The sequence below is a fragment of the Corvus hawaiiensis genome, chromosome 18, assembly GCF_020740725.1.
Source record: "Corvus hawaiiensis isolate bCorHaw1 chromosome 18, bCorHaw1.pri.cur, whole genome shotgun sequence".
NCBI classification, from domain to species: domain Eukaryota; kingdom Metazoa; phylum Chordata; class Aves; order Passeriformes; family Corvidae; genus Corvus; species Corvus hawaiiensis.
The window spans coordinates 7238683-7361470 of NC_063230.1; the positions used below are offsets into that span (position 1 = coordinate 7238683).

General features: G+C 42.4%; 2 protein-coding genes across 3 annotated transcripts; one reads left to right on the top strand and one right to left on the bottom strand.

Annotated features, from left to right (window-relative positions):
• Window positions 1-14381: 14381 nt before the first annotated feature.
• On the top strand, window positions 14382-36783 carry YPEL1 (yippee like 1). 2 transcript variants are annotated; one of them, XM_048322580.1, is made up of 5 exons: window positions 14382-14759; window positions 18410-18692; window positions 29843-29886; window positions 31310-31418; window positions 32374-36783. In XM_048322580.1, the coding sequence occupies exons 2-5, from the start codon at window positions 18576-18578 to the stop codon at window positions 32461-32463; spliced, it is 360 nt and encodes a 119-aa protein (XP_048178537.1). In that variant the 5' UTR covers window positions 14382-14759; window positions 18410-18575; the 3' UTR covers window positions 32464-36783. The 2 variants fall into 2 exon arrangements, with proteins under 2 accessions (XP_048178537.1, XP_048178538.1); XM_048322581.1 differs by lacking the exon at window positions 14382-14759 and adding an exon at window positions 15849-15935.
• Window positions 36784-53586: 16803 nt separating this feature from the next.
• Window positions 53587-121406, bottom strand: PPIL2 (peptidylprolyl isomerase like 2). The gene is made up of 20 exons (XM_048322877.1): window positions 121300-121406; window positions 121160-121209; window positions 120709-120754; window positions 120028-120090; window positions 119815-119866; window positions 106596-106647; window positions 104222-104313; window positions 103429-103518; window positions 94765-94840; window positions 93998-94158; window positions 92371-92446; window positions 91084-91190; window positions 79279-79368; window positions 77892-77925; window positions 69686-69803; window positions 67112-67168; window positions 57471-57543; window positions 57270-57332; window positions 56640-56779; window positions 53587-54953 (listed from the first exon to the last, which is right to left on the bottom strand). The coding sequence occupies exons 1-20, from the start codon at window positions 121329-121331 to the stop codon at window positions 54860-54862; spliced, it is 1566 nt and encodes a 521-aa protein (XP_048178834.1). The 5' UTR covers window positions 121332-121406; the 3' UTR covers window positions 53587-54859.
• Window positions 121407-122788: the final 1382 nt, after the last annotated feature.

The following is a 122788-nucleotide window of genomic DNA, read 5'->3' on the forward strand; positions in this document are numbered from 1 at the left end:
TTGCGTTTCACTGCTAGTGTAGTACTCATTATACTAAATTGTCACTGTACAAAAAATTTTATGCTGCAGAAATAAGAGGGCTGAAGAGCTTGCTCTTCTCAACATATATTCCTTCTCGCTTTCTAAGTCTGTAGAAAAATACCTACTTTCAGTTATAGCTAAATAGCTTTTCTGCATTCTCTGTGCACATTTTTCTCTGCTGCCTCCTACTCTTCTTAGATGTGACTTATTTTACTGCTAATGGTGTTATAAAAACTGTAGTACTACAGGTGTCATGTGGTAACTTGTAAATAAAATTACTGTAAACGCACAGTCAAGTTATTTGTGGTGCTGCTCTGTACATGTGTGACACTGCCTTAGCTGTCAATCCTCACTGCACTTCCCTGGAAGATCACTTGGGGATTATAAAGCCTGTGCCTGTGCCTTGTATGAAGAACCTTTTGCTGACCAGCCTGCACAGCAAACTGGTCCTATTAACAAGTTCCAGGCAACTCTAACACTGACAGCAATTATTTCTAGGCAGGAATGTTGCCACATCATTTGCCAGCTGACAGCAAATCAACCCTTCTGTCAGACTGACTGTCAGTGGAGTAATAATACAGTTTTATGTAAATAACTAACCATTTGTATAGCAAGTACAGAACACAGGATTATTTACAGTTGGAGGCTGATGAGGAAGCTGTTGCTGGGGCGTTGTGTCCTTGCAGCCTGTTGCTGTGTTTCCTATCCAAGTTAGAGAGGGGTGGAAAAGAATGGCAGAGGTCTGACCTGTGTGGAGAACACAAAGTGCTGTGTTTTAGTTAAAAATCCAGATGCACTGCTCTGCTGCACTCTCTGTGGGTGTCGAGGCTGGCAGTGGAGCAGCAGAGACTGCATGGCTGGGCTGGAGCAGAGGGACAGCAGGAATGCTGGGAGCTGGGGAGATGTGCTCAGGAGCAGTGCTCTCTCTCTCTCTCTCTCTCTCTCTCCTAGAAGTTGGTCCAGAGGAGATGGAATGAGCAGCCAGGTGTGAAGCTTTTCAGAACAATTTGCCCTCTTGAATGCATGTATCCATGTGTTGTGGAAGACCTGTCATTGGGCAGTGCAGTAGATAAAATTTAAGGGGTTTCGTGCCTTTTCTTTGGGCAGTGAATATGAAATACTTTCAGGAAATATTCAAATGGCTGCATTTTCTGCAGTGCTGAAGAGAGATGCAGCTTGTAATTCCCAACTACCTGAGGCTACAGTCAGCTGTCTCATGTATGCAGGGGAAAACTCACTTTTTGGAGATGACAATATTTCTGCTTCCCAACTTTCAACTGCTCCTGTAATTCTTCACGGATTTCTTCCCTTTAAACTTCTTTCCCTGCAACTGTTACGTATGGTCTTTGGGACCCTGAGTCTTTCAAAGGTATTTAAGTGAATTACGAGGCAAATACCACATGGAAACATTTATCTGGAAACAATTTCACTTAACATGGATCAAAGTTTCTGAAAGCAGGAACTTGTGGCCTTTTACCACAAGGGGTAACAGAGTTAATTTACAACAAGCATATTAAACTAAACACTTAGCTCAAAGAATAAATACAAATACAATCCTTTTCAGAATAAAATGCCATGTCCATGATAGCTATTGAATTAAATCTCTGGGGGGAAAAAAGGGGCTATAAACCAAAAATGTCTCCAAATCAATGTGCTTGAATGAATGAAATTTGTGTGTGCAACAGGGATTGTCTGAAGGTAGTGATTATAACCTAGGTGGGTTTGGTGGGTAGAGAGGTGGGCAGCAACAATGAAGCCTGTGGCATTTCTTGTATAAATATTTCTATCTGCAAATTGCCACGCTCCTCATCAAACAAAGGTAGCAATTAATTTAGCAGGAGAGTCCATTTCAGCTATTAAGGTGTTCATTTCAGAATATTCAGGAATTGTCTTGGCATCTACTTGCACTGAGAATGGATTAATGATGACATGTTTGTGTTCAATTACTGAAATTTTGCATGTGTATATTTTGGTTTTACTTGAATCTATGAATCACTTCAACATTTAGTAATTTTCACTGTGAAAAGAAGCGTGATTGCCTTTCAGTGATCTGTCTTGCTCCAGCTTTCTAACTGCTAGATTTCGGAGCAGGGGGAGTGAAGCCTTCTATGCCCTGGAATAAAATTATCTTCAGGTAAACTAGTAAAAATTACAAACTTTTGATGGTCTCTTTAGGGATAATAAATACATATGTGTACCCTTTGCACCTACTCAGGCAGTGAACAGCTAACCAATTCCTGAAAAGCTTGGGGGGAATAGAAAATGTAAACCCAGCTCATGCTCTCTTACTATAAGCACAATTCCTGTACCCTGCTGGAGACTACACCACGGGCTGTCAGCTTCCAGGGCTTGGTAATTAGCAGCTGCTACAATACTACTGGGTGTTTTTTCCAATGCTATGTTAGTTTTCTTGCACCAGCCCCAGAACTGGATTCATGCAGTGCCCAGTCTCCCTCAGGAAGTAATGGGCTCAGCCAGAGGTGTCCTGCCTGGTATCTTCTTGCAATGATTTTGTTTCCATTTGTTGTCTTGTGCAATCAGTTATTTTCTTGTTCTCTTTAGTCTCTTACACTTAAAGGCTGTGATGGGGTCAGATGAATGCCTGGCCCTCTTGGATAACAGGCAGTCCATCTCAAGAACTTTTTGTAATTCAGTGCAATTAGAAGTAGCTGTTGTCAAATGTAGCCAAGCTCCTGAAGGCAACCATTGAAAATTCCACTGGAAGGAACCTCTGAAGGTCACCTGCCCCAACCCTGCTGACAGTGCAGATGTGGTGACCCAGGGACCTCTGGGCTGCATGGGGCTGAAGAGGACCTGCTCAAGGGACCAGAAAAGTAGATCTTTAGTTCATACTTGCTAATGCCTTATACTGCTAAACTTCGCAGTTTTTAAGAAGTACAGTGATCAAGACAGAGATTTAGGCATGAAATTTATCCTTTAATCACTTTCACCCCTACTTCAGTCACATTGGGTGTGAGGCTACCCCTCACATCCTTTTTTCTCTTTTGACTGGAAGACATTGGCAGCAAAGGATGTGATTCCCGTTTCTACAGAGCCTTCAGCCACCACAGAGCTGCAAAGGCTGAGCCCCTCCTTGCTGCACGGGCTGCCCTCCCTGGCCTGGCACCCACCAGAGTTTGTGTTGTTCCTGCTCCTGGGCTGAGCTTTCGTTCTTGTGCCGCCTTGCACGTTTCAAGCACTGGATTTTACACATTTTTTCTACAGATCAAAACCCATTTTGTGTAATGTTTGCTATTCATTTTGTCTGCGGGTCAAGTTTTTCCAGCAACAGCAATCTAGTCTTCAGAAAGCAAAAAGAACAGAGATAAAACTGACCGTAGAAATGACGTAATGACACTTTTTATTCAGCCTCACAGTAGAAACCTTGCCTCTGTTAAAATCCAAATAAAAGCTTTCAAAGGAAATGAGAAAGCATAACCGTAGCTCAGTGCTGCAAAGCGCTCCTGCCTAGCCTGGTCCTGCAGAGCTGTCGGGATGATCACGGGCTGTGCTCGTGCCATCTGCTGGGGGAAAGCTGCCATGAACAGCGTTATACAAATAAAAACCTTGCTGACGACAGTCTACCGCAATCATTATAAAGCAGAATTTATACTAATAATACCCAGACTGTCTAGAAAAATATCATATAAGTCTTCTAGATTTATAGCTCCAGCGTTTGTAAAAGGCTAACCTAGTGACAGGGTACAACACAAGCACACCTCTGAAACTGTAAGTGAATAATTTCTATGTGGTAGGTTTGGGGGTTCTTTTGTTTTGGGTTTGGTTATTTGTGTAGTTGTGGTTTTTTAAAGCAGTCTGAGTCTCACAGTGGGTGTACAGTGTGACTGGTCAAGGCAGCAGAAATGAGAATTTAAAGAAAATTTTGTTGCGTGGGACTGATGTGATCATTCTTCCTTTTTTCCCCCCAGTTTCTGGTGTGGGTCCAAGCAATTCCAACCACCTATGAATAAAGCACACCACCGTGCTAGGGAATGGAGCACAGAAGCAAGGTGAGGCATTGGGAACTTTTAAAATATGAATATTAATGATTATGATTATGCTAGTTATGATTGTCAAACTTTGTACAATCTGTTCTTCTCATCTCCGTTCCCATCCACCCATTCCATACATACTGGCAGAAGTATCAAAAGAGCAATTCAATAGAGTACTGAGAGAACAGTATTATAGCTTGTAACATGAAAAATTAACTTTACTATCCTGTTGCTGTGTTTTATACCCCCATCTTAGATGACACTTTTTTCTCTCTTGTAACAATATCCAAGAGATTGCAGAATCTTGTTTGTAGCAGCAGCAAAGCATCTTGCAGGAAGTTTCTGGATACTGATGCTCAGGGGATTTTGCTGTTACAGTAGCTTTTCTGACAGTTTCCATGCCCTGCTTCGCACCCTGCTCACACAGTTACGCTATCTGCTCTGCTCTGTAATTCTTTAGCTCACACAAGAGCAGGTATCATTTTTCTGATCAAATGTGAGTTATGTTGAGTTGTGCTTGTTTGTTCCTGCCAGAGCAGCTGGTTTGGTTGTGTCCTGTGCCCCCTGTGCCATGCAGATGTCTCAGGTGACTTTTTTTAGAACCTAAAAGTTTAAGATACCCCAGAAAGGCACTGGAATGTGGATATTTCTGGCTGAACAGGGTCTTCTCAAGGATACTGGGGAGTACAAAAGCAAAACCTAGGATGCAAAATGGGTTTCAGAAAAGCAAAGACAAAGGCACCTGTGACAGTTCCTTTGCACGTTATGCCAGCATCAGTGCTACTTTTCTAGAATATATGGATGCAGAGAAGGACGTTGAAGACTGTAGCCTCCAGCTGGCGTGGGCAAGATGCATCTGAGCGCCGGCCTCTCCAGAACTTAGATACCAGCTGAGATGGCATTGCAATATTTGCATTTCACCCCTCTGTTACCAGACAACCTTCTAACCTGGCACACTGCGGAACATGAAGCAGCAGCATTACCTCTGTCTTTATTTTAAGTAATTGTTATTACATTCTATGACACATCCTGGTAACTTTTATATGTAGTGGTGGATGCTGCTGTCTTGAGCAGAGGCAATAGAGTCTTTTATAGCTTCCTCCCACCCTTGTTCCAGTCATTTCAAACACTAATCACGCTGTGGTTGCAGCAGCCTGGCCACCCCGTTCCTCTCCTGTGCTGCCTCCCTGGGCCACAAGCTGCACCAGTCCCTGTGCCAGGATCAGAAAACATTCTGACAGACATGTCAGTACCAGAGCAGAAGAGAGGGAGCATTCAGCAGCTGTGTGGCACAGTACAGAGCATAGTAGGTATGCACTGTGTGCATAGTGCCTCCTGACCAAGTGACAGAATGCAAAGATTTTTTTCTTTGTACAAAATCTAGCAAGGAATTCTTCACATAAAACTGTAGTGCAGCTCTGAGCAAATTTGCTTTATGAAGTGGGTATTATGTACAGCAGAGAGAGTGAGGCTTTGACACTATTAACTCACTGTGGCAGTCTTGCAAACCTGTATTTATTTTCAGATTTCTGAGCATGTCTGCAGGAGATATAAAATGGAATTCTAGATATGCAATGTTTTCCAGCTTGGCACCTACATAATAAGGTAAAGCTGCTTTGTCACTCACGGTTGGATATCATGGATGCTCTGTATGACATAGCAAGAGAGACTGTTCTTGCCATACATATTTTGCGGGGCCTGTGACTCCTTGGAAACAGGCACTTTCTTTGTTTCCACGTCATATGGATCAGGGGATATGTCTTTCATATTAAGACTGCCAAAATATGGGTGCAGCCAGCCTTATCCTGCCTCATACCCAGTAACCAACCCTCTACCAGTTTCTGCAAACATAATTTGTATTCTCTTGATCTCTGCAATCTTGCAACTGTGGCAATATTTTTAGAGCTGAATGCCGTTTCTACTGTGCCTGTTAGAAGCTCTATCCAGTAACACTCAAGCTGATACACAACAGAACAGAACATCCAGCATGCCCTGGCAGCTCACTGCCTTCTTGCTGCCAACACTGAAAGTGCTAAAAGTGAACCATTTACTTCTTTGCAGTCTGAAGAAAATATATAGTTGTGCTATACACCAAAATATGAACTTACATAACTGGGATATGAAGCAGGCACTAGCTGAGCCATGTGGTCAGTGAGCTGGGGTGTTGGCAGCCTTCTGTAATTCCTGCTGTGTGTTTTGTCCTTTCCTATGCTGAGTTCATGGTTTGGGTGGTTGAGCAGTCAAGTCGAGGCACTTACTGAACACAGTTCAGGGATGGCAGGAAAAGGTTAATTGAAAGGTTTGTGCTTTTGTCTTCCATTCAAATGCTAGCACTGTTTAATTACAACTATGTGAAAAAATATTTGTTTTAGAAGAGAAAAAGAATGCTGCCAAAATAAACAACACTGACCTGTGTTTATGTTTTGGTAGAAACGCGAGGCTGCTCTTGAAGGTAAATGGTGAATTGCTTTACTGGCCACACCAAGTTAATAATGAACAGCAACATTAGTGCAGGTTGGAGTTAAAAAGTGCTGGTATTTGCCTGTTCTCCCTCTGCCTGGCAGAGGCTCCTCTGACAGTAACCAGGAGGATGTAACCAAATTGTGATAGTGCTACACAGGGAAACAAGGCAATGCTTGCTTGGGCTAATCTTGTCTTCAACCTGTCTCTCCATTTCTCTGTTACCAGAAACATTGGAGCCATTTGTCCTAATAATTATAAAGGATGTTCACATACTTATTTATCAGTATTTACGTAAGAATGATGGCAAGAAGGGTCAACCTGTGACAAAGAATCCGTGCAGGTTCAGCCACAAGATGGAGCCAGTACAGTATCAGGCACACCTTCCCAGTGGAGCAAAGTGTTAGGCTGTTTTGTCTCTAAATCCTTCAGCAGTTTTAATAGGATTGTTCACTTCTCAGTTACTAAGATAGCCTTGGAGAAAATAAAAATCCCTTGGAGAAAACAAAAATCAGCAATATCTAGTATTTAGGGTACAGAATTCATACATAACTTGTTCCAACCTACAAATGAAACATGCAGGTAATCTGACCACAAAAAATAAAAATGAGTGATGCTTTTTCTTGACTCTAAATAAAACTAGTCTTTAGACTCAGTTGCATTCTCCAGGGGTTTATGGAATTAAATGACCTAAGGGAAAAAAAGAAGGAAAGATTAAGAGGAGGGAAAAAATTACAGGGTGGCAAATAAGGCCTTTGAGTTAATCTTACAGAATCAGGTGCATCAATACAAGTAATAAATCAGCAGAGGCAGCTCTAGCAGTTGCTACAGTGAATTTAAAAGTCCTAGTGTGAAGGATAGGAAGACAGGGGTTGCTTTGTATGTTCTCCTTCCAGCAATCTTTGTAGACACTTTTTAGATAAGTTACTAAAAAGAATACATGTCAAGTGTCAAGTTACAGTGTACAACCCTGTGCTCTCATAGTCACAGAACATCTATGTTTTTTTCTTGTTATTACTGTTCTTCTCTTGTCTCCTTCTCACTCAGTTTCAAAGTTACACTAGACTCATATTAATTACAATAAAAGCTTTTATTTTTGTCCTTCTCAGAAAATTTTCATGGCCAACATTACTCTTTACTTTGTATATTTATCTCAACTTTGCAAAAGGAATCAGCTCTTTAATAATATCTATCTTCATAGAGTTCCAGAGAATAATTTGATGCCCTGTTGCATTTTGCTCTGTAAACAATGGGCTGGCTACCACAGGAAGTCAATCCTAATCAAAATCTGTTTTGATATAATTTTTCCTAGAGTATTGCTTTGCTATGGAAACCTGTAATTCACCTCTGAAATGAAATTCACCTTCTGTGAAAAACTCCAGGTGACCTGCTGGTCATTGTTGATAACAGGTGCCTTCTGAATGTGGCCAAGCTTTTAATTTGTATGGTATGTCTTGCCTGATTCACAAGAAAACACTAACAAGCTGAAAATGTTTTTACCATCAATTAGCTAACTTTGGGTTTGCTTGCCCCTTATTATTTCCTAGTTTTGAAGTGGGAACAGCAATTCTGAAATGCCTTCGGGGATCCCAGTGAAGAATCAGTTGAACTGGCAATTAATTGAACAGATAGATAAGATCATCTGACTATTTAAATAGGAAAAGGACAGTCCCATGCTTGACAGGGACAAAAATCACTGCTGGAATCCACAGCTCAAGAAATCATTTGATACCTTGGAAAAGGATCTAAGAAGAGATATAGAAACAACTTAGAACTTGAAAAATGTGCTTTATAAAACGCTATTACTTAAAAGGATGCTCTTATGTCTATAGTGAGTCCTATTGTCTCCTTCATCTTACAGAGATGGATGAAACAGCAATGGAAAGGTAAAATTAAACACATTAAAGGGAGAAATAAGATATATGTATCTGTCAATGAGAGTAATTAATGACTGGAACGAGGAATTAACAATTTGTAGAGACAGGATGTTTTAGGATGTTTCCCTAAGGGATGTTCTGGTTTAAATGACAAGTAATATCACCAGTCACATGGCTTCTGTCCTGCAGTGAGTTGTACCACATGATTACAGTAATCCCCTGCCTCTATTTATCTGTGAAATTACAGAATATGCTTGTGCTGGATGCCCTAATCTGGGCAGGATAGAAAATGAAGATGGAATATAAGTCTAGGTTTTAAGATGAGAAACACATCTCTTAGAAGAAAGGAAAAAAAAGGAAACTGAACAATTCCAACACAAAAAAGCTTGAATCCCTGCCTCTAGCCAACTGTTTTGCATATACAGGCAAGCATATGCAGAATGTGTTTTTACAAAACACACATAAACAGAAATTTAATCTCTGCTTTTCTGCGGCTCACAAAACACAAGTTTAACTTCCCAGATAAGCAACAGCTGGCCAACAATCAGCCAAGGAGTCAATAGCTGCATGAAATAGATGACAATCCTACACTAAGGTGGAGTTTTAAAAATGTATGTATATATTGAAAAGCTTAAGTAGTTCTCTTTGTTCTACTACCTTTTCCTTTTGCCTCAGAAAGACACATCTGCTTTCTCTTCTGCTAAATACCGACAATCCCTGCTAGCATCTGATTTTGTGATTTAAATGCTATGGTACTCATCAAGTGCAATTAGTTTCTACGTGTTGTAGTGCTCGTTTACTGTGCTGCCACTCCTGTTTGCATGCTAAATATTCCACTGTACTGTGTAATTTACTTACCAGGAGTGAACAGCTGGAAAACTGATGATGCTGTTTCCAGTCTCCTAGTAAAGTGCAGTCTGATCCTTGTCTACAATCTCAATGCTTCATGCTGGAGGCACATGAATGGCTCCAGCCATCTCTGCATTCAGAACCACACAGCCACTATCAGGGAGGGATTCAGAACAATTCTGTCTTTTCAGTCTCTGGAGATGATCTAGACGTCACCCCTTGCAAAGAAGCTTGAGATATCTTAAAAGAACTACTGCTTCTTTTTCAGAGATGAAGGGGAAGTTACAGAGCTAACAGGCTAGGACTCTAGTTTGCTGACAGATTTTGTCCAGTTTAGTCATTTATACCAGTGCACTTTCATCATCAGAAATTAAATCCAAATACTGAATTCTGAAACAGGTTGCAGACAAATGTAAAGACTGCCCACCATTTTCATCCTGTTTTCCATCTCTAGTATCCTTTCACAATGTTAACTATCAGAATGAGTCTGTATTTGATACATAAAATGCTTATGCTTATTTCCCATAAACAGATGCCTGAGGTAAATTGCCCATAGACACTAAGGTGTGGAATTTGAGAGTTAGAACTGAGAGATATAATGTACAGCTCGTATCATTGCTTATATCTACAGTTTTAATTAAAAATGTAGATATGTATATGTATATTTTTAGCACGGCTTTTTGGTCCTAAATCTTCTCTTGTAATAGTCTAAAGCATATTAGAGGAGTCAAAACACTTGTGTTTGGACTTCACCCACTTTTAGGACTTCATTTCTACTGTATCTCACCTTTGGGTCCTGACCTGTGAATCCTGCAGTTCCAGGGCTTGTAATCGATTGTGCCAGATATGAGCACAAAAGGAACAAAATCGCACATTAGAAAAACAGTGTTGCAAGTTTTAGAGATACACACATGTATTTACACACTGCAATTGTCTGTTCTGCTCTTGAGTCTCCTGACAGACTTTCTGCAAAGCCAACAACCAAAGCCATCAGGAGAAGCAGACACAACCAGTTGCAGGTTTCCCCACTTACACAACCTGGTCACAGTTGCCTCTGCTTTTGAGGACAGACAAAACTTCATCTCTCCACAGCTTGGTTAGTACAAAAAACCAAATTTCAACAATAAATACAGCTGTCATTTGTTCTTATGATCACCATTTTCATTACTGTGCTTATAGCATGATGATTCTTTTGTTGGCCTAATATTTTTGTTTAAAGACCAAAAAGAAGTATAAACCAAAACTCAACTCTTACTGTTACCATGTAGAGAAAGGTCTAGATTTTCTACTGAAAGTGAATATTAAGTTATTAAAAAAACAAATTCAGAGGAAAAAAATAGTAACATTTAACCTAGCTACTAAAGCATGCTGAGGCTTGAAGGGCATGTGTGCTGGCTCATTCCCTGGCAAACTTCTCTGCTCTAGGTAGGACACTTCTATATCTGTCAGTCTGAATATTAGAAAAGTTTAATTAACATATGGGTTTGCTATTTCAAAAGTCACACAAGAGATAAAGTAGATTTTCCACAGTGATGGTGGGCATAAACAGAGCAATTCAGATTTTGCAGATGACAAATTGCCCTCCAGTGGTGTATATTTCACCCCTTTAATAGAGAGAACATATACTCTCCTAAATTAGGTATCTGGAGCTCTGGGTGATTCTGAATTTTTTCCACATCACATCCATTTATATGTATATGAACAGATGTCTACATCACATAAAAATCATGATACAGATTTGTTTGATTCATAGCCCCCAAACAAATTCCTCTGCCTATTCTCCACTTGAGAATAGCTTGAAACATCAAAATGTCTCAGGACAGCTGATCACATCACTTGATATTCCCTGATCCACTGAAGATGCAGCTTCACTGCACGTTTTCGGGGTTTGCAGGTTTTATGTCAGCATAAGTGGTACAATTTAATACTTCTACTGATTTCAGAAAGCATCCCAAACGAAAGGATCCTAAGTTATTTGTTCACCTGAAACCTCCCTACACAGGCAGCTCCAGACAAACAACTAAAATACATGGCGACAAATATCAGTGTAATTTATGACCTAGCAACAAGCTGGTTTACAATTAATGCATAATGTTGTATTTTCATATTACATGATCAGAAGTTTGATATTAATTTTGTCAGTTATTTCTACATTACACTCTTTAGACCAGTTGCTGCTATATCCTGAGAAAAAAGATGCCTTTTTCTTTTCCTTGGAGAACTTTGGAAAACACAATGTTACAAACCTGAGTAACTGAGAAGATAAGATCAGATATTTTGTTTCTCATTACTAAGCTTGCATTTACGGCAAACATATAGGAAAGTAGTTAAATTAGTTTTTTAAAAATTAGGTTTTCCTTCTTTCAGTGATTTTCTTTCAGCTAACACAGAGAATCTAGAGGTTGAAATTCTAAGACCAATTGATTTAAAAATTTGGTTAAATTCTCCAAACCTTTGAGATTTAACAGATCCTGAAGAAGCAAAGGAAGTAATGATCCAGACATTGAGATGCAAGCATTTTTCTTCCATGTTTTTAAAGTTATTTCACTGTCTCAGCCACTGACTACATGCAGTGCTCTCAAGTACATCACGCTGTATCAGAGGTCCATTTGTACACGCAACCTTAACCTGCTACCACTGAAAGCACTGAATACATCCTTGAGATGTCTTTATCTTAAAAGAAAAAAAAAAAAGAAAAAAGAAAGAGAAAAGGATGATATCTAACAGTGCAGCTTGTGTATTTGTTACTAGGGAAACAAACAGTGAAAAGAAAGAAACCCTCAGTGTCCTTGTCATTTGGATCTTTCAGTAGAGAAGTGGAGCTTGTGTTAAAACAATGGAAACACTGTTCAGCTCTCAGGATCCTTTGCTGTCCTTGCTGAATGACAGACACTTTTTTCTCCCTCTTGTCCATCTTGTTATCTCTGAAACGGAGTCATTTCTACATTCCAACTGGACTGCTGGTTATTTTTTTATTCCTCACGTAGACTTTAACTCCCAATTCTGTGTAACCTTATCAATTCCTAACACCTAAACCAAGATCACAGCAGGTCTCTTGAGGTAAACAGAAGAGAGAGCCCTGATGTTATGTTCATACCCATAGAAAAGCAGACACAGCCTCACTAACAGTGCCAGGTCTGTGCTACTTTGAGTTTGTACTGAATCAGAGCATCATCAGGACTTCCGAGAGCATGAGGGGTATGGCAGCATTTGCTGCACTCCAGCACCAGGAGCCTGTGCAGCCTTGGAGGGCCAGGGGCTGTGCGTCGTGTGGGAGCTTTGCCACCAGTTCCAGTGAACCAGGGAGATGCCAGGCCATGTAAGCCATGGCTGACACCCCTCTGCTTTTAGTCAGTCGAGAGGTGTCAGTCATGGCTTAGCTGGAGTGACACCTTCCTGCAAGGGTTGGAAGGACAATGCAGAGATCAACACTGTTTGTACCATGACTTTCTCCTCACTGCTGAATATGCAATGTATCAGATTAAATGTAATTTCTCTATCAAACGATGCTACATCCCTGCTTCTTTTTCTGTTCCAATTATTATCTTGTTTGTCTTTAGCATTTGCCTCATCTAACTCATCTTGTGGGAACTGGATTAGGAAGCTGGATTTGGTGCACTCTGAAGTGTAGCTAAGTAAATCCAAGGGATTATCACCTTTCTCCTGTTTTTACAAGACTACAGCTACCAGCACCAGAGCTGGAGAGATGATGGGAAAATTGCAATAAAAGCCCTACTGGAAATACTCTCACAGATTTTTGTTTCCTGCTGTTTCAACAAAGTATATTTCCTCTTTACTGTGCAAGCGTGGCTTTCTTGTACTGTTCAAGACTGGCTGTTAATTTGCCATTAAGAAGGAAGAAGGATATGACAAAACCCCCACATAAATATGTGAATTATATTAAAAAATGGATAGGCAGAATAAAATCAACTAGCACATGGTTTATTGATCATAGCCACTAGCTGAATTGTAATGGATTCCCTCTCTCTAGTATTCTGCAAAGTACCAGAGCCCCTTGGGTAAAGAAAACAAACCACTTGATAAAGATTAGAAAAAAAGAAAAATATGTCCGGACTGACAAGAAGAGGAAGCGACAAATGTTATTGATGGTGTGTGTTCATAGCATGGCAGCAGAGCCCTGCCTGGGGGCACAGTGTAAATGACAACTTCATCACAGGCTCCAGCAGTTTGTGTCCCTGCACTCTTCGTCTGTGGAAATAGAAGGGTACAGCCAAAATAAACCAGGGGCTGGCTTTTATTGACTTTTTAAAGAAAAACACGATCATTGCCAACAGGCCTCAAATACTTGGGAAACTACTTGTATGTGAGTTGTGTTTTGGTACCCTAGTGTTGAAAATTGTTCTTTTACACCAAAAAACCTAGGTATTTTTTCTTTATAAGGGATAAGCTTTTCCCAAACTCTCTGGAATCAAGTGGTCCAACCGACCCTACTTCTCTTTCAGCCTCCAACTGGCCTTCTTTTCCTCAATGTTTTTTCTACAGCACTCAAGTTTTACCAGACCAGTGCCACCTCCCAGGGTTTTAACTAGTTCCTGCAGAAACGCGGAGGACAAATACTTTCTGGTGTGAAAACAAACTGAGCAATCCGACGTTGCCGACCGCAGCGCCTTCACGTGGAAACCGCACCCGGCGATGAAACCGTAAACCGAGCCGGCTGCTTCGGCAGGGGCTTTTATTACCTCGCGTTCGTTCCGTTCCCGCTCCCGTCCCGCCGCTTCTCCCCCTCAGGGCCGGGCCCGCCTCAGCCCTCGGTGGGCGCGCGCCGCCCGTTTCCCGCCGCGCGCCGCCGCGCGCCCGACCCCGCCGGGGGTGGGGGACGAAGGCGAAGGGGGCGCTCGCGGCACGCGCCCAGCGGCACGCGCGCTCACCCCGCCCCGCCGCGCGCGCCGCGGCCGGCGGGGGGCGGAGCCAGGCGGGGCGGAGCCAACGCCCCCGGCGCGCCCCTCGCGAGCCCGCTGGCCCCGCCCCCCGCCGCGAGCCCGTTCCCGCCTCCACAAAGCCGGGGGCAAAGGAGGGGAGGGGCGCGCGCCACTTCTGCCCGCCCCCCGGGAGGGGCGGGGCCGGGCGCGGGGGGCGCGCGCGCGCGAGGGCGCGCGGGGATTGGCTGGCGGCGGCGGCGGGGGGAGCGCGTTTAACGGGCGCTGCGCCGCCGGGCCGGGGCAAAGCAAAACAAAGGCGGCGGCGGCGGCGGGAGCGGGAGCCCGGGTGGAGCGCTCGGTACGGGCACGGCACGATGCCTCGGCCGCTCCTCGGCCCTCAGCGCGGCACACGCGCGCCCGGCCCCCGTCTATGACCTCCCGGCGGCCGCTGCCGAGACGGTACCTTCGAGGCCAGGGAAGCCGTCGTGTCCCCCCTCCCCCCTCCCCCTTCCCCTGATCCCCCCTCTTTGTTTTTCGGTGAAGGCCCGGCGCGGAGCTCTCGCTGCCCGCCGCGCGAGGACCGGGGGTCCCGCCTCCCCTCCTACCCGTGCCCCCTAAGGGAGACGGGCCCGGGGGCTGCTCGGAGCCCGGGCTGGGAGCGGAGTCGGCGCGGCGCAGCGGTGAGTACCGAGCGGGCGAGAAGCGGCCCCTCTTCCGTGTACTGGGATTTATTTTTTTGGAACGGGGCGGGGGGGGGAATGGGCGGAAGGTGGCTGCTAGAGGAGCCCCGTGCTGCGCCCCGGCCAGGGGGGCCGCGGTCTCCCGTGTGCGCGGGGCCGCTGAGGCAACTTTGCTGGCGGGAGGAGGCTTGGGCGCTATTTATAGCGCCTGGAAATGACGGCAGCGCTGTGTGCCCGCAGCCTCCTCGGTGCGGGGCGGGTAAGGGCGATTTACATAATTGAGGGGGGGCGAGGCAGGGCTCGGCGAGCCGGGGGCCGGTGGGATCCCCCACGCTCTCCCCCGCGCCGCGCGGGGCCGGGCACGGTGGGTCCCTGCACGGGGCCGGCGGGCGGAGCAGCGCGGGGCCGTGTTCGGGTGGCCGCGCGGCCGTACCGGCGGGTAGAGGGGGGAACGAGCCACTGTCCTGCGGGCATCGCTGCGGTGGGGAGAGAAAAGGCAGCGGCGTCACCCGCCGCGGCAGCTTCGTGCTCCAGCGTGAGAGAGGAAACGGCTTAAAGGCGCACGGCCAGCGGCTCCCTCCCGGCGGGGGAGCGGGGTGTCAGTCGGTAACTTTCTCCGCGCTTCTTTTCTCCTGTTATTTCCCAGTATGCAAAGGTGAAAACGAGACTCCTGTGGCTTAGTCTTTAACTTGGAGATTTTTTTCCTTGCTGGAGTAAGCTCACCGCAGGTTACTGACAATACATGCACAGGCTGTGTGTCCGGCTTTGTGCAGCTGCCCAAAGACTCTTTAAGCGTATTTCAATGTCGCTCCTTCCTTGGAGCCCCGCAGGCCGGTTCCTGACACGTCCCCTGCCGTCCCACGCGCGGCAGGCAGCCGCTGCTCGGCCGGCGGCGCGGGGCCCGTGCGGGGCCGCCTCCCCCCCGCCCCCCGCCACGTTTATCGGGGTGTTTGTTTACACATCCGGGACCCGCGCGGGGCGGGGCTGCCCCCGCCCCATTGGCCGCCCCGCGCCCCGCCCCGGTGACGTCACGGGCGGCGGGACGGGGCCGCTGCTCGCCCGCCCCGGGGGGAGTTCGGAGCTCGGGGGCGGCCGTGGCGGGGCAGCCCCGGCGAGGAGGGCGGAGATCGCCGTGCCCGGCTCCGGCGGCCGGGACAGCCCCTGGGCGCTGAACTGGTAGGTGCGAACGCAAGTAGAGCTTCAGGAGACACACCTGTGTCTGCGCAGGACCAAAGCACGGGCTTTGAGAAAGAATGAGAGAAATAGCTGGTGCAGGTTTTTAATCTCTTCTGTGCGGAATAATGAGCAGCAGCCCGAGGAACTGCTCGTAACTATGAGAGGGAAGTGAGACTGGATTTATTTACCATTGTTAGAGCGAGCTAGGAAATGGTTTGTTTTGAATTGCGCCTTTAACGGCACAACAAGTCCGTGGTTCCTATGGTGTATATCAAACAGTCGTCTTTTTGAAGAGAGCAATATCAAATACAGTATTGTCAAATGAGCTTTGGAGTTACTTTAATTTCTGTAGTTGAAGAACCTGGTACATTGAATCTGGAAGAGTCCAGATTGCCTTTAGAAGTGTGAATTTAAAACACTTCTAGGAATGCCTTGAAGAAAAATACTTTCCTTTTACGTTCAGGATCACAGAATTGTTAAGGTTAGAAAAGACCTCTAAGGTCATCGAGTTCAACCATTAACCCAGAACTGCCAAGGCCACCACTAACCCACATCCCCAAGTGCCACATTTACACCTACTGAACTTTTGCAGGGATTGAACTCGTGTTTCAATTACTGGTGGAAAGGGTTTAATTTAAGCCAAAGTTAAAATGCCTTAGCATGTGCTGCCTTTCATTCTGAAACCTTGTTTTTTTTCTGGGTTTGTCTATTTCTGTGAACCTACACAGGATCTGTATCTAACATCGAGTTCAAACAGGGAATTTAATGGGAACCTCATGTTCTTAGGTTATTTTTCTTGTATATCTTATTTCTAATAAATGTGGCTTCGTATCTAGTTGTTCTACAAGAGCAAGCTATTTTCTGCAAATAATGTAATTATTCTTCCTTGTGCAGATGTAATTAAATTATCTTGGGACACTAAGTATATAATATTTGTTTAAATTACTATTAATATTTAAGTCCTGCTCTTCATGCCAAATAGATTAATCCTTCAAACATATAAATATATTCCTTATCAAATGTTTTCCCAATCAGTCTCATGTGTAGACCCATGCTTTGGATGACAGGTTGTTCTGATTGTTTATTTTTTTGGATTGCCTGTGTTGTGTTACGTGTTTTGTTTGTGGCTTATCTCTGCCCTTGCAATTCTTTGTGTAAGAAATTCTTATAGCACGTCCTTCAGTAGTTTGAGTTTTCTTCTGCTTAGAATTAAAAAAATATATTTAAACCGAAACCCTTTAAGTTTTGCTCTGGTTGTCTCATGTGCTGGGCCTGCTGTGCAGATTGCTTTCTCAAGGCTTCTTTTGAAGCACAGTGACTGCTTCCTATAAACGGTCTTTAATTTATGTGGCTTTCATTATCTGCTCTAGCTGTATTACCACTATCCTACTGCTGGAAGAGTGGTTAGTGCTGCCCTGCACACAGTTTACAACTGTGATAAGTCATTTGCATGCTCTTAGCTGGATCAACATACTGTAAATTCCTTATATTGTCTCTCATTTCTGTTTGTGCTATTGACCTACTCTGGCAGTCACCTGACAGCCGATGACATAAGTGACTGTGCAGTGTTCGCAGTGCTCATTAGCACGGTGCATGCATAGCCTGGGAACTGCTGGCCTCTGACAGACCCGTAGAGGTTACCAGTGTTTAGAATCTGTTTCGTTTTCAGGCAAACTAAAAAAGTTTGCTTTCCAGCATAGCAGGAGGGTCTGGCATGCTCTGACATGTAATGTCTCTGAAATGCACTCTGAGGATTAAGGATGCAGTTGGGTGTTCTCTCTGCAGAATTTAGCTTCAGTATCAGATTGTGGATTTGGTAGCTTCTATTAAGGCTATTCTGAGGTACAGTGAGGAAGTACCTAATTAGCTTTGATCAGGACACCAGTCAAGAAGGTCTTTGCCTGAAGGCATAATTCTGCAGAGCTTGAAAGAGGAGTAGACACGGATCCCTGAATAGGGTGGCAGCATTTTACTTGGTATTTGACTCAAAGCCAGATGTGATACTGCAAGATTTTTGCTGAAAACTGAAGTGCAAATTTACAAAATATATTTGCTGTTGGACAGAGCAAGTGTTTTCCACAAAGCCTTGTTGCTTGCTATATTGGAACTGACCACTAGAACTTAAAAAACAATTAACTTTCTCATATTCCCTACATTTTTAGTGTGATTTTCTGCATGGATGTCTTAAAGAGTACACCTGGTATAATGTAGAAAGTGCTTGTGTTTCATGGAGAACTGTTTGACTCTCGTCCCTCATTAGAAGTATGATGGAGTAGAAGCCATTAGTGGAACAGAACTGCTTTTTGCTGTGTTGAATGGAACTTGAACTGCGCAGCCCCTTAGAAAAAGGGGCCTGTAGTGCAGCCAGGCATTTGCTCCAAATAACGCTTTGCTTTATGGCTGGACTTGCTGAATAACAAGTTAACTCTGGTCTTGTTGTAAGCTGCTAATTGTTCTGCTCTTTTCACCTACAGGTTGTGACTGTTTCTCTTCTGTCATTTGTGTGGAAAGTGCCACACACACTCCAGAACAACAACGGCTTTTGCTTGCATATTCCAGTGTTTCTTTTGTCAGCGAGTTCAGCAAAGTTGTAATTCTTCAAGTGCCAGCCCTGAGCTGAGTGAGGAGCCACCAGCAGAGATGGTAAAAATGACAAAATCAAAAACGTTCCAGGCTTACCTGCCAAACTGCCATCGAACCTACAGCTGTATCCACTGCAGAGCCCATCTCGCCAATCACGATGAATTGATCTCCAAGGCAAGTGGTTTCTTTAGAGACCTCATGAATTATTTCTTAACCAAAATGGTTGTCACTGTGACACCACTCCCAGTAGATAAGGGATGCAAATTGATGCCTACTTCAGAGTATCTTTCCTGGGTTCACTCTCGGGTCATACATGTTGTGTACTGAGAACTGGATATATTCTGGAAACTTCCGAATGTGACATAAAGGTTAATCTAATATATTCCCCATGTTAACAACCTGTGTCTGCTGTCAGGTGGGTACTGTTTGTGAGCTGTTGTATCTGAAAAGTCAGCTAAGGAAAACTGTCAGACGAAAGCATGGATCACTGGGTAGGGAAATTATTCTGGTTATGGTTATTCCAGACAGATTATTTTTGACTCTCTTGGACTGAAGGTCACAAAACTGTCTGTTTCCAGAGTGTCCTGCTTCTGTTATGGAATCTGTAAACACACTTTTGCTGTCTACCAGCTCCTGAGGAATATGATTAGCCAGAGATGTTCAGAATAGTTGGACTGTGTAAGCTTAGAGAGTAGGTGGAACCTTGAAACAGGCTAGGCCTGCCCTTCTTCCCTGTTGCTAGAAGAAACCAAGACTTGTGATGTATGAAATATGTAGGAAAGCTTGAAGTTTGGGATAAATACTTGACAGACTGATTCATTCTTTGCTTCAAACAAACTCCTGATTAAATTACTCTTTATACTGTCCTGGAGAAAACACTTCAGTTGCTTTTCAAACTTTTTAATACAAAATGTTCTCTATATAAGTACTTCGTCAAATAAAGTTAGTTATAAAGGGTTTGCCACTAAAAGTTCTCTCTGTTGCTCCTGTATATTTGTGTGTTCAGCAGCACTAAGGTGATGCTGCTCTTTGGTGCTGAAGAGATGGGAGGAGTTGAGAATGCTGCTGCTTCTGAATTTAGGTTTTCTTTGGGTGAGGAGAAAGTATACCTGCTTGTTTATCCAGGGGCTATCAGGAAGTAATGGGTTTTCCCCATACAATTTTTTCCTTTTACTTGAATTTAATTTTTTTCCATGTTGATTTCAGAATCTAAGAGGCCTTTTTGGCACCACTGGATTCTAAATTGCAAGCACTCATAGTTACATTATTCACTTTGTGTTCTGGGCCAAAAAATACTGGGAGGGGTTCATCTTTCCAGAACTTCAGGTTGTAGATACCTACAGGAAGAAAGAAATTTTTTTGCTGTGTCTCGAGATGTATTAATTCATTGAGAAAATGCAATCCAACACATACTTAATAGGAAGCTCTTCTTTTTGTGGACTTAGATTTTTTGCACGTCACCTAAGCTGCCACAGTTGCCACATAGCCGGTTTTCTCCAGGGGTTTGGGAGCTTTGGTCAACAGAATACTTTGAATATGTTAAGCAAATCATGTGTTCATCTTACAGCTTCATAAATAATTTCAAACCTTATGTTTTCTTTGAATTGAAAATTTGATTGTTAGAGGACTTTTCAAAAAAATCTATAGTGAATACAAGTAATTACTTCTAAGTTGTTTCTGATGGTGTTGGGAAGGGTGTTAGAGGTGGAGTCTGCTTTATTTCTGGCTTCCTTAATTTTTGGTGAAGACACGTTAAAAAAGTATTTGTACTTGCAGGTTGACCATATGCTTATTTGACAGCTGATCCATATTTTGTCAATTTAAGATTTCTTAACCGTATTTTATTGTCTAAATCTGTATGGTAAAAGAGAAATGCATTTAAATGTGAGATATATTTTTTTGTATGTTTTTTGAAATAAAAAGAACATTTGTCATCTATTGTACTTATTTGGGACATAGCTTTGGAAAACCCATCCTCCTTAGGCTGAAGCTTTACACAGTCCAACACTGGAGAAGTTCTTCTGATGGAAACAACTGCAAAGCAATAGATAGACTTGGATCATCAGAAATAAGTACAGCTGGCCCCGGGGAGGGTGGGGAGTGCAAATACAGTTTGATTGTTTTTTTCTGAACTCTTGAAGTGCCTTCATTGAGGCACATTATGTGCAATGAACTTAGGTCAGTGAGAGATACCGTTTTTTAACATACCTAGAATCCTGGTTACTGTAACTACTCAGATGCAGGAAAAAAACCCCAAACAAGCACAAACCAACCTGAAGCGTAGCAAGTTGATTCTAAACCATGTAAAGTTAACTAAAAGCAGTGTGGTTCCTGGGCTGGTTTGGATTTAGTGATGGAGTAGTCTTAGACTGTTCAACCTGATTTCCCCCTGCTGCCTTACTTTGAGGGCCTAGTTCAAAGCTGAAGCTCTGTGTTACATTCTCTAAATACAATTTTTGGTTGCAGATTATTGCTTTCTTCCAAATGCTTCCTGTACCATCTCAGTCCAGAACCCCAGTGCCACAGGTCCTCTGCAGCAGATAAAGGCAAACAGTATTTATTTCATGCCTGGCTGTAGCTGCTTCCTTTGGGGGTTGTCCCTCACCCCATCTTTCCTGGGTACATGGTGATTTTCTTCCTTGTGTGGGGTCAGGAAAAATGAACCAAAATATATGGTGCACTTCTAATTTAAAGCAGCTCCAACTGGCTTTCTAATGTGGTATAAGGATTTATTACACCTGACACTGTAATGTTTTTTGACTTGAAGCTGAAAAGATAAGCTGTACTGTGAAATGAGTGGTGTTTCTCTTAAATGTTGGTCTGTCATGGAAAAGCAAAAAGTGCTGCATGTGTCTGTCAATCATCCCTTTGATTCTGATCCTCAGAATACCTGACTTCAATACAGATTTGCAATTCTTCTGCTTTTGAGAACTGTTGATGTCAGTTGTCTAACAAGGATGGCAGCATACACGAATCACCTTTTCATTTTATTTCTGTTCTGTTTGAGCAGCAGGATCTCTTTCTTGCCCTGGAATGAATCACAAAGCTTTCTTTTTCTTGTGCCCTTGCTGGTGATAAAATGGCAACCAAGAGTCTTGGCAATGGCTTAGAAGAAAGAACGCAGATTAATGAGATGGGACAAAAATGTGTTACCTGCTCAAGTGAATTCAGTTGTGGTTTTAGTTTTCGCTGCAGCTGTGAAAGGGCTCTGTGTGTTGCCCAGTGTTGAAATCAACTTGATATTAGTAGTTAAAACATACATTTCTAGAGGTTTTCACTCTGTAAGAACCTTGTGTTTTCTGCAGCTGGGAAGGAACTTGGGGAAGGTGTGGGAAGAAGACTGGTTGAGATAAGGAGCCCCAAACTGGGAGGTCATTGGCAGTAGAGAATGACAAACCTTAGTCTGTACAGCTGGACACATGCACACATATATGAACACTTGCCATAAAAATTTATAACTCTCCAGGTTATCTCGGGGAAACCATTGATTTGAAGGATACACAGTCAGAGAGCTAATAAACTAGGTGACATTTAATTGAAGTAAGTTTGAAGTGGAGTCAGGTGCATCTTAGGCATGACTGAATGCATTGCTAACAGGTCTGTGAGTGCTGGATTTTCTCTTTCTTTGGTGAAGACTTCAAAGTGGATGTTAAAATATTATTTGCTATGAGAAGGAATAAACCAGTCATCACTACACTGGAGTATGTTCACAAGACAGGGAAGAATCTATGGCTTTTAAAAATTTCTTTAAAAAGGCAAATAATTTTAGAATCATACCCTACCATGACTGTAGGCACAGAAGAGAAGTAAACTATGAGCAAACAACCACAGCTCTTAATGTAAGAGTAAGGCAAGGAGCTGATGCCATAGGAAGCACTTAGTGGATTTAGAATTGATACCATAGGAGGCACTTCATGGATTTAAGATGTTCAAATAGCACATAAAAAGTGCTATTAAACAGTATATGTGTGTATATATATAAATATGTATATGTGTATATATATATATAAACAGTCTATGTTAATAATAATTAAAAGAATCCAAACATAATTTAATTTTGAGATAACTTCTACAAGACTCCTTGAAGTAAAGGGGAGGTGGCCACTTGTGTGGCCTGAATAAAATGTTACATATTTGCTGCTCTTAGAGCAATTCTGGAATAAGTTTTGTGAAAGGCCTAACTGAAAGAGCTTTCTTTTGATTTGTTATGTAATAGTAGGAAATGTGCAGTGATTATTAGGAGCAGTTAATTTTATAGGAGACAAATGTTACTTGAAGAGCATAAATCCCAAAGCACTTGAGAATGGCTTGTACCTACTGCGTTCCAGTAGTTGCGTAGAACTTCAGGTATGATCCAACAAATTACAAAAAAAGTACAAAATACTTAATAGAAATCTTGGAACCCAGTGGACATACTGCAAAGGATAATGTTTTGTTACTCAAGGTTGACCTGCTTGAAAGATTGTTGAAACATTTTACAGTGTGCCTTAATTCTGGGAATGGAGAGAATTTGGATTATTTTGTATAAATGTCTGTATAAATACTGTCACTTTCTTCTGTCTCATTCATTGCAAAGCATATCTGACCAGAGGGGGGAAAAAGTCATGTGAAGTCACAGACAAGACTAGATGTGTCAATATTTTCAAGAATGAGTTCTATGTAAAGAAATACACACACACACACATATATATATATATATATATGTATATATATATATATATGTAACTGTCATTGACTGCACTGGGAAATCCTTGCACCCTTCTTTCACTTGTGGGTGAAAGAATGATCTTGGTGGTTAAATTTAGTTCTCCAAGGCTTTCAGTATGATTACTCTTCTATTATTGATGAGAAGGAAGAGTCTTCAGTCTAAATAGATGCAAAAACATTTTTAGCCTTGCTTAGCAATCTGTGGTTCTGTCCCCCACTGCTTAACTGATGAGATCAAGAGGAATTTTTTAAAGGGTTTATTGTCTTTAAGTAAATATGCTGTGCTTAGCTTGGTTCAATTTGTAATCCTCCTTTGCTTATGATACAATGAGTATTTGGAAACATAGTTGGGCCTGTTTTATGTATGCTTGAAGGACATTTTCATTTTCATAAATATTCTGGTGATAATTTTTTTCGCCAGGAGGCTTCTAGTTTTCTGGGTTCATTTTTTTCTTCTGGGGGAAGAATCTACTTTTTTAAAGAGAGGCAATCTTTGGAAAACATCCAAGAATAGATTTGAAAGCTTAAAGGAGTTGGAAAGTGCCAGGGAAGTGTTCTACTCTGCGTATTTTGATATAATTATTTGTGAAATCTATTCAAGATGCTGCATGGGTCAAGATAACTTGTCCTGCCTGACAAAGTCTTCACTTTGAGGAAATACCATTTGCCAGGTTTGCAGGCATGCAGGTTTTGGGGTAGAATTTTTTAAGGTTATTCTCTACATATCAAACTTTTTAACATGCTTTATTCAATTCAGTAAATAAGTGAATGGAAGTGAACTTAAAAAAAATCAAGGCGTCTTCTAGAACTTGCCTAGGAAGCAGCTGAGTAGCAGCATGTCTGGTGGTCTGCATTATCAAGGAATTGGATGTGAGGGAAATACCAAATGGAACAAATGTGGGGTTTTTTTCCCCCGATAATTTTTTTTTGTCTGTAGCTTGTGTTGAATTCAGTTTTCTGAATTTATGTTGCAAGTCTTGAAGTGAGAGGATATCCTTACAATCTGTGATGCATCTTGCTGAGGAGATAATTTCAGACATCAGAGCCCTTGTGTTTCTGGTTTACTTTAGGAATCCTGCCCCTACAAATACAATTTTCTGTATTTCCCCAATGTGCTTATTTGTTCAGAGAAGTGATTCAGCTTTATCTATCTTAGCTTGTAAAGGGAACTCCAGCAAATGAAAGGAAACTCAAGGAAATGAAACTGAACAAAAACCTATGGACTTCTTTCATTTTCATTCTTTAATATTTTATTTCTGTGTTTTGAGTAGCTTGCAGACACTGTTAATGCCACTGTGACTTGCTCAGAATAGCCCTGCTTGCCCCCAATACATGCTAAGATGGCAGTTTCCTGGGATATTTGCTGTGGAGCGTGATCTCTAGCCATGCAATCTAATCCCATCTGTGGGGAATAATTGATGGCATAAGCTTTTCAGTAGCATCCCTTCCCCCACCCATGCCTTCAGCTGTGCCTTAGGGCAGTAAATACATGTTCTGCTTGACTGCTGTTTCCTTTCCTCCTGGGTCAAACAGCTAATCCTGGCGCTAGAGGTAAGGGTGGGTTTAATTTACAAGCATAGATCATACCTAATTCTGCAGGTATGTGCAAGTGTGCAAGTGAAACATGTATATATTTACTACATAATACACTGGTGACAGAGGTCTGTCAGATGACTTGGAAAGATCCTAGTTCCAAACTATTCTTGCAGTTGACTTTACTGTAGTTTGTGAGCACAGTTGGACATTACTGCTGATAACCGTTAGACATTCTAGATACTTTCAGCTGCGCTGAAACAAGAAAACATGATAGATCTTGTACATCCTTCTGTATAAATGGGCAGCTGGTGTAAGATGTGGATTTTCTAAGGAATGAGTTAACTCATAAATCAATCCAGTATTATTAATTGAGGACCATGAAAAATCAGCCTTATAGCAAGTTTAAAGTTCAACTGCAGATATTAGTTGAACTGATGAATTGCCCAGCTTCTAAATAAAAAATCCTGGTTGGTGTGAGTCATTATTGATGAACACACTTGCCATTCTGTTCTAATTCCTCTCTAGTGGGTAAGACATATTTAAGACTCAGTTTGAATAGAATATTCTGCTTTAGTTTTGATTTATGTATAGTGCTTGTGATCTTGGGAGTGCTGAACGAATGTTGCAAAGTTAAAGTTTGTGTTTGCATAGGTGATGTTTATTCTATTGAAGAGCAGTTTGTCTGGAGACTGGTTTGAACAGTTATGCCAGTTAGTCCTTGACACTGCCATTTAAAATACTTTTTAATTTTCTTTGAGCAGTTGACACACAAGGCGTTTAACCTGTCAGTCTCTTAAAATTCATATCAGTGTAACTGAATCATGCAGTGCAGAGTGTGAGAAACCTAGTGCTGGTAAAAACAAATGTTCAGTATTAATTTTTTTCTGGTTATGCAAAATATTCTGTTTATAGCCAAGTTACAAGCTTAGCAAGTAGCTCAAGTGCCAAACTGAGTTGTCCTCTTTTAATTTCTAGCAGTAGGATGCATCAGAAAGTAGAACTCTGATAATAAAATCTTTCTTACATCTTTTAGTGGGTGGAACCCTACACACTAATATTCTGTGATTAGGAGAATGCATATGTGCCAGATGTATACCTTTCTGTGGTGTTTGAGTACAGTTTTTGGGGAAAAAAATCTCAGCTGTTCATGTGAATAAGAAACTATGACTGCCAAGTGCTGACAAGAGATTCATAATAAAAATTAAAAAGCATAGGAATTTAAAAATGGATATCTTTGCAGTGCTTTTATTCCAGTAGGTGTATAAGAGTTCTGCATGGCTGGATTGCAGACCATTCAGTGCTCAGTGAAACACAGATGGTGTGGTTGGACACTGGTTTTAAAGGGAAGTCTGAGTTGCCTGGACCTGTGTTCTGTGTTCCAGAATGCAGTTGCACAAGTTGCTGCAGGTTCCTGTTGAGTTATCTGAGTGATGTAAACATGGAGGAACTTGCTCTTTGCAGCTGGGCAAGGAAACAAGTGTTCTGTGGCATGTAAATACAATCTTTAGCCTTTAAACATGAGTGTGGGTAAGAAAAGATGGTATCAAATGAATCAGTCATACTCTGGGAACAGAAGCAAGGCTGGAATGGAGGAGCTTTTTACAGCGAGATGTTTGTGAACACTCTTTCTTATTAGAGCCACTGACACAGGAAAAGGTTTTGTGTTGCTTCTCCCTCCACTCTACCTTGATAATCCTGAAGATTAGAAGGTAATGGCCATTTCTGTGGGAAAATAAACCTAGGAGAGTACAAGATGTCTAGAGCAACAAAGCAAAGGGTGCAAGAAAAGTCAAGTCATCTTTAAAAATATATTAGGAAAAGAAGAACAACTAAAGCAGTGCTTTCCAACCTGTGGTTTTTATTTCATTTGGCTTGAATTTTTTTTCAGCTTATGAAAGAAGAGAGGGGAAGAGCTGCTTTTTGTGCTATTCTTGGCATCCTGTTACTGCCCTCTGCTTAATTTTGAAAAATGCAGGGTCAAAGGAGAGCTTTTATTAGGTGATACTAAGTCAAGACTAAACATAAACTTGGCAGAAGTAATTGCATAAGATTGTTCAGAAGGTCTCCTGACTCTTATTTTGTTCTGGAGTCTTTTTTTCTTCCCCATCCTGCTGGGGAACTTCAGGTATGGCATATAAGTAGTTTAAAAATTATTATATAGGACCAGACAAAAAAACCCTACCCACCACATTAATTTGTATATGATTGCCATGTGTAATTACATATAAATAGAGAAACTAGCACATGATTAATCTTGGTGCAGTTTGAAAAAGGATTTGTGAATTCTAATTGACAACATGGAGTTTTTAAAGCAAGGGGAAACGGCTGCCACTTTTTTAATTTTAAGAATTTTTACAATAGCTTAAGCAAATATCATGGTCATCATAGCTTTGGAAGTTCTTTTTAATAATTTCAGGTATGTGAAACAAGGAAGTTCTAGTTTTACGATTATTTCTTACTGAGTAAGAGGATTTTTAAAGTGTCTCCTTTGCTTTTTCTTAAATTTTGGAGTTGCACATCTATAGTTTTCTCTAAATTAATGAATGTTTTACCCAGGCTAGTTATTAATTTGTTAGTGGGCAGTTTTTAAGAGTATATATGTGAAGAGTTTTTGTTTTCACCCACAGTAAGCATTCTCTGTTTGTTACTGGCTCTAGTCTAGAAAGTCCTGGTTGTTCTGTAGGGACTGCAGACTGTAGGTCTGCACCATTCTGCCAGTTTTGTGATGTGTGTTTAAGTATCTCAAGAGAACTGAACTATTGGTGGGGTTTTTGTTTGTTTGTTTTAAAGGCAGGTGTAAGGATAAATTACTTTCTGGCAGAGCAGTTCAGACTCTCTCCTCAACCAAGTATCCCCTTTTCAGGGTCAGTCCCATCTGAAGTTTCAGCTTTCACTGTCCTGCACAGCCTATCTGGTTTTCCTTGCCTGGTGAAAAATAAGACTTGCAGTTCTGGCTGGTGGAGACAATACTTTCTCTTTTGTCTTTGCTAAAGTTAGAACCTCCTTAGAAGCACTGAGGTTGGAATAAACTTGTAAGGTCATCAAGTCCAACCACAAACCCAACAGTGACAAGTCCACCACAAACCATGTTCCCAAGTGCCACATCTGTGTTTGTGGTGACTCCACCACTGCCCTGGGTAGCCTGTTCCAATGCTTGACAATCCTTTTGGTGAAGAAATGTTTCCTGGTATCCAACCTAAACCTCCCCTGGTGCAACCTGAGGCCGTTTCCTCTGGTCTTGTCACTTGTTAGGTGAGAGAAGGGACTGACCCTATCTTGCTACAACCTCCCTTCAAGTAGTTGGGGAGAACAGTAATATGTTCTCTCAATACTTCTTTTAAATGGTTGCTAAAATAATAAAATAGCAGTGCTATAAACTGTTAAGTAGAATTTCTCATCTTAATACAAGATTTTGCAAGTACGTAAGGGCTAGATGTAACTACTCTGCCACTATTGCTACCTAGAGTAGTCCAGAGGCATGGATTTCTTTAAACATTCTTTATTGCAGTATATAATCTGGTTAATACTGATCAAAAAGGGTTCATTTATATGCATTTTCCTTTTACAAGGTTTGGTTTGGTTTTTTTTTTTTTTGGCAAACTGTTCTGAGTAATTAAAAGACAAGAATTAACTGCTGTTGTGTTGCTAGTTGGTAGACTAGCAAAATACCTATTTTAGTGTCAAATGACTTGTAATGATGTAACTAAATACATGTCAGAAGAAGAATCTGTTACAGAAAGGACCTTCTGCCTATGGTTTTATGCCTGATGATACTAAAACCATGCAAAAGTATTCAGGTTGATATTTTCCTTCCAAAAACCTTCCATGTTGATCTAATGCAGGCCTCTGAGAAGTTGGTCTGTGATGTTCAACACTAGAACCACAGGGATTCTTAAAAACAATTGTACTTTCTCTGCGTCATGGATAAAATAGTTAATTTTCTTTGAAAGTTGGTTAGAGAATGGAAAGGCTGGAAGAAAAAAGAAATTAAGACAGTTTACAGATTTTTTTTAAAAATGGAATTCAGTATGGAAGAGAGAAAAAAGAAAAACTCAGTTCCAGTGTGATCCTGTTTGAATGGGAAGTAATGGCTGTGTCTAAATTACTTGGTAATTCAATGCAGAAGGAACCAGATGAAAGCAGTGATGTGTCTGTTTTGTTTTGAATGTTTTACCTGTGGCTGGCTCTGCTCTGCTCACAAGTTCTCCCAGGATGTCCACATCTCACAGCCTGCTCACAGGTTCAGGTCTGTGTCTGCATTAACATTGCTGAGTGCATGCAAGAGCTGCTGGTTTAGTTGGTTCAGAAGGATCAAGGGTGCAGTTTCCAGGCACTGAAACTGCTTCCCAAGCCAAACCAGCCCCCAGTAAGTGTGGCTGATTAGGGGTTTTAATTCACAACTGTGCTACTGCTCTGAACTAAAATATTAATTTAGATCCAGCCAAGAAAGTCTAACAGTCATCATTTGTCCATAATCCATCAGGAATGTGAGAGATTTGAAAGCATATGCCTGTGGGTCAGGCATTTGAGGGTAACAGTTGTCTTACTAAAATGAAGCTGAGCTTATCTGTGAATTATAAACTGATCAGATGCATTTCCTGAGTGCAGTATGCTGGTTTTATGCTTGGTCCAGAATTTCACTGGTCTTATATCAAATGATGCAATGAAATTGAAATAAATCATCTTTTGGCTGCAGCAGGGGAAGACAGGAGATGGGAGTAATTCCTTTTGAGTTAAAAGCAGATTATTTCAATTAGCATGAAGGATGTCTAGGAAAATGAGAATTGATATCTTGCAGAGGGGTAGGAAAAACTATGTTTTGCTTGCATTATGGATGTCTGATTTTGAGCAATAGCACTTGACAAAGTAAAATTAAATCATTGCTAAAAATCTAATGTAGGTGAAAACTTGTCTGACCAGACTTTCCTACAAAGAACGGGTATAAAGTAATTGACCTGAAATAGTTTATATCTGTATTATCATTTTATGTTTACTAACATACCCTTCTGGAACTATTTGGTTTTTTGTTTGGAGGGGCTTTGTGTTTAACAAGTGCAATTTCTTTCTTTTTTTAAATGCAGTCCTTCCAGGGAAGCCAGGGACGAGCCTACCTCTTCAATTCTGTGTAAGTATGTGGTTATGGTTCTGCACACCACCTGCAGAGTGTAACTTTATACTTCCAAAGTGGAAAACAGTAGGAATTAGTGTAGCTGTACTTTGCCCTGTTCTTTTAAATGCTGGCTTTACTCACCAGCAATAGTTATTAAAGAGCTACTGGGTTGATTCTGGAGCATTCCTTCGCACATATATGAGTTTATCTTGTGCTTTAAGTAATTCTGCTAAGAGCTGAAAGATTAGGGGAGTGTCTTAATGTGAAATTCCTTTTGTGTATGTAATGGTAACTGTGTTGAGTGGGATCTGCCATTCTGAGATACTCCAGAAGTCACAATATATTGAGTGACTGTGAATTTTCTTTAGACAACTCTGGTGTGGTCTAAAGAATTTCCCAGTCTGATAGTTGGATACATTTACAGGTTAATGTTTCAGTAAACCTGGTACATCTTAAATGACCTTGAATATTGCAAATGTGCTAGAGGGAAAAGATCTTTGTGATCTTATCAAGCCTAATATTTGCCATCTTAGGCACGTCCTTCCCTTGATGAAAGGCTCTTTGCATTTGTTAATGGGTGTATTTTGAGTTTTTAATATGCAGGATTGCTTTTTTGTCTTTATTTTTCAGCAGTTTTTTGTGTTGCAGCATTTTGAAAAAGAGATGCAGTTGAGTGTCCTGGTCTATTTTTGACCAGGATAATGGAACTGTAACTGCAAAGGATTTGATTGCAGATCCTTGAAATTCTTTTAATATGTAGTCATTCAGTGGTGACTTGGGATTTCTGCTATAAATCTTATAGTAAGAATCTGGTACTACAACAGCAAAAATAGCAAAATTTTGCTCTTGTTTAAAACTGTCTAAAAACTTGGTTTAGTCTTGCCTCATGTTTTCTGCATAGATTCATTTGTGGAAAAACTGGCTTGATGCAGTACTTCATGGGGTGTTTTGTTTTGAAATTGCTGTTTGTTCATCAGAGCTTAGTCTGCTGATCTGTAGCAAAGAAATATTTATGAGGCTTTTTCCTTGCTGCTATTTTGGAGCTGGTTCTAAATTCAGCTGTTGGTGCTGATTCACTGGTACAGACTTCCATTACAGAGGTCTCAAATTGTTTTTGAAGAAAAGCCTGAAACTGTAGAAGTGTCCAGTTACTGTGTAGTGTTCTGTTCTCTGGAAGCTTAACTATTTAAACTTCCTTTGTCTTTGTTGCTGGGAGTAAGTGGTATCACCAACAGTGACAGCACAGCCATTTAAAAACAAAAAACAACCTCCTTTTTTCTTTCTGTCCCTCTGCTCAGTGTAACAGAGGAAGTTACTTTTGCAGCATTGAATAAGTTAGGCTTTTTTTTTAACTGTTTTTTGTCTGCTGGACAAAAGGCAGGGAACGGTAAGAAAAGAAACACTCATGCTGTTAATATAATTTCTCCGTTTTTTTCAGGGTAAATGTGGGCTGTGGTCCAGCAGAGGAGAGAGTTCTTCTGACAGGTTTACATGCTGTAGCAGATATCTATTGTGAAAACTGTAAAACCACTCTTGGATGGAAATATGTAAGTAATAGACTTAAATCCTCGAGAAATGTTTGTATGTTGAAGCACAGATGTTTGAGTTGGCCATTGAGTAGCACCTTTCCTGATAGTTTAGGTGAGTTAGCTCTGGTGCTTTTGTATATATCAGGCTCTAACATAGTCTTGCTTCCTTGCATCTGCAGAAATGCTGTAGCAGATAGTAACTTTATTCTGGACTGCAAATCAAGCATGAGCTATAGGTGCTATTACAGCTATTTAATATTTCTTTATTTGGTAATCTTTTTGCAAGACTACCAAGCACACATGCACTAAACCAGGTGGGGGAAATTGTCAAAGTGAGTCTGTAATGTCTTAGATTGCAAAAGTTGGTTATACAGAAAAAATATTGATTACAATAAATGGTACTGAGCATATTACACTGTTTACAAATAATGTGGACTCAGTTCTGTTGTTTGAAAATTTACCTGTGCACTTGCAAATGTGTTGCAAGTTTGATGTTTTGAAAATATTAGATTTTTGGTGTTGCATGTAGGATTTTCACTGCTTCAGTGTAGCTTCTGATCTTAGAAGTTTTCCTAATGCATTCCCATGATGAATATAGAGGTTTTGAAGAAGCTTGCACTCCCTCTTTTCATTACTTCTGGGAATAAGGAAATAACACACATAACATTTCCTAACCTTCACTTGAAAAAGCATTAAAATTCCCTAAGCAGAGAGAGAACATGGACAGTTCCGCAGCAAGATCTGTACAGTAGATCTGGTGATTCCACTTAGGAGAAGTTGCTTCTGTTTCCTTCTCAGTGCTTTCCAACCTCTCTTTCTTCCCTCCCTCCCCTTACTTGGTGTAACCAATATGGATTGTTAACTGTAATAGCTCCTGGTTTGTATTTTTAATGTGAGCGTGATGTTTAAAATACTTAATTTCCCAAGCTTAATGCAGTGTTGTCTTGATATTTTTTTTTTTCTTCCTTTTCAGGAACATGCTTTTGAGAGCAGTCAGAAATACAAAGAAGGAAAATTTATCATTGAACTTGCCCACATGATAAAAGACAATGGCTGGGAGTGAACCACAACGTTTTTCCTTCTCTTTGGACTATATTCTGTGGAGCAGGCTTTACAAAGACTAATGCAAAGTAAAGGAAGACCTTGGCTAGAGTGGCCCTGAGAATATCACTGAACTCTGAAACCTCACAAATGAGTAGTGTAGTGTAAGTGGCTATTTCAGGCCATGTTTGCCTTTTCTCCTTGTGTAAGTTCCCTCTTTTTGTACGTGTATTATTGTGTGAACAGTTGTTTTGGAACATTTTGGATGACCTTTTTCTAAACTCAGTCTAGAGAAACAGTTCACTAATTGAAGACGGATTTTACTGGTTAGCATCTCTCTCTGACCTATGCCTTTAATGCTACTTCTGCTGTGCATGCTTCTTGCCTAAACACCTACACTCCAGTCCTGTAGAAGTTCTGTACCTGAGCAGTCTAAAAGAATGTATGGGATGGGGTGCTTTTTTATATGTAGCAATTTCTGATGTGTTTGGCAGTGAAGAGGATGCAGTATTGTAGTTATTAATTTCTTTTTTAAATTTGAGTGTACCACAACCTATGTACATCTTGTAGGTGAATTGGTTAAAGGTACAGTGCTCACTTCAAAAAATTACTTCAATTGCACTGACTGAAGTTAGTAGGTCTCAAGTTGTTAGGAAAGGTTATGCCAGAGGTTTGGTGTCTTAAAGGAATAACATAGAAAGATTTAAAATCAATAATGCTATAGAATATGTTTCTTTAAAACCAACATATTCCCTAAGGAGTTTGCTGGATAAAAAATTTATAAAACTATAGCTTGAAAGATTAAAAAGACAGAAAAATATATGCATCTTCTATTTTGGAAAAAAAAAATTAGTTGGTATATTAGGAAAAAACAAAGTTTTGGTACTGTACCTTTGCCAGTAACAGGGACTTGTGCATCAGTAAAGTTTTATGGCTGGTTCCATGTAACTGTATAGTCCTAATGCACTGGACAAAGAGGTTGATGTCAAGGAAACTTGTTGAAGTCTTCTGCTACATTTGAACAAAAATATTTATTTTTGTGAGAAATGGCCAGAGCCTATGACATGAAAATTAATATAGTACCTGTAGGAAAAGGAGGAGTAAAAAGGGGGAAGGGAAGTTTGACTTGTTTTTTCATAAAATAAAATAGCAAGATAGTTTTTAAAATTTGGGGGTGGGGAAAGGGTTTCCTGGTTTGCTGGCTAAATCATCCCCAAGTATCTTTTTATAATAAAAATTTATATGAAACTCACCTTCTCTTTTGTTCTCATGCTGTTTCTTTAATGGAATCAGTTAATGAGAGAAACTTCTGGAAAGTGTATGCACAATATGAGCTGTTGGTATCTGTGTATGCAAACTGAGCAACTGTGAAAGAAACGCTCTACACAAATTTGCTAACTTAATTCTCAAATTAAACTGTCTCTATAGACTTTTTGTATGTTAATCCTTTTAATGCTCGAGGACAAAATGTTTGGAAAAAAAAACCTTTAACACTACATAAGTAAGCCTTGCAATATGAAATCCCTTTCTCTCAGTAACAATTCTAATATGGCACCTGTGAAATTAGTCACAGGTGCTGCTGCTGCTGTTCCGTTTTTGGGAATCTCTCATAGGCTTTCTGAACTCTGCTGCACTTTAGAAATTGTCAGACATGAAAAATTATGCCAATGGGTAGGGGCAATACAAATCTTTAAAACCAGCTTTCCAGTGTTTTTGTGGAGAGGAGTGAGAAGAGCATCCTCCCAGGTGTACACATTCTTTGTGATGCAGGCTGGCTGAACTGCCTGCCAGATGTTGTCATGACTGATACCCATGAATTAAAAATGTAAGAGAAGTAGTTCAAGCTGTTGGGTTTTAGTCCAGAGGCCTGAGGTGGTACAGTCATGTTCAACCTGGATTTTGTGGCTTACACGTTGCTACTTCGTGTTCACATCAGGTCTCATTTTTAACAATATTGTTGATGTAAGATGGGCTTGGGTGTTGCCTGTCTTGTGCTTTTTTTGACCTGGAATTCCTGGGATTTTGTTTTCCACCATTGCAATGTATGTTGCCAACAAGGAAGGCACTAAAACTTCTATCAGCAAAAAGTTTTTGTTGGCTTCTAAGTCTCGTTGCAATGTTGATACTTGTGAACAGCTTGTGTGAGGTTTGTGTATCTTTGGGCTTTTCTTATTTCCTGGCTACAGACTTGCTGAGGCAGTACACTGGACTGAAGGCAAAAGTAATGGCTGCTTTTCCAGAGAGAGTTGAAATTAAAGAAAATACGCAAAGTATTAAAAGATTTTTCTCTCCAAAATTGGGGCTTTGGCTAGCTCTTGTTAGTAAGCTAATGCTGTCTATAATACAGTCTGATTCTTAGAAATTCAACCTCTTTCTTCAGTGCATTATTTATATTTCAAACTGGACATTTTCACCAAAACCTTAATTAACTTTGATGCCAAAGGTTGGGACTTCAAGTGCTTAGCACATAGAGCTTCAGACTACTGGCATAAAGAGTTAATGACCTATATGTGATGTTTATGGCTTTTAAGAGAACCAAACAAAGCAATATTCTTTTTGGTCTTTTATTGAGAATGGATGCTTAGAAGGAGTAAAGAGTAGAACTAGTACAGAATCACTATTTTATGCTGCCATGTAACAATTCTTGAGGCTTATTCTATTGAGGGAATATGTGAATTTTCTTCCCATGTTGTTTGGCAGCATCAATGATTACTTTCTCCCCTCATAAAGATATAGAGACTTCTTGTTACTGGTTTTGGTGAAAGTTGAATCCAGATAGCAATGACTGCTGGCTGATGTGAAGAGGTCAGTCTGGTCACTGAACCTTCCAGGAGTCATTTGAAAGAAAAATAAACTTACTTGAAAAAAAATTTTACTAAAGCGTTTTCCCTCTAACCAATTTTTGTAATATATTGAAGATTATATTTAAAGTTTGTATGTGTTTGCTCTGGGCAAGTTTACTTCCCCTCCAACTTGAGCACTTTTGTTACTTGTACTGGTTATTTTTATTGTTGGTCTTAACATTTATTTTGTATTTTGTTTTTTATAAACTGTAACAAAAAGCTTTTGTGAACCTTTGTTTCTTGCTGGCTCTTTCTTGGACCAAATGAACTGACTATGAGCTGGCTTAGAAGAAATGTTCATTGGGATGCATAGGAATTTGCTAGCAAAAATGTACATGTATTGAAAGTTTTTTTTTCCACTGAACCTCTAAAGCCATGCCTGTCCTAAAGTAATTGATCATAATTTGGTGTGACTTTAGTAATCTGACCACACATTCTCTGTCTAGGTCCAAAATAATGGTTGTAAACAATGGTTTTTCAGGACTGAGTCTGCCTCCAAACCCTAGAGGTCTTTGGCTGGTTACTTTAAGTACCTTTTTGATTACTAAAAGGCAATGCTGCCATGTATAAAAATTCTGTCACACTGCAAACTTGCTGTGAAATCAGCTGCAGAATTTGGTGAGGGATTGCTGATTCCTCAACCTAACCACTCCTGCTGTATGCTTTTAGCAGCCTGATAATCTTAATTTTATCTGCCAGTTAAAAGGGCCAGGATATGAATTTCCCTTGTTGATTGTAAGCTGTACAATGGCAAACTGTGTGAAGGAAGATTGTTATGGCTCCATCTTAATGCCTCAGTAGCAAGGCCCAGCATAATGACCTGTGTGGGTGCTGTGCCTGTGTGCTTGCAGTCCATGGGAGAGGAGGGGGAATATGGGTTATGATATTTCTTTGAGTTAAAAACTGACCTCAGAGGTGCTGAGCAAGTCCCCACTGCGCCCATAACCAAAGGTCATCTGTATTTCCCACTGGTGGATCAGTGCAAGAGTTCCCCAAGGCGGTACCAGGTTTGGTGGCCATGCACTTCCCTCTGAGTGACGCTCGTAGGGCTCCTCCTGCCCGCTCATCTCAGCAGCCAGACTGCAGCAGCAGTGACCTCCAGTCTCACAGACCAAACTTCAGTCATCTCCAGCCTTGGATATTGGCCATGAGAGGAAGAAGCTGTCAAATTATTGTTAAACTTCTTGGACACTTTATTGGACTTCACTGAGACTCATGTTAAGCCAACCAGCAGTATAAACACTTAATGGAAAAGAAACAGATGCTTCGGAGGTTTCTTTTAAAAGGACTGTTGCACGTGGTTTAAGGTCTAAAGCATGAGTCATAAATGGCAGTTGAGTTGTGCCTCGTTTCTTAAACTCTTTAAAACGCTTTCTTTTACAGGTGACATGGCTGTGTTGCTGTTTTGTCCTAGCAATACTGTACATCATTTGTTGTTTCACTATATTGTATCTATTCGAGGTATCACAATAAAAGCTTTCAATTGTTTTGTTGGGTTACCTGTTGGTTTTGTGCTATCTTTTCTTGCTAATTGAGTTCTCAGGCTTTATCCTCTGGTAGGGCCAGAGAGAGAAGACAGTGCTCTTAGTTGCTCTTAAAAACTTGTAAATGGGTTGAATCTGATGTTTTTATGTGGCTTTAGGACTGCCACAAAACATTTGAGGTTTTTTCCTTTCACAAATCTTTCCAAAATACAGACATTTGTGATGGTACTGTTAGGCCTTTTGCCTATTTTGAGCCAATTGTGGGACCTCTGCACAGTGAGAGTCAGTCTGCAAACCCCCCCCAAACTAATTTTGAGAGGAATTGAAGAAGTGTGGGTGTACTTTTTGTTGTCAGCTGTAGACCTGAGGAGCACTGTGAGCACAGCACTCCGTCTGTTCATTCTGCTTTGGCTGGGAGGAACTCCTGTAGCTCCTCTCATCAGATTATTGGTCTTGTCATTGATACGATCCCTCTGGACTGCCTGAGGCTCAGAATGAAGTCATTCAGTGCACACTTACCCAGCATCTTCAATAATCCATCATTTCATCTCACAAAGGGATAAGGATGCTCTTCATGGAAGATCAAACATATTATTTCCATCTTGAGAAAATGGAAGATAGCCAGCTACCCTTTCTCTTATTCAAGTGCTGTCTTAGGGGCATGAAATAAGGATCTTTCCAGATCTGAAAAAAACCCCAAACCCTAAGGATAAAATGGCATTTTATGTGAGGTGTATGGTCTTCATTGTATAAAAATTTAACTTCTGACAGGATATAATTGAAGTAATAAAGATTCAAGTAACAAGTATCTTTCAGATTTGAGATGTTCATAGTAACATCCAATTACATTTTGCTGTATTGGAGGGACTATAAAAACACCAACTGCCAGCAACTGGGTTACCAGAGTACCTTTGGAAATGTGAACTCTGTCTTACCAGCTGGAAAACACCAGGATCTCTGACTTCCAGATAGACAAGGATGGGCAGGTGCCTCATGTAAAGCCTGAGAATCTTCCATTAGATGTCTTTTTGCCCCTGTTAAATTTAAATAACTGGGCAGTGGTGTAGTTTAGGGTTCTCCCCCTCACCTGAAGCGCTGTGGCTGTGACTGGGGGACAGCAGTAGGTCAGTACTGCCACAGTCCAGGCAGCCTGAACCAGGAAACAGCCACAGCTAGAGCTGAGCTTATCCTCTGCACAGGGCTCCACTTGGGCCACTGCGCATGTGAGGTTCTTTCCACTTCTATCTCTGCCTCTGCTCCCTGCCCTTGGCTCTGCCCCAGATGGGTCTGAGCAGGGACCAAGCACCTGCGCTGCTGCTGGCACTCACCTCCAGCAGGCACAGCAGCTGTGGATTAACTGAGGGTGGACAAAGTAGTTCCTGGCTGTGAAGCAGCTCTGCTGAGCCATGGCACTGATGAGCATTAACTGTTTCTCCTCTAGCAGAGGCTGAGCTGTTCTCAGGGTTTGACTCATTCATTTCTATAGTATTGCCGAATAAGATTTGAGCTGAGGAGCTGAGGTGCTCTGTGATCCTGGTAGCAGTTTAATCTATGCTAACCTGATTGCCTGAAGATTTTACTTAGTAAAGATCACTCTGGAAAGCAGACAGTACACGTTTTTCATTGTTCAATGAATTAATGAGTAGATTTTTCATGGTCTGATTTCTGTATTTTAATAGTAAGCATATATTAACTTTACTCCTTGCCCAAATAGACTTCAGTGATTTCTATCTAGCTCAAGCAAAAACAATGGCAGGGCCAAACTAGCCCTTTATTCAAAATGGAGTTTGCATCCTGACATTAAAACATGTACGTGTGTGCAAAGTCCATTATGGCATGGAATATCATGGCTCATCCTGTACCTGCAGGAAGGATTGTGAATGTTATTTAATTTTCAGAACACCTTTTTGACATGATTAGCTATGATCATCTGCTTTGTTTTACACCTGATGGAAGTTAAATTAGTTTTACATGAGCGAAATCTTCCAGTTTGGGACCTGGAGCTTGATGACAGAGCAGCAGTGCTGTATCGGGCATCTGAAATGTTTTTCTTATGTTTCAAATGTAGAGTTAAAACTCCAGTGGATTAAACTGCCTGATTATGGTAGAAGTTTTGGGATATTTTTAGCTGTTAGTTGAGTGGCATTAATAGCTGTGTTTGAATTGTGAGTCGAGGTATTTGTCCATTTAAAAGCAAAATCAAATAAGCTTTATTCTGCACAAAAGATTATTCAAAATATTTCAGTACGGGATCATATAAAACCACTCCCACAGAGGTGCAACACTAAAAGAAAAAAAAAGCCAAACCCCAACTGCAGGAGCTCTGTGCATTGCCTGTGCAAACAAACTTTTTTCCAAAACTTTCTTTAAAAGCCCACTAGAAGTCCGGAACCTTGTGACAGGGAGCAGGGCTGCCAAGGGCCAGAGCAGCTTGTTTTGCAATTGGGCCCTGGGGAAATTGCTGCATCTTGGGGCTGGGTTGAAGCTGAAAACACGTGCCTTTGAGGACTGGGGGGGGCTTTCCTAAACAAATGTATTTCCTAAACAAATATGAACAGATTCTCTGCCATGCGCAGGGGAAACCTGCTGATGTTATCACAGTGAACCTTCATTCTGTTAAACTGGAACTGCTGAACACCGTGAAACCACCTAGAGGGGCACGTGCTGAGTGCCATAAAGCCCGTGTGTGAAAGGCATGTGGGGCACTGGGACAGGAGGGTGAGGATCGACCGCTGAGTGCTGCGAGGGCGGCTCTGCCTGGGAAAGAGCTGAATCGCTAAGGCTCTGACAGCCTGCCCTTCAGACCGAGCACAAGTGTAAATCCGTGGGAAAAGGTGACATTTTGTGACACTTCAGGCCCCTCCCAAAACTCTCCCTCTCCATGCCTTGAGTTAAATGGCAAATGACACTGCTTTTTGTGTGCCCTGCGCAGAAGGATGTGCCCCTGCCCGAACAGCCTGTGCTGGGCAGCGAGCAAAGCCTCCTGCGCACTGCCTGAGGTCAGGCTGGGCTGGCAACCCGCAGCTCCCAGCAGCTGCTCTTTGGGGCAAGAGGCTGTTTCTGGCCATAATCTCCTTACAGATGAATTCGTCATCTGTTTCCCACTGATGGTCAAACAAGCACTATTGACTGGCTCGCATGCTCCACTTTGTTACCAAGTATAACTGATAAGATTGAAAATCTGCTTCTGTTTGTCCACTTATATTATCTTCCCTTCCTTTCTTCCTCTTTTTTCTTCCTCCTTCCTCAATTCTCCACTTTTTTATGATACCCATAACAGTCCAAAGTCTGCAGAATTTTGCTTTTTTGTTGCTCCTCTTCTTTCCCCCACAGAATGTGTTACCCAAGGGGCAGCAATAACGATTTGTGCTCAGGCATGAGACGGGTATTTCACGGTGTTTGATGCAGCGCCGAACCAACCCGAGGGAGCCACTGTGCTCCCACCCTGCCTGGCTGGGTGTGCAGCCCTGTGCTGGGAGCCAGCATGGCCAGTACCTGAACGTCAAGGGCAGAGGACAAGGTGCTGCTCTTTGCTCCTAAACTATCACTGCTTTACTGATTAAGCTCCTGCAGCAAGTTTTAGGTCTAAATACAATTTCTTCGGCGTGATAATCAACAGCAAATGAGCATGTATGAGCTGCAGACCCAGCAATGCTGTGCTTTACTGCCCCTACTCCTCCTGCTTCCAAGCTGATGAAGCAAATGGATTTTTTTTTTTTAACAGTGCTTTTTTCTCTCCTTTATCTCTCTCTTCTGCAATGAAAAGTTTCTCACAGCATCGAGGCTGGAGACACAAATTAATGCTCTTTAATTACCTACTCATAATATACAAAACCAAAAGCTTTCTCATATCATTCTTTCAATGTTTACTAAAATAGAGACCTTGCTCTGGCAGATCTGTCCTTTACTGGCCAAAACTCACGCTGAAGGTTAACAGCTCCCAAAGTTAATGATTATCTTGCCTTGTTTGCTCAATGTTTCAGAGTTAAAACATGTAAGTATGCCTCCCCCGTGTAATTGCTGTGGTCAGCCAGCGATGAGCTCTGCAGCAAACATAAACACAGCTATTAGCAGAGACAAATGTTTCTCCCTGGCCTGGCCTGGCCTCCCACGGCTCCCAGAAGTGTCGGCTCCCCCAGGAACAGCCAGGATAAGGCTGTCCCGCTGGCGATTACACAGAGCCTGCTATGAAAACCCCCTCTCAAAATAGCCATTTCTAATCTCCCCTGAGGCCATTAATCAGGCTTCTAATCCAGCAAAGCTGTCCGTACTGTACAGGCTGTGATCCCCAGGCCTTTATTAAAAACCCCTCTTGGTCACAGCATTTACTGGGTCAGGGGACTGATTGTCAGGTTTGTCTGGGCAGGAATAGCTGCATGTATTTTGTGAGACAGATCTGTGACAGTGGTTGATGCCAAGACCTGGCTGCACCTTACTTGTGAGTGCTGGACTTACCAAAGGCTCATCTGCATAGAAATACATCCCAACGTCAGCTCAAATTTGGTAATTTCTGAAGACTTAAGAGTAATCTCTGCTTTTCTGGAGACAAATACAATACCTGGTCCTGTCTGATTGCTTTCAGATCAGAAAGGAATGTCCTGAAGATGTGTGACAGTCAAAACTTCCTGGGTAACTTCAGAAGAGCAGCGGTTTTGCCCACATATTGACTAAACTCCAGCCGGGGTAATTGCATGTGCCTCTTCTCCACCATTCCCCGGGTGACTCCATCGCGGAGGACCTGATGTGTTGCGGAGGTGGGGTGATGTGACTGATGTGTGCAGCCTCCACACGGGTGTGCGACATTTGCAGCATTTTCGGAGATCCCTCTGGCAAAAGGCGCTGTACAAATGCAAACCTTTCATCGCTCACAAAGTCCTGCAGCACCCCGGGCACGGCTGAGGCTGCAGGCAGGGGCTGTTACCGAGGCAATGGGCTGCTAAATCTCCTCCTGCCACAGGAGCTCTAGAGGCTCCCTGCGGCCCACGGTGATATTTAGACACTGAGGCGCTGGCTGGCGTGATCCAGTTCCCACAGGGGCTCGGCTGGAGTATGCTGTGGGGTCGGTGGGGGCTGACCTGATACTCAGCAGTGTCTTGACTGCTCATGGAGGGGATGCTGCAGCTGAGCCCCACCCGGGGATTTGCCTTGATGGTTCCTGGTCCATAGGACCGTGTCAGGCAGCTCGGTGTCCCTGCTCAGCTGGGAGAGGATGCCGAGGGGCAGGTAGGCAGTGGGGAGCTCAGGCTGGTAGGCAATGCTTTCTGTGCCCCAGGGCTTGTTACCCAAAGGCAAGTGAGCAGAGCAGACGTGGGGCTGGCATCATGATTCACCCCACATCATGGGTCCTGCTGGCTGAAATCCTGAGCAGTGTAGCCAAGAGAAGAGCCCCTACCTTGCTTAGCCACCCATCCTGGACTGAGCAGGCCCATGGGGGTGTGGAGCCAGCGCGTCCCGGTGCTGGATGCTGCTGGCACAGGGCAGTGACTCATTTTGCTACTCGGGACTCTGGGTGTGGATGTCTTGCTCACGTCTGGCCTTGGCAGCAGCAGCTTCTCCTGCTCAAGGGCTTTTGCTCCTGCCCAGCACAGCACAGGATGGTGACCAAGCACTCATGGTCCTGCTCTGCTGCTCTGCATCTGATCACATCAGCCCACAAACCTGCATTAAAAGTACCTGTCTCATCCCTTGGTTTCCTAGAAATCCAGCAGCTGGCCTGGCAAGCAGACACCCAGCCCACAGGGCTGGTTAAATCAGCACAGCAGTGACCATTACGCAGAGGTTTGCATGACGAAGCATTTGCAGCTATGCCAGAGGGTGGGGGGAGTGTTTTTAATCTCTGCTTTTCCCATTTGCACTATGGATGCAAAACAGCCCTTTGAAATGATGCAGTGGGACACAGCCTGCACATACAGGTGGGGTGTTGGAGCTGTGTCCAGCTGCTGGAGCCCAGGGGTTGCCTTGCCTGTGACCAGCAGTGCCTGGGCACAGCTCCGTGGCTGCTGAGCTCCTTGGCTGCCAGGCATTGCCCAGGGCAGCAGGCGATGGAGTCGGGAGTTCCTGCTGGAAACCAGCCCCAACCCAGGGACATGCACTGCTGAGCACTGCGCTAGGCCTGTTCGATGCTCAGGCTTGTGGCATTGAAAGGAAAAATTATTTCAGTGCAATGAACATAATCTGAGATGTAGCTGCAGCAATGGGACATGGGCAGCATGCCCAACTGTCCTTCTCAGAGGGTGGGAGCCCCCCAAGACTTTTTCCAGCCTTTTCCTGATCATGCAGCAGTGCTGCCCCTTGCCATTGATTTCTTTTGCATCTTTTGGCTTTTCTCTTTGTACTTTTTTTTCCCCTCTTCTCTGTCTTTTCTTTTTCTCTTTTTTCCTTCTTTTCTCCTTTCCTCTCATCTCCTTGGCTCTTCCTTTCTGCTGTGCCACAATCAGACAAAGCCTGACAGCCAGGAGCAGTTACTGGCTTTTTGAGCTGCTCATGTCCAGCAATACCATGGCCTGACTATGCTGGCTGGGATGTAATTCCTTCCTGGGGGCAGGATTGGTGCTGGTGCCTGGGAGGGAGCCTGGCTGGTTCAAGATGCAACATCCGAGCCCTCTGCCCACACAAGCTGTTGTTCTGGCTCCTGTTTGTGAGCATTAACATGCCATGCTTTTGCCACTCCAAAATCCCAGTAGTTGTAACAAGAGCCAGGGCTTCACCCAATGCTGTCAGTGTGAAGGGCTTCATGGAAACTTCTCTGGTTTCTGCATGTCAGCTCTGAAAACCAAGCTCATCTCCTCCGAGCCAGGCAGCAGGTCCCACACTTGAATTCTGTCCGAGAGGCAAGGGCAGCAGCTGGGCTGTGCGAGGACCTCCTCCCATCACGGATCAGTGAGATCTGCCCTGGGCACCAGCAGCAATATCAGTAGAGATCGTAGTTACCCCTCTTCTGCATTTTCCCCCATTTTCCTCTCTTTTTCCCACGTTTACATGAAGCTGAGCTACACAAATCTTTGATTCCCTCAGACACTGGATAGAGAAGTGAAAGTTGTTGCTGTTCTCCCAGGGAAGTCTCCCTATGGTCAGCACTGCCAGCTCCACCACTGCCTAAACCTGGTGGGAAATGCCTGTGCCTGGAAGTACTGCAGCCTGTTGGGATGTGGGGTGCTGGCAGGGACCTGCCTGTATGAAAGGAGGTTATGGGATGGATGCTGCACTTACTGGATGGGCAGGGATGGGGACCAGAGGACTGTCCCCCTGCTCCCCATCCCTCAGCACTCTGCCACCACCCCTGCACCACCCTCCAGTGGTGTCCCCTTGGTACGAGTGCTGAATGGCTCTGGTTTGGCTCTGCTGTTGTTCCCTGTGGCCTTGTTGCTCTGTGGGATTGATTTTAAGGGAAGTTGAAAGTGTGGCAGGGGTGTGGAGGCGGCAGAGCTGGGCCCTGGGCTGAATGAAGCTCAGGCTGGCACCAATCCCTCGACAGAGCAGCCGTGCCCTGCGAGCGGGGTGTGTGCAAACCTTCTCCCTTGGAAAAAACACAAGGATGCTAAAAAAACAGGCCAAGCTCTAGCAACATGTAACTTATTTTGTTACAGATTAACTGCTCCAATAGACTCCAGGCACACTGTGCAGAGCTGGATGTTTAACCTACTCTTGCCGCTCTTTTTTTAAAGACAGGAACATTACAAATTTCATCTGTGCTTTGACGGGGAGGTCACAGTCTGCAAAGATGTTCACCTTGCCTCTGTGCAACTCCAGGCAGGGGGTCTGGAGCACGGGGTCCACTTCTAAGCACTCCAACCCCAGGGTTGTGGGACACAGCCTGGTGTGGGCCTGGAGAGCACCCTGCCCCCCAGAGACGTGTGACATCAGGAGCCAAGACCCTTCATCTCAATGCTGGGCAGAAATACCACGTACGGACTGATTCATTCTCCCCTGAGTATCTGCCATCTCCTAGCAGGGCTGCTGGAGGCCCCCTGCCCCCCACCGAAGGCCCTTTGCCAGGCCCAGCATTGCACCGGGTGGTTTCCTTTCTGGAAAGGGTTCAGGTGCCGCCCCGAGCACGGGATGGTTTTGCTGACCCCGCAGCCGGTAATCTTACTGCTGGACTTGAGACACCTCTTGGCCCTGTTCCCCGCTCCTCTGTCCCCAGGACAGGCTGTAATCATCTCTTGGCAGGACAGCCCTGACCTGAGCACTCTGGCTCCCAGCAGATTTCCCCAGCCTCGCCAAATGTTTGCAAAAATACCCAGTGATTTATTCTTGACAGCTCAGCTGGACAGAGAAAACACCACATTGCTCTTTACATCTATTCTTAATTTTGTTGTTTTTCCTTATAACAGAAGTTGCCAATAATAATACAGCAGGAACAGCTCCTGGCCCCAAACTTGACAGTTTTCTACCCTTTTTTGTGGCAAGTGCCAGCCTGGTTTCTTGCCAGCCCAGTGTCTGCTGACAGTGTCCAGCAGCAACGCGGGCGGGATTAGCGATAGTGTGGGCGAGCCATGCTCCCTCAGCCCCGGATTGCGATGGAAATGGTGGGTGACATTCAGCCCTTTGCTGCCACTTACAGTCACTGGGAGGTGACAGCTGATGCCCCCCCCACCTCAAATAGCTGGCCATGGAAATACGACCAGATGAAACGGAAAACCAACAGAGACAGACAAGGGAGGGAGCGCCGACTACGCCCCTGCAAGACCAGACCTGGGAAAAGCCTCACTGTGATGGGCAGAGGAGAAACCAGGAATATTTACTTAGTCCTGGCAAGGTGGGGTGTGTGGTGTTACGGTTTCCTTGTCTGCACTGGGAGTGGGGCTGGCAAGAGAGCCGAGCTCTGAGTCCCACCCCACAGACCTGGCTAGGATAAGCATGCTGTTTGCCTGGGAGGGGGAAATACATCAGTGTCTTAAAATGTGACCTTCCAGGTTATTCACTATGTAAATATATGCTCTTAACTAATCAAAGCTGTAAAAGTCAGTTGACGTCTTCCTTGTGTCCCTGCCTGCCTCCTCTCAGAGCTCCACAAGGTCTGCAGCCACAAACATGATGAAAAATGTGCTTATTCAGCTGAGACCCTGGGAGCACTGGGGACCGGGAGACAGCCCAGAACTGACAGATACAGAGCACGATGGAGAAAGCAGGATTATTGCCTGGGGTGAGGCTGGCATTGCCCAAATCAGGACAGGGAAAGTCCAGCAATGCTCCCACTAGCTGGAATGCTGCAGGACCTGGACATGATGCCTCCATTGCTGGACAAAGCTGCTTCCCTGTGACTGTTGGAGACTGGGAATCCTGTTCACTGTCAGCCCCTTTCCCAAGCATCCCTGCCTCCCACCTGCCCTTCCCAGGGGTGGCCATGGGGCTTGACCACCATTTCCATGTTTCCAGGGAAGAGGCAAGAGACCTGACCCCAGCATCCCAGCACTGGGATAGCCGAGCCCTCCTCCCCCTGCAAGCCCTGGGCTCTCCTTCCCTGCCGCCTCCTGCCGCGGCCTGGCACACAAACCCAGCTGTGAAACAGCTAAATACTGGGAATCTGGGTGGCTGCCAGGGACTTTGATCCCCAGCCACGAAAACCTCCTCCACGAGCTGCCTTCTCTTGTGAAATAACCTCCTGGGGAGGCTGAGCTGGCGTGTGCTGCCCCTGAGATGTTTGCAGCCCCAAAAAGGGGTTTGTCTGGTCCACAGCCTCACCCTGCAGTGATGCAGTTCCAGTGCCAGTGCCTGTGCCAGTGGTGGAGCTGGGCAGATGTGTATGGCATCAAATACATTTACCCTGGACTGCTCCCAAGCACTGCTGCACTTCTCCTGGTACATCTGCACATTCCAGCCCTAGCAAGGCCAGCTGAAAATCTTCCCAGCTGGGAAACCCCAGGCAGAGGTGGGGTTGGTGCCTGCTCTGGCACACAGCCCATTCTGCCAGAGGTGCCCAGCGGGGCACAACAGGCAGCACTGTGGGGCACTGGGATCCTGATCCTGCCTGCAGCAGGGCTGAGGGTGCAGCACTGCAGGCTGGGTGGCTGGTACAGAGTTATCAGAGGTGGATGATAGTGACTGCCTTAAAATTTTTTTAACGTTTTTAAAATTTTTATTTTTATTTTTTTTCTTCCCAGGGGTGGTCAGCAGCCACAGCCCACCCTGGCCCATGGTGGGCAATGCTGAGCATCTGGGTACAAACCTTGAGCTGTGCTGGACGTGCAACCTCAGCCCGGCTGGGTGTGACAGGGCCACAGGTGCCCTCTGCTAAAGGGCTCACTGAGCCACTGATGAACAATTTCTTTTTCCCATTTTTGCTGTCTCTATTCCAATGCCAGCATCATCCAGCATGCTGGTGGAGAGGGGCCTTTTACATTGTTTAAAGGCAAGCATGGGAAATAGGGGGATTTTTTAGTGAATGCCAGACTGCAGCTTGATCAAACTGAGGCAAAACAGGGTCTGCACAAATAGGAATGTTTAAAAAGATGGCAGAAGAACATCTGGGGCTTCTCATACCAGAAAGCCTCCTATGCAGCAAATAAACCCTATCCCATGGTCCAAAATGCTGCCAGATGCTGATGGTCTCCCCTGAGCTGCTGCTGCAAACATCCCAGACTGCCAGGTGGACACTGGCCATGTGGTCACAGCCAGCCCTGCTGTGAGCTGCTTTTATTTCACTATTCTGTAGTTAAACCCAGATTTTCCCTGTTCTTGCTTATCACTTTTGTGAGCATTTCTGCTGCTTTATTTCTAACCACAGCCTTATCTCTCACATCCATGGACACAACGTGTCCGTGAGAAACCTCTGTTTTTCGGACTGTGCCTCAATCTGCCACCATGTCCTGACCATCCCTTGGCTCTGAGAAGGTCAGGCTATCAGCCTTTAACATCACTCCAGTGTCACCCAGCTGTGTCTCCCCAAGCCCAGCAATAACTTGGAGTGTTTTCCTGCTCTGCCAAGTAACCTGAGTGACTCCCAGCGCCCTCCTCCTGGTCTCCCTGCAGTTGGACCCAGCACACACACCCTTGGTCACACATGGATTTATGATTTTGCAGTCCTCAGCTGACACCCTCCAGGTCAAGTGCTTCACCTGCAGCACCTTCCTGGGTCTCCCGGTGTTTCAGGAGCCTCTGGCTGCTGCAGCTCCTGGAGCTGTCTGGGACCAAGGGCAACTCAGTGCATTGGTGCTGAGCAGTGCAGATCACTGCAGTGCTGGGGCTGCTGCTGCCAGCCCCTGTGGTGCAGCCATGGCTCAGCAGCGTGGGAGAATTTCCTTTCTTTATGAGCCAGAGTGCTGTACTTTCCTGCACCCCCCACGAGGTTCCCATGGATTGGGGTGAAATCAGGGTTTGGCTCCATGTCAGCCCTCGCACAGTGCCTGGGAGTGAGACAGGCCCGGTTCTGGTCCCAGAGGAGGGGATGGAGGCAGCAGCAGCAGTGCCAGTTCACCCTCCTGCCAGACCAACCAGGGCCACAGCACCTGGCAGCTCCACAGAGCTGGGCATGGACATGGCACCCAACACTTTCTCCAGAGAATGGAACTTTTTTTAACCTCTCAAAATTTAAAAAAAAAAAAAAAAAATCCTAACCCCAAACAGTTTTTTAAGGAAAACAAAAGATTAGAAATACTGTAAGTAGTGGAGACAAAACACCAAAAATAGCATCCCAAGTTTCCTCCGCGCACTCTCCCTGCAGGCAGCCTGCACTATATTTGTCTTCACTTGCCATTTCTGCTGCAATCAATTTGCAATTGCTGCTGGCGAGGAACCCATCTATTAAAAGCTCGGCTGAGATGTGTGGTGAAGATGTCTCCAATAAAAAAATCTGGCCATTCATTAAAAAAAAAAAACCAGAACAGTGTCCTTCTCTGCAGACCTTCCTGTTCCCAACAAAATCCACTAAAACCAACCCTGGCTGTGTTGTCTGGGCTTGGGAGCAGCTGTGGAAGCCCAGTGTGGGTTTCCTTCCACGTAGGGAGGGATTTGCTCTGCAGCTGCTCCAAGGCTTGGAAGCACTTGGTGTTTGCTGCCTGTTGTGCCTTATCTCCGCAATTTGCTGCAGGCCACCCTGGGGAAGCAGATTCCTCCCGGGTCAATTGCTTTTATCACAAAAACAAATGTTTTCTATCATCCCTTTCATCCTGGGATGAAAGTGCAGTGAGGAATCACACGCCCTCCCTCGCTGCCTTGGTGGGCCGTGCTGCCGGGCGCTCCTCTCCCCCCACAGAAATGTGGAAGGAGGAACAGGGAAGGCAAACAGGAGCCTGGAGTGATTCCTGCCTTTGCCTAAAAAAAATAACCCCACAGGACTCCCTGGGGACACACGGCTCTGCCCCCAGGTTCCTGCCCCAAAAGCATCACGGCCAGTGCTGACACCCAACTGGTTTCCCCCAGAGCCAGGCACTGGCTGGGGGTCCATCTGACCCCCTCCACTTGTGAAGGGGACACTGAGGGAGGCAGGAGGGCTGCTTGAGGAGGCCAAAGGCTCCGAGCCCGAGTAGCCAAACACAACAGTGGCTGCAGGGAGATACAATTGCTGCCTATAAATAGCACTGGGAAGCAAACATTAGGGAGGCAAAAAAGCTATTCAGGCTAAAGGACAATGCTGGCACTAAAGCAAATAGATATAATTAGCCATTAATAAATGAAGGCCAAAGATTAGGGAAAGTATCTAATATCAAAGAAGTGAGAGCTGGGAAGGCTTTCCAGGGGAAGGGCAGAGGAGACCTTGACCAGCGTTTAAAACAGGCTGTGTCTATTTTTTAAAAGCCATTAAATTATGAGCTGTCAAACTCAGCCTGCTGTGATTGCTGATGAGCCTTTTTTTCTGTATAAAAGGGAAGATTTGGCCTCTTTGTGACGTCAGGAATGGTAGAGCGACCTAGGAAACTGCCCTGATCCCCACTCCGCCTCCTCCTCTCTTGGGCAGATTGATCAATCCCAGCCCCTCCTGGAGCCCTCTGTGCCTTCTCTGCCCCTCACAATCCAGTAAAGTCCGACAGCCCTTCTTCAAACCAGCCTGGAGAGATGCTTTAATCCCTGAAAGCTCCACAGCAATGCTGAAGGGGGCAGGTGCTGGCCTGTGCCATGGGCTTGCCCCAGCCTGGGGATGTGGGGCTGGGGAGGGTTTTTCTCACCACTATTGAGGCATCGTGCTGGTGGCAGCAGCAGCTCCTGCCAGCATGTGCTGCAGTGGCCAGCACAGGGCTGCCATGACTGATGAGACAGGTGGATGCAGGGACTGGTGCCTGTGGGACACCTGCCTTGTGCCCACACCAGCCGTTCACACTGGCCCCCGTGCCACAAGTCCTGTCCCTGCACTGTTCCCCTGGAAAACTCCAGACTGGACACCCGCAGGGTGCCTCCATGGGAGCTCCAACATTTCTGGCCATTGCGGCAGAGCCATAGTTAGGACGTTCAGGGGTTGCTCTTTGTTGCCCAGCACAAACCTGAGGAAGACTCAGCTCACCAGTGATGAGTGAGGGCCCCTGTAACCTGAGACAGCCACTGCCAGCTGCTGCCATGGCTTTGCTTTACTTGCAACCAGGGCAACTGCAGGAGTCGTTTTCCCTTGGAGCCTTTGTAGGGAATCAGGTGCCTTTTCGGGAATACACATTTTAGGCAAGGAGCCATTATTGGTTGAGTGCAAATTGTATTGTCTTTGCTGTATGAGCAGCGGGGTGATACAGTTGTGACTTGGCTGGCCTTGACACACACTTTGACTTCACCGACTCCTGCAGCAGCATCGTGCGCTGTCCCTCGTGGGGCTGCCACGGAGCCCGATCCTACGGTGTTCTGTGTGGAGCAGCTCCAGCCGTGTCCGTGCTGTGGGCAAGAACGGAGGGGCTGCTCCTGCCCTGGAGCTCACCCAGACCGTGCTGGGCCGGGTGCAGGCAGCAGCGCAGGGAGCAGCCAGTGCCTGTGTGTCTGTACGGGTACGGTGGTGACAGAGATTGTTCCTCCTCGGTTGCTATTTCCAGAGGATGAAGTCACCGGGCTGCAGTGCCTGAGCTCCCTGGAGGCTGAGTCAGTGCCGGCCCTGCCGAGGCTCCGTGCGCAGCCGCCCCTCCACAGCAGCCCCTCATGGTCGGTGCCTCAGGGCTTCAGGCTTTGAAGCAAAATGGCGTGAGGCCACCAGCCCCACACGGCTTCACCCCTGGCCTCAGCTCTCCCGCCATCGGCCCCCCTCCACCAGCTCTGTCCCAAACAGCTGCGTGCGCCTTCAGTGGGAACGTCCCTCCCGGAGCCATGGCTCTGGCCCCTTCCCCACAGTCCCAGCACAGGCTGGTTAAATCCTCCACAAGGCTGGGATAACAAATACACTCCCCAAAGAAAGAGAGGAAGTGAGAGCTCCCCGGCCGGGCCCGGCGCTGCCGCGTCTTCCTGTGCAGTCTAAGGGCGTTTGTTTGCCGCCTCCAAAGCAAACAGTGTGTGGAAACTTGGGGGGTGTTTTGGCAAATCCCCTCCTCTTGCTTATAAAAGATGCTTCCTATGCCAGGTTTCCGACATCCTGTTCCTTCCAAACGTTGCTGTCGATGGGTGGCAGGGGGATCCCAGAAATATTTGATACTTAGAACCCAGAGGTTTATCCGGCAGCTGCTCCCTCCACCTGCAGGGTGGCCATGGCCATGTCTGTGACTACCAACAGCCGAGGGGACTCACAGCCCATGCTGGGCTCAGCTGTGTCTTGAAGTGGGCTCGAGGGAAAAGCAGGATTTTCTTGGAGCCCTTCAAACACAGTTTGACTTCTCACAGTTCGTGGCCCCATGTGAGATGGGTACCACCATGATCAAACGTGATGCTGAAGCAGAGCAACTGGTAGCCTGAACTCCTGGGCCGCAGCCATTCAAACCAGCAGGAAACAGGCAAAATTAAACTGAACAATAGTATTTTTGGCTTTTTCTCTTGGTAAATATGGTAACAGAGTTGCAGCTACATGGCTTGAAAAACCGTTTAATCTGCACTGTTTCCCACACAGACAATACTTTGCTCCTTGAGGGGCCAGGCTGAATTCATGCCAGAAAAAGCAGAGGTGAAGAGCTGAGTCCCCCATAAGCCCCCTCTTTGTGTATGGAAACAATTGGCCCTGGCTGCCAGCCCCACCACACACCACTGCCTTCTCAAGGGTGTTTTGTGCTTTTGCTCTCTGCAATGGTGCCAGATCTCAGGAAACAATGAATTCACTGGTCACCCCGTGCCTTTCAGCAGAGCAACTCAGGTATGGAGCAGTGCAAAGTACGAGAGGGCTGGTGTTATTCTAGTCAAGGCCAAACAAAAGCTTCTTCAGCCCCTGGTTAAAATCCTACTTTTTCTCTCTAAGCACATTTACTGGAAAAGTGTGAAATAACGTAAAAATGTGCTTACAAACAGCACAATGGTTCCCAGGAGTGAGTTCCTGTAGTAAGGCTGCACAGTTTCTGCTGATCCCTCTGGCCATAGCAGGAGCTGGTCGGGTATTCCCTTAACATACCATCTTTGCTGGAGAACCAAGTGATAAAAGGGGGAAAAAAGGTTTCAGTACATCCTCCTTCTTGCCCTTTCCTGGCTCAGACAGTGGAAACTGCAAGTCACCCTGTGAAGAGCCAGGTTTTGGAAAAATGAGGGCTATAGCACACTGGCTCGCTCTCTGTGCCACTGCCATCTTTCAGAGAAGAGCTTGTGTCACGCTGGCCCTGTGGATTCCAATGACCAGAAGGGAAGGTGAAATTAAAAGGAAATTGACTTGAATACACAGAATTGTAAGTGTGGGAGAGAGCAGAGGCGGGGCTCTGCAGGACAAAACTCCACTGTAGGGTCTGGCTGTGGTGGAACAGTGACAGTGTTGGCCCTGCAGAGCTCTTGCGAAGCCCAGTCTGGCTGCTGACTCAGCACTGGGCACTGGCCAAACCCCTGGGCCAGTGCAGGACCCTGGGCATGGGCCAGAGCCAGCGTCCCCCTGCCTGGGAGCACCAGCAGGGCAGCAGCTGGGAGCACCAGCAGGCCAGAGAGCTGGATCCAGGTCCAGAGGTGAACCATGGCTGGAGAGCTTCACCCCTGCTTGGAGCAAAACTGAAAGGGTCACGCTCAGCCCTTCCTAGAAGCCAGGAAATTGTTCTCGCTTTTGTCTCCGATGTTATGGTGAGAAATGGTGAGGAAAGGGGTGCAAAGACAGTGCTTGGAAGGGCAGCAGTCCCCCTGCACTGTGCACAGCAGTGGTCCTTCAGGGACTGCAGTGAGCTCTGCCAAAAAGCTGGAACAGAAAGGGAAAGTGGGCAGTTATCTCTAGAGCCTGCTGCCACAACAGGAAAGTGCCCCTCAGATCAATCTGCAGCAAAGACTTGCTGAAATGGGAGCCCTTGCCACACCTCTGCTGCCTTCCTTGTAATCAAAAGCTCCTTTCTTTCATAATAGTCTCCATTTTAATCTAGTACAAAACCAGCATTTTATCCTTATGGATTCATAAAATTGCCTATCCCAGCTCTAGCAATGCTGTGAACTTGACTACTCAAAAGTGTGCTGAAGTACGAGTTAGGTAAAGGGGATCAATAACAACCTGTCACGAAAGGGCCAGCACAGGAGAAACAAGAGGTTCCAATAAGACAGAAGAAACTCAGCTTTAGGAAAGTACCATCAAATCCCCCATTCCAGTAATCAAACATGTTATTTCAAACTTGGACGTCTGCAAAACAAACTCCCCCTATTCTACTTTCAAATTAGTTTAAACTTCCTATGATTTAGCAAAGATGTAATCATATCCGCAGAGATCCCAGAATTCCATATGGGCATCTTAAAAAGCAGGAATTAATCATTTCCTTGTACAACAATCAACTTTGCAATGCTGTGATCTTGGAAATAACAGTCAAACAGTCAAAGTCAAGCACTCGAAAGAAAATAACAGCATTTAATGCAAAATATTTTCCAAAAGTTTTTACAGCAATTTCCTATAAATGGAGTATTTTCTTAAAGAATGAAACCACCGATACAAATATATTGTTCCAAAGGGGATTACAAAACTTTCTCCTCAGCCGCACAGGAGGTAGGGAGGGCATTTCTCTTATCTGAAAACACCTAAGATGAGCTGAAAAGTGATATTCAGGATCTAGCCTGCTACGTCTAAGTGACAGTACCACACAGATGCTTTGGAATTAAAACTTCACAGGCTGATATATCTTTACCCCATAAGGCCTTTATTAAGATTCCTAATAATTTGTGGGTATGTAATGGAAATATCTGGGATGCCTGTCAGCTGTATTATGTGGTTTTTCCTAATGATGGGAAGCCTGACTGCATGTTTTACCCTGCAAGGACCAGGCTTTAGGGATGGGTATTAAAAAAACAAACAAGAGAGTTGTTTCTATTCCTGCTCAGTTGCTCAAGGCTGTAGTTTCTGGGACCTGAGGGCAGGTGTGAACTGGTGCATCCTTGCACCCAGTGGCTCAGGGAAGGGCAGCCACTGGGAGGAGTAAGTGGTGCAGCTGCCCCAGGCACCCCATGCAGACTCACAGCTTCCCAGGCTGTTGGGAGGCTTTAACAGGTACAGAGAGGGCTCGTTTTGGAGTGAGTGAGACCCTTCAGAGACTGACAGCAGTGAGTCCAGACAGGATCCTGGCAAAGAGGAGACAAAATTGGTCCTTGTTGAGAACCAGCAGGAGGCAGCTGGAAGGTAGGGGCAGGACAGGCTGGAGCCCCTCCACAGAGCTCTCCAGCAGCACAGGCGCTTCCCAGCACATTAATTCATTCCCTGGCTTGGCACACTTGGCTGGTCTGGAAATGATTACCTGTAAAAGGAGCTCTTTCACCACTGTAGCTGTTCACTGCAGCAGTGTCCTGCAAAGCTGGGCTCTGCCTGGTCTGCTGCCAGGCACAGAGAGAAGGCTCCAGCTGATCCCCAGGGAGCTGCGCTGCCTGCTCCCTGCTTTGCAAAACAACAACAAAACAGCCTTCGAGGAAGATGCAGTGGGGCAATGCGCTCTCTAGAAAACAAAGCCACATTAACCAGCCTCAACAAAGCAGCAGTCTTCTCTGCCAGTGGAAGGGCAGGCCGGTGCCTTCCCTCCCCAGGACAGACTGTCTTTTGGGCTCTCTGGGACCACGTGGGAGGCTCCTATTTGCGCTGTGCTGCCCCAGTGCTGGGCTCCCCATGCTGCTACCAGGAGCTGAAGTCCCCGAAGCCCGTGCTCTTCTTCTCTTTCTTCACAGCTGTGCTGGTTGAGGGCCCGTCATCCTCCACGCTGCGCTTCCTGCAGCCAGAATGAAAACAACTCTCAGGGAGTCTTTACTGCCAGTGGGACCAGGGCAGCTTGGGTGCCTGTTCTGCCTCTTCTCTCCCAGCACCACCTGTACTGGCGCCAGCCCATCCCTTGTCAACTAGACGGGAGTGCAAGCTCCATGCCAGCATGGGGACTGCAGGGGTTGGGGATAGGGGCCTTTGGCATGCCCAAAAAGAGGGAGAATGAGTCCACGGGGATGGTTTGGGCCAGGCTTTGAACACTCCCAGGAATGTGTTCAAAGCACAGTAAGTTCTCCAGGCCAGAGCTGAAGATTTAACAGCTGTACCTTTTTAACATGGTCACGAAAACATGAGCCATGAGTTCTCTGCACACCTTCTCACCTGCACTAGTGGCAGAAAAAGAATTTATGGGGAATTAGGTATAAAGCAGCTGGGAGAGCTTTTCAGATCCTTTCCTGTTTCTTGAGCCCAGCCTGTTGCAGTTGCTGCTGCTATTATCAGTCTCTCTTGAGCAGAGCTTGCAACCCCAGGGAACGCTGTGCAGCCAGCTCACATGCTGTGGTTTTATTGTCAGATATCAGTAGCTGATAGGGAGAACACAGAACCCTAAAGCTGCCAGAGCAGGCTGCAGTGACTGAAGGTCCTTTCTCTACTACCTGGTCTTTTCCATAGAGCCACAAACTGCTGGATTTCCTCTGTAAATAAGAGTGCAACATGTCAGCAGTTTTAAGCTGTATGTATTTATGTATTTTAAGGGACAAGCAATACTCTGCAACTGAAAAATTTTACTGACACACTAAACTGACCTATCTGAGCTAACATATTTCTGTTCTCACACTTATGCCAATGCCTGTAAGTCACAGAGGCACACACAAGCTGATTGAATGGCTGCCCAGATCTGTGTATACATAAATACAGGCCTTTATGTAGCAGACAGACAACAGCATTTTTGCAAATGCTTTTAGAGAAGTCTGCTAAAAATCAAGTGGAAGGCATTTATTTTAATTTTTCCAAAACACATGCTAAGCTGCTGCTCAGACAGGATTCTGTGCCATCCTTAGGAAAGAAAGCAGTGCTGCCTATCCTGACAACGGTACAAAGGGTGTCTGGGAGAGGGTGCTTTAGGATAAGGCAGTCCAACCAGCCAGGTACCCTGGAGCTACCCAGCTGCCCTGTGCTCCCACAGCAAGCCTGGGAACCTGCTCCCCTTTCCAGCCATTTCAGCTGTGCTGGTACAGCTGTTTGTGTGGCTGAACAGGGAACCAGAGCAGCAAACTGACAGGGGCCTGGGGCAGCTACTTTGTGCAGGGCAGAAGTTGCTAAAAGAGAAACATCTGTGGGACCATGGCCTTCAGAAATAGCTGCAGAAAAGGAAGACGATAAAAGATGGTCTAGGAAGTGACACAGTACAGTTCCTCAAAGACTTCTGAGTTCTGGAAATGTATCTACAGTTCTGAAGTCAGCAAACACTTTTAAAGACCAACTTGGTCATGTTCAAGGGCTAAAAGAGAAGCTCAGTTAACGTGTGACCTTGAAAAACAACAGGAGTAAAGTAAACTCTTGACTGTTAGGACTACATGAGGGTGTCTTTGCTAGCCCAAACCAAACATCTGAGCAATGGCACTGGACAGGGCCAGCATCCAGCAGGAAAGGCACCTAAAATATTCAGCAAAAATCAGATAGACAGAGAACTCACGCTGCAGCCATGTTGATGTATTTTCCAATCCCCTGCCGGTAAGTTTTAGGAGTCTGAACCTCTTTCTTTGGTGGGACTACCTCAGCCTTTATTTTGGCTGCTTCTTCTTCCTCCTGGAACTTCTCTCTTTCAGCAGCAACCTGTGGGAAGCAAAGGGTGCAATCTGTTGCAAGAGATAGTGCAGAGTAAGGAGAAAATGTCTATGATTCTTTGAAGCTTTAAAGCACTCTAAACCAGCAATCAGTACTGCTGAGATTATAGGGCAGGCTTTATGAGACAGCCCTCAAGGGCCACTACAAACAGGCTGTCTGCAGCCATTACAGCAAGACTCCTTTCTTCTCACCTGCAGCTACCCACAGCTACTGGGAGCATTTGAAAGGAAACCATCAGAAGTGTGATGGACTGGGAGCTGTGCTAGACTCAGTTTACAAGAGTAACTCTCCACTGAAAGAGCAACTGGGATCCTGGCAGAAAGACAATGTTGAATGGCAGCTGCTTAATCTTAGCTGGCAACCAGATGGGCCAGGAGGCTGCCCATGTGCAAAGAACAGGCATTAAGTGGCAAAGTTCTTTACAGAAGAGCTCTGGCCTTTCAAAAAAAGCCTCAACCAACCAACCAATCAACCTCACCTGTGCATCTGCCTCTTCATAGGGATCAACAAAAACAGTTGTTGTCTCAATTCTTATTTCCTCCTGGAAGCAGAAGAGAAGAACAGTAATTCCATCTGCTGATTAAGTTGTGCCACCTCCCCCTATTTTTGTTTCAAGAAGTGTCAGCAGAGTGATCAGCACTGCCATTTGAGGCCATTGCCCCCAGTGCTTCATGTGTACCTTGGGACGATCTGTTTTTGGGTCACTTTCCACATTCTCCATAGCAGTCAGAGTCTCAAAGCCACCAACCACCCTAGAAGAGGAAGGTCATGTTATGCAGTTGTCACAACATACTCAAAATATTCCCACACCCTTACCTTAAATATATCTGATTTATGCCCATTACTCTAGCAGATTTTAAAATCATCATGTCTGGGGAGAGGGGAATCAGTAACTGTGTTAGGAAGATCTAAGATAATGCCATTCAGTGTGGAAGATAAAAATTTTTTCCTCAAATATGGGGTTTGAATTTAAAATTAAACAGAACATGGAAAAGTCAAACAAAGGCAAAGCAAAGCCCAAAACCTGGGAGCCACACAAACCAGCCAGATGAAGAACAAGTCTTTTCTTTTCCTTTGTTTTTAAACTGTATATGAAACCTAAGAGTGATATATCAGGAAGAGAATGGTAACTACAGCAGTACAGGCAGAGCTGTCTGCACTAACACCAGTAACACAGAAAGCACAGGATTCCTCCAGAAGAACATCATGACTGAGCTTGTGAGGGCACTGCAAAGGCAGCAGAACATCAAGTCACAGCCACAGGGTAAGGCCAGGACAGTTCTCAAAGCAGTTTTCACCTAGGAGGGCCTTTGATCCCTGGGTTCTCACTTTTCAAGTCAACATATCCAAACACTTGCTTGAAAATGTTTAAGGCTGAAGGCTTTCTGGACTGTTGCATGTTTATTTTCCAAAAAAGTGTGGAACAATGGGAACATTCTAGAAAAGCATACTTAGAAAGGATAAATGGGGAAACCCAGATAATTATAATCCTGTCATCCTGTCATCTGTCCCAACAAAATAATGGAATAGCGGAGACAGGACATGATTAAGAAAGAAAGGAAATAGGTAACAGCAATCAACAAGGTTTTGTGGAAAACAGTGTCTGTCAAACAACCTTCTATCTTTGAGACAACAGATGTGGTTAACAGGGATAACAGTGTCCATGGAACAGACTTCTGGAAGGCGGCAGATATTTTGATTGAGGAACCAGAATGATATAAAGTGAATACAGCACACATTAAATAAAAAATTGGTTGACAGGTGTCAAAATCTAATTTTAAACAGGAACCACTGAGTCAGTGTGTTTTCAGAGGGGTCCTGCTGGGAGCAGCTCTTGGTCCCAGGGTATTTAACACTTTTATGCACATCATCATCCACAATTAAATTTGAAAACAGCTATTCTTAGAAGAGCAGTAAATAAAGAGGAAGACAGGCTGTTGATGCCGAGTGATCTAAATCTATTACCAAAGCAGGCTGTAGCTGGACAATATCTGTTTTAATAGAGCCAAGCCACATGGCCAGGAACCAAAAATACAGCCCATATTAATGGCTATGGGACAATGAGAAGCAGCCGTAGTTCTCAAAAACACTGCTCCAGGAGCCAGGGGAGTTTGGGGCCAGGAGATCAGCAGCAAGGGCAGGAACAGGCCACTGAGGAGTCCAGGGCTGCCCATGGGACAGGGCTAGCTGAGAGCCAGCAATCCCCCAGCTTTCACAGGGGAAAAACTGTTTTGAAGCCTGATTGTTACTGGGACAACAGCACCAGCACGAGTAGGCTGCCAAGGGATGGGCAGATGAAATGGGGGAAAATCAAATTAAATGAAACTGGTGGGGAAAAAAGATACCAAACTGGTGGAATATGTGGAGCATTTTATCACCTAACTCTGCTTTCATATAAAAGAAATAAGCAGTGCCTCAACCAAAACACTCATGGTATCACAGTCATATTTATACATTTTATACACTCATACCAGGGTATTTCCATCTCAAAGGCATCTGTCAGTCCCACCATGGCAGTGTCTGCCTGGCCAGCACCAGAAGAGGCCTCTGATGCTCACCTGCCATGGTCTCAGCTGATCCAATGGAGAAATACACCTTCTATACCACTCCCCAGTGCCCTCACTGCCACCCCATGGGCTGGGGCAGGCTGTAACCACAACCAGAAGGACAGACCCCATCACAGAGAAGGAACTGAGACAGAGAGGGTGTTCTCAGCACCTGCCCCAGCACAGCTGTGCTTGCTCATGTGTCAGTGCTGCTCCAAACTTTATTCCCCAAGGGCCTGCTGCTATTCTGTAATCAGGCTGTGACTTCTGGGTGCAATTAAAACCCATGGACGCAGGCTAGAACAGCCTCAGTCATTTGTGACTGGAGGGAGCAGACTGGGGGAGGCTGCACAGGGCTTGAAGACCCTGTATGAACTTTGGAAAGTTCGTAACAAAAATTCAATTTTACAATCTCTCTTCAGGCCAGTATCAGACTCACTTATAATACTGGTGATTAAAACCCAACCCAAGATATATTCACTGTATTTTAACTGCCCCAAAGGAAACTTCTGATTTAATATCAGAGGATTTTCTAGCCAACAGATCACTCATTATCTGATTGTGTGTTTTCATTTAATTAGGTTTCTAATAATTTGAAATGGCCAGATCAGCTGTGCACTGGCAATCTCATCTGAGTAATCCCCTAGCCCATAGCTAGACCTCCCACAATATTAGCCCTAATGCATTTTACTGATGGTTACCAGCTCTTCAGTTGCTCTGCTAATTTAACTTTATTGGTAATATTTTGTCACTTGTACATTTTGAAAGGCTATGATAGACATGGCATTCACAGGTCATCAGTAAATGACCTAAAGAGTCTATTTTGACATGATTGTAAAGGGCTAAGGGGGAAGAAGACAAAGTTGTTATGCCTGCAGAGCATGTCATTCTCTTTTCTTCTTCACTCCTTGTCTCTCAAATGGAAAATTGCTTCCTTTTTTCTCCCTTGCACCCTCCAACATTTTGCACAGAGTCTCTCTGTGTATTACACTGTCAGCTCTCAATATATGTTTTTGTCTTTATAAGGACAGTGCTGCAACACTGATAAAAAATAAAAACTAATTTGAATACAAAGCACCAGCTCAGAGGCAAGAGCTCTGACCAGAGGGACAGGAAATAATAATCTATGAGTCACTTTTGTTCAGGGAGCTTTGGGAGCTCTGTCAGGGTCAGGCCTGGCTGAGGCTGGCATCTCACCACTAAAAATTAACATCCAAAAAGGATAAAATCTAATTCCAAACATCACCCATGCAGTAAAAATGGAACTACATGCTAACCTGGCAGTCAGAGCTGGATGCAAAAAAATTTGAATATTCTAAACTGTAAAGGCTTTTACCAGCTTTCCTCTGATCTGAGAGAGACAAGGTACATGCAGGCCCTTGAAATGTTACGTGTTTGTTATTGTCAAATCCCACGATGTTACATTGCATCACTAAAATCAGCTTGATGAGATATAATGTGTAAAAGACCATGCACTGGCATCCGTTACAGCAACTGCTCCTCACAGAATATGGAAACCAACATACCAGAGAAGTTTTTGGGATTCTTTGGCTGTCCAACAACACATATTTTGGGCCAAGAAAAAAGCCCATACAAATTATATGTAGAAAAGTCCATCAGATCGCTACATTAAAACAGTAAAAAAAGATCCTCTAAAGAGTGAGCCACTACTTAGTATTATTATAATATTCAAGGAAATCTGTACATAATTTTCAGTAGAAGCAAATGCAGACTGTAGAAATTCAGACGAACATCCCTTTATACTCTTCACACGTGCTAAACGCGTGACACAGACAGTGACTGTTCACACTGGGTTGGCTGGTCTCATGTAATGCCACTTGTGCCAAGTTGGGAGCCAGCAGGGAAGGGAAGGGAGAAGGGATAAACAAGATTAACCTTTTCCACTGCTTCTGGCTCGTATTCCTTTTATAAGGTGTCACACATGCTTTGTCCTAAATTGACCGAGGTTTAAGAAGACGTTCAGGTGACATCCAACACTGAAAAGGGTGACACTTTCAAGACACCATTCACAATAGAACAACCAGTGAAACCAAGGATTTGCTGTGTGCTTCCAGTAGATGTCGAACAGAGAAATGATGATCTCAACTATATATTTAGCTCAGCATCCCTGAGATAGCCTGTATTTTTAGAGGAGCTTGATAAATGTTGCATTACATTTAAGCATGAGCGACAAGGCAGGTATATTTAGGGTATTTTTTTCTGTTGGCATAGGAATGAAAACAAAAATGTGCCCTTGTGCAATTCTGTTTTCTTGAGAGCTGGGTAAGTTAGCACTGGAAATCTTTGCATTTCACATTTAGATGTGTTATTAAAATCTCACTTCCTGTTAAGGCTCCTTTATGTAAACTAGTAACCTTGCTTCATAACCACTGCCTATGCCTTTGCATGATGCAGAAGTGAAGTACCCGGAGCAGGCTTTAACCATTTGCAACATGCCGGTGAAGGTCTCACTGTACATTAGTTAGTGCTGCCCCCAAAGAAAAACTGCACCTCCCCTGCAGTCTCAGAGACATTCACACATGAACCTATTTCTCTTACTTTTGTTTGGAAGAATTATAGGAATTAAGCCTTATGCAATGCTGGGGATGGCAGTGGGCCAACATGATAGAGTTTCCTGGTCAGAAGATGATACAAGAACAATGTCTGGACTTTTTTTTTTTCAAGAAAAGCTTTAAACTACAAACAGAAACCAGAAAGAAAAATTGCTCTTTTGTAAACACATTCTGCCCCGAAGGTTATTTTTATAAAAACATACATTTATATATACAGAGAGAACACATACGTGCACAAACACGTACACTCAGGACAAAATGTTTTCTATGCATACACCCAATCTGCAATGGAGTGAGCAATTCCAGTGTGCAACAAGGATGCAGCTGAAACATCTCCATCTCTCTGCTAGATAAGGGCTTAATCTAGCAGGCGAGACATGGTAATAAAAGGTGCTGAAAAACTAAAACAACTTGGAAAAAAGCTTATTGAAACTAGACTCAACAGATGAAGCTGGCACGAAAGGACTTCCCTGCCTTGGCACAGGTCCCTCTTCAGAGATCATACAACTGTTTTGGAAACGACAGCAGCCCTCATGCAGCTCCAACAGCCCAGTGCTCATGTGCTGCAGGACACCAAAGCCCTGGCCTCCACAGGAAGGCCTGGCTCATTTTCCCACCTTGCTCTTTGCTCCTATCCTGGTGTCTGGGGAGCAGACTCTGCAGTGCAAAATTAGGTCACTCTCCCTACAAAGAATTAGCTCTTCTGCTGTCACACAATTTCTCTGATCTTCAAATGTACTAAAGCAGAAGAGCCATAAGAACATGAGTTTTCCAGTTTAGAAGCAACTGGGATTCACTGATTCAAATCATACAGGGAATGTGACAAGTGGAAACATACACTGTGTTATTTAACAGTACCTGGGTAGCTGAATAATGCCTGGTAGTTGCTTTATGTTGCTAATTACTTTAGAGGATGAGAGTTACTTTCATTGCCCCAGTCTACAGAATTGCAGTAGAAAGCATTAAACAGGTTAAGGAATACTTAATACAGAGTGATACTGATCCAAGGGAAGAACTCTCTTCCACAAAAGCATCTGGCAAGGGGAGAAGGGGAAAAAAGAGAAGAATAAGCTGAGTGCATGTCAGCTACTGACTGATGCCTCCAATCTGACCAAGTCTGAGGTTTCCCAAACCACCTTGTTCATTATTTCTGGGAACAAGAGAGTTGAAGAATGAGCAGCAGAAACCTCAAGAGACAGTAAAAGTTATGCATGTAAGCAGAATATGTGCAGCCTCATACAAATGAGAAAACTGTCCTTGACACACTCATCTCCTGTCTCGTTGCCACTTTCTTTTCTCAGCTCTTGACAAACACAAGTGATGCTCTAATAAACACACAGAACTGCTGCACAGATAATTTCCAGCTTTGCCACTCTGACCACAACACTTTTCTCTCTGCTCCCTTTATTGCCCTTCATTTTATCACATCACATACCTGCAACATGCCCTCATTTTCAAGCCCACCATGCTCTGCTTGTCTTAAATCTCACCCGAAATTCTGAAAGCATTTCTCTCCTTCTGTTTTACACATGCACTTTTTAATGCGTGCCTTTAGCTTTGGAACAGGTTGCCAAAAAATATCAATGAAGCAATTTCCTTTTTTCCTGGGGCTTTCTTTTCCCAAAGGTGGTGGAAGGTAGGTTGAAATGGGTCCCTGTCACAACTTCCCTGTATCTATATGCAATCTCTTTTCTACTTACACAGCTCTCAGGGACAGAGATTATGTTTCTATTTCTGCTTATGAAGGGCAAATGTACCAGGTCTCCGGTCCACAGGAGCTGTGAACCATTGCAACAGAAAACATAATAACAGCATGGATTGCATCTAAATTTCATAAAGCACACCAAGCAGGAACCTGAGCCTATCTGCTGTTTTGGCTGTAGTGTTCCTGTAGCTCCTGCAGGTCACAGCACAGCCGAGGCCCTGCTCGGAGCACGGGTAGGAGGGAGATCCCAGGCACAGCCCAGGGCAGCAGCAGGCAGAACCCTCCCCAGGCAGCAGCCCCCTGCAAATGTTTTTCATCCCCTCTGTGCAGAGCAAATGCATGTCAGTTGGTTTACATTATCTCAGTTTCTATATTAAACCTCTTCCCAGCAAGCTAAAAGCCCACAAAAGCCACCAGTTGGTTTTCGTGTTAATTACATCATTCTCTAAGTCAGAAGAAATAGTAATTACTAGAAATGGTAATTACTAATTTAATCTAGGCAGCTCTGTTGGAGCAGGAAATCCATGCAGCCTGGAACACACCTCCAAGGGAAGGCATTCTTCTCTCACTCTCTCTTTTTGCCCCCCAGCCATGCCAGGTTATCTCCTTTCTTTTCAATACCTGCATCCTCATCACTGCCATGGTAGGCAGCACAACCATGATGAGCCCTTCCCTGTCCTCCAGCCACACCTTTCTCCTGAGACTTGAAAATTCCAGTGCCTAAGGCAGACACATGTCACCTCTTCACAGTCCCACTGCCCAGGTGTGGGAATTAATAGATTCTCCTATGTAAAAAAATGTGTTTCAAACCAGTGAGGACATGCATAAGGTGCATTTCCAGAGAAGGATCTTTTCAATGTTGCATCCTACACATGACCAAAGAAACAAAGAAAACAGTAGGGAATGGTTGCCTTTTCACTCTTTTTTTTGTTCTCTAAACTATGGAAAGCCTGCTGAAAAGTTCTATACAAATTACAAACAGGTCAAATTGTGCTCTCCAAGATAACTGTGTGACACTAACATGAACCAGAGTCACAGATGAGTAGCTGAGAGTACAGTTCAGATCCGAGTATTTAGGTTTTTATATTAACTGAAATAAGTAATCCTCAAATCTATATGAAAGTCACAACAGGCCAGTAAGCATCCAGTTAACAATACAATTAAACATTGATGGAAACAAAGAATCCTGATATCATGGGTTCATTCTGCTCTCAAGCCTAGATATTATTCCTAGATATGCTTCCCAGATATTATTGTGCTATAATCAGCTCAGATATAGTCACCAAATCCTGGAACCACCCAGGATCTAAAATAGCAAACTGAAGTTGGAATTTTACTAGAGGTACAATCTCTGGCATCTTCTGGCTTATCTGACTTTTAAAAACAATGCAGGTAAAAACAGCTGAAGGATTTTGATAACAAAATATAGATCTTAAGAGCTACACACACCAACCTTTTATTATTATATTTGTAGGTAAATTAAATTACTCAATAATTCCATTTGTAGATTAATACAGACTGACTGGGATACATATATTCCAGCATCTTCATTTTTACCTTCTTTGAATTGATCTTCATTTACATGCAAGACAGATCAGAGTAAAATTTCCCTGCTCTATGTTCATATGAAGATGTCACTCAGTTTTCATGCAGGAAGCCAAATATGATTCTAAACCAACACTTTTTATAAAGTTTTTCCATTGTATTTCAGCTAAAAATATAAGCAGCACCACTTCTTCACTCTGGCACCTAAGCTCAGATTTCAGTAGCAGCAAAGACAGTTCACAAATTAAGACAGTCATTGCAAACTGCAAAAATCTCTGCTGTATACACTTAACCAGATTTACCTGGAAGTAATTCCTCTCTAAAGGGCAACATACAGTGTGAAACATCATCTGAGCTATTTTGCTCACAAGGTACTTGAGACACTCAGCACAGTGCAAAGGCTTTGGGGAGCACACTCCCTGCACCACAGAAAGCTCAGCTTCTCTCCAAATTCTGTCCTGGTGAATTCTGGTAAAACTAGAGTGCACTGGGGAAACACAGCAAAGACACTGGAGGACTACACAGGATGCTCACTGAGGCCAGGCTGCATCCAGAACTGAAGAACAGGCACATTTTCAGCTGAGCTGTCCTAACACAGACATAATTTGATGAGCTGGCCAGCTCAGGTTAACAGCATTACTGTAGGGGATTTGAAAGGGTTTTTGCAAGGTGGACTCAAAGTGTAGCTTAAGTGAAATAGTCCTAAGATCTGGATAAGGTAAGTCCTCCAAGAATATACCAATCCTCAGCTTTTAGTATTAGAATTTGCTTTATTATCTCCTTTCACTAAAGGACAAGGGAACTTTGAATTTTTCTAGGACAAACCTGAGAAAGAAAAAAATACATTTCCAAGAGTGCATTTATTGAAGAATCAGTATTGGAACTAACAGCACTAAAATAAAGTGCCATTAAAATGAAGCAGTTTCTGCCTCAAGAACTTGCAGGCAGGGAAGATGGATTAAATATATCACTCTCACTGTACAGCACAATTGCATGACATTCAATCAAAGTAAACAGCACATGGTTTTATTTTCCATTGCCGACTTCCAAATGAATAAAACTACGAAAAGAATAAAACCCCAAAACTACAAGTAAAAAAGATTGTAAGATTCTCAAGAACTACCAATGCAGCAGGCTAGTAGCATTTCCCCCTCCTGCCCTGCACGATGGGTGTTTGAGAACAACTCTGCTTGACTTGCTAAATACCAAGTACCTGCAGCACAGGAAGCAAAGAACAAACCATAACAAAGACTTTGTACCTTCTTCTGCAATAAATACCTTAATCTTTATCATGTGAAGACTTCACTGGAAAAGACTTTCAGAAGAGACTTCTTTATAAGGAATGAAGTTCTCTCACTGTCTGGGCATTGGTAGTATCTTTATATATGTGTGCATAAGCATGTATGTATGTACACACACACATGCACATAAATATACAGATTTCATACCAGTGATAATTGTCAGGAGTAAACCAAAAGAATAATAAAATAAAAAAGAATAAGAAGGGCCAAAAGACCTCATCTATGCAGAAGGTCTATGCCATGATGAAGAGATGAAGAGCAGTCCTGTCATGACTAATTTTTCAGTTGATGGCTCATAAGAGGATGAAAGCAGTATTGAAGAGCTAATCTCTTGTGTCCCAGCAATTAACATGCACAAATATTAACATGGTTCATTACATGATGATGATTACTTTGTTCATGACTCCTGGAGGGCCACCCACAGAAGGGAAATGAGGCAACTTACAGTGATGGAAGGAGGAAAACAAGGCAGGGTCTGCTGACTGGCACTGGTGCAATGTTGCCCACCTACTGATGACCAGGAGAACTGGATTGTGAGCTAGGATTTTGCTCCAGTTCAATTACAAGAGTCACTAGATTCTTCTCTTTATGCTTCAGACATACAGGGGAGAACGTCTGCTATGCTGCTGCCCAAAATATCCTTCACTTACCTTCCAAAAACTGTATGCTTCTTGTCCAGATATGCACAAGAGCGGAATGTGATGAAGCTAGGAAGAATAAAGACATAACAGTTACCACATTGTCCCACTGACCCTCAACAACAGCCAGTAATGCTTAAAAACACAAAGTGTCTGCAAAAGCTTTTGGAGAGAAGCCAAGCCCCTCTGCCTCTCTGGAAGGCCTGTGGACCAAATGTCCTTTAACTCCTCAGTTTTGTGAGTTCCACCCTGGATTCCTGCAGTTTTGACTTCTCACTTTTCACCGTACTCACATTCTTAAACAGTACTCCAAGAGGGGGACCTTGCAGCAAGTTCAAAATTAATCTGAGCATCTGCCTCCTTGCCATGCAGGCCCTGGGAAGCTCATGCAGGGCAGGCAGACGTGCATCCTGCTTGGGAAGAACATTTCTTGTGCACGATAGGCAGCTTGTATCCAGCAAACAAAGTTACATGACACAACAGTCTCTGCCAGTGTAAACTTCTATTTTCTGGATATTTACTTTTTGCATTTCTCTTCCCTTAAACTGGCCTGTTGGTGATCCATTTCTCCTCTGGACAGAGCACACTCGTGCTTCAGATCCCAGAAGAATATTTCCAAGTGTCAAAAGTAACTAACTGGGCTTTTAATTTTGAGGGCTGTACTTTTAAACTTAAACACGGGAACTAAAACACTAATCCAAAGCAACCTTTACTACTAAAGCTTTTCTCTAAAGCTTGATGCTTCTTTGGAAGTCTTGGACTACAAATGTATGAGACAAAGGTTTTCACACTGGTCTGCAGACCACAATGGCCTGTCTTGGCTGGACATGCAGTGCTGGCTCTCCTCCCTGTTTCCATCTGTTACACTACATAGGAGACAGCTAAAAATATATAAGCATTCCAAAAGCACTTTTCCATATAAGCAACTGCCTCAGGAAGTTATATGATTTGAAATAGGAGCAGCTGCAATGTGCCAGACAGTCTGCTAAGATGTAGCTTGCCCTAGGAAAGCATTGGGATGCTGTGCAGATTGCAAACTCCTACATAGGGTACCACTTTATTCCTGGATGTCCAGTACTTAAGATCAACACATGGTCAGTTATGTAGCACTGTGATAAAAAACCCCTGAGAAGTAGCAAATATACAGGGAAAGCTTCTCATCTGTCACTGCAGTCAAAATAAAATTAAGGACAACAGAATTAACATAACTCAGGATGGTCCCAGAAAAGTCCTGAGCATTATTCAAACACCACCTTGCAGAGGGGACCCAGCTCCCTCTGCCCTGCATTGCCTGTAACCTATGGGGAGAGCTATTCACAGAGCTCCTAAGGCTAGAGCAGTTGCTAGATGTGTCTAAGTGCTGCCTAGGAGCCTTTACAAATATGGGCAGCTGGACTCTCTTAAGGACTTACATATAAAGGAATTTTGTATTTAATTTGCAAATTTTAGGAGAACATACAATCACATTTACAGCAGCAGATGATGTGACTCAAAATGGCACATCACTTATGGTCTCTGTAACTTCTGTTATTAGAATCCCCTTTTTAAAACAAAAAAAAAAAAAGAGGAAAGAAGTCTCTACTCTCCCCTAATTTAGCATGTGAGAGCTGGCAGTAACATTCAAATCCAAAATAAGTTGTATAGCAACTTGATCCAGCAAACTGCCCCACACGTGCTTAGGCTTAAGATTGCGAGTAAGCCTAAGAATGTGGGGCCCTGAGACAAGCACTTGTGTTTAATTAAAGCAAAGCACACTGCTGCAGAGTTTACAAGCCATCATAACACAGCATCATGAACACCAAGACCCCATCCCTCCCTCCCTCCTCAGTGCCAAGACACGGTACTGCACACACACACACTCTCTTACCCTTTCCTGGGGCTCCCAATAAAAGAACATTTTTATATTGCAGTACTTACAGAGCAACCCATAAATAGTTGGCTCAAAGTGACACAGAACATTTTTAAAGGACTGCAGGCAAACACCCATATTAATGTTACACATGAACAAGGCCATTATAACTTCAGTATCTTTAAATTTTTCCTCATTTTAGTCCTCATTCTGCTTTTGTACATTGGAAAACAAGTTATTCTCAATCCCAGATTGTACACTCTGCCACGTCTAGGTCTACACATTTCAACAGAGCAGAACCGTTCCCATTTATTTAAAATCAGGTGACTAAAAAGAAGTAATATTCCCATAGAGTTTATGTTTCATTTCATTCCGTCAAAAAGCTCAATATGGGGCTAAATTTAAACAGACTGAAGAGATGTGATGAATGATCTTATAGGGGTTACACTGGGGAGGGACACTGACAAAAACCAACAAAAACTTCAAATCATAACAACCAAAAAGACAAATTATTGCTGATATAATAAACCTACAGGTTTTCTTGCTGTGCTTCACTTTGCTCTTAGATTGGCTAAGAGCAGCTGCAGCCCTGATTGCAACATGCAGCACTTGACAGAACATTTCACTTGACTGAACTTTAAAGAGTAGCTCATAAAATGTCATTTTTCTTCTTAACAGAGTGAGACACAATGTCCAGAGGGAAACAGTAAAGCACAAAAAAGCAAGTGACTACTTACAACTGTGATCTGTTTGTGTTGGGTCCCGAATTTGCCATGCTAAGAACACCACGTCCTGTGTGGGACAAATTTGGCTTGAATTCATCTTTGAAAGGTTTTCCCCAGTAAGACTCTCCTCCTTAAAAGAGAAAAAAATGAGAGAAGAATAATGTTTGTTTTCATTAGTTTCCCACTGTGTTTTGTAGCAGGCACTGACATTAAATTCAAGGTTTCCAGCACTTCCAGTCCCAATGTGTTAATACATTGTGACCTCACCCCTATCAATAGGCCAGTATTTGAGCATGACCTTGAAATCTGATGTTTGCAACTGGCAACACATTTCTGTGCCCTCACACCATCAGCTGCAACAGACCACACTTCATCAACAGCTTCATGTATCCGGTGCTGAAGAACAGGCAAGGATTTAATTTTTTACTGCTGGTCCACCATAATTTTTCTCTTTTGAGACATTAAGTCTTTAAAACTGGCTTAATGACAAAACAGAGCAAAGAGTTACCAGTTTAATTGCACTCTGGATATAGCACTGTTTTCAGAAATAAAATATCAGGGAGATGAAACACATTCATAGAATCAACTAAGAATAGGAGCTATAAGCTCAAATGCTTAATTCTGGACTAAACAATGAAGAATGACAATATATGGTGCCCCAAAATAAAAGGCAAAAAATCAGACATTTGGACTAGATACCTGGATGACGTAAACACTTAAATGTGAAGGTAAAAGGATGACAAAAATTGCACGAACCCCAGCCCCAGCCCTCCAAAACTGATTTCTTTTCTGCAACTGGACAGAGAAAGGGTCCGTGAGAGCTCTCCTCCTGGCTGTCATTTTTACATTATTTATGACAGATCTGACATTTTCATTTGCACTTTCCTCCAGGATCATTCTTAATAAGAAAAATGAAGGCTGAGATGAGTCATAGTTTTACAGTCAAATCCATAATCTTGTTTGACAAACCATGAAAAAATATTTCACCTTAGGACAGTATTAAAAATAAAACAAACAAAAGTATCCAAACAGGCAGCAAGACTTGTCCATCTGCAGAACTGGCTCAAGAGCCCTTCAGAGTAAGTATATCACTGGAGAAGCAGGAGGTCAGGGAGGGATCTGTGGTGCTCCACAGCCATGTGCACACATAGCACAGAAAGCAATTTGATGACATGGCTGCACATACAAGCAGCAAATAAAACCAAGGAATGAATCAGGCTCCTACTGAAAACCTTACCCAAAAAATCACAAGAGTGCATTAAATGAGGAAAGAGTTCCAGACAATACTGTGAAAACAAAGCATCACATGTAGACAGCTGCAACTGCAACTAAGTGAGAAATTCTGGAAGAAGCTGACCCACTTAAAAACCCAATTAATCATATTCAAAAGACCTATTAATAGACTTGAGTGTTGCCTGCTCTGCAGTTTGACAAGAGGTGGCAAAAGTGGACAAACCCTGTAGGGATTTTCTGTACAGGAGTACAGCAGTTGTTACTTCAGCAATCTCTGGCTACTGAATGTTTTAAGATCAGCTAAATTACATCAGCTTGATCCCAAATGCCAATCTTTTCCAGTAGTGGGTGACAGGGATATGGTACAGTTGCAGCCAGCTCTAGAGGAGTTTGTGCTGTCTGAAGTTTTCAGAGGATACAGAACATGAGCCCAGTCTGCTGAGATGGGACACAGCAGCAAGTGGCCAAACCCATGAGTCTGCTACACCCTTCATGTGCTTCCAGCTGATGCTGGAATTACAGTCAAGCTGCTGAAATAGAGTGGAATCAAGCCTGAAGCCTTCATTGGTCAGAAAAATAATTCAAAAGGAAAGAGAAAAATTGTGAATGACAGAGAGACTCTTTCTTTCTGGCACAACAAACAACCAGACCCAAGAGCTTGCAGACAGGAGCAATGAGCCATGATCTTTAGGTTTTGGAATATTTATTTTTGTATGATTTCATTTCGGATCATGCACTGCAGGTCAGAATTAATCTCATATGTATGAAAGCTAAGTTTGGCTCATTCTGATTCTCTGGAAAGACGCGCTAATATTTTAGCAGATAGTTACAGCCCCTGCTCTGTCTGCCATACAGCTGTTTCCAAGGCTAATTCTGTCTGCCCGGGAGCTGCAGCAGGAACAGGGAATGGCCTGTGCAGCATTTGCCTAAAAGGCCAGACGTCCTGTGAAGGACATAACTGAGGTGTCTGTGGAGACCCAGCAGCACAGACTGGCAAAGGGCGGTAGAGACGCTGCAAAGGCACTCAGACAGCAGAGCAGGCACGGCTTGGGGGTTTTTGTTGTTGTTTTGTTTTGGTTTTTTTTAATAATTTAAGGGAATACTTTTTTTCTTTTTTCAAGGAAAACCCCAAAGTACTTTCCTTAAATTAAAAATAGCCTGAATGTGCTTTTTGTCAAACTCCTGCTAACCTCTGGAATTATTCCAGGCTTCAAGTATCTGCTTGAAGCAGGACTAGACAGAACAAGTCAGAAGATGGCAAGTTACATCTATACATTTTTTTAATTACTGAAACCCAGCATGACTTTCTCTGTGAAGATTAAGTACAGACCCCTCATCCGTCTAGGGCCATGGCAGCGCAGTGCCTAATGCTCAGCTGGAACAGGGATTTTACATTTTTACGTTTTACTATCTACATTAGAGCTCAATGTAAACTTGGGAAAACCACTCACAGGTTCCAAACCTACTAATAATTATGAGGTGTTTGTAAGTACCTAGCAGATTTTACTGTGTTTATTCTCAACACAGGTGGGAGGTGTGGATGTACATTTTCTGAAAGCAGAATGGATGCAGACAGAAGAGGTGGGAGCACAGCAGTGTCTGGCTCCAGTCTTTTCACATTTCACTCCCTGTATGTGCCATAAAGAGAGGAGGCTCCTCCTTATACTCCCCAAATCTTCCTCAGAGTGCACACAGATCTCTGCTGGCTATATTTGGAGTCACGATGATGCAAACCCCTCACCCCAGTGCTGATGTACCAGCCTACAAGCAAAGCCCACGGAAAACAAGAATTGACTCTGGGTGTTGGATTCACGGCTGGCAGCACTGCCTGTCACTTCACCTCCCTCTCAGCTTATCTTCCGTCCAAGTGGAGCTGTGTGCCTACTGGACTTGCAAATCTTTCTCAGATCCTATTACAAAAAGTGCTGGAAAAAAATTCTGTGGGCTTCTGTGCTAAAAATCAGTTCACGTGGCAGCAGCCATGGCCCCAGCATGTACTGCCACTGGCTGGATTGGTGTTGGGAATAATTAGAGACTGCACATGGGCACATGGGCTTTGCTTGCACAAAGCTTGCAAAAGGAAACGGGATTGGCCACAGAAATACACTGGCATTCAACAGCATTTAACCTGCACAGTGTCAAAGCCTTCAGAAGCTAGAAAGAGTTTTTGTACAATTCTGTAAAATAAAAATCACATGCCTACTCAGATACACATGATTCAAAGCTGAAGGAAGCTGGGAGACAATTCCACACATTCTCCATTAAAAAAAAATTCTCTTAAATTAAAGATGTGTTTAACTCATTCTCACACAGACATGAAATGAAACAGACCACACAGCTCTCAGAAAAGAACATTAATAATTTCTGTGGCTATCCAGAGCAGCAAGATATATTTAGCTTGTACTGAAGCATGGTTAGTTATTCGGCCTTGTATCTGCACCCTGTGCTGATGGTAAACAGGTAAACAGATCTAAACTGACATCTGAAGCAATCACATATTAGCAACTATACAGAAAAAAGCCACATTTTCAGATTGTCTTTTGAACCAAACCAGATTACTCTTCGGTAGTCTTTGTTCCTACTAAGAGCATTTAAAATTTTTTTGAGGTACAATCACAGAATTGGTACAACTTCCTTGCAAAGAGCTGAGAGATGCATCTAAAGCTTCAGAAATGTAGCATTCCAAAAGCCAGGTGTGGGCTGGGAATCATCATTCATGACAGTTGTGATTTTAAATAAATCCTTCCTTTTTCTGGCTTAAAAATTGCTAAGCAGTGGTAAGGAAGTGGGAGGGTTCTGATTCACAAAAATGATGGCTTACTTTCTGTAATTTTCATCTTGTCATTTGGAACAACGAGGTACATAATAACATCTGACACTTCTGTAGAGCTTTCCAAGTGAGATTCTGGAATCATTTTGCAAATATGAAAGCCTTAGCTCAGGCAGTAAGTGCTTCTCTCTCTCAGATAACAGGACATGGTACTCAACTCCACAAACCCGAGAGTGGATTTGCAGAGGGGCTGCAGATTAAAAGCAGTATATTCTGGATTAAAAGGTCTTGCTCTTGTCCTTTTGCTGGCATTCAATCATGCAAGAAAAGGGACTCTCAAACTGGTACAGTTTAGGAACTTGCAATCTTAGGAAATCACATTGCATTGATCAAGTTTGTCCAGAGTCCTTTGCTATTGACATTTCAGAGGAGCTCTTCTTGCTGCCAACCAAAATGCAATTCCCATCTACCAGAGGTATTTCATCCTGGACTTTTACAGCTATAATGTGCCTCCTTTGTGCCCTTCTGGATTCATAAATCACAGGCTGATTCATGAGACCTTCCAACAGGCTGCAAGAAAGAGTAGCTGAAAAATGCCTGTGCTGCTTTGAAAATGTGACGGTTTGCATACAGTTTTCCCTTTTTCATACAAAAGGGTTAGGACATTAAACCTATTTTTTCTACATGCAAATTTTCTTCTATTATTTGGAACACTGAAAATACAGAGCAGCTGCTCCACTTGCACGACCATGAGTTAGAATTACTCACAACATTCAACCACTTACTCGTTATGAACAGCAGGGAAAGAGATACAACACAAATCTAAAATTCATTTTCAAATAATTAATCATTACAAAGAATGACCATGACTCAGCTTATTGCTCTGAATACTGCCTCTATGGGTGGTTATTTTGTTAGAAAATAAATAAGCTGCTGCACTGCAATAAAATTTCTCCCAGTAGTCTTGTGAAAAATTAAGTTGAAGGCTGTAGGAAAATGAGTCTGGTCCTCCAAACCAGTGTCAGCCTTGCAGGACTGTGTATCTGACTGCTCTGGCAGTGCAGGTCTGACAGCTCTGCTAAGGTAAAACTCTATTCCCCACTCTTTTCCCAGGGTGGTATCTCAGCTCCCAGATGCCATAATGCTAATTTCCGCTCTGCTCCATTCCAAGGTTAACTGCTGAGTACCAGGAATTAGTTGTCCTTCACGTGCCTGCTGGGTCACATTTACTTTTATGACAGTCCAAAAGAGACTCAAAAAGGACATATTGGGGAGCTGAATAACAAACAACAAAATAAGGGTCAGTACTGCTTACAAAGAGGACAGTTCAGCTAGAGTAGCCATGGGAGAGGATGGTCAGTGACAACCAGCTTGACATTTACCTCTGTGAACTGTTTCCAAAACACAAGCACACTTAATCCAGGTGAGCCAAGAGCACAGTTGCAGTCTGTGTACGTGTGACAAGTAACTTTATGTCATGTTGTACTAATTGTGCCCAAATCCACCCAGAAGATGAACAGTCCTGGGCTTAGTTAGCAATGGAGTGGGTGATCATCTCAGCATCTGGGGGCTGCAACCATAAACCTGACACCCTGACACATGGGATGAATGTCAGATGACAGAAACCAAATGGTGGGAAGATATTCGAACCAGTCTGTTCTACTTCCTGAAGTAATGAACAGAAATAATTAAATAAATAGAAGAAAAATGTATACAGGCTTAATGTATCTTCCATGTATAGGTTTGGAAAAGTTTGTTTTTTGGGGTTTTTTTTCCAAAAAAACAAACAAAAGGGCCAAATATCTTAGCTAGAAACCATCAGTTAAAGCAGAAGGTTCTGTGTGGATGAGGAAACAAAATATGCTCTTTTTGTTCTGAAGTCTTCCTACAACAGGCTCTAATAGAAACAGTTTATAATATTGACATTTAAAGGGTAACCTCTAAATAGTCCTCCCTATTGCCAATTGAAGTATCTGGGAAGAAAGCCCTGTTCTGTTCTCATATGCTTCTCTGATATTACAGAAGTCAAGTTATTTACTTCTAAAGCCCATTTAATCTTACAGACTTTTTTAGCTTTCAAAGGTGCATCTTTTTTTTTCCCCTTCTAAGAAGCAGTGAGTCAAAGAAATACTGAAATCCCTTCCAGCAGAAGAAATAAAAAAGGGGAATTTATCCTGCAAATTACAAACAGGCCACAGGCAAAAAAGGTACAAAGTACTGAATCCCAGTGCTTCACTGCAGAGCTTTCCTAAAGTGAATGCCTGCAATCACATTAATAATTCATAAACCAATGGAGCAAGATTTTTACAGCATGGGAGCCCAAGAAAGCATCAGTCCATCTGCCCTGCTCAAGCAGTGCTGCCGAGCTGAACCCTCCTCTGGCTGCCCTGCTGCCAACAGAACATCAAGGCTCAGATCTGGCCACTTTCTTACACCTTCTGGCCATCTTCTTACCTTGAGACACACAAGTGGAATTTCTGCCTCACAGTCAAGTGCCCTGGATTTATCTGGTAGTCAGGAACAAATCCTGACAGACTACTTGCACTCTGTGAACTGTCTAAGCAGCTTCATTGAAGTATTAAATACAAAGACATGACAGTTCAAGAGCAATCTAGCAGCCCACCAGGCTCTCCATCTAGGTTTTCTTGTGATATTATCATATTCAACAAGCAATTAGGTAAGGACATATAAAATTCAACTGTCTTCAAAAAATAAAAACCATTCAGATGCAAAGAAGACATTTGCACCATTTGGACTCTACACTAATTGCAGCCAGTCTCTAAAAATCTGCAAGACTCATGTCTATTTGAGTGCACACTGTTCATTTTATTAGAACTTTAATAGTCCTGACAGATGTTTGCGAGACATCTTGCCTGCGATATATTCATATTTAATTAAGAATGACAAGGAGGAAAACAAGATGGAAAATACTAGAGGTCATTAGACTCCCTTTTTTAAGTGAAAAAATATACATAGGAGGATTTTCCTCCTATGCGCTTATTAGCATTTCACTTCCTACTGGCAAAGCCAGTGGAGCTGAGTCTTGCCTTTCAGTGCAGCAGTGATGCCAGTCCTCTGCCCCTGTTAACTCTGCTGTCTTACAGCAATTCTGCTGTTTGCACAAACAGAAACAGGAATGACACCAGCAAGTTAATTTTCATTCCACAGCAGGATCTGAACTCCACCCTGCAAGGGTGAGAGGTGTCTGAGTCAACCCATTAAATCACTCCTGTCTCCTGACACCTCTTTAATTTCTCATTTCAAAAGATGTTCCTAATTATGTCTTTTGGGATTTGAACCAAAACTTTCCTTATAAAAAAATCAAATTGCATTTGACAGTCCAAGCATAGATGGTAACAATTCTTGTTAATGGGTTTTTGCCATCGAAGCACTGAGCCTTCAACTAGTCTCAAATCCTGCAACTGTTGATTATCACATACACTACAAGAAAAGCTGTTGAGCAACTCACACTAACATTATTTACAAAGCAAATAGAGCTAAAGTATTTAAGCAGGTGAGGAGCTGGGTATGCTGGTGACAGCCTCAAGTGGGCAGATACAAGGTGCAAGTGGAAAATGAGCAAATTTACAGCAGTGACCAGAGGTATTACATGACACATCTCCTGTGGTGGGCAATGCTCTGACACCCTTCAACTGCTCTGCCTCCTGACCATTCCTGATATGACTGTTACCAGATCTCCAACTAAGGGAGGAAGAACAGGTGGAAGAATTTTGTAACAGGGATCCCTAAAAGTTAGAAAAAGAGCAGCATGGGCTTTACAAGGCAACTAGCTGGGAGAACAGATGGTGTCTGGCCAATCACCAATTCCAAGGCAGGTCTCGAGTATTTCATTAACACTGAATTTGAAAGCAACTTTGCATGAATGTGTTTCTTCCTTTGTTTTTTGCCCTGGAAGATCAGCTGTAAAACCGTTACAGTTTTCATTTATTTATTTTCTGAAAGAATAAAGAAGCAAGAACCGCAAGAATTCTGCATGGAAGAGTGCCCAAGCTTTAGACTGAGAATATACAGATGAAATTTTGAACATAGTCAACATGGTCATAAAAATATATTAATGAAACCTCTGTTTTAAAGTAAACACAATGTACCACATATCATAATTTAGAGAATTTTAAATTAAAATTGTCTGGAAGTAAATCTAACAACCGAGCCCATGAAGTGAGAACAGTTTACTTGACTCAAACTTAACCTCACCTGTTCCTGTTCCAGTCGGATCACCTCCTTGGATCTGCAGAATTAAAATGAAATCGATTTTACATATGTGTCTGTGTGAAAGACATCAAATACAAACCATAAAAGCCAATTCTGCTCAATTTTCTGCCTTCTATACTGTGTTATGTTGACAAGTCAGCAACAAGGAAACCATTACTACTTATTTGGAGCTGCCTTTATCAGCTGGTTGTCATCCCCGGCATTGCTTATCCATAAGCAGAATGGCAGTTTTATAAAAATAATAGGTCTTTTATGGGTAAATAGGGAAAATAACCAGTCTCAAATGAGTTAACCAGATCATCCTTTTTATTATGTGCTGAATCAGAACCTGCTTTTAAACTGACGATGCACTGCTTTTGGAACTGAAAAGGCTTTACGTTTTGCTACCAACCCTCCACAAGATGGGAAGGCAAGAAAAGAGGGAATATGGAATATTTTTTGTATCTGAATCTGTATCCCACTCACTATCTTCAGTAGGAAAAATCCTCATGTGAAACCAATATTTCAGTAACAAAATTAATTACATGTATTAATCGCTGTACATGCAGGACCTACAGAAATAATATTCAATACTCTCATGCCAGTGGAGGGAGAGTGACACAACCAGTTTCAAAATAATAGCACAGAAGGACAATTTTAGTTGTGAATTTAACTATGAACTGAGATATACAGGGCTGTCAAAAGAAAGAAAGGTTTTTGTAGGATGACAGGATGGAATGTAACATCCAGTGATGTTCTCTGTGAGATATGCTCTGTCTTCAGGATCAGGTTGTTAATTCTTCTGAAAGGAAGTTACAGGGCAGCTACAATATCCTAAGCTGCCTGGACTGTAACTCTGTAAATAAAGATCTTTGACTACCAAAGACACATTCAGGAACACAAGGTGTTCTTTAAATCCTTCACAAGAAAACCTGGGCACCCAGTGCTGGAGCACACTAGGAAAGGAAATAGAAATTCAGATGCTTGCTTAAGTTTCATCTGAATGGGATTTCAACAGGCCACAGAATTACTTATCCAAATTAGCATTTCCCTCTCTCTCCTTCTGTTCATTAACCACCCACCCACATCTTGGGGAAGATAACAAGAGCCAAGGCAATGACTCTTCAAGGCTTTGTCTGGAACACCAGCAAATGCAGTGCTGAATGCAGTGATGTTCTGAGTGACAACATTAGTCAGAGACAATTGTTAGTAAGACCAGTAAGGACACATGGCATAGGTTATGACAACCCTAATTCTGAAGGTATATTTAATATACATCTAGTGCAAGTTGTCATGCATGGAAAAACCTAAACCTGAGGTAAATTAAATGTGTCTGATATTTTGAGTACATCACATATTGTGCATTACACAGGAGTTTTTTAACACTCACCACAAAATTCCGAATTGATCGGTGAAAAATTGTTCCATCATAATAGTTCTTCTTGCACAATTTGATAAAGTTTTCACATGTTCGGGGTGTCTGAAAGACAACAGGAAGTTTTAATTAAGCACAACTTTTAAACAATCATGACAGTGGTTACAAGAATCACTTTTCATTTGTGCCTTACAAAGAAACAAACATGGAGGACTCAAGGAGGACGGAGGCTCTGTCTACAGAAAACAGCCTGTAATATATGTTCTTTTAAGGTACACTAGAGAGACACACACTGTGTTAAATAAATTAAACTCAGATGTTCCAATTAGCACAAAGAAGCGTTGAACATTAGCTCAGGTAACGGGAGTTCCCAGCTGACATCATGATGGTGAACACAGGTAAGCTCAAAGACTTGCAAGTAACTTAGTTCCAGCAGCGCATCACAATCCTGTTCCAAACGGGTTTCTAGCACTGAAAAATGTTGATTTACAGAGTGAGAAAAAACCTGACTTCTCTGCTCCACTATTTCAAAGTGAGCACATTGAAACTAACTGGAAGAGAAGCATTCAGTCCTCTTCACCACTTGGAAGTAACAATGGGACTGACCCAAGTCACTGGAACACAGGAAAAATAAAAAAAACCAAATCATTTTCAAAACTCTAAATAAAAAAAAAAGATGCTAAATATACTGCCAACTTCTAATTCACTTTTACAGTGCAAATTAAAGTTATTTAGTGAATTTATGAGCCATGATATTCAAACAGTACCTTCTGAAAAACTTTACTGTCCACCTAATCATCCTTCCACTGTAATTGTATGGATTTTCTTCCCTGCAATACTAAAATACCTTCAGACATACAAACACAAGTCCAGAAACAGCCTGTTTTCTATACTTGGACATGTTTTCCAGCCCCACTGTGGATTATGTGCATAAATCTATTCCAGTTTTACAAAAGAATACATCTGAGTTCTCACAGGCCTTAAAAATATCCTTATTGTTGTATGTGCTGGCAAGTAAAGCCCCAGTATGAGCTGCAATGGCTGTAAGTGAAGACACACAAGACTTGTTTTTGTGAAAGGCAGTGATTCACTTTGCACTGGTGTGACATCACTCTTGGTCTGGGAGCTGCTGAGAGACAGAGACTAAGCCATGCAACCTGATGTGACTTAAAAGCAAAAAATCCAAGGCCAGCCTGATTATAATAATTTAAGGATGAAATAATCTCTATGTCTTGAAAAGCCAGTCCATACAAGTATTCATGTCGAACCCGACAGAACTTCAGTTTCTGTATTTTCTCATCTGAAACACAATCATTCTCATCCCGCTTTATTTACACTGAAATGTCTCTTAATTTTCCAAACAAACTGTACCCATCATTACAAATTCTCTATATTGATTCCTTCTTAATTACTCTACTCAGATGACAGTTGTCAGCTGGGCCATAAGTGAAAAAATTAGCAAATTCTAATCTTACACCAGCCATTATTTCAGATTTCCTACAGAATTCATTACTGAGCTAAATGGTAGTGGTACCATAATGGCTTTATGGTAGAATGTCACCAAGACACGTATTTTGGTGGCATCCTGAGGGCAACTCATAAATAACTATATTCCATTAAAATTGTATCAAGCAACAGGAGGTTTTCCTACTTCTTCAATGTTTATAGTCAATGTGAATTCTTTTCCTTTGAATTCAACATATATGCTTTAAAATAATCTTTGTACTTAACCTCTCTAGTAAAATTCAACTCCTGCAGAATCACTTGTGCAGCACATGCTTCCTTTGTAAGACAATATCATAACAGCCTTGATCCTAGTGTTTTGCTATTAGTGAAAATGAAAATGTGAAAAATGTCAGTAAGGATAAAAATAAGTTAAAAAAATTTCTTTATGAATCAGAAATGGAATCAGCAGCTTTTAGCCTAAGGCACTTTATCTCATGAGAGCCAAGCACTCTTTGGAGAGAGAGACATAGTTAATAAGTTCTCGAGGGGGAATATAGCAACCTGTAATTATTTTTTTACAAAAAATGAAACCAGGCAAAAGACTGAGTCCCCTAGGAATAGACACCAAACCATTTTAAATTTGCACAAAGTTGATAACCCAATACAGATTTCCTATTTATTTTCAAAACATGATTATAAAATATACATCAAAAAACCTGGCTCTAGTAATGTATTTTTTATGCAGGACCTGTGCTGACCCTTCTCTCTAAATGGATTTCTAGCTATTATACCCTTTCCCAGAAATAAGCTTTTCAAATGCAACTTCAGAAATATTCAGTATACATGCAATAATCATTCCACTGCAAGGTTTTCTTTAAATAATTGCCACCAAATTGGTTCCCATGGTCACCTCATGCATCACAGAGATACATTTGGCAGGTAAACAGTTCCTTAGCAACATTACCACTACCTTTTACAGTGCTTTTTAGTAGACACAAATAAGAAGATTTGCATTTAATCAGTAATAAACCCCAGTTTCAGTTATGCAGTAGGTCTAGAATATCTGGCTCAGATTATCTGATTTATTCAAAGCAGTTAATGTTCTTGCCAAATCTCACACTGCCAAGCACATTTCAGGGATTTTTTAAAAGGAGCATTCTGTCCAAAGCAGGAGAAAAAGGCTTGAGGTTTATGGGGAAGGTGCAGATCCTCAGTAATGAAGTTGTGCTCTGCACTGACCATACAAACAAGGCCAGTCTTTGAAGTCTTTGTTCCAGCTACAAACACTGATGACAAATACACATACACAAACCTGACTTTGTTATTTGATGTAAGATCTTGTGGCAGATGTTAGACTCCCAGTCTCTGAATGCAAAGCTGTCTCCTTCTTCAGAAACTTCCTGCACACCACTTGCCTCATACCATTTCTGAAGGAGGAGGGGATGGTCAAGGCACCTGGAAATGCAGGAGGTAACGCCGGTTTCTTGTTGTCTCACCACTGACTCTGTGCTTCAGGCTCTCTGTTTAGTTCTGGCTGGTTTTGTCTTAAACTGGCCTCAACAGCAACAGCTAACTTTTCCCTCTTTATCCCTTTTACATTATGCAGAAATGACTTAAATTATTTTATTCTGCTGACTATGTCTTAGACCTATATGCAAGGAAGTTGAGGGAAAAATGCCACCGTGTTAACCTGATCTGAAACCCACCAACAGAAAACATTGCTTTAAACCTACTGCAATATCTTCTCAGAATGATGCAGTGATAGTCCTAAAAAGGGAAATTTTAAAATTGTGGAAGGTTTCTGACTAAAGAGTGTGGCAGGACAGCCCTGAGAAATCCTCCTTTTCTTAGGTCAAGTTGGGACCATGTAAGTGAATGCAGTGTCTCTATGATGTCCTTCAGCTTAAAGACACTTCTCTTTCCAAATGACAAATCGTAAGAAAAAAATCTTATTTATACCAAAAATGAGTCACCTGCTCCAACTGTGCACTCCCTATTTATTTTGTAGATGCCAGATAACTGTCTTTCAACTGCTGAAAATTCACACCCAAGACAAGCAGTAAAATTTTAATAAATGCTTTGAGACAGGAATCCAGAAGAGTACTTATCCCAGAAGATGCCACAAATGCTTTGCTTGGCTCACAGATATATATATTTAATGGGGCCACAGCCCAATGGTTTTCTAAGTAGGTTTAAGTCTCCATTTAGCTAACACACTTAGTAGGTAACTCTGCATGGAAACACCAGCACTCTACCAGTTACTGTGCCCAGACAAATTTCAGAGTTAAAGAGATTGCTACAAAGAATGACCCTGCAAAAATAGCAGTGACAGAAGACTGTGAAATCACAATACTGGGTGAACATTGAAGAAAGGAATATACAATTTAGAAAACCAAAGCAAAACAGAAAAAAACCTCTAACTGCTTACTACAAACTTCTAGGATAAATGCAGCTTTTATCTGAGCCAATTTCAGTTTCCATTTTGCCAGCAAGGGTGGCTCCAAGCCAGGTAAAATTCATCTCTCCTGCTTTATCCCGAGACCTGTAGGGTGGGACCAACCAGTCTGCAGCTGTCCTTTCTCATTAGTTACAATGGGTCATTACATTTGTAAAAGTTACCTTAACTCAGAATCTGTACTGGGCAGCAAAGAACCAAACAGGAGGAGATGAAAAACCTGCAGCACTCCTGTTGCCAAGGTGCAGGAGATGGGAAAAGAGGGGAGAGCTCCTGAGTTGTTGCCATGACTGCGAGGAAAAAGGCTTTACTATGTGAAGAGCTAATCATTTCAAAATGCTCCATCCCTTGAGGATGTGCATGAACCTTGAAGGGAAATTTCACACTAAGCATTCAGAAGCTGTCATTCGCACATCTGTATAATTTTCTTGTGCTAATTCCACTTCCCTTTTATTTCTTTTTTTCTCTCTAAATTGGATGAACTGTAGTAGTGGGACTAAACTACAGAGCCTTGCTATCTGCTCATTAACCCTATGTTTCAAAGCAGGAAATAATGAAAAGCTCATTCCTCTCAAATTAAAATTGCATTCTACAGCCTTTATCTTATCACATAAATGCCAGAATCCTACTACTAAGAGGCATGAACAAGTGATGGAAATTTCTAAAGCTTCAAACAAAGCCTTCCATTTTCTTAACATAGATCTCCTTTAAAATGCAAGGTGGATTTTGTTTTGCTTTAATCCATTTACGTACTTTCACATAGAGCATTTTCAATCTTGTAATTGTTCATTCAGCGTGAGCCCATGAAGAGGTGATTTGGTAAGGTTTAAACTCAGTTTCCCCCAACCTTTCAATCTGTAGTACTCAGCCCACCCATCACACAGACGAGAACTCAGCAATAAAAGCTTGGCTTTATTTGGGGCTTAGTCAGAGCTAACTGTAATGGTACAATTTCAGGAATCGCCATCTATCAGGTGCAAGTGTCTGTTCCCTCCTCTAAGCCATGGAAAGAAACTGGACATATAAATGTTTCAGCGTCCAACACTGTTCTTCTGCAAGGCCAGTTAAACTACCCCATTTCACTTTGCACCAATGAACTATGAGCACATTCCATTTGTTTCACAGCAAGAGGGACAAGAAAACCCAAAACTCCACAAAGCCCACTGCAAGAGCATAGGAAGAATTTCACTGTGGGAAGCCCATGACATTTCCTAGAGAAGAAACGTTTACTCCAGACCTAAACACCACTCCCTGCCAGCTCCACTTTCCTGCTAACAGCTCCCCAGTGTGTGAGAGGGTCTGAGCCAGTGACAGGTGATGGTGGCAAACAACAGCTGCCTATGGTGGTTCAGTTCAAGAAAGCCACAGTTCATCTAAGGCACACAATTCTCAGTCTGGTTATACCACGAGCAAACGCGTTCGGGCAATTTGTGATCTGTGATCAGAAGAGCACAGTTCCAGAGAATGAGCACTGGGAAACATGAAAGCATTGGGGCACTGTGGGGTAAAACACTCAGCCAGACTCCTACTGATAATAAAAAAGAATCAGAACAAGCTAACTATGCCTTGGGTAATAGATTGTTGACTTGATAGTAAATATTTGCCTATTTTGCTACCTCAAAGCCTCCAAGTTCACTTAGAACAAAGAGCAGAATTAATGCATTCTCATTACGCAGAAACTCACTGTAATTTAATCAGCTATTTAGCAAAGACTTCAGCAGATAGCTAAATTTCACTTTTAAAAGGCATCTAATTCCACAATACTGACGTTCATGATGCTACTGAAAACTTTTTTGAAGTCTAAGCAAGATGCTCAGCTTAGACAAGATGCCAGTAAAAAGATGACACACTTCAGTTTTACTTCTCACATTTTTGCAAACACAGGGACAATCAATCAGTTTAGCTGAGCACAACTCAAATTAAACAAGGCATCTAGTTCACTCATCTAATTTGTCAATGTTAACTACTAGTTCTCCAGAGGCAGAGTCAGCCACAGTTACTACTTTTCCTCTAGCTTGTATTTACATTTACTGCAGTGGTAGAAAAGAAAACAATCCTCTCCCCACGCCACTGACCCATCCAAATTTGTCGTCACCCAAGGGTTAAGGAGCTTGTCAGAGAGCACAGTGCAGGGCTGGGTGCTGATAAGGATGGACTGGTAAGCAGGACAGCACAAGTAGGTACAGTCTAAATGAGGATGCACTCAAGCAACCTCCAGCAGCTTAAAACTTGGAGTAATGCAGGTCCCATGGCAGCTCCCTGGCACTTCATCAATCTGCAACTGCCTGCACATAAATTCCACCTTTTCAGAAGATGTAACTTGTAACAACTTCCACACTAGACCGAGAAGCTGTCAACCTCCCAAGGTCACCGCACTCTCATCAGAGCAGCCAAGGTACAAACAAGAAACACATCAGAGAAAGATGAAGAGCAGCAGCTGTGTAACTCCAAACCATCCACCTCATGCTCGGGGTTTGGGATCACTAAGTGGCAGACACAGCTGGTATGGGATGTCTGCACCTCATATCTGCACCTCATGTCTGCACCTCATGTCTGCAAATGTCAAAAATCAAGGGGCATGATCCAATAACAATCAATTCCCTTCCCAGAACCAGCGCGCCAGGGCAGCTAGGGAGGCAGAAAGGGTCCAAATGTGCAAAATGCCTTTCCACCAATTACTCAGTGCCAAAGGCTGCCAGGAAAAGACACAGACAGCCTGGGGCAGCAGGGACAGGTTCATGGGGAGGTGGCTTAGCATGTAAAGCCACGGGAATAAGGAGGAAGGTGGGACATTCAAAAGGATAATGTTTGTCTTCCCAAGTAAACATTATGGTGATGGAGCCCAGCTTTCCTGGGGATGGCTGAACACCAGCCTGCCCTTGGGAAATGATGAATTAATTCCTTATTTTGCTCTGCTTGTGTGTGCAGCTTTTGCTTTACTTGTTAAACTGCCATTACCTCAGCCCACAAGTTTTCCCCTTTTCTGATCCTCTCCCCCATCCCACTGGTTGGGGAGTGAGTGGCTGTGTGAGGCTTAGTTGCTGACTGGAGTTAAACCAGGATAGAGTGTTATGCCCCCAAAGTTAAAACTATTAAAATATCAGCTTCCAATCACTTAGAACAACCTAGAAGTTGACCTGTTCATCAAGATGGCTGCATAGAGCCATCCTACTCTCAGCCCCAAAGAGCAATAGATCTGCCTGCTATTGTACCACTTTGACGAAAAAGCACACCAAGAAGTAACAACATCCTCTCTAACAATTTTTATCCAGCTCTTCTTCTACTGGAAGATCACAGCTTTGTTCTTAGCTTCTGCTGACAAGAACTCTCAAAGCTGAGAGTTGCAGCTCTTCCTATAATTGCCTATTTTGATGAAAAAATATTAAAAAAGCCATTACAACCATGCCAAGACCACTGTATTTCATCCCTCTGATCCTATTATCGAGTGAACAGATACTGGTGAAACATCAGCCAGTTATTTCCCAGACAGTGCCATTATCATGTTGACAGAAAGCAAGTAGAATGGAGGTTTAAATCAGAAAGAAAATGAGAGATTTGGGAAGACTGGAGAACCTCATCATGCCAGGAGGTCAAAGGATTTTTTCAGCAACTCACTTCTTTGGCACTGGAAATGGATAAGAAGTTTACAGGATTCTGATCTTCAGAACAGTCCCTCTCACAAAAGGAGAGATGATTTCAAAGAACAGGGGCTGGATTACACATTTAGAGATCACAGGCATATTTAACAGGTCAGAAGGCCTAAAAAGATTAAAACATCAATGTTTGTAGAGTAACAGCTTCTTTGGAAAGCTATGCCAAGACATCTTTATTAAGCAGAGTTTGCCAGGCCCTAAAACATCAAAAAGCATTTGTGGAGTGTCAGATGGAGCTTTGAAATCCGTCTCACATTCTTCTTTGTTTTGCCATCTTGCCCTTAAACCTTAAAGTATTAAACCTGAGGGAGACAAGTGAATTTATAAAACCTGCCATGGCAGCTACAGATAAGTATTTGATTACAGCTCTTGGCATGTGCTGAATCACCAGATCATCACCCCAGTGACCACTTGTATGCAGAGGACCCACGCAGTAGAGAAGGGAGATAGAACATCAAACCACGTGTTCATCATTTTGACAGGATCTTTGGGAGCATTATATTTACATATTTATTCATATGTAGATATATATTTTTAAAAATGGTTGCTCCACCACCTACAAGGTACAACTCCATCACTATAGTGACTAATACAGTAGAATACACATGGATAATATGCAGCTGTTCCCAGCAACACCCTGATTAAAGCAGCTAAAAGAACTTGAGGAGACTACAAAAATCACAGTAAATAAAATACAAGAAATTATATTAATTGCCTTTCATCAGTTATTTCTTCAGAATTTACGTGTTTGACATGCATAAGACTAAAACTGAAAGAATAACACTTGTTGGATGTTGTTACATCTTCTGTAGTTCCCAGAATTACTTCTGGCAAGTAGAATTTTTGTAAATTTTTATCCAATTAGTATATACAACAAATGTTGCTTATGCACAGCTGATCTCAGCTTCCTGGAAAACATCCCTACCAATGGCCATCTGATTAGTTCCCATTAGGAGGAACATACTGTATCTGAATAGGAGGATTGGAAGAAAAACAAATGACCAAAAAAAAGCAGTAGGCACATTGCAATGATCCCAAGAGAGAAGGGTACTGTACCTTTGCTCATCTGAGGCACAAATTCAAAAGGGTGGGAAAAAATCCAGCTTATCTTCCAAAGTCTTTTTATTGCCTTTTTTCAGGTCAATGATTTAAACCACACATCATCCTTCTGGAACCTAAGTGAAGTTTCTGGTGCTCTGAACAAGTGATTTCAAACACTGAAAAAATCTGGATTCTAGTCCTATTTCATGCTCTTTCTGAATCCTGTCACAAAGTAACTGATGACTTCAATCACACTGCAACACTGATTTCCTGCCCTGGATCAATACAAAACATTTCTTGATTAGGTTTTTGGTGCTAGGATGAACTTCATCACTATCAATCTTATTGACTGGCACCTTAAAGTACTAGTATATGAAGAACACTATATTTATTTTTAAACAAAGGTTTCCACATGTACATATAGACTGAGCTACAGACAATTTATACTGCCAAACAGCTCATAAAAAATGGGAAAGAAAGGAGACAACAGAGCTGTGAAGGGACAGGGAATGAGCACCCAAGGAGAGTATTGAAGGCAACAGATACTGGGCAGATTTCAGAAGCAGTGCAGAGTGTTGACAGCACAACTGCAAAAATATTTTGCTTAAACACAGACAAGAGGCATGAAAATCCAACTGAAAACTCAGTACACACACCATTTAAGATAGCGAGTATGTCACTTGCTGCTCTCTATTTTAGTGAAGAGACTTCACCTCAAAGCATGTATTGAAATCTAAACATAAGACTATTTTGAAATGTAATTTAAATGTTGCAAGTCCTACCTCTGGACACAGGTATTTATCTGTCATATTTATACAGCAACATCATCCTCAAGCTTCCTTAAGCATTTCACAATCATATACTTCCAGTACTGGGAAAATATGATCACTGCCAGGGTGGCTTCCATAACAACCAGAGCACAGGATATCCCTGAGCAATTAAAAAAAACCCCTGTGCACTTTGAGTGAGCATTATGGTACAGTCCTGTTCCCCCTGACGGCATTCAAGGACCTTACCCACATTCTACGCTTTGACAGGAAAACCAAATTCTGTACATAAACCAGTTCCAATTAGCTCCTAGGACTGGTCCAGCCTGTGCACTGGATAAGGCAGAAAAGTTGATAAAAACTTGGCATATGATTAAGACTATTGCCATGCATATTCACAAGCAGGGTGAACTGGAAGTGTTTAACAATGTTTAAATTTTGGCACTTCCCCAATTTCTTTGTTTTTCAGTCTCATTGTAGCTGATCTGTGTATATGTTTGTGACCTCTGCATGTGCTATATGTTTGTAAGATGTTTGCTCTGTCTGCACTGAGCTAACCTCAGTGTGATTCAGGAAAACCAAAGTTAGAAAGCACAAACTCCTTATTTAGTAAAGGGAGAAAAACAAGTGCCTCCCAGAAAGAACTGATTTCAAAGACCGAGGATGATGACCGAAGGTGGATGTTGTGAACACCTCCCTAAAGCAGCAAGTTTTTCCTATTTATTCTAAATATATATCTTTTTCCCCTCTGCAGTGCCAAAGGTCTGCTTAATTCACACAGGTTTAATTGACACAAAGGAACAGATGGCTGGAGGCCAGTGTTTGAGAATGTCTGGTTGTGTAAAACAGCATGCACTTCCAGTGTGTACATGAAGAAGCTTTGTGTGTGAAAGGTAGATAAATAGGAATTCATCTGGAAAAAAAGGAAACACAATGGATATCATACAGGAAGTTTATAATGAGCAATTGAGGCTGGGTCCTGAGGACTGAGCGACACTGGTCACACATGTGGCCAAAAAGCCCACGCTGATAAGAATAGCTGCAGTCAGCCTGCTTTAGCCAGGAGCCAGTTTGAGAACATATGGCAAAACAAATGATTCAATGCAATCTGCTCGTTCTGCCGCTTCCCCTAAATATTGCTGTACTAACATCCTCTGCTTTTTGCCTTATTACAGTGTTACTATTTAAGAGCACGGAAAACACCTGTAGGGATGACAGAGACCTACAGAATTACTAACATGATATGCTGCTGTGGAGATTCTCTTGCTGTTTGCATAGATCAGCTTGAGATGTTTACACTTATCTTGCTTCTTACTCATGTGAGAGAAGGGAACAGAAGGAAAAGCCAGAAGGCTTATGCAGTTTGCTCCTTTTTCTTTCTTGCACACAACAATGAATGCATTCTCCCAGTACATCTGGATTTCACACCAGGCACCCCAGCTCCTACCCAGCATCACTGCCCTTAAACTTTGTGAGGCTCACAAGAAACAGAAGTTTTACCATTTAAACCCCTATTCACATCCTTCAACTTTTTAAAATATCAACTTTCAGGCCTATAATATCCTGAGACAAAAATCTCAGTAAACAATCGAAGGTTTGAAAACGTTTTTCCTTTTATAGAAGTGGCTGTACAAATAAATAAGCAAACACACTACCCAAGCAGTGACGTCTGAGACATCACTGTCACCACAACTCATTCATCTATCAGAAGTCTTGCCATGTTTATTATTTTAAGAGCCACTGAGTTCCCCCAGAATCAGACTGTATATACTATAAAAAACTCCAGTCTGTTGTTTTTTAAAATGAACTTCTCTTAATGGCAAAGGGAAGGTGTTTGAAAACTTGAACTTTTAAGAACTGGGACAAGGGGAAGTAAAAACATATTCTAAGGTTTTCATTTAGGTTTGTTCTATAAAGCTCAGGCTTTAGAAGTAAATTTAAATATTTCTGAGGATCTTAACTACATGGATGCAGACTGACAGACTGCTCTTGGTTTCAGTGAGGTTCTGTCAATAAGCTGCTGTGTAACCTTGGATTATTCCCTCCTCACTGTCTCACTGTGCTCTGCCTTCTCTTTTCTCTCTTCCTTCCTTGTCATTGTTTGGGTCATTAATCCTGACCCTTTGAAGCTCTAAACATGTACTTTGGCATATTGTAGGTAGTCCACTAAAATGATGGGACTACTTACAGAGAACACTTACACATATAGTGTAAATATATATAGTTAATTCATTTATATATATATATATAAATTTTTATATATAGTATTATAAATAAAATTAAATAGAGGTTTAACAACATAGTTTTGTGTATGTATGAAAATACACCAAAAGAACTAGAAGCTAGTTATCTATCTGTATCTACTGCAACTACACATTATTCCTTTCTTTGGACATTTCCACTGTCAGCTCCAATTCTGGTGGTTATCTACAGAGATTCATAGTATGGGGCACGGTACCATATCACAGTGCAGCTCCAAGTTTAGGTCTCCTTTATTAGTGTGAAGTCGCACATATCCCTTCTTCTTCACATACTGGTATCTCACAACATCTTCTTCAATAGCAGCTATATCAAAGCAAAAGACAGTAATTAGCTCTCTGTAAGCTTACTCATTGATCTTTAGAAATCATCAGTAAACAACTCATAGATTCTACTGTCTGACCCCTTCTCCTGGGGTACTGGGTCTTGAGGGATCCTACTCTGCAATTCATCTACGATATCCTCGCATTAATCTCTGTGCAAAACACTTTCCATTATAGTAAACCACCAACTCTTTGAGAACCAACCAAATAATCTATATTTTAAATCCCAGAAGCATTCAGTATTACAAACTATAATTTTCAAGCAACATCTATCAACCACAAACTTTGAAATCAAATTGCTTCTTGTGCTGGAAGCCAAGCAGGTAATCATCAGTCAACCACAAACTGCTGACATACAGAGACCTACCCAGTTCTGAAAATAACTGAAGCTGTTACTGGAGACATTACTGGTAAGTCAAACCAAAGGATCAATCGATGGTGTTTCCATTCCCATTTTGTCAAAATGTCCAGTTAGACAGATATTTTCTATACTCAGTCACCTGCAGATCACTGTAACTTACCAAGTAAAGGAACTGAATTTGGTAAACGCAGTTTTAGCAATGCGTTCAATCTTTGATTAAGTATGTGACATCTAAATTTTAGTGCCCAATTTTGTCAACTGGAAATACTAATGACTCAGTTATTTAACCAATATCCAAACTAAGTAAATCTTATACATTTGTGATTAGGCTGGAGAATAAAAGGAAAACTTTATTGCATTAAAATGCATTTTTGTGTAACCTTGAAAAGCAGTAAACTAAAAGTTACCACCACAAAATTTGCTGTTGTTCTAACCAACAGCAGGGTAGGCCAAAAAGGTGGGCAAGATTTTGTATGGTATTTGAGGAGAGATATTTCATTCCTAACTTAGAAAAGGGGATATGTCACTTTGTCATCCCTGGGCATAGAAATATCTCATTAATTTCCGTTCAAAAGAAGTACCTGTCATTCAAAGCCAAAGCTAGATCATAATTGCTCCATTATTTTCAGAATAAGCTCACTGGAAAGTAAGGATATATCTGGTCTGGGAACACATTTCCACGGCATCAGTACTGACCAATTACCAATGCATTCCTTCAGTCCTCATAAATGTATGGGTGCTAAGGAGCACACTTTAAAACTGGGAAGTAAATAAACAGCTGGTAGGTAGGTAGTTCTGGTACCTGCTTCATGGGTAGTTTCAGGCACCATTGCAGTGGAGGTGAAGGAAGCACTTACAGCCCCAGTGGAATAGTGAGCCTGTTTGCAGAGGAAAAAGCAAGAGAAAAAGACATTAGATCTTAGAATTTGTCTACCAAAGATACTATACAAGCATTAGAAACAATGTCATCCTTCTGAAGGCAGACTTTCTGCTCTAGCTCCTACTGAAAGAAACAAATACCCAGCACAGTGATAATTCTCCATCTGTTGCCTAGATTTGCTCTGATGAAACTGTAGTAAAGGCTGCTCATGCACTGAGCCAAAGGGGCTTAGTGCTTCCACTACAGTTTAATATATCACTATGCAAAGATTCTACTATCAGAATTTATTTGTATGTCCATGGGTGGAGATAGGCAAGGAGTACTTCTGCCAAGACATCTGTAGAAGCCTCCAGTGCTGCTGAGTGAGTGGAAGGAAAATCCAGTGAGCCACAGAGATGCTGTGGGGGAGAGCAAACCAGCCCCCTCCCACAGCCGGCCCTGCTGCATGTAAAGGCACCGTCCCCTGGTTCCCAAGGTCTATTTTGAGCTCTGTAATTCTGCAGATGGGAGATGTTAATGTCACACATGGATTTTGGAGTAAATTACAAAGAGCTAATAAACCCAGAGACAAGTTTAGCAGTTCCAGGGAAATGCCTGTAAGGAGTCCAGGCCAGGTCAATGCTCATTCCATAAGGTTTCCCTGCATCCTAAGCAAGTTTACAGCTATGCCCATCCACGTCATAAGCTGACAATCCCAATTCCCCAACATGTGTAGAGCACAGCCTTGCCTCTGCCCTCTTTTTTCTCCTCCTTACTCATTTTTTTTTTATTGTAACACTACAATGTCTCAAAAAAGGGGGCATTTGTGATCCTACTCCTTGGTCACATACATTCCCTAATCTGTCCCTAAGCCCTCTCATTAAAAGCTGTATGGTGCACTGCTATTAGTTTTCATGTAAGGGTAAACAAAGCCAGTAGGCACACACATTCCAGAATTATTAAAGGACAGAAGAATACTCTCTCTTGCCCGTTTCAAACAGCCTTTGATGTAGGAAATCTAGATGCAGATGAATTGTTTCTCTTGACAACCATGAGCATGCACCTGGAAGAACATCCTTTAAAATATTCCACTAAACCCCTGCATTCCAGTGGAAAAAAAAATGGAGGAGCAGCTGTGGATGATTTATGTATTTGCCCACACTAGAAATTATTCACTTGCACTACCCTTACAGTGTGCTCTCTCTGCCAATAAATGCAGGAAGCAATGATAAACAAACTCAGAGTGAGAGATTACAACCTGGGAAAAAGGTTCTGCCAACACATACATAACCACATCATAAGGATTCTTCCTTCTTACTGTGCTCCACTTCTCAAATGTTTAGGTTGATTTGCAATGATTTAACAAATAGAAACTCACTGACATATACTATGCATGTCTAAGGAATCCTGATATGATTCTCATATTTTCATCTATGACAAATTTCTGTGTGAGAGAAAACAGAAGGAGCAGTGTTTGTTTATACTGCAATACGGCCTCTAAAAAGAAAAACAACTATTACCATTCTTGAAGAAGTCAACCAGTACCAAACTACAAATTGAGTCAACTTACTGCATTCAGCTTATCCACTTTCTTCTTTTCAGGAGCCTTCATAGTAGCTGCTAAAATATCATCGCCTTTGAATTCCTTATAAAGCTCCAGTAAAGTCTCTCGGGTCTCTGTATTTGTATTTTTCAAATAGTAAGATGGATCTAATTTTGCTTTTTCTTCATCTAGGTAAGACAAAGTTAAATCACTCAGAATTAAAAGAAAAACTGTATTTTGTTCTCCTTCAGCTTATTACATATCTAATTACACAATTTTTTTTTAATTCAACTTTTTTTTTTTTAAAATAAAAAGGTCTAGCAACTGTATTTATTCCTACAGACACAGTGACAAATAGCAATGCATAACACTAATGACAGTGTAACCCAAAATACAGCACAATAAATATATGATGTACAAGAAAAAAAAATCAAACCAACTATCATGAAAATTTATTTGAAACCACTAGAAATTATCTAAGTCCATTCAAGTCTTGTAAAATTTTTATAGAACAATAAAGACAAACTACAGTTGGGTACAATATAAACTTCTGTCCTTCATCTCCGCACTGAATGGCCAGGCCTGTGATGCAAAAATCCCTTACTTTGACCAGGTGAATAGAAAGAAATGCTTGCTTGCACAAGATTAAAAAAACCCCAAAATCAGATATGAGCATAGTAAGCTAACCACTGAGAGACGTCCTTCCAGAAAACAGAGTCAATTCCATAACATCATCTTCAGATTTTGCATATTTGGGTTGGTGTTTTCTCAGCCTACCTTCAATTCATCCTTACCTGGATCAATTACTTTTATGTTGTTCTTAACATGAAAGAAGTTTGAGACATTGAACTTATCCAGGTTTGTTGGATCCTGAAAATAATTAAAAAACCTAGTATCAGAGACCTTGGTAGGCACCTATTCCAAGCAACAGACTAGTCCAAAGGGCAGACACCACCATAATAAATAAACAAACAGGGAGAGACAGAATAATTTTCATACTCCCCAAACCACAGAAAGATGGAAAAAATATAAAGCAATCAACCCCAACCAACATCAGCAATGAGTCTGTTCACAGCAGACTCCTTAGGGATCTGGAATTCAGTTCCAAACATAATATTACACATATATCACCCACAGAAGTTACCACCAGAGCTCAGCTGAGTCTACCCTATCCTAGTGAGGAGCAAGAACAATGCAATTCCCTGGTTCTTTCCTTTGTTCTGAGCTTTGGTTTAAGATCTATGCAAATGCACATAAGCTATCTCCTGCTATTTATAACCCTGGGCCTGATTTGCACATGCTCTGTGAACTTTTGCAATGCATTTCAAAATACAAATAAAACCTCAGAGCAAGTCTCTGCAGTAAGAACTGTTTTGACAGTTGTTTTTTTCACTAGTGCTTACAGAACTATGTTTAAAAATAATGGGAAAAAAATGCTATTATGAAAATTCAATTTAGTGACCACTGGAGGAAAACAGCAGAAACACACAGTCCATTAACTGTGATTCTTTATGCTATCTCTAGGCAACTTTCTGCAGAACTTTGACCTTTTGTTAGAGAGAATGAGACAAGGAATGCCTACTGGTGATCTAGGTTACTTTATACTATTATTAAACAGTCTTTAATCCTCTCTTTACAATGACTTCAAGGTTTTCGCCTCAAGCTCCTCTGCAGCACAGAAAGGTCAAAACATCAGTCCAGGACACCCAGTCACTTATGGAAAGTCTGTCTTACAGAAAACAATTCAAACTTTCAAATAGCAAAGTAACAAAATAATATGCAATAGTTTCTAGTTCAGGATAAAACAATGCAACATACTATGCAAAGAACTGTGCCCTAACATGAATAGTATTATATATATTATCCTAAAAAATTTAACAAAGCTTCTCAGACTACCACAGTTGATAAAAAGTTTGAGAATTTAATCTCTGCCAGAAGTAATGCTTAATACAAGCTGAGCTGCTAGCTCCATAATTTATAAAATGATCTAATTATGCCTTTCATTCATCCCTGAAATGGTATGCTTCCACCAGAGAGTACATTTTTAGTTTTATTGCTGGTAGTAAAACCAAAACACATTTATGAAATCAAGCTGTGTGATTCTCCACCTTAGTGTGACCTCCTGGCTTTCTGCTGTCCCCTTTCCTAACCACCAGATAATAATTTTCTATTGTTTCCTGTCCCACTATACCACTCCAATAGATCTTCATCAAGACAAAAAAACCCGCCCAAAAATTACATCTTTAAAATCTTGCTTTAGAAACAATCTTTAAATAAAACTATTAAGAAACAGGAAATTTGGATCTATTTTTTAGCCATTTTTCTTTCCTCTGACACCAGCACTCAGGTGTATTTATTATTTATTACTTTACATACATATTTATATATGTGTGAATAGAGATGATTTTGACTCTTGCTTTCTGACAGTCAACAAGATGCATGGAGAAAGATTGGAGAAAGAACTCAGTGTGTTTTCACAAGACATTTTCACTCCCAAATACTCCGCAGCAATCATGAGCTGCAGCTTTCCAAGACAGCAATCATTGCCCTGCACATAAATGTACTACCTCAAAAGGTGAAGGAAGGAAGCACTGCTTACCCTTTCAGGAAAGGGAAAAAATATCTGTGTATTAATATTAATAGAGATAAATGGATTTATAGCAATCCATGTCTGCAGTTCATGGCAAAACTGAAGGGCAAGACTGACTCCTGAAACCAATTTTTCATGGACAGGAGGAAAGGCAGCAGTAAAAATGAAACAGAAAACACCTTCATGATGTTCTTCTAAATAAAGCTTCTTCATATATTGATTTATTGATTGTTTAAAAATAAATAAAGGACATCACAACTGCCAGTGTCTTACAAAACCCTGTGCTCAGGGTACCACAAATCAGATTAGTCCACACAGTTTCACAGGCACAGTTCATTCAAACATCTGTGTGGCTTAACCAGCCGAATCACAGGCATCGAGCACCTCCAGCAAAATGTTTACAGTCTCTTTCCTTGCAAGGGGTTTCTCAGGGCTCTCCAAATCACCACCAGCCCCTGCTTTGCAATGCATCCATTACCGTATGAAGGACAGCAGAGGCCAAAGGCTCCTGCTCCTTGCAGACCAGCTGTCCATCTGCCCTCTGGGAGATCTGAACTCCAAACCCCAGAACTGTGACCCAGGTCCTCTGTACAAGGTCCTCCCATCACATCCACGTGGGCCATCTGTTCCAATAGAAGCCTTGACAAAGGTTTGGTTTACAGTGTTGTCCCTTGTATTCCTGGTTCTGCAAAGCAAGAGTCTCACCACACATCCAGAAGGGGGACAACCCACACTCCTACCCCAAAAGAGATTTCCCTCTGGCAGTGGAAGAGCCCCTCAAAAATAGTTCCTCAAATTGAAATTTGAGTATCATCTTGTACAGGACACCTAGGACATGTTTATTCCTCCCTCTAAAATACAGCATCTTGATATACTAAGAGAAGTTCAATCAGAATTAGTTTGATTAGAATTAGTGTGAATTTGAATTAGCATACTGTGAAAGAACTGCAGTGAATATTAAGTCAAACACAGAACACCAGTTGCTTCTACCTGACCCCAAGAGCACAAACACCTCTGACCAGTCCAACCTGTGCTGCAGAAGACACAAACCATTTCCTAACCAAGTCCTACAACACAAGAGACACATTTTTTAAAGGTAAGACTATGAAAATTTTGTAATTTTGCACAGTCTTTAGACATATCACTTCAGGAAGAAAACTGTCTAAACACTAATAACTAGCCTGCCAAGCTCCTCTCATTGCATCCATGACAGTTACTGGGCACAAAATCAGAGCAGTCCAAACAAGATGCCACAGGGATGGGCAGACAGACATACTCACATTGTCAAAGCCTCAAGCTCTCATCAATTACTTGCCTCTCCTGGTCAGAGAAAGGCTGGACTCATGGGGATGTTCCCAATCCTGTTAAGATTAAGGCCTGGGGCCCAAAGACCTAAAGAAATAATTTCTGTGTAAGTGCCCAGAAACCAGAAAGGAAGATGAACCATGGCCTACTTTTGTTTGCCTTAGCATGTTTAAAAATACGTATTCAGAACACCATGGTTGGCAGTCTCAGGGTTTTTCTTACTAAGGTTACGAACCATAAACTTTAGTTTAGCAAATTACTAGCACAGATATAGACTTCAAAGGGTTGCTAACTATCATCACTGTTAAAAATCTCCTATTTAATGTTTTCCTGAAAGCTGAGGTCTGAAAACAATCTCAAGTTTTATTCCACTCGTTTTTTCCCAGTAATTTTCTGGGAAATTTTTGGGAAATTTTTACCTACTTAGGGAAACAGCTTGAAGTCTGCTAATCTTAAGCGCCACATACAACCCCCCAAAAAGCAAGTTAAAACCAGCAGGTTTACACTGTGTGATTTCTTTTAGCCCTGATTTCTCTCTTACCATTTGGCTGGCCATGCTGCATCCCTAATTATCCTCAGGACTGTCACCCTCATATGCCGACCATGTCCCACTTCTTTACCTGCTACTCTGCACATCCATTGGTGCAGGATTCTCCCTCACAGAGACCTCACCCACAGCCGTGAGGAAATCTGCTCTGACCTTCTGTCACACAAAGAGCAAACGAGGAATAGCTGAGGAGTGAAATATCAATTAACACTGTGCAGCTCAGCTACCTCCAGCTCTGCTCATTACGTGCTTCCTGCCACAAATGTCAGTGGTGTTTAACAGCTTGTTGGGAGCCATGTCTTGTCCACAGCTGATTAGGTTATATAGAAACAATAAAACTGACATAAGGAAGCACATAACAGTATAAGGCTTTTTCCCCCTATAACAGCAGCAAACCTGTTAGCATTTACCCAGACTTGGTGTTTTCTTCTCTTCCTCCCCCCATTTCTGCAGTACAAAGAAGATGCATTTGTTAGCCTGCATCTACCAGGGAAGGCTCTCTGCAGGCTGCCACCAGAGCACTGTGCCTGTTACCCCTGGCACAGCAGGGCAGGGGCTTCATTGCAATTCATTCAGCAAGGAGGAATCTCCCACGTGTGCCTCTGCCTCACCTGCAGCACTGCCACTGAGTACAGCCACACTTGTCATTAAATCCCCTGCCAGCACACAGCTCAGCAATAGCTTCGAAGAGTTTCCAGAGCAGGAATAATTTCTGCTGTATCCTCACAAACTTAAGTTTGTTTCTTGTTTGTGAACAGAGCCACAGTGGAGGATGACATATTGACAGGGTGCTAAAGGGGAAATTGTTCTTCACTCCTCTGAACACTTCCTACCAAATGGGATGTGAAAGCTGGGTATTTCAGCATTCTTACTTTGCTCTCCTCAGGACCTCTCACGCTTGCTGGGATGGGAAGTCCACCAACGTGTCCAGCAAAGCACTACCTGACCCTGTTCCTCTCTCCACACTGAGCTGGGGCAGACACTTGCTTCAGCCTGCCTGGTGTTATATGGGGGAATTCAGATGACAGGTATTTATGTGCTTGCCATTAAGTTCCACATCATTACACAAAGAATAATTTGTATGATATAGGACTGAAACACAATGCAATTTACATTCACATAAATAAATAATAATTTCTACCAGACTGTTGACCAGATTTTGTCATAAAGATTTGACAGCAGATATTGAAATCTAGCACTCAATCCCTCAAAAATTTAACTTGGAAGATAATTTCAAATTAGGTTAAACATTTAAACTGAATACTAGCTTAAAACCAGTAAAATATAGGACTGGAAGAATCACCTAGTTCTGCACTGAGGTCTAATGTAATATTATTTCAAAAGCTGTGCTCAATCCTACCTTGAAACCAATTGCAAAGTGAAACGATGAACATCAATGAACCAGAATGGCAAGCAGAAGAGGGAGGTAAGAACACTGCAAACAAGTGTTAACAATATCAGCTTTTCCATTACAGACACCCTGTCCCCACAGATCTCCAAGTGCTTTACATCCTGCCTTACCCATTAAGTGTAACTAATTAATCTTACAGTACTAGAGTTGTCTGTCAGCTGGGAACACATTCCTGACATTTTCAAGGGATGCTGAGTTAGGCTGAGCTGATCATCTTTCAAGGTAAAGAATATAAGTGGGTTTAAAGTTCTGAGAAACACAGACAACATACATACAGCATATTCCATTTAAAAGAGATATGAACCAGTACAGTTGGGAGAAAAATTATCTGAAATAATGATAAACTGCAAGGAGAGAGAAACTTGGAAAAATGTAAGACCTGCACTGCAGAAGATGGAAAACCTGACTTAAGTTTGTAGCAAGATCACAAAGCTAAGAAAAGGAAATTTAAATTTTAGTGTAAAGAGCTACAGTCTAAAAAACCCAGTCATACTGGGAGTGCTGTATCTAGGAAGGGTATCATATGGAATAATGTCATGTGCATTTCTGTCATCATCAGCAAGATGCTAAACTAGAATCCGTGACTTCTTCCGCCTCAACAACTCCATTCCAGTACTGGTAATGTATCTTGCACACTAGGACATGGTATTACTCTTTACCTCCTGCCCTGACTGGCTGGATAATATGGCCATATGCTGATGAAAAACTGCCATGCTCCACCCCAGGATATTTGCATTTCAACAGGGGAAAAAGCAATTTCTGTATATGGACTACACGTAGGAAGCACTGCGGATTCCTTTACAAAGAGAAACACATCTTAGACCTAAGACGGTATTATTAACAACTAAAGCTGTGATTCTGCTTTTTTTAGTTTTAAATTAAAAAAAAAAAAGTTGTCCTTTTTAACAAGTAAATAGCACATAAATAACTGCTACTAAATTCAAAGCGACCAGATGAGATGGTGCTTAGCAGAAAAGATAACAGGGTGGATTATGACTTGTGTTTGAATAATGTTTAGCACCAAGAACAGGAAAAGCACATTATGCAATTCTGTCTCTTCTGAAAAGAGCAAATCTTTTTTGTTTTGTTTTTAATTATATATATTAGGAGAGAGAAGCCAAGTTTGAGGTCAATTGCTATTCTGGTAAAATCCAAGCAGATGTAGGATTGTCCTTTATGTATCAATAAGGAAAAATGTGATCATACAAATAATCTGTAAAGATACATCATTCCTATTTTCCACTTACCATGTTGTATTTCACTACCAAACACAGGTACCCCATCTGTTTCCTAGGACATTCAGAGTCAGCCTCTGGAAATGCTATTTTCTATTGCTAAACACAGCTATTACAGACAGCCCTATTCAGATGCTCTTTGCAAAGTAAAGAATGTTTTTAATAGCAACTTCCTTTATATCTACTTTTTTGCCAAACAGCAGGGTCAGTGATACCAACTCACTCTCAATTCCAGCTCTCTTGGATACCGCAGCACACAATTTACATGGGGGAATGAGAAAACAGCGAAGTGATAAATTTCAACACAGAACTGAAAGGTTTTTAAGAGAAGGAGGAATTGGGGTAGAGCTCTGAAACACAACAGATTGCAGTCATGAACTCTGGCTAAGAAACAGAGCCACAGGTGGTGGAGCTTGGCAGTGTGAAGCCTGAAGCCACCACGCTGCCTGCAGTGCTGTCAACAAGAGAGCTTGTAGAGGAGACATCAGTCTGTCTTTCAATAATTTATATGAAGAAAACACTGTGAGAAAATAACAACACATTTCTCTACCACATATACTTAAGCAATTCTAATATCCATGCTAGTCATGCCACTTCAGGTTGAATCCTGGCCTCAACAGAGCAAGTCAGGGTAGGGCAGTATTTGAATAGGAAAAAATCAAGTTACATGTGCAAGTTTGCAGTGGCTGTTGGGCAGTGCAGTAAATGGCTCTCACTTCTCCTTCAACAGCCTGAAGCCATTTTAGACTGTTTGTTAAAAATAACTCTGAAAAACATATTTAAAACCCGATCTGGTAAAAGGTCAAATTTTATCTGGTCAACAGCATTCAGATGGTCAAATCTCTTGCAGTCCAATCCCAAGATGGGGGTGTCTTTGCTATTTCTAACCTTATTTAAGAAGAGTGTAGCACAAGACTGTACACTGCAGAAGTTAACACCAATCCATAATGAACTGTTTACTTAAGAGGATCAAATCTACTCACACATTATGAACATCACCCTAAATGGAGGTGGGAGAGGTGCAGGCAATGTGTGACTGTGACCTTGGACTGCACAACTACCAGAATCTACTTAGTCTCATATTAGACATATTCCTCCAAACAAAACAGAAGCCCAACATGTCAAGAGGGAAGATGAAAAATATTGATAAAAACTCACATAGGGAATGACTAAATTTTTAGATGTTGCACTTTGAGATTTAGCGGACTAGAGCAGCTGTGAAAAATCAAAACTAGGCAAGTAACAGGAAGACACTCTTTATACATACATTCAATTCCAACCCTACAAAACATACCAAAATATTTTTTTAGCAACTGCACATTTCAATTATTTGTCCAAAATAACTTGGTTTTCCATACGGGTACACAGACACATTTTTAGACACTTGTCTTTTTTTACTTTTCCAAATCTATTAGCAACCATGCAGTTACACAGAAATAACATTCTGTTGGGAGCTTTCAATCTGAAAAAAAAGCTGTATTTTTTGCATCCATTGGAATAAAAACATTTTACTTTGTTGCTTTAGCTTGAACAGCAACAAGCCCAAAGGAACAGAGGAAAAATATTTAAAAACATGCTGTTAAGCACTGGGAGTAGGGAAGAAGGGCTACGCTTTATTTAAATTTAGACATAAATGAAAAATATTTTTCTATTTGAATTAGACTGTATTAGTCTTGGCTAGTGGCAATTAAGAGTTCATGAGATGCATACTAACTCATGATTTCAATAATAATGATCCTAGAATATTTTTTCCCCTGTTTTGAAACCATGCAAGCTTAAAAGTACCTATTTTTAAACAAAAGATTTAGATCTTTTGATATGAAACTTTATCTGTAAATAACTATCTTTTACACTGTAAAATTTACAATGCTCTTTTAATTTAGGTTTTAATTTTCTTAAAATCAGCAAAGAACCAACATTGGTATCTATTAAGAAGAAAAACATTCCAAACAAGTAATTAGAGAAAATCCTCTGGTTTGCTGCTTGTTTGATTCTACATTTAGAGAAACATTCCATGGAAAACACTTTTCTGAAGCTTTGACTCTTTTATACATCATTGAAAGAGTAAGACAGACAATCCACTTCAGTCTTAATGCAACATGTCCAGTTCCTAAAAGTTTAAATACTTTACATTCTAAACATTGTTTCTTTTGATACCACAGGCCACGTGGGGCAACTTACTACTCTTCCAGATTGTTATATGGCATCTTTGTGACTCATCTGGATAACAAAGAAAATACAGCAAAGTTTTTCTGTTCAGTGACTCTAGTTTCCTACCAGAACAGTGTACAAATGCTACAACAGTAGCATTTCACCCTCTGCAAAAAAAAAAGCTGTATGGTGTGAGGTGTAAGAGAAAGAAAAGGTTACCTGCAGTGTGACGATGTCTTGCCGAGTGAAAGGCTCATCTGTCAGGAGATCCTTGTAGCTCTTCGGTTTTATGTTCAGCTGCTCAACTGCCTAACAGCCAGGCAAAGGACACAGACAGCAAAAATCAGATTCTCGTGTGTAAATGTTACAAGTAAATATGTGATATCAATAAAATCTTGAAGTACACATCATAAAGAAAACAACACTGGATATGGATTCATTAATTGAAGGATTTCTTTGCTACTGAAAAAATAAATAAACCTGCTTTTACAGTAAGGATTATACAAAGAAGTCACGATTAAAATTCCACTTGGGTTCACATAAATGTTCACAAAACATGAATAAAAATGCAGTTTAAGTGTCCATTAAGGCATTTTTTCTCCTATTCCCCCAGCTCCAGCTAAAATGCTCTTTTTCATTCACTGATATGAATAGAAATGAGGCAATTTGTGTTTTTGTGATGACACTGTATCAAAAAGAAGACAACAGAAAATTTGGCTATTATTTCAACTGAGGAGCATGTAAGAGCTACTTATTTTGAAATACAAGATTCAGTACATGCAGATTAACTTAAGGTTTTAGAAATATTATTTAATTCATATTCTGAAGTTGTTCCTATTTTGAAGGCTAAAGTTGGACAACAATTTGTGAAGTTAGTTCATCTCCCTGTCCTTTAATTTCCCTGGCTGTAAAACAAGAATAAAATTTACCTGTATTTCTAAACCATTTTGTGATCTTTACTGAAATGCACCAAGTATAAAATAGTAGTAATGGAATGCAACAGAGAACCTACCTCATAGGCAAACACATTTCCAGTAGTCTTGATGGCCACAATATGGGAGTTATTGGTAAATACAGTAAACAGCACTGGACAGTGATACTTGCCTGATAGAGGGAAAAAAGTTTAAATTTCACACGAAGACCTGTAACTGTTTTGAAACAGCTAATTTCTCTGATCTCTGTGGATGATATTTACATTAATTTTTAATATAAAGTGTAACTTCAGTGCGTATTCAATGGTGTTTCAACAACGTTTTGATTCTCCAATGACAGAAAAGGTGCTAGAAAAAGTAACAGTTAAGAGAACTATAAAACAAGCAAGGAAAATGCAGTTCTGAAATCTATTGCCTTCAATCCCCCAACACGGAACTTTGTCCAGCTTGCTTGATACTTATGAAATACCACAGTACAATTGCTACTGTTGTAATCAAAGATCTATTGATAACATGAGCCTGTACCTTGTAACGAGTCCAGTGCTCTGTATCACTCTTGTTTATGAATAGAAGCACCTTGTTCCAGGAATAAAAGTTTAGCTTACAGCCTACAGAAAAGTTCACAACAGCTGTTGTGCTTTAAGCAGGGGGAGCATTTTGTATTCAAATGTGGCAAGCAGAATGCCATTAAATCTGAACACGTTACTCAATAAGGTACCCAGCTTCTGCTCTAATCAAGCTGTGAATTTTCCCAGGAGGGTCAGCACAAATATTAAGCAAGTCAACAGCAAGCAAACTGATGGGAGGCAATGTAGGAGGAAAAAGAAAAATGTCTGGATAATCTCAGCAGAAAGCAATTAGAAGAAGGTTATTAATACTTGATCAGTTTGCTAGACCTGGGGGTTCAAGTGAGATTTTTGAAATAAGTTGAGCCTATTTGGTTCTTTTTTTCCTAGTTACCATTTGAAAATCAAAGTTGGGCCTATTTGGTTCTTGTTTTTCAAATTACCATTTGAAAATCAAAACCAGCAGGGAGGCCAGAACAGGCTGCTCCCAGCACCTGTGAGGACAGGGGAGGCAAACACTTAGAGAGACTGTGCTCACTGTGCCATCAGAGGCAGCTCTGCCTCCCTGCCTAAGTCAAAGCTGAGGACACTTTTGTTAATGCCACCAGGGCTGAAGGAAAGCCATTGCCACAAGGGACTGAAACTCAAGAAGTTTAGAAAGGGATTTTTGGAAGCGGCATCAGGGTATGGCCCAACTGATGGATACAGAAACACTCTGGTAAAATGTGAGGCCTTGTTCCAGCTTCATAAAAAAGAGCAAGTCACCATATTCTCAGTTCTAGGACAAGCAAAACTACTGAGGGCACACACATGTTGATCGGGATAGAAGGTACTCAACTCATAAGTGATCACTAAATGTGAGAAACTGCAATGTCCAAAGACCTTTTGCATCATATTTCTGTGTGAACAGAGAAGATCCTACATATGTAGCAACCATTCCACATCTTACAATTTAAAGAAAAGTTTGCTGATAGACAGAAATGCAACATTTAATTTTTGTCTTTCGTTGCATTTTCCCGTGATTGGTTAATGACACAGAATGCACCTTTTTAAGGAAAAGGCTTCTAAGACTGTATGGCTGTTGTCATTCCACCCCAGCATTATGAACTGGACTTCTTCAGGGAAAGCACAATGTCATGGTATCTTTCAAAAGCTTTGGCCACACTGACTGTTGATCAATTTTTAACACCCTGCTCTTGAGACAGATGGAACACAAGGTGCAGAAGAAATCTATCAGCTACAGAAAAGAGCTTGTAATCCACAGATTTTGGTAAAATAAGGAGACAGACACTCCAGAATTTTATTCCCACCTAATCTTTGCCATTCTCATTTCAAAGAAATCATTATCTGCTTTGTAGAAGATGAATTCATCTCCACTCTTCTCTTTTGTTCCTACCATGCTCTCTTAGGAAGCAGATTTTATATCTTGCAGAAATAAAACTCGAGGCAACTGTCTTGTGTGCTTCTATTCATAAAATCCCACGTGTTCATTTAAGTCTAATCCCTTTTATAAACAAAAAGCTGTTCAAAACCAAGTGAACAGCAAATATTGCCACAGGCAAGTTAGAAATAAGATAACATTACAGAAATTTCACTCTTTCTGATTCTTTCCTTAAAGTAAACAGTACCTTAGTGCAGTAGCAGCTATAGTAAAGTGAAATTGCTGAATAATTTACAGCTCCCCAGTGTAAAGAAAAAGAGAAATGGAACTTTGAAGGTAAACATATCACTCACAAGAAGCAATTACTCTACTCAAAAAACAAAAACCATGATAGAGAACACAAACTACTTAAGTTCACCATGAGGTAAGGCAAACCAGAATTTATTGAAGAACTCATTAAGGAAAAAAAACCAACAAAACACCACCACAGAAAATGACTGCACTTACCTTCACTGTTTTTAGCAAAATTCAGTTTTATAAGTGATTTGGCATCCAGTTTCTAAAGAAAATAAAGCATTAAAAAGATTAATCACAACAGAATGTAACCATGGAAATAAGAGGAAACTGTAACATCACTGTTAGGACTTTAATAGTACATAATTTATTAATAATATATTGCAAGTCGTCTGAATCATCAGAACCCTGGGAATTCAAGTCACAGACAGCCCACAAAAACAAGGCTCAGGGAGCCTGAGAACTGGGATACATTTGTTTACAGGGCTGTATTTGACACAGTACAGTGCTAACCATGGGGAATCAGCTCAAGGAGTTGCACAACTCTTAGCACAGACTGAAAAGGGAGTTTGCATGAAAAGCTAAGAGGCAAAGATCATCACTGCTGATAAGAAAGGGCAATTCAGCAGGGACCTCTGATGAAAGTCATAAAGCCAGCAAACCATTTTGGCAATCAAGCTCAATGCCTTTTCTGAAATAACTGTAATTTTCCTTTTACTCAGGAAATGTGCAGTGGAGCCCACATGACAGCCAGCAATAATAAAGAGAAACGGAGGCACAGGTTCTCTGGAGAGGCACTTGGGGTCACAAAGGGAGTCCCAGGAGGGATTTTCAGCCACTTAATCCCCAGGTAACAATTCCACTGAACAGGGAACTGAGATGACAGCCAAGGTTGGGATAATGTTCTCCAGCTCTAGAGAGGACACTGCAAACTGAGCTACTCCTGCTCTCCCATGCTTCATCAGAAGGATGTCTATGGCATTTTTCTGCTGCCCTCTCTCTGGAAGGGTTTTCTGACATGGGAAAAGAAGAGCTGTTGGGCTGGCAAACATTTCTGGACAATCAGGCTGCTCCTGTCCTGCAGCCTTCCCTAAGACATGGAAGCTGCAAACACACTCAAAATAACAGTGAACCTTCAGTAACATGACAGGCCCACGTATGCCAGTCATTCCATGGGGTCAGTATGTGATTTGGGTACATCACAGGCAAGAGAGGGCACATCACAGCCTGGGTGATCCCACCAGCACAGTCTGCTGGGATGGTCTGGTAGTGCTCGACTGGGGCACCCAGCTGGAGACGAAAAGTCCAGCCCAACGAGCTGCAGGGCTGAGTCAGGATCTGAGACTTATAAAAAAACAAACCCTTTGATTGTATCAGCTGTCAGAGACAGTTTCACTGCCAAATGGATCCTTAAAAGCACACACAGCACAGGCCTTTTAAAAGAAACAATCGGTTCTCTTCTCAAAACACACACCTGAAGAGATTAGGGAGGTTTTTATAACCCAGACAGCTCTTAATAAACAGCTACGAGTGGAGATCTGCCAGCCCCGGTGCCGACACTGCTACTTCAATCATTATGGCAAAGAGCAATGAAGAAATCGTGTAAAACTAAGTTAGTGGGCTTTCTGTGCCTAATCAAAATTCATATTCTTGGTTTACAGAGTACATGTTATGACAGCTGGACTCATTCGTTTATAGAAGGCGCTTCTCAAATTGCTCTCAACCAACTGGCAGGCTCATTTGCTGCCAGAAAGGTAACAATCTCTCTAATTTATTAGCAGGAAGAGCAATGAGAGCTAGTAGGAATAAGGTGGGAATGGAAAAAAGAGGCCAGGTTCAGTTATATTTAGTTATGTGATGGAAGACCAGTACCGCTGCTTTTTCTTAAGTGGATTCTCAAAAAAACCACCCACAACACTCCAATATCTGCCCACTGTTGGGGTACAAAGGACAGCAAAGGCAATGGCAGCTTCTGAAATGACTAAGTGAATGCAGAGATTTATTTATTTATTTATCTTCTTACAAGAAAAAATTATCAAAGAAGTAGTAGGGGAACTGCAGAGTTGCCAAAATTATCATCTGATCCTGGACAGATACGTTCAACCTAAACAACTGTTAACACAAAGCAGCATCCATCTGTGCACATGTTGTGCAACAGCCCAAAAATTATGTTTCAGAGAAAGCTTCTTTAGAAATACAACCACTGGAAACATTGATAATTTCAAGAAAGGTCTTTAAATTATCCTCCTGGCAGACCTGAGGTATGCCCAAAACATATGAGCACCTTTAAAGAAAAATGAAAACAGTTCCCTAAGAAACAGTTTAGCATGATTAAAGATTCAGATTTATACCTTGACAGAAATTTAGTAGAAAAGACAGACTAAACGGCTGTGCAGACTTTAAAGGTAGCAAAAGCTGCAGTGCACTGTTTCATCTGTCACCGTATGATGTATTGTTAGAAGAGCTGCCAAGTCCTCGGACTCTCACTCCACACCCAGGGAAATAGTATGGTATTTCAGGTCATACCTTTCCATAATATGGAAAAAGGTTATTTTTCAGCATCAGTTACTCATGGTGCATCAGCTGCTTGTGCTGGATCTGCTCCCCACAGAGACCAGCACTTACACAGTCTTATGTCAACAGTAAATAAAAAACAATGATTGTCATACAGGAGTTGAAATACTGCCAGGAGTGAGAACCCTGTAGTGAAGTGCTGTACGAATATTACAGACTTTTATTGCCACAGGCTGGCCTTCTATCAGGCTTCTCTTGAAGAAGTGACCTTGACACGTCAGCTTTGGAGTAGCCCTGTGCTTTGGCTTGCGTGGCAAGGCAAGAGGGAGATTTAGTATTTAGTCAAAGGAAATCTCTGGAGCCTCAGAACAGCAAAACCAGGTGATGATCTGCTGCAAAGGATTGCTCTGTGCCCAGGACCAGGCTACAGGATCTGGCAACTGCACACAGAGCAGCCACAAAGCAGGGAGTCCACACACCAGGACTTCCAGAAGGTCCAGTTTTGAAACACCTACACATTACCCAGGAAAGTGTAAAAGGACATGATATAGGCCACCTGTATAATATCATTTTTTTCCTCTCATTTCACACAAAACCAGGATTATCTTGCATGTGGGTGAATCTCCTTTTATTTATTCTCCATCAAAAGTCAAAGCTTTCCAAGTACCATCACACAGTTTGTTGCCATGGAAATGACTGTTATGCCACAAACGGGTGCTGATCTTCATGGGAAGAGACAGCAGGAGTGAATGAATCCTAAAATGAGTTAAAGCACTTGTTTTCATGTATTTTTTATTACTAATAAGGCTTAAAAGAGAACAAACGTTGCATACATAGCTCAAGTTCAAAACTATTTTCAACCTGAGTTTCCCTGACACACACCCACCATCCAGTTTCAGCCACGCTCCAGTTAAGAAAGCAAGAGGAAAAAAAGTGTTTATTAAAAACACTTGATCTAATTAAATTCTAAATTCCTAATGAAAATGAAAAGGCCACAAGCATCTGCCACTTCCCTTAAGCAGAAATAAGAGCCGCATATTCCCTTCTAAAAATATTTTATGCAGAAATACTGGAAAGCAGACGCATTTCATGGCACGTAGTGCCAGCTGCTCCACAGCAAGGAAGGGCTAAAAAAAAAACAAATGCAAAACCGTGCGAGCTCTTTTCTCAGCTGACTCCTCTCTCACAGGCACACTTCCACAAAGGCAGCCAAGGCTACTTTTGGCCATGACCTACTTTCCTGCGGCAGCGAGAAGCCCCAGCGCCCCGCACGCTCTCATCTGTCAGCTGACAGCAGTGGCTCCTGCGGGATCCCAAAGGGCAGCATCCTTTATTGATACCCAGGCAGAGGTGATGACGCCACGGAGGTTAGTGGGGCACTGTGGCAGCTCGCGGATGGATGGAACACGCCAATTGTTTCGAATTAAATCACTCTCTGTCATCGCTGGGTGGCTCATGCAGATATGACCTACAATCCCCACGCATCAATTAGTTACACTCGCTGAATCTCTTTGGTCTCTGGCTGCACGTTCTTCTTGTTAATGAGGCTCTGACCCTGTTGGATACGCACCAGCCTGAAAAGCAATCAAAAAGGGCTCCACTGATTCTCTACCCACACATGGGCAGAGCTGGTGACGTGCAGCAAGTACTGCGTTTAGTAAAGACAGACTTTCCCATCCCACCAACAGTAACTGAGGAAGTGTTCAAATGTTCAGCACTTGGGGATTGGACCCCCTGATCGGACACACTGAATGGCCTCTGTCAGGAACACACAAAAATCCAGGGAAGCTAGTATTGGGGTTGTGTGGCCAGGTTTTTGTAGCAGGAGGCTACAAGGCTTCTGTGAGAAGCTGCTGGAAGCTTCTGCTGTGTCCAGCTGGCTCCAGGATGGACATGCTGCTGGCCAAGGCTGGGACAATCAGAAACGGTGGTAAGGCCTCTGGGATAACTTATCTAAGAAGAAAATCTCTTCTTACCCTTATCTCAACCCATGAACCCCCAGTGACATTTTCTCTCCCCTGTCCAGTTGTGGAGGACCAGGGAGAGAGGGGCTTTGGCAGTGCCTGGGGTCCAGCCAGGGCCAACACACTACATGGGGAAAAATTAATGTGTCACATCTGAACTGGTTCATAACAGGAGGTCAAAAATCATTCAGAGCTGGCATGGCCATTTGATGGTTTTCATCCCACCAAAACAAGAAACACAGAGTTACCTCAAGCAGAAGAGAAAGCCAGAACAAGCACTAATATTGAAACGCAGTGCTGCTACCAAGTACCAAGCTTAGCTTAACAACAGCAAACGAATTTTGTATTACATGCTTTGGTTTCTTTAGAGATGAGACCTGTTACGTATAACTTTGCATACAACTTCCCATTTTAAGAAGCCCTCTTATAATTTTCCTTGCTACAAAATCTTCACAAAAAATGGGGACATGAATTCAATGAATAGTACTGGAATAATTCCATGTATAATGTTACTTATTTCAGATCCTGTGAACGGATTTAATGATGATAAAGGGCATTGGAAATCCTCAGGTCTACACATTAGGGTTTACAATTGGAAACAGCAGCACTGTTTTAACAAGATAAGCCATCTATGTGTAGTTTAACACTGCATGAAAAATTTGGGCTCAGCAGCCAAGAGACCAGAACAGCCTCACAATTCAAGGTATTATTTCTACGTTCGATTCAACAACAAAAATGCTCCATATTTATCACAGCTGCCTACCTAATGCTAAAAAGATACCCTCAATTCACATTCTTGGATGAAGCTGCTGTTTAACTGCAGTTTTCATGTACTGCTGGGCTAGAATGGAAATGGACACAGAAGATCCTTCATTACACACTTCCAGACCACTGTATTTACATATTTAAAAGTTAATTAAACTGACACCATATGGTCACCAAAGCCTTGTCCAGAGAACCATAAAGATATGGTTGATAACACACACGGCTCACAGATACCAGCAATAATGCTGCTCTATCAAAGAGCACATTAACAGAAATTACCATGAGAAAAAGATGTGTGGCTGCATTGCAAGATCAAACCTGCAGTCTTAATGCAGTCAGAAGTCTACCAATCCAGAGACCCACAGCCAAATACAGTTCAAAGAAAATAAAGCTTTGCAGAAGCACCAAAAATCTAGTCTCCAATTTTAGTGAAAAACAGGCAAGTAAAGATCTGTGGGAAACCTCATGCTGCATCTCATTTAAGGCTAGAGCGCTTCACAGCTGCTAGTTTTTCAAGTGTCACAGTCACAAAATCCCATCCAATGTGCACACTTACACCAAAACACAGAAAAGGAAAAGAAGAGACCATCTGTTCAGTCTGTAAAGCCTAGATGTAAATACCTTTTTGCTGTAAGGGACATAATGCATTAGAAATAATGGTGGACATGTTTATCTGCCGTGTCCAGAGGCGGGTTACTGGATCAAACACTGCCCACCACCAGCACAGTCAGCAAGGTGTGAAGGAGGAACAGCAGCTTGACCAGTGACTCATGACACTGGAAGGTTTTATATGTCTTTTTTTGATAAAGCACTTGAGCAGAAAGTAGAGGCAAATCTCATCTTCTTCACCCTCGCTGTTTCCCAAAGATACAGGGAATTGAAAAATAAATCCCCTTTTTAGGACAGATAAAGGCTAACTATTAGTAGTATTGGGTACACTGCTGTAAAACACACAAACAACTCTGGTAAAGAAAGAACCAGCTATCCATGTTTGTCAGCAACAAAGGAGAATGGGAAATTTTCAGAAAACTCCAAAAAGGAGTTATCTGTCAGGATATGACTCAGTGGGATTTTCATCCCCTTGATCACCCCTGTGTTTTATGACCATTTCCAGTTACGACACATGACTTCCTGATCATTCCTCAGGGCAGGAATCATGTCCTCATATGTTTCTATCCAGGGGCCTTGAAAATTTATGGTCACTAGTCAATTATTAATGCATTTAGACTGTTGAGTAAAAGCTAATAATTTCTGAGGCCAATGAGGTAAGACGACACGGCTCAGTTGCTGCATATTGAAGAGTTCATCTCGTTCAAAGTGGATTCTGGGCATTGGAGCAGCAGCCTGTGTCTGCTGCTCCAGACAAAAATGCACCTGGAGAGAGATGCTTGACGACGACAGCTGTAACCACCCGTGTCTGAAAGGCTGCTACTGCCCACAGAAATACAGGCAGCAACATCCAACTGGAAACAACAAAAAAAAGAGAAAAAGAGGAACTACTGCTCATCCTGGCTACTTATAAATAAATACCTGCTTCTGAAATGACCCAGCCTACCAAAAGAAAATGCAATTAATTGCCATTTTCTCAAAGCACCTTTCCTCTCACATACACTGAAATGGTTTTTGGTTTTACACTATCACGTGTATTATCAAAGTATTATCAAAGTATTTCAGGAAGAGATTAGAAAATATTCCCACCACTGTAGCAGGCACTCACACAGCATTTACTGTGTATAATTAAGATTAACTCTGTTCAAAGAAGATACATTCAAATTTAAGAGATGTGGAGGAGAACTCTGACCACGTAGGGTATGGAGAACTTAAAGGTATGAAGAACATCTGAGAGGAAAATACAAGTCTCAACAACAAAATGTCAAGAAAGCATTAAATTCCTTCATGCCAAATACACAGCTGTAAACACTAACAGAGAGAAGCACAATTTTGGCACAAATACAAACAAGACTAAGCTGGTCAAACCCAAAATTTACAGAAGATATGTATCAGATGAAAAACCATCAGCAGAAGCTCTCAGCAGCCATAGCAGGCAGAAAGCAAACACTGGTTCAAGACAGAGCACGCAGTTTGCAAAGCAGACTGAGACAGCTGAAGACCTCAGACAGTCTTCCAGTTTTCTGCTCCTGATCATTTCACTCCTCTTACTGCAACACATGAAAACCAAGCTCGATTTGTCTGAATCATTTTTCAACAACAAAGCTTCCCTTGGCTTTATTTCTGTAAGCTTTGTTCTCTGCTCTGTAATAAGCTGTTACTCACCCAGAAAAAAACTGTATTCCCACCCCACACTGAAACTTTTCTTACAAATAAACAGGAAAAAAACCTCACTTCAAATATACAGGAAAAATATGGTAAGTTTAACAAAAGGGGGAAAAAGGGGGCAATTGACATTTAAACTTATGCAATATCTGAAGGCCTGAGTTGCATCAGACAAATTAAGAAATACACTTTGAATTTCAAAGCTGAAGATGTGCTGACTTCTTCTGACATGTATGTGAAAGGAGTTCTCTAGAGAAAAATTAAAATTCTCAGTTATACATCACTCATATTACATCCAAATGAGACCTGAAGTTACTGATCCACCTAAATGATCACTCATTTCCAAAGCCCCAAGGAAAAAACACAGCAGACTACTTGGATTTCAGGTGCTGTGCTCTGATGCTGAGGAAAAAAACAATGTGAGAGGGATATGACTCACCCTGAATTCCACATAATGAAAATTATCTCAACTGGTCAACCTATTTAGCTCTTAATTAGACAGTCCCAGCACTCTAGATATGGAAAACTGATGTGGACATAGCCTGCCTGTGGAAGTCTCCACAGCATTTTCCTGCCAGTATTTTGTATCTAGACAGAAGATGAAAATGCTCAAAGTAAGCACAATCTCTTTGGGAACAGTAAGTGCAGAAAACTTTTCAAGACAAAGACATGAAAAAGCACAAGGAAAATCTGACTCCAGCTTCAACGTGCCAGTTTTAGATGATCATCAGAATGCTAAGGTAACATTACCACCAGGTTACAGAAAGGCCTCAACAAACACTCTGAAAATGCCTCCCACCGAACATTATCTACAGCTATTGCATTTTCCTGACAATGTCCACTGCTACACTGGCCTGAACGGGGTCACCTTCAAACCACAGGTTTTTGTCTGATGACATCCATTATTTGCTGCTCATTATCTAGAAACACACCTGGAATAACACAATTAAAGCAGCAACCTGCAGTAAATTACCTCACAGACCATAGAACTGAGTTAAAAGCCATCGTCACTGTTGATTTAGCCAGTAAGGGTCACACGAAATTTGAACTTGTCCTCTTCCCAGTTCAGGCCCAAGATTTGTTCCACTTGACTCAGGGTTGGATGAGTTTTGTCTGTGACTGTGATCTCAACACCTCTGACTCAGTAATGTGTGAAGCTCATCCAACCCACTTTCAGGAATCCATTCCTGAAACACAGGGATCCTGCACTGATTATGCGACAGAGATGGAAAGCAATTTGTAGTGAACCATAAAGTCCTGGTGGGAACTTGAACTGTGCTTTAACACCTGTTCCTACAGTACTTGATATTTCCCGCATTGCTCACACACTGCAGTTTCTTTATTCGGAATATTGAAAAAGCAGAAAAAAATACCTAAGCCCTCCTTCTCATTATGTTCACTCCCTGGGTGAAAAAACAATTATCAATGTTTTCTATTTCTATCTCTATGCTCTCAAAATACAAACATGGTAAAAACACTTTTATGTTTAAGGAAGTTTCACCTTTGCCCCTATTTCTGCATCCTCTTCAGACAGGATTTCCCTTATTTAGATAGCCAAAGACTTTTTTAGTGCATTAAAAAAAAAGTGTTGTAAGGTTGTTTGTTCCTTTTTTAAATGAGATTAACAAATTAGCAGTAAAAGAAGTAATCTTCTTCATATCCTCTTCATTAAACCAGGTCAGCAAGCTACACTGCAAAACCAGCAACTGATTTCTGTGGGATTTATGAGACTCACTGAAATCTAGCTGACCAAATTGAAAAGAAATCATGATTTCAACAATAAAATGAAGTAACAATAGCTGCCAGCATTTGGAAGATCAATATATTTAAGGAATGTATTTGAGAATGATTTTCCAAGTTTTGAAATAACAGATTTAGTTGCAATTTTTTCTTTTGAGGGGAAGAAGTTACAGGTTTTGAAAGTGCCTATAATTATTATGGCAAGCATCATCTTACCAACCTTACTTCAAACAAATGATTGATAAAAAGGGCACTATTTACATTCCTCATGAGCAGTGCTGGAGGGAGGAGGTGTCCACTGCAGGCTGCCATTGCTGCAGGGTATTGCAGGTACAAGCTCTCTGGTGCTTCCAAAGCCCAGATCAGACAGGCTTACTGCAGGAGCCAGGCACCTGTACTGCCACAATTATTTCATCATTTTAGTCATAACTTCACCTCAAGTCAGCTTTATTTGGTAAATACAGGATTAAAGAGTGTGGGAGAAAAATAGCAAATATTTATATTGTACACAGAGCAAAGCTTTGTGTCCAGCTCTCTCTTTTTAAAAGGCAGTTGTCTCACTGGGAAAAGTCAGGGGTTTTTAGCCTTCTGACTCCAAAGTTGGTTCTCATTTTCCATGTCAGTGGCTCTGCCTTCTATTATTTCTTCATATGCACCAGACTCCTCTTTATGGTTATCTTCAGAGGCAGCCTAAGCAAAAGGCTTTTCTAACCTGTAAAAAACCCTCAGAATTTATAAAAAGTTTCCTCCTTAACCTAGTGAGAAGCTAAAACCTTGTGATGCTTAAGAAAACACCCTCTCTGGCCTGCAGGTCTGGATCTTAACCTTGCATGAGATGGGGCAAAGCACAAATTCTGTTCTGCCTCATTCAGACCAGAAATGTGACTCTCAGTCTCATAAATCCACCACACAGCATCTTCAGGTCTCCTAAGCTAACTCTTAGGCCAGGCTAAATTAACTGGACTGAATCGAATTAACTGGCTTTCCAGTGTCCAAAAGAATTAAATTCCCAAAGAAAAGGGGGAACAAGGGACAAAGACAGTAGCTACTTCTGAGACAAGGGAACAGAGATATTTGCCCAAGGTTACAGAGCCTTGATAGGGGCTGAAAGTACAGCCACAACAATCTGGTCTGCCCACACACAGTGACAATGTCACTGAACCAGAGTGGAAAAAATAGGTATTGACATCAGACACATTACAATGCACAGGAGGAAAAATAGCTCAGCCCACATGTAACATATCCACGCAACAAAGAAGAACAATTTCCTTGAAATTCCTGTCAAAAGGCACGCTAATCTGTTCATATTTGAGATTCCAATCAACCAGACATGCTCTGGCCAATCTCACTACTTGAAACAGGTATCCTGATCCCAGCTGGCTGCCTCCTGTGGGCACACTGGTCAGGCTGTCAGAACGTCACTACATGAAACATTCTGGCAAGCCTGCAACACTCTGCAAGCCCAAGATGCCAAAGTGCTGTTGTCAGTAAAAAGGAATGAGCTAACTATCACTTTCCTCTTTATTCTATGCAATTTTAGCGTAAGGATAAGCCAGGGCAGTGTCCTGACAAAGCTGACAAAAAAAAGTGAGCCAATGCCAACTGACAGACTGTAGTTCAGCTGCAAGCAATGCACTGCTTCCTCCAAAATTATTAGTGTAGCAGTAAAACAAGCATTTTTTACACCAATGCATTCTTAAAAAGTGTGGGGGGGGATAAATCTAAAGTTACTTTCTAGAATAGCTCATGGTAAATTCTAGACAAAGGTCAATGGTGATTTGCACTGCAGCATTTCTTTAAAAACAAAGGCTAGTCCAATAGTTTAGGATACAGAAGAATCAGAGAAATCCCTCGTAGATCAGTTCACAAACAACCAATTAATAAAAGACTAGCACAGTCCTACCCCCTGGAGCACAGCAAAATATATTAATGACTGCAAGGCTCTCCAGTTCTCCACTGAGGGGTCCACTTCAGAAATAAGACAGCTAGACAGAACCAGTGAGTGCCAAGAGTGCACCATTAACACCCCATTTTCAAATAGTCTATTGACTTCTCTAAAGTATCTGTCCTGTAGCAAACCACAACCAGAGAAGTACAAGCCACAAAGGGTTTCATTACTATTTTTTACTTCAAGACAAATAAACAGAAAAATTCTCCAGAGCCTCATCACCAACCTGTGCAAAGTAACTTCATAAGTTACTGTACAAAACATGGCATTGCAGCTAATCTGGCTCGATACCTCTCTAAATAAAGAGAGTCCTGAATTTCTCTAAGTCATCAATTCATTATGAAAGATACTTTGTGGTTTCCATGAACAAGCTGCACAGGAAACAGAGGGTGCACGCACAGTGACAGATTCAACAGAGGACAGAGCAGTCCAGAGATGCACAAGCTCAATTCACTGACTTCCTCTGCCACCTACCCTGCCTTATCCCAGCACTCCTATCCCATTCCTGTCCAATGCCATCCTCCCCTTCCAAAAACCTCAGCTATCCCTCTGAAAAATAAAATCTAAATACAATCCTTCTTTCAACCCCACTCTTCAACTTAGAGCTCCACAGGGCTGGATTCAGCAGGGCTGTGTGCTATTCTGGAGAACAAGTGTCTCCTCTTTCTTCCAATTGATCTGGAAGATCTTGGTCCTGTGGAGGAGAGAGCTGTACAAGCACCAGTCCACCACAGAACAAAAGGGGGAAGAAAGGGCTCCCCAGACAGTGATACAGAGGAAAAGGGGTGGATGCACACTGAGGAGAGCTGGAAGTGCACTGCAGATCAACTACAGAGGCAAAAGTCTGGTAAACTAACAGGTGTCAAGGCCTGAATTCATTTAAACATTTATGGTTCACCAACTATATTCTGCACAGTCTCCCTCTCTCTCCATTGCACAACACAATCAGGCACGTTACACTTCTTGCTTAGCATTTACTTGAAGCAATTTTAAACCACACCATGGTTCACAGTCTGCAATGAGCTGCTCTGAGTGAAAAAAAATGATCTGGTAACACCCCAAAACTCCCAACCAATGCAGAGAGCAGCAAGGTTGGTGAGAGGCTGGCGAAAACAAATGAAATAGCTGTAATTTCATTCCTTCTCAACAACACACTGGCCTCTTCACGTGTGAAGAAACACCTTCAGTCATCTCACCATTGCACAAACACACCTGCAGGAAGATATTAAGTCTCAGACAGGCTGTTCATGTTTAGAGTTTGGAATGTTGCACCTGTAAGCTTTTCCTCGTATCTGTCCGACGGGAAGATCTTTAATCAAACACAAGATGTTTCAGAAGGCATCTCACAGCCCAGAGCCATCGGCAATCCTGGGCAATGGCTGCCACCCAGTGCCTGGAAAAGTAACTGCACACACTGAAGGAAAAGACAAATCTCAGCTGCTCAAGCAACAGTTTCTGCTTAAAATTTTCCCCTATGCCCTCATAAACAATGCACTTTAACACATCAGAAAAAAAAATTAATTCCAACAGGGAAATATTTCCTCTACTTCCTGTTTATTCAGTGTTTTACAACTTCATGCTATTACAGAAAGCAATCCCTTCATAATTGTCATTTATGCAGAAAAAGGGGGGAGAGACCCACAAAAGTTTCTCTCACAGTGAACCATGATGGCAGAAGCTTTCTGAAATATACTGTCATGATAACTCAAAAGATTCTGTAGTGTAAGCTTTCCATTCATAATATCATCTATTGATCTCCTCAATCTGCATGATGCCAAATATCCTTTGGGTTAAGAAACATTGCTGCAAGTTTAAACCCAGATGGAGAGGTGCCAGCCCCTTGCCCTGTAGAGACCAGAATTCTGCTTATATGAGGCAGCAGTAGAGTCTTTTCCATCAATGAGCAGTTAGGCTTTCTGGGCAGCACCAGCATAACAACCGTTTGTATTTCCATCTATACAGATGCTCATTATGCCACAGCTGGAAGGCAGGCAAGATACCCTGGGAGTTCATATAAATGAACCACTCACCTCTGCCCTATTTACAATCCAATTACAAAAAATAAATAGATGTAATGCTCTCCTTTCTTTCACACACCTTCAAAACTGTGCTCCCATTCAATCTCTTTTGCTTTCACTAAGGCATTTTTGTTTCTCCAAAACATTAAATTAAAAACTGAGCATAAAGAAAGCAAAGACATGATATGAATACACCCATCACTACTTACTTCTCCTGTGATTGGATTGGTTCCATATTTCTTTATCCAAGGAACAATGCTCCTGAAAAGAGAAGGGATAAAGTAATTTGTGACAAGCACCATCAGAAACCTCTACTGATGGCCACGATTGTTTTTGCTAACTTGCAAAGACCAAATGATGGTTACACAGCTGTAAGCAGTTCAACAACAGGAAAATGAAGCTAAGTACAGACAGGAACTTACAGGATGTCAAAGACTGTCCCATCTGGTGTGCACACTGGGTATTCAAATGGCTGCAGAGACAAACTGGAAAAAAGAGAACACACTCTTGTTAGCAAAATCAGCTGGAAATCACGATGTAATTGGCAATCACATTCAGCATCCCTTGTTAGGGATGCTTCCATAATCCTGGCAGCTGTTAGCTCCTCTGTATGGAAGGCAACTTCCTGAACTACCCAAGTAACAAGGATTTCTAACCCACTTCTACCAACTCTCTTCCTTCACTCCTGCACTTCAAGCAGTAAACTCTAAACAGAAAAAAGTAGCAGAAGTATTTTTCAAGCTACCTTTATCACTATCTCAGCAAGATGAGAGACTGACCAAGCACATTCTGAGCAGGGACAAGTAGATTTGAGCCCTGATTACACAGATTTGAAAGAGTGGGATGTACACAGTAATTGTTCTGCATTATTTTATCACTTGTGTATTCTTTCAGCCATCACCTCCAACCTCTGCAGACACTGATCATGGGTCACACAGACTTTGTTTCAGTTCTTATTCAACTTGTTCTTGCCATGCTACTGCCCCAGCAGGCACAAGTCAATGAAAGTAATTGCCTCAGAAGAAGATGGCTTTAGTTCAGTGTCACCAGCCTGATAACTAGATGTGTCATTTTATAATGATAATGTAAATTTGTTGTCTTACCTGCAGTGATCAAATGATAAACGTCTAAAATTGGTCCGTGGAAGGTCTGTTTATGGAAAAAGAAAACCCACACAACGGTTTTAATAAATACATGGTATTCTAGGTAACAAAGAAACACTTTAAAGTTACATTTTGCTACATAAACCGTGGCAATTTACTGATGACAAGGATAAACACATGACTGTAACTAAAATTTCTGAACTGAAATTACACTGCCGGAAAAAGGTCACAACAGAGCTCTGACAGACCGACAGCGCTGAATTTAAATCTGATGATCAACGCTCAGGCCCTGCCCCACCAGCGGGCACAGACCCGGCGGAGGGCGGGGACGCTCATCTGGCCACAAACGCGGCATTTCCGAGCAGCACCGTGAGCTCGGGCCGCAGGCCGGGGGTCGGAGCTCAGCACCCGCTGTCCCGGGGACCTGAGGGAGCGGCCCGTCCCCCCTTACCTGCTTTCTTGCCGCCGTAGAACTGCGTGTACTCGGCGCACGTGATGTACCTGCGAGACAGAGGGGTCACTGAGGCACAGCACAGACACGGCCCCGCACAGCTCGGCCCCCCCGCGCCCCGCCCCGCGCCCCCCGCTCACATCTTGTCCTTCTGGTGCTGCCGCTTGCCCATGGCGGCGGCTCGGCCTGCTCGGCCTGCGCTGCCCGGGCCGCGCCTCGGGCCCGCCCGCGCCTTCCGCCGGCTGCGGCGGGGAACGGCCGCGGCGCGGAAACACCGGCGGCGGCAGACGCGTTCCGGGGCCGCGCCGGGCCGGGGGGGACAGGCTGGAGAAGCCGGGGATGTTCAGCCTGGAGAAGGTTGGTGAGGCCTCAGAGCAGCCTTCCAGGGCTTCTGTTTCACTAAAATATGTTTTCTTGCATGGAATTTAAAATCACTGTATTCCTGCTCTGTTGGGCAGTGACAGAACCTCCCAAGAAAAATTGGGTAGAAAAACCTACTTGGTGTCTTAATACGGATACAGCTCTTCACAAAAAGTATTTCAGTGTCTCTTCAAAGACTTAACGACAAAAAATTTACTGTCTCTTAGCTAATTACCTTTAAATCCCATTAAAGAGCCTTCATTACAAGACTGGTATGAACAGCACAAGGCTGTACAGAGGACAGTCAGAGTCCGGATACCTTGTCTTTACCAGGAAGAAACAGCCAGGTGTCCTGGAGCTTCCACTTAACAAACACCTCTGAATCCATTCCTGCTTTGTTCTTTCCTTGTTAAACCATCAGCCTGGCAGCTGTCTACACAAAGCCACTGGAGTGAAATCCATGAAAGTGGATAGCCAGACTCCCACTGACTGCACCAGGCTTTGGACCAGACTCCCCTTCTCCCCAGAAGATGGTGTTCAGCTGCTGTTTTAATCCCATCAGTTGGTCCTTGGCTGCATCCATGAGCACAAGGGTGAGCACAACCTGCTTTGCTTGCAGGGAGTTAGACTAAAGGACTTCTCAAAATCTCTTCCAACCCAAATATTCCATGATTCTATGTTGCTACGGTTCTCCTCTGAAGAACAGAATAGTTGTTCCCATGAGTGTAGTCTAATTGGCAACAGCATATGAATTATTTACAACATTAGAACTGGTTCTCACTATCAGACTCTTTGGCCACAGCACCACAGCTACTCCTTGTCCTGGCTGAGGGTGAAGGATATTGTTTTTTAGAGGTTTAGGGGAGAAACTACCCTTTTACAAGGGTTTAAATACACTTACTCATTTCAAATCTCTTACTCAAAAACATTTCAAAGCAAGGCATAAACTGAGGCACACCCAAACAGCAGGGCCTGCAAAGAACCAACACCTTCACTTGCTCCTTTCCCACCACCAAGCGCAGTCTGGGAAAAGAAAACAACTTGATTTGTTTTCAGTGGAATTCCAAGAGCATTCCACAAGGAACATGGCCAGAACTGCATGAAGCTCCTTCCCACTCTGGTCAGTGGTGAGGGGAGCCTGTTTGGCTCTGGCTGAGATGATGAGCACTCCCACACAGCTCCTGCTCCCTCGGCCAAGATGGGGCTCCAGAGGCAAACGCTGTAGCTGTCCACAGACATCACCAGCACTTGCCTGATCACGCTTTCAGA

Coding starts and splice junctions, on each gene's coding strand:
- YPEL1 (XM_048322580.1), top strand. CDS start 18,576: ATGGTAAAAATGACAAAATCAAAAACGTTCCAGGCTTACCTGCCAAAC. Junction 29,887..31,309: donor GCCTACCTCTTCAATTCTGT/GTAAGTATGTGG, acceptor CGTTTTTTTCAG/GGTAAATGTGGGCTGTGGTC. Junction 31,419..32,373: donor CCACTCTTGGATGGAAATAT/GTAAGTAATAGA, acceptor CTTCCTTTTCAG/GAACATGCTTTTGAGAGCAG.
- PPIL2 (XM_048322877.1), bottom strand. CDS start 121,331: ATGGGCAAGCGGCAGCACCAGAAGGACAAGAT. Junction 120,091..120,708: donor TTATCATTTGATCACTGCAG/GTAAGACAACAA, acceptor TCTTTTTTCCAG/TTTGTCTCTGCAGCCATTTG. Junction 106,648..119,814: donor CCAATCCAATCACAGGAGAA/GTAAGTAGTGAT, acceptor TATTTTCTTTAG/AAACTGGATGCCAAATCACT.